Here is a 104,963-nt window from a genome sequence, read left to right as displayed (position 1 = left end):
GATAACGTCTACTGCCTTTCCTTAATCAACTTTCCTGGTAACTTCCTCAAAAGATTCTATAAGTTTGGCTAGACATGACCTACCATGCACAAAGCTATATTGACTACCCCTAATCAGACCCTGTCTACCCAAATACTTATATATCTGATCCCTTAAGATACCGGGTAATAATTTATCTCCTACTGACAGCAGGCTCACTGGCCTGTAATATCATGACTTATTCTTAGAGCCTTTCTTAAACAATAGAACAACATTACATATCCTCCAGTCCTCCTTCATCTCACCCTTTTCTAGAGCCCCTACAATTTCTGTGCTAACCTCCCACAAGGTCCATTGAGACACCTAGTCTGGCCCTGGAGATTTATCCATCCTATTTTGCCTCAGGACAGCAAACTCTTCTTCTTCTGTAACCTGTATACAGTTCAAAATCTCACAGCTGTTTTGCCTCACTTCTATGGAGCCCATGTCCATCTCCTGAGTAAATACAGATACAAAAAAAAATCTATTTGGAATTTCTAACGTACTGCACAGTTCATCTGCATCAGCACCATAATCTCATCAGATTAATTGACACTCTTGTAACCTTGTTACAGTTTAATGCACCTGTCACTTTTCTACGCTTGGCATAATTCAGTGCATCTCCCAATCTCGTACACTTGGCACAGTTGAGTGTTTTTCTCACTATTGTACTTCCTACTATAGTACACTTGGCATAATTCAATGCATTTCCCAGTCTCATTCCCTTGGTACAGTTGAGTGTGCTTCTCACTATTGTACTTCCTACTATGTATACTTGGCATAGCTCAGTGCACGTCTCAATTTCATACCCTTGGCACAGTTCAGTGTGTTTCCCATTATTATAAACATGGCATGGTTCAGTGCACCTCAACTATGCCAAGAGTACAATAGCAAGCAATGTACTGAACCATTCCAAGTGTTCATAGCCACTGTAGTGTACCTGTTATTGGTACATTTCCAGAACTAGCAACACTGCAACGAAAACCAATTTCCCCCGGGATCAATAAAGTATGACTATGACTATGGCTATGACTATGACTAGGGTTGTACAATAGACACAATAGCATTATTGGATATGTGTACTGTCCAATGTATTTGTAACTTATGTACAACTGTACTGCATGGTATGTCAGTTACATTATGTAAAATATTTTGGTGTCTAATTATCTGTCACTATTGGACACTTGCTCTGCTCAGTGTACTGGTTACTGTTCTCTGGAGGTGTAGCTTCTTCTATTCGAAAGCCATTTCCATCATGCTGAATAGTTTGTTTAAAGTTTACAGTACTCTTTTCCCATTGGTTGATTTTTGGATGCAATGGAGCCCAGCTCAGGTTCCAGACACCCTAGGAGTATCAAAGATACTCCATGCAGAGGGTTTGCTCTTTTTCTTTTCTGCCACTTCAGCCTGAATTTGCGACTAGTCTTGAAGGACCACTGAGAGAGAACATTGCAGACACAGACCCCCACCCCCCCACCATGGTTTTTTAATTAAGTATTTATGTGTAGCATGCTTACTTCTTGGTTTTATAGATCAGGGAGATTTAGCAGCGTATCTGTTCATTTAAAGGGCAGCTGAATGTACGGTGTGGTGGTTTTGGATATCTTAGACAAATACTGGCTTAGCTAGATATCTGACTTAGTGTTCCACTGTTTGTGAAATTAACACCCCACACACCTGTTTTTAAATCAGTTTCTCCTGCTGCATTGATTGGATCCTCGAACCTGCTCTCCTACATTACAGTTACCATTGTAAATAGCACAATTTTGTTCGTCCACTGCCACTGTACATTTCTACTATCCAGTGTGTGTGTCAGCAATGTACACTTCTGACAACTTGTTTCCGTACACTCACATCATTTAGTTTGTCTGCCACAATTAAACAGTCTTCAGTGTGCATTGGTGTGATGATATATACCATTTGTCTTCCAGATATAGTCACATTCTGATGGTAATTTTTATTCTTCATATTATTGGTGCACTTTTCAGAGATGGCATGTACACTCTAATTGGGACAACTGCTTGCTGGTTGATATTTTACATACAGCATTAAACTATAACATGGGGAAAAGATTAAGTAGGAAACCAATGATATCGTGTAATTATATGAAAATCTTAAAAAAAAATTAAAGCTCCTTTGTAAACCTAATGTAGATAAGTGGAGCCAACTATTGATGAAAGGTCTAATTTTAAATATGTCACAAAGACTGCGTTTAATTTCTATGCTCAGCTCTGATGTACTGTATATTGGAATTAATGGTGAGGAAGTCAAACTTTGTAATATATTTGCAAAGTGGGGTGTGTAGCCTGCACATATTAAAGTGAAATGCATTTTCAATCTAAGTATGTGTGTGTGGGTAAGTAGACATTTCTTTGATAACATATTTAATCCATTTGATGTATTTTGACACCTTTGTGTAGATGCCATATTTCCCTTTCTGTGCGCATCCTTCTCCCCAGCTCACTATACCAGTCAAAAACCAAGTGTTCTTGTGTTTGGTGACATGGGGTCCACCACTGTCCCCTCGGCAAGAGTCTTTGCTCTCATCACTGTAGCCAGCACAGAACATGTTCTGAGACACAGGGAACCGACTGGATTCAATGCATTTGAGCCGGTCGACGTAAGGCACCCTGAGCAACTGGAGCTTGGCGGATGTCACACCGTGGTCTTGGAGACGGCCCCAGCCACTAACAAATGCATCGGGCTGATTCATCAGAACTTGTTCCGCAAAGTTTTTATGGGGAATGCAAATTGGTACAACATTCTGATTGAATTGTAGAGGGTTCTTCAAAATCAGAATTGCAATGTCATTATCAAATGTGTATTTTTCGAATCGAGGATGGGCAATTACCATCGTAACTTCTTGTCGCTGCTCTGTACCTTCGTCCAAGTTGATATCAAATTCACCTGCATGTAGCAATAGAAATGTCCAAATAAGATCTTTTGAATCTTTAATTAATGGTTAAATTTCTATCAAATTATTTCCAAGTTATGGATTCTACTCTGCAAACCAGAGCAAAAATCTAGTGATTTTACAACTTGCTTCATCCTGCTAGAGCTTTTGATCCAGTTGAGGATTCAAAGGGGCTTCAGAATGATGAGAATTGAGAACAGATGGTAGCAAGCCTTGGGGTAACAATCAAAACCCTGGGTCTGTGAAGGATTTGGAGAGGGTTAGTCCAGTGTAGAGGTTGAGGAAAGGAGCTCCCACATAGTCACCGATGGGGGTGGAGGTGAGGGGAAGGAGGTAATGAATGCACAAGAGACCAGATTTGACGCTGCTGCTTCACAGCCACGACCATGTGAGTTTAATCCTGTTCTCCAAATGCTGTCGACGTGTGTTCTCCTCTTCATGACATGGGTTTTTGGCTACTTGGCTTGAAATTCTGGGGGCTGTTACTTGAAGTGAGAAGCACCAGATTTAAAAGCAAGAGGGCCTGTTGGGACATTCTGCAGAGCTTCAGATATTTTGCATTATTAAGCAATCTGCAAGAACCAATAAAAAGAAGTTTGGTTTAAGCGGAGCAGCCACTGTGTGAGTGAACCAGAGTCAAAGTGGAGAACTGAAGCTTTGTTTCAAGAAGCTTCGACAAGAAGAGGCGCAGGCTTGGTTGAGGTTTTCATCAAGTTTCTGTTTATTTCCTTATTAGTGCTTAGATAGGGCAGCAAGAATGGATCCCAGGGCAGTTCTGTGTTCCTCTTGTACAATGTGGGAGATCTGGGAAATCTGCAGTGTCCATGATTGCTACATCTGCAAGAGAGTGCATCTGGATGCAGTTTCTTACAGACCATGTTAGTGAACTGGAGATAAAGCTAGATAACCTCCGGCTCATTTAGGAGAATGAGGAGGTGATAGGAGCTACAGGGAAGTAGTCACACCGAATTTGCAGAAGGCAGGTAGCTGTGTGTCTGTCAGGAGAGGGAAAGAGAATAGACAGTCAGCGCAGAGTGTTGCTGTAGCTGTATCCCTCAATAACAGTACATAACTTTGGATACTACTGGGGGGGATGACCTACTAGGGAAAAGATGCAGCTACCAGTCTCTGGCACCAAGTCTGGCTCTGTGGCTCAGAGGGAAGGGGGAAGGAGAGGAGAACAATGGTGATAGGGGATTCACTAGTTCGGGGAACAGACAGCAGATTATGTGGACATGAAAGAATTGATCAAAATCCCTGGTTGTAATGCTCACTTACATGAACAAAGGGTAGGGGACTGAATATTTTTACAAAGCTATGTGTTTGGATAGAGAGACTAGAGCAGAGGCCCATGCTGGATCTAGTATGAGGCATTGAACCTGTTCAGGTGACCGATCTCTCAGCGGCTGTGCATTTCAGAGACAGCGACCACAACTCCCTGAGCTTTAGCAGGGCCATAGAATCGGACAGTATGGTGTTTAAATAGAGAGGGGGAAATATGATGCTATTAGGCAGGAACTGAGGAACATAACTTGGGAACAGATATATTTAAGAAAATGCACAACAGGAATGTGGAAGTTGTTCAGGGAGCACTTGCATGTGGTTCTGGATAGGTCTGTCCTGTTGAGGCAGGGAAAGGATAATAGGTGAAGGGATCATGGTTGACAAGAGATGTGGAACATTGAGTCAAGAAGAAGAAAGAGACTTATTTAAGGTTTAGGAAGCAAGGGTCAGACAGCATTGATTAGGCTAATATGGTAGGACATGCTGACGTTAAGAAAGAAGATTACTGATGAGGAAGAGATTTCTGCACCTTTGGCAATGACTTTTGAATTTGTAATGGCCACAGGGGTAGAACCAGATGATTGGAGGGTGGAAAATGTTATTCGTTAGTTCAAGAAAGGTAATAAGGATAATCCTGGGAATTATAGACCATTGAGCCTTACATAAATGGGCAAAGTATTGGACAGGATTCTTAGAGACAGGATCTACAACCATTTGGAGTAACATACTCTGATCAAAGGTAGTCATCATGGCTTTGTGAGGGACAGGTTATGCCTCAGGAGCCTGACTGAATTTTTTGAGGTGAGAACAAAACAATTTGATGAAGGTAGAGCAGTGGATGTGGCGTATATGAATTTTAGTAAGGTAGTTGAAAAGGTTCCCCATGTAGTCTCAGTCAGAAAGTCAGGGGCATGGGATCCAGGGAAACGTGGCTGTATGGATTCAGTATTGAACTGCCCACAGAAGGTAGAATCTGGTAGTAGATGGAACATATTAGCTTGGAGGTCAGTGACCAGAGGTGTTCCACAGGAATCTGTTCTGTGACGCCCTGCTCTTTGTGATTTTTATAAATGATTTAGATGAGGAAGTGGAAGGACAAGTTAGTAAATTTGCAGATGACACAAAGTTTGGTGATGTTGTGGGTAGTATAGAAGGTTGTCGTAAATTACAATGGGATATTGATAGGATGCGGAGCTGAGCTGAGATGGAGTACCATGTGGAAAAGGGTGATGTGATACACTTTGTAATGTTGAACATAAAGGCAGAGTGCAAGGTTGTGGCAGGTTCCCAATGTGGAAGGACACCGGGGTCTTGGCTCCACATTCAGAGATTCCTCAAAAGTGCTGAGAAGGTTGATAGGATGATCAAGAAGGCATGTCGTGCATTTGTCTTCATTAGCTGGGCTTCTCAATTCAAGAGCCATGAGGTAATGTTGCGGCTTTATGAAACTCTGGTTAGACAACTTGGAGTACTGTGTTCGTTTCTGTTTGCCACATCACAGGAAGGATGTGGGTGCAGAGGGGGTTTACCTGGATGCTGCCTGGATTGGAGAACATGTCTTATGAGGAAAGATTGAGCAAGCTGGGTCTTTTCTCTTTGGAGCAAAAAGGGTGACGTAATAGAGGTGAGTAAAATGATAATGCACTAATGCACTTCCAGTGTTGATTGTAGAGGCAGATACTTCAGAGACATTTAAAAGGCTATTTGTGGGAGGAAAGTGTTAGTTTAAGTTTGGAGTAGGTTGAAAGGTAGGCACAACGTTGTGGGCTGAAGGACTTATGTGGTGCTGTCGTTCTATGTTAAAGATAAAAGGGTGACATTGCCTGAAAGAAGAGAACTAGATGTAAAGATGGAATCATGCATCATGGAAATGAGCTCACCAGTGCTCAGACCACCAAACACCCACCTACTCAACTCGCATTTTCATCCTCTCAACTCCCATCTGATTGGCTTGTCACTTACCTACATTCAGTTAACCTACGAGCCTGCATATCCTGACAAGTGCTGTGAAACAGGAGCAACGCTGGAAATCCCACGCGGTCGGTCACAGGGACAATCAGGACAACCAGGCTGTGCACTCGTCAGCTTGTCACAAATTCCAATTGACCAGTTTGTCTGCTTAATTGAAATTCAGGGCTGGAGCCATACAGCCAATGGAAAGTGCCACCTAGAGCTGAAATCTTAAATTTGTAGTAAAATTCTGCAGATTAGCGAAGTTGACAGAATAATCCCTTTGTCTGTAAGTGGGAGGCATGATGGTGTACAGGCAGAACAGTAGCGCAGAGGCTAATATAACACTTTCCAGCAACAGCGATCGGGTTCAAATCCCATCTTTGATTTAAGAAATTTGTACATACTTCCCATGACCGTGCGTGTTTCCTCTGGGTGCTCCAGTAACCCCTCACATTCCAAAGGTGTATGGATTAGTAAAAGTTCGTAAACTATGGACATGCTATGTTGGCAGCCAAAGCATGGCGACACCTGACCTGCCACTGCCCTCACTATGCTAGTCTCTGACCCAAACAGCACGTTTCACTTTAGGATTCAAAGTACACATAACAAAGAATGATAATCTTTAATCTTTAACCTGTAGGAAGAGCAATAATTAAAAATTAGATGTTAGAAAAAAATTGAAGAAACATGGATTTTACAGGAAAAGCATGAAACACAGAATAAATCAGAGAATCTGCTTAACATTTTCCACTGTATTTGAAATGGGAATCACAATTTATCAATAAAGCAATATAGAAAAAGAGTCCTCACCAGCAACAGCAGTGATGGCCTTGGTGTGGTTAAGGCAATGGGCTGCAGTCACTAGTAACCTCTCATTTAGAATCGTGGCTCCACAAAACATTGTGTCAGTTTCATCAACTAATAGGATCTGTAGGTTAATTAATATATTACATTAAGATGATTATTTTAATAGAATTTATAATATTATAATTATAATATTCTAATAGGATCTGTTGGTTAATTAATATGATAATTAATTTGCACTGAGGGCAATGTGAAACTACAGCCAGTAGGTCACAAATGGTTTGAGAGTCATGGTGAGTTGCCAGCCTTAATTAGGGCCTTTCAAATTCATTCACTTCAGGACCTGCACCTGGTTGCTCAGCTGCTGAGATCCATTCACCAGCATCAATGCACAAATACTGAAATTAAAATTACACTACTCATGCTGGCCTTCCTCAAGGACATCATCATGCAATTGCTTATGAATAGTGAACATCCCCTACACTGCTGCTCATGCACAGAAACTGGGTGATAGTTAAGAGAAGATGCCTTGGTGTTCTCATGTGCATGTGAAGAAGAACAATGTTCAAAGGGAAGAGAAGCAGTAAACAAAAAGAAGAGTACTGATTTTCCAGTCTGAGTCAATTACAGTTTCTTCTGGACAAGCAAGGTTATTCAAGGACAATCACTTTGTTTTGGGGAAGATCATAACTAAAGAACAGTTTAAATTTGAAAGGGGAACCAAGGAGGGCTGCTCGGTGCGGTGCATTACTACATACCGGTGTGTGATCTAATAAATGTGGGTTTCAGCAAGGTGTTTGATCAAGGCAGACTTGTCAGGTCGGCAAATGCCCTCGGGATCCAAAAGAAGGTAATATTAGATTCAAATGTGGGTTGTAATGACTGAGAGAGTACAGTGGATTGCCGAGGCCTTAAAACTGGAGTCCTGCTGTTAATTCATGATTTAAATAGCAAGGTCAAGAACCCCGTTAAGAAGACCATAAGAGAGAGGAGCAGAATTAGGCCATTCAGCCCAACAAGTCTGCTCCACTAATCAATCATGCTGATTTATTTCCCCTTTCAACCCCATTCTCCTGCCTTCGCCCTGTAACCTTTGATATCCTTATTAATCAAGAACCTAAAAACCTCTTCTTTAAATATACCGAAGGACTTGGCCTTCACAGCCGTCTGTGGCAAAGAATTCCACAGATTCACCACCATCTGGCTAAAGAAATTCCTCCTCATCTCTGTTTTAAAGGGATGTCCTTCTATTCAAAAATTGTGTTGTCTGGTGCTAGAGTCTTGCCCTAATGGAAACATCCTCTCCACATCAATTCTATCTATTCTCCTCATATAGAAAGATCATTAACATACAACGTGAAAAGTAGCAGACCCAACACTGACCCCTGCTGACAGCCAAGCAGAAAAGGCCAATTTTATCTTACTCTGTGCTTTCTGTCAGTCAAACAATCTTCTGTCTGTCCATGATTATATCTTTCCTGTAAAACTACGGTCTCTTCCTCTTGTTTAGCAGCCTCACATGCAGCACCTTGTCAAGACCTTCTGAAAATCCAAGCAAACAACATTCGCAGACTCTCTTTTGTCTATCTTGCCTGTTGTTTCCTCAAGGAATTCCAGCAGATCTGTCAGGCAAGATTTGTTCTTAAGGAAACCGTGCTGACTTCAGCCTGTTTTATTGTGTGCCTCCAACTACTCTCATCTTGCCAACCAGTGAACTGCTAACTGGGTTATAATTTCCTGCCTTTTGCCTTCCTCCCTTCTTAAAGAGAGTAGTGACATTTACAATTTTTAATTTCTATGGAATCATTCCAGAATCTAGTGATCAATAAAAGATTATTACTAATATCTGCACAATCTCTTTAGCTACCCTCTACAGAACCCAGGGGCGTAGTCCACCTGGTCCAGGTGACCTATCATTCAGCTTCCCAAGCACATGCTCCTTAGTAATAATGACTAGATTCACTTCTGCCCCCTGACGTTCGTGAATTTCTGGCAAGCTGCTGGTGTCCTCCACAGTAAAATCTGACACAAAATACTAATTTAGTCAGTCCACTATTGCCTTGTTACCTATTACTACCTCTCCCACATCGTTTTCCATTGTCTACTCTGGCCTCTCATTTACTCTTCATGCATCTTAAAACATTTTGATATCATCTTTTATATTTTGGCTAGTTTATTTTCATTTTCATTTTTTCTCTCTTTGTTTTTTAGTTGCCTTCTGTTGGTTTTTAAAAACTTTCCAATTCTCTAAATTCCCACTAATTTTTGCTGTATTGTATGCCATCTCTTTTGCTTTTATGCTGTCTTTGACTTCCCTTGTCAGGTATGGTTACGTCATTTTCCTTCTAAAATACTTCTTCTTCTTTGGGATGAACTGATCCTGTATGTTCCAAATTACTCCCAGAAACTTCAGCCATTGCTGTTGTACCGTCATCCCTGCTAGTGCCCCCTTCCAATCAACTTTGGACAGCTCCTCTCTCATACCTGTGTAGTTACCTTTACTCAGCTGTAATATTGATACATCCAATTTTAGTTTCTCCCTCTCAAATTGCAGGTTGAATTCTACCATATTGTGATCAGTGTCTCCTAAGGGTTCCTTTACCTTAAGTTCCCTAATCACTGTTCCCTCTAAACTGTGCGAGTGAGCAGCAACACAATCACTGAAAAGCTCCTGTGCACATAGCCTTTGTTGCTGTGCTGCTGGTAGGGTCTTCATTAGCCCCAGATTGAGGGAAGGAACTGTTACCCAGTCTGACAGTACTAGTGTCAATCCTCCTGTACCTCCTTCCTGACAGCAGTAGGTCAAAGAGATTGTGGGATGGATGGTAGGAATTCTCAACAATACTTCAGGCTCTATTGTATACAACATTCCTGGTAAATGCCACAAATATGGGGGAGGGGGACCTTGGTGATACTCTTGGCAGCTTTTATTATCCTCGTAGGGTCTTGCAGTCCAATGCCTTGTAGCATCTTTATCTCACAATGAAGCATCCAGACAGGACAGTCTCCATAGTTCTCAGAAAGTTGTTAGAATTGGGGGCAGGGAACCTTGCATGTCTCAATCTCCTCAGAAAATGTAGACACTGCTGTGTCTTTTTGACTAGTAAGGAGGTTTTTTGGGCCGGATTAGATCGTCTGTTGTGTGCACACTAAAGAAAAGGAACTTTGTGCTCTTCACTCTCTCCATAGTAGAGCCATTGATGTGGAATGGAGAGTGGTCAGCCTGAACCTTCCTGAAGTCCACAATCATCTCTTTTGCCTTGTGCACATTGAGACTCAGTTTGTTGTTCTCTCACATTTGACAAGCATCTCTCCCTCCTCTCTGAATGCCAACTTATCATTGCTGCTGATCAGGCCAACCACTGCTGCCATGTGCAGGCAGGTTTAGAAATAGTAACATAGCGCAGATCAACACATGGCTGAAGACATGGTGCAGGAGGGAGGGCTTCAGATTTATAGATAATTGAGCAGTTTTCCAGGGAAGGTGGGACCTGTTCCAGTGGGATGGTCTACATCTGAACTGGAGGGGGACAAATATTCATGCAGGTAGGTTTGCTAGAGAGGCTCCGGTGGATTTAAACTAAATATGAGGGGGGAGGGGAACCAAAGTGTAGGAACAGATGTGGGGAAGGGGGCAGAAGGAAGAAAAAGAAAATAGTAAAGTTGTTTGCACCGTTAGTGATAAACAGAGAGGAAGAGGTGGAAAGTTTCTTAGATGCATTTATTTTAATGCTAGGAGCATTATAAGAAAGGTGGATGAGCTTAAACACATCAAAGTTGCTGGTGAATGCAGCAGGATGAAGGGTTTCGGCCTGAAACGTTGACTATACCTCTTCCTAGAGATGCTGCCTGGCCTGCTGCGTTCACCAGCAACTTTGATGTGTGTTGCTTGAATTTCCAGCATCGGCAGAATTCCTGTTGTTTGGATGAGCTTAAAGCATGGATTGATACCTGGAAGTATGATGTAGTAGCTATTAGTGAAACATGGTTACAGGAGGGGTGTGATTGGCAACTAAATATTCCTGGATTTCATTGCTACAGGTGTGATAGAATGGGAGGGACAAGAGGGGGAGGTGTTGCATTGCTTGTCAGAGAAAATATTACATCAGTGCTCCGGCAGGATAGATTAGATGGCTCATCTAGGGAGGCTATTTGGGTGGAATTGAGGAAGGGGAAAGGTGTAGTAACACTTATGGGGGGGGGGTATTATAGACCATCAAACGGGGAGCGAGAATTGGAGGAGAAAATTTGTAAGGAGATAGCAGATATTTGTAGTAAGCACAAGGTAGTGATTATGGGAGATTTTAATTTTCTACAAATAGACTGGGAAGCCCATACTGTAAAGGGGCTGGATGGTTTACAGTTTGTAAAATGTACGCAAGATAGTTTTTTGCAGCAATACATAGAGGTACCAACAGGAGAAGGGGCAGTGTTGGATCTCCTGTTAGGGAATGAGATAGGTCAGGTGACGGAGGTTTGTGTTGGGGAGCACTTCGGGTCCAGTGATCACAATGCTATTAGTTTCAATATAATTATGGAGAAGGATAGGTCTGGACCCAGGGTTGAGATTTTTGATTGGAGAAAGGCTAACTTTGAGGAGATGCGAAAGGATTTAGAAGGAGTGGATTGGGACAATTTGTTTTATGGGAAGAATGTAATAGAGAAATGGAGGTCATTTAGAGATGAAATTTTGAGAGTACAGAATCTTTATGTTCCTGTTAGGTTGAAAGGAAAGGTTAGAAGTTTGAGAGAGCCATGGTTTTCAAGGGATATTGGAAACTTGGTTCCGAAAAAGAGAGATATCTACAATAAATATAGGCAGCATGGAGTAAATGAGTTGCTCGAGGAATATAAAGAATGTAAAAAGAATCTTAAGCAAGAAATTAGAAAAGCTAAAAGAAGATACAAGGTTGCTCTGGCAAGTAAGGTGAAAATAAATTCAAATAGTTTCTACAGTTATATTAATAGCAAAAGGATCATGAGGGATAAAATTGATCCCTTAGAGAATCAGAGTGGACAGCTATGTGTGGAGCCAAAAGAGATGGGGGAGATTCTGAACAATTTCTTTTCTTCGGTATTCACTAAGGAGAAGGATATTGAAGTGTGTAAGATAAGGGAAACAGGTAGGGAAGTTATGGAAACTATGATGATTAAAGAAAAGGAAATACTGGAGCTTTTAAGGAATATAAAAGCAGATAAGTCTTCGGGTCCTGACAGGATATTCCCTAGGACCTTGAGGGAAGTTAGTGTGGAAATAGCAGGGGCTCTGACAGAAGTATTTCAAATGTCATTAGAAACGGGGATGGTGCCAGAGGATTGGCGTATTGCTCATGTGGTTCCATTGTTTAAAAAGGGATCTAAGAGTAAACCTAGCAATTATCGGCCTGTGAGTTTGACGTCAGTGTTGGGTAAATTGTTGGAAAGTATTCTTAGAGATGGTATATATAATTATCTGGATAGACAGGGTTTGATTAGGAACAGTCAACATGGATTTGTGCTTGGAAGGTCATGTTTGACAAATCTTATTGAATTTTTTGAAGAGGTTACTAGGAAAGTTGACGAGGGTAAAGCGGTGGATGTTGCATACATGACTTCAGTAAGGCCGTTGACAAGGTCCCACATGGAAGGTTGGTTAGGAAGGTTCAATCGTTAGGTATTAATATTGAAGTAGTAAAATAGATTCAGCAGTAGCTGGATGGGAGACGCCAGAAAGTGGTGGTGGATAACTGTTTGTCAAATTGGAGGCCGGTGACTAGCGGTGTGCCTCAAGGATCTGTACTGGGTCCAATGTTATTTGTGATATACAATAATGATCTGGATGATGGGGTGGTAAATTAGATTAGTAAGTATGCAGATGATACTAAGATAGGTGGAGTTGTGGATAATGAAGTAGGTTTTCAAAGCTTGCAGAGAGATTTAGGCCAGTTAGAAGAGTGGGCTGAAAGATGGCAGATGGAGTTTAATGCTGATAAATGTGAGGTGCTACATTTTGGTAGGGCCAAACAAAATAGGACATACATGGTAAATGGTAGGGCATTGAAGAATGCTGTAGGACAGAGGGATCTAGGAATAATGGTGCATAGTTCCCTGAAGGTGGAATCTCATATGGATAGGGTGGTGAAGAAAGCTTTTGGTATGCTGGCCTTTGTAAATCAGAGCATTCAGTATAGGAGTTGGGATGTAATGTTGAAATTGTACAAAGCATTGGTGAGGTCAAATTTGGACTATTGTGTACAGCTTTGGTTACCAAATTATAGGAAAGATGTCAACAAAATAGAGAGAATACAGAGAAGATTTACTGGAATGTTACCTGGGTTTCATCACCTAAGTTACAAAGAAATGTTGAACAAGTTGGGTCTTTATTCTTTGGAGCATAGAAGGTTGAGGGGGGATTTGATAGAGGTATTTAGAATTATGAGGGGGATAGATAGAGTTGACATGAATAAGCTTTTTCCATTGAGACTGAGGGAGATTCAAACAAGAGGACATAAGTTGAGAGTTAAAGGGCAAAAGTACAGGGGTAACATGAGGGGGAACTTCGTTACTCAGAGAGTGGAGGCTGTGTGGAACGAGCTTCCAGCAGAAGTGGTTGAGGCAGGATCTATGTTGTCACTTAAAGTTAAACTGGATAGCTATATGGACAGGAAAGGAATGGGTGGTTATGGGCTGAGTGCAGGTCAGTGGGACTAGGTGAGAGTAAGAATTCAACATGGACTAGAAGGGCCGAGATGGCCTGTTTCTGTGCTGTAATTGTTATTTGGTTATATGGTTATATCATCAGCCAAGTTGATGATGTGTTTTGACTGCATCTGGCAGTGCGGTTATTAGTCGGCAGTGTGAACAGCAGTGGGCTGAGCACACAGCCATGGGGGATGCCAGCGCTTAGTGTAATGGAGCTTGAGATGTTGCTGCTAACTTGCACTGAATGGGGTCTTTTTGTCAAGAAGCCTAAGAGCCAGGCACAGAGAAGGGTGTTGAGCCTCTGAGCAACAATTGATTTAAACTCAAGCTGAAGTTGAGGAACAACATTAATTTTGAGTGGTAGCTGAACTGGAAAGGGTCCAATGTAGCTGGAAGATGGGATTTTATATGATCCGTTACCAGCTGCTCAAAGCACTTCATGATTGTTGAGGACAGAGCCTCTGGGTGGTGGTCATTTAGGCCAGTTACTGTACCTCTTTTGGCACTGGAATGATGGTGGCTGCCTTAAAGCCTGTAGGGTCAGTGGATTGTTACAAAGAGATATTAAAGATATCTGTTAGCAGTGGTGCACAATCCCTCAGCATCTCTCCAGCTATGTTTTTTGGCCCTGCAGCTTTGTCTGGGTTTACCCTGGCTAGGATCCTCCCTGCCTCAGCTGCGGCCAGACAAGGTGCCCGTTCCTCAGGGGGAGAGGGGGGTTTCCTCGAGGTCACATCATTTAATGCATTGAATTTGATCCACTGATCATTGTCATTCTCAAAGACCTATTTTCACTAATCTTAGACTAATTACATTCATTTCCTCGTCAGTCATCTCTCTAAATTTCCCATGGGGATCAGTGAACATCGTATGATGATACATTTGGTGCTTGCCAACAACTATATGGCAACCATCTTGAATGCTAATGCACCAACCCTGGGCCCACATGAACATGTAAAAGAAGCCTTCTATGCTATCTAGACATGGCACTGTCGAGCATCCCCGAGGAGGATAAGCTAATTCTCTGAGGGAACTTCAATGCCAGGGTCTGTTGGGTCTTCAACCTTTGGAAGAGTACCATAGGAAAGGAAGGCTTTGGCAAGATCAACTCAAGCAGAGTACTACTTCTCATCATATGTGCTAAGCACAATCTTGTCATCATGAGCACTCGCTTCTGTCAGAAAAACAAATTTAAGGCATCTCGGCATCATCCTTGATCTAAGCAGTGGCATCTCATTGACGATGTTATTGTCCGAGCCAGGGACCACTGTGATGTGAATATCACAGAGGCCATGATTGACACAGATGACTGTTGGTCAGGTCATCTGCTCCCCCATACCCATCACACTCATGAAGAAGAGGAAGATTCACAGAAGCACACCAGGACAATATTAAAACTCAAGGGCCTACTTGACACTGCCACCCAACATCACCTTCAGCCCTCATCTGGGGAAAACCACGAAAAAGAATATTTGGAGGATACGGAAGAACACAGGGGTCTGCTTAAATCCACCATCTTCCATACTTACAAAAACACCTTTGTGCATGAGTCCAGAAAACATCAGGATTGATTTGATGATAACGACTTGGAGATAGAACAACTTATCTCCAAGAAAAAGAAAGCCTTTGTGCTTGAAAGATTTACATCAGCAGCAAGGCCAAAAGAGAAAATTCCAGAGCCAAGGCAAATGTCCAGTCCAGGGTGAAGCACCTAAAGAATTCTTGATGGACTGAGAAAGCCCTGGAAATTCAGAGACTGTCGGACTCTTGTAAAATGAGATGCTTCTTCAGTGCCAACCCAGCAATCTATGGCACCAAGTACTGTGGAATAAACCCCCTATGCTCAAAGGATGGGAAGGACTTGTTAGAGGATCATAAGGATATCAACAGTTGATGGAGAGAGCATATTTAAGAACTTCATGGAGCTTCAGTAATTGGATAACAACACCATTGCAGCACACTCTGTAGAAGACCTCCAATATATCCTGAATACCTTTGCCAAAGCATACAGGGCCCTGTATCTTGGATTGAATATTAAAAGACTTAGGCCCTAAATAAGTCATCATTCAACTGACGCAGACTGGGAGACCGCTTTGCTGAACATCTACGCTCTGTCCGCCAGAGAAAGCAGGATCTCCCAGTGGCCACACATTTTAATTCCATATCCCATTCCCATTCTGACATGTCTATCCACGGCCTCCTCTACTGTAAAGATGAAGCGACACTCAGGTTGGAGGAACAACACCTTATATTCCGTCTGGGTAGCCTCCAACCTGATGGCATGAACATTGACTTCTCTAACTTCCACTAGGCCCCACCTCCCCCTCGTACCCCATCTGTTACTCATTTTTATGCACACATTCTTTCTCTCACTCTCCTTTTTCTCCCTCTGTCCCTCTGAATATACCTCTTGCCCATCCTCTGGGTCACCCCCCCCCGTCTTTCTTCCCGGACCTCCTGTCCCATGATCCTCTCGTATCCCCTTTTGCCTATCACCTGTCCAGCTCTCGGCTCTATCCCTCCCCCTCCTGTCTTCTCCTATCATTTTGCATCTCCCCCTCCCCCTCCAGCTTTCAAATCCCTTACTCACTCTTCCTTCAGTTAGTCCTGACGAAGGGTCTCGGCCTGAAACGTCAACTGCACCTCTTCCTATAGATGCTGCCTGGCCTGCTGCGTTCACCAGCAACTTTGATGTGTGTTGCTTGAATTTCCAGCATCTGCAGAATTCCTGTTGTCATCATTCAACCGTTCATTTATCCAGTTCACCATAAAAATTGATGCTATTGCCCTTGAAAATGTAGACCACTTTCTCCTGCATTGGCAGCATTCTTTCCTCAAAAACAGACATTGACTCGGAGATTCACCACTGCCTGGGTGATGCTGGTGGAGCCTATGCAGGATTAAGGAAATGAGTCTTTGAAGACCGTGACCTACAGGTCCAAACAAAGCTTTTGGTCTATAGAGCAGCCATCCTTCCTACATTATTGTACAGAGCAGAATCATGGACAACCTATAGTTGTCCACTTGAAAGTGCTGGAACAATTCCACAAAAGATTTTGAGGATCAGTTGGCAGGACAGAGATACTAACACCAGCATACTGGAGGAGGCCAACATGAACGGTATCTCCACCATGATAAAGCAACACCAACTCTGATGGATAGGTCATGTCATCCAGATGGCCAACTCATGTCTCCCCAAACAAATCCTTTACTCCCAATTGAAGGGAGATCAGCAAGCCTCTGGTGAGCAAAGGAAATGGTTCAAAGTAACATCACAATTAGCCTGAAGAAATTCGACATTACATCTAAAAACTGGGAAGACACTGCACTCAATAGACAGACCTGGAGGAAATCTGCTCAACAGGGAGCTGCTCCACATGAGAGTGACCTCTGCTGTGCTGCAGAGAACAAGCGGAGTAGCAGCTTTGGGAGGAGAGACTGAACAGGCACTGTGGCACGACATCTACGCTGGACTGGGGGCACCTCCTTTCCATCATTGCTGCTTTCTGGTGATTGCTTGGTGAAAGACAAGGTGGAGTGCGTGCATACTGAGGGCTTATTCTGGCCAACAACCATCAAACTACAGGACATGTCACTCAGGGACTTGGCTATATTATATATTTTTATGTGATTGTATGTTTACTGCTACCTTATATGTGCTATATGTGCCTTGTGTTGTGTATGACTGTTGGTACTGCATTTTTCACCTTGACCCCAGAGCAAAGATTCATTTGGCTGTACTCAGGGTATTCATGTATGGTTGAATGACAACTCATCTAGAGCATCACACTCGGTTTGAGAGATTGCATGAGTATTACTGTGTGCTCAACCCTTTACACCCACCACCTTGTGACTAAACATGGCTTTGATGTTTTATTCAAATCTGTTATTGTAGGTGCAATGGTTGACAAAGGACAATAGTTGAGTGTTGCTGCAATAGTAACGTCACGGTCTGTGTCATCAAAACTGAGGAACTAATCGCTGACTTCAGCAAAGGGAAGTTGGGAGATCACATGACAGCTTTCATTGGTGAGTCTCAGGCAGAGAGAGTTCGAAATGTCAAATTTCTGGCCATCAGTATTTTGGATGGCCTGTCCTAGGTGCAACACATACATGTAGTCACAAAGGAGGTGTTGCAGTATCTCTACTTTCTTAGAAGCTGAAGGAGATTTACATCTTTCTTTTTATATGGAAATGGAGTAGATGAGAGGGTTGAGAGTGTTTGAGAGAAGAGAAGTGAAGAGTTCAGTCTGAATGCAATATATAAAGTATGGAGAGTACAGTGTGTCTGGCTATGGATCAAAGCAAATGGGATTAAAGTAGTTATTAAAGGTATGAGGACAGAACAGGGCCCTGGATGATACTGAGCTGGATAGTAAATATGAGGGAAATGATTTAGTCTGGGTGGGTTGTTAAAGAGCATGGGCGTGAGCAGATATAGTGAGTAAGTATTGGACCATGTGGAGAGAACTGTCGAGTGAAGTTGATCCGGTAAGGAAATTAAAAGGTAAGTATTAAGTGACATTAAACTGGATGCAATATAAGGAAACTAGACTGAATAAAAGTCTTGGACTGAAGTAAGGATTTAATTTGGAAGTAACCCGTGCAGAGTGAAAGGTCTATACTGTGCTGGGAATGGAGTGACTATACAGTTTGAGTTCCGAAAGAATTCAAAGTGAAGTGGAAACTTGTTTATTTCTTTTTTTTTGGCGTGTGCCTGCGTGCGTGCGACCGAGTCTGTGCGTATACGTGTGTGTCTGCGTGTGTGCGCGTCTGTGTGTGATGGATATTTCCTGGCTTTTACAAGGCGCGGAGCAAGAGAGAGACTGTGTGTCGCACCACTCCTCACACAGCCATTTTCGCAGTATTTTCTCTTTATTTTACGAGGTTGAGTTGCGATCTCGACACTCAACCCGGCACGGATGGAAAGCGTACTCGGGAGCGGACCCGACTAGTTTCGAACCCAGGAACCTCCACTCCCAGGTCCGGCGCCGATGTCGTTGCGCCACCAGCTGGCCCGGAAGCTTGTTTATCTCTAATTCATATTCTTTGAATGTATGGTAAATACCTGCCATGGACACTGTCCCAGTGGGCAATCCTGGCCTCCCACGATTCTGACGTTTGGAGTAACACCACTTGCTCCGTTCGGTTCAGCATCAGTGACATTCACCATACTGTTGTTCGTAAGCATAAGATTGGTGAGAAACAGTGCACCAATGGTCCCGCAGGGATTACGTACTGATCAAAGGAATGAAGAAAGTATTTACTCAAGATACAAGCATTCTATGACTGGCTTCAATACAACATCTTTGCCCTTTAGCTGATTACTGAGTTCCTCAGATTGAGAGCTGTAGAGTGGAATTGAGGCTGAGAGTCCGAAGATCATAGAACAAAGCAAGCCACTTAACAATTTTATTCAATAGCTAAATAATCCAACTTCTCCAATCTGACCTTCCCCCAATCCCCCAGATGTTTTCCAAGTTATTTCAAACTAAAATTCTCTGGTATTACGTGTGTATTTAATGGCGTACTCCTTATTATAGAGATTCTGACTAAGATCTGTCTTTATTCTTGCAGCTCCAAATCTTAGCTTGTCAAGTGATGCCATAAAATACTCTACTGATAAATATTGCACAAAATTATGCTGAGCAATGTATTACTCTTTATGCTGTGAAGGAATCCTGAAGTACCCCTATTAACTGTGCTTTTGAAAAGAGCGAGAGAGAGTTATTTAACAGCTTGTTTGGAAAAAACAGAAAGAGACAAAGATTAAGGGTTGGACTTTCACTTTAAGGCACTGGAAATAACTTTGGATTTCTACTGAGTTTGGAGATTGAGACAGCACTGAGCAGCTCAAAAGTTGCTATGGTGACCGAAGGCAGGTTGTTGATATTACTTCAAGGACAGTTTGCCTGCTTGTGCATTTCTTCACAGACAAAGGAAGGAGGGATTATTTGAGTGACAATTGATGCTCAGCACGGGAAGATAAAATGGGAGGTCAGATGATACAGACCTCAGACACATATTTGGACACTGAATGAGCATTATTGTGCCTGCAGAAAAAGTGGGTTTTGGAGGATCGATCAGACAGATCGATCCATCGCTCTTGCAGTGGAAAGAAGGAAAGAAGGGGTTGACTGGTGTGGAGTTGTCCATGTGTCCACCCTCGCCAGGGGGATCGCTCCACCACAGAAAACCGGTCCCCTTTGTTAAAGTCACAGTCAATGACTTTTAAAGGAGTTTGAAAGACAACAAGAAGATCGACGGTGTCAGCTCACTAAAAGACCCAAATCTCTCCCCCTCTCTCTCCCTCCATCACTACTCAACTCAATACCATGAACTGAACTGAACTGAACTTTACTCATCATCGTATGACTGTATCTTTTTACCCCTAGACTTAAAGAAGCTTGGTTTTTCATACATATATTTCCTCACCTACTGATATACTTATATATATAATCATTACTAACCTGTTTGATTTATCTACTTTTATATTACTGTATTGCGTAGTTACTAATAAATATTATTAGTTGTTAGCAATACTGGACTCCAAAGTGTTTTCCATCTCTGCTGGTTCTTAATTCCCGTCATGGGGTACGTGACATAAATTGGGGCCTCGTCCAATATATGAACAAATTGGTCGGGAGGCTGGTTTGAATGGATTGGGGAAAATCCCTTTTGACTTGGCTGTGTGGATAAACAGCAGGAATGGATGTTAGGGACTTTCTGAAATCACCAGACCTGGTGACTTTGAAGTTAACTGAAAAGGATGATGTGCGGGACATTGCTAAAGAATTGAGAATTGAGGTAAAGAAGAGTATGACTAAGGTAGAAATTCAAAGGAAAATAATTGAACATTATATTTCGACAAAGCAGTTTACTGAGGATGTGTTGAAAATGTCTGTGGAAGGTAAACCTATTAAGGATGAGCTTCAGCTTCTGTTGGAAAAATTAAAGATGGAGCAATTGAAACTAATAATGTTCAAGAGAGAGGCTAGAGAGGCAGCAAGACAGATAGAAAAGGCAGCAAGACAGAGACAGCTTGAAAGGGAGAAATGGCAACGTGAAGATCAGTGGCAGAAAGGCAGAGACAGTTTAAAGGGGAGAGGTTGCAGCAAAGAGGTTTAGTGTCAGACCCTGATGATTTTTACAGCTTGGAAGGGCTTGTTTTGTGTGATGAATTTAAAAGTTGTGTTCCTGATGATGTAAGGGCATGCCCAGATTCAGAGGATGCCGCTACCCTGCAGGGGTCTGCTAAGGAAGCAGACGAGGAAGTTTTAACCCACGAGGTTGAGTTTACTCCAGAAAAGAGGTTGCCAGAGAATAGCTGGGAGGTTCGGGATGACCTTGAATTTGAAACTGGGACAAGTGATGACAGCCCAGCAGAGGCAGCTATCCCGATGGAATATGTTCAGGTGGTTGAAGTACCTGTGAGTTCACAGGATTCTGAACCTTGTGTTGAGATTCAGTTGAAGTCTGAAGTGCCTGGCTTGGTTGGGAAGGATTGCAGTTTTTGTGTGTCAGATAATCTCGGTTCAGTGAATAAGGGGTTAACTTTGGTACCAGTGGAATGTGAGGATTCTCAATCATTTGTAGTAGACCATGTTTTAAAAGCTGGTGAGGTCAGTGTTGCTGAAAATAATGGGAAAAGTGCTGTTCCTGGACTTTCGAATAAAGTGCTGGGAAAGGCTGGATTGGTTGCATGCCCTTTGACCCTGCTTGCAGGACAAAGGCCTGCTGAAAGAGGATGTGCTAGTTTGTTGAATTTTGTTTGGACATTTAAGCACCTGCAAGGTCATGCTGTTATTCAGTGTAATGTGATGGAAGCAAGGTGTAGTGAAGGTCGGAGAAAGCTGATAAAGAGATTGTTTGGTCTCTTTCATAATGTTTACATAATTCTCACCAGCATGATGTTGGTACTGAGTTTAATAAACAATGGAGGCATGTTGACACCTCTCCAAGATAAGAGTGTTTCAGCAATTCAGCTGATGAGCGTGGGTAAGCAGCCTGTTGAGGCCTATGATAGAAAAACCAGAGGTTTAAATTATAATGATGTGTCAGAGACTTTTCTACCTTCCAGATTTCAGCAGGACTTAGAGTAAGGTGTATGAGAAAGGTTTGTCTTTATTGAGGAAGGATTTTATAGAGGAACTGAAGGGAGATTCTGGAATGGTGGCTTTAAGGGTGATAGCTCTCACAGGAGAGGAGGTTCAGAGAGAGTCAGTGGGGTATTCCCTTAAAGATGGGGTGTTGATGAGGAGGTGGAGACCAGTCACAGTGCTTGCAAGTCATGTGGTGGTTCTGAAAGTTTACAGGGCTGAAATTTTAAACATGGCTTACAGTATGCCTTTAGATGGACATCATGGAGTGAGAGAGACAGTGAATAGGATTGTGAAGGAATTTTACTGGCCTAGGTTAAGGAAAGACGTAGTGGATTGTGTAGGCCCATTACTAAAGACTGCAGCTGGTTATCAGTATGTGTTAACAATTATGTGTGCTGTGTCTAGGTTACCTGAAGGAGAGTCTTTTGAGAACACCGAGGCCAAGACTGTGGTAACAGCGTACGGTAAGTGTTTCACACTGGTAGGTCTGCCCATAGAAATTCAATTTGACCAGGGCAGTAACTTTACTTCAGGAGCATTCCAGGGGATAGTTAGAGAAGTGGAAACTAAACACATGGTGTCATCTACATATCACACAGAGTCCAAGGAAGGCTCGGAACGGTTCAACTCAACTCTTAAGACCATGATTAAAACACATTGTGTGAGGAATGGGAAAAATTGGGATGAGGGGGTTCCCCTCCTCTTATTTATTGTTGGAGATTCGATTCAGAAGGCAGGAAAGGGTAGTTTGTTGGAACCTGTATTCAGTTACAGGCCAAAGGGACCTTTGACCCTACTTAGAGAACTATGGTCTGATTTAGAAATATGTGTCAGTGTGTTTAATTATGTTTTAAAATTCTGGAAGGGATTTAGTAAGCTTTGTGACTTTGCCAAGGAAAGTTTACAAAATGGTCGAGTCAAAATAAGACACTTGTTTGCTAGAATTGCAGCTGGGAGAATTGTTATGGAACAAAATGGAGTTGTGGAATCTGATAATGGAGTGGAAAAGCACGTTTACCCACTGAATCTAAACTCACCGAAATGTCAGAATTCCATTGTTTTGGAAAATATTCCTGATAAGGTCCATCAGTTGGACCCAAAACTACAAAAACAAGTAAAAGGACTAATTGGCCTTTTGAAATGGTGCGCAGGTGCAGTGCATCATGTCATTATGAATGTAGCCCAGCCTATGAAAGGGCATCTTCACAGGTTGAACTTTGAGAAAAATAAAATGGTCAAAGAAGGAATTAGAAACAAGAAAGAACAAAGAAAGAGAATGGATGACTGTATTGATAGAGTGGGGAAGGCTAAATACCTTATTAAGATTGACTTGTTAAAAGGATACTGGGGTGTTCCTTTAACAGAGAGGGTTAGAGAGATATCAGCATTTGTGACACTGTCTAGACTGGGAATAGGTAGATATTATCATAAGTTATGTAAGAAGTTTGCTGACATCGCTCTCCCCCTAACAAAACTCCTAGGGAAGAGTGAAAGATTTGTATGGAATGACCTTTGCCAGGAGGCATTTGAACGTCTGGAAACCATCCTGTATTATCATCCTGTGCTCAAAGCACCTGATTTTTCAAAACCATTCTCGATAGCAACAGGCGTTAGTGACGAAGCTGCTGGGGCCGTACTGTTACAGGATGAAGTGAATGACATTGAGCATCCAGTAGCTTATTTCTCAAAGAACTTTAATGTGCAAAAGGAAAAATTATTCAACTGTTGAAAGGGAATTATTAGCACTTATTTTGGCTTTATAAAATTTTGAGGCCTATGTTAAAAAAAAAGACACCTCAAAATCTTTCTGTTGCCCAGATCCGTTGATATTTCTAATTAAGATGAAAGATAAGAACAGAAGATTGTTAAATTGGAGTCTGATACCGCAGGAATGTGACTTAAAAATCAACCACGTGAAAGGTACTGACAATGTTATAGCTGATTAGTTATCCAGATATTAAGTTGGAAACTGTACACATTTTTGCTCTGTCATCTGATAATTTTTACCTGTATTGTTTCAAACTCTGTAATTTACATGTAGGCAAAAAAAATCATCTTTGTCAATTTTATTTCTCTCTGAGGAAGGGGAGTGTGAAGGGATCCTGAAGTACCCCTTTTAACTGTGCTTTTGAAAAGAGAGAGAGAGAAAGTTATTTAACAGCTTGTTTGGAAGAGAGAGAGAGACGAAGATTAAGGGTTGGACTTTAAGGCAGTGGAAGTAACTTTGGATTTTTACTGAGTTTGGAGTTGGAGACAGCACTGAGCAGCTCAGAAGTTGCTATGGTGACCGAAGGCAGGTTGTTGATATTACTTCAAGGACAATTCATCTGCTTGTGCATTTCTTCACAGACAAAGGAAGGAGGGATTATTTGAGTGACAATTGATGCACAGCACGGGATGATAAAATAGGAGAACAGATGATACAGACCTCAGACACATGTTTAGACACTGAATGAGCATTGTTGTGCCCGCAGAAAAAGTGGGTTTTGGAGGATCGATCAGGCGGATCAATCCATTGCTCTTGAAGTGGAAGGAAGGGGTTGACCGGTGGGGAGTTGTCCATGTGTCTACCCTCGCCTGGGGGATAGCTCCACCACAGAAAACTGGTCCCCTTTGTCAAAGTCACAGTTGTGACTTCTTTTAAAGGAGTTTGAAGGACAACAAGAAGATCGACTGTGTCAGCTCACCTGAAGACCCAAATCTCTCCCCCCCCTCTCTCTCCATCACTACTCAACTCAATACCACGAACTGAACTTTACCCATCATCATAAGATTGTATCTTTTTACCCCTAGACTTAAAGAAGCTTGGTTTTTCATACATATATTTCCACACTTACTGATATACTTACTTATATATATAATCATTGCTAACCTGTTTGATTTATTTACATTCATATTACTGTATTGTGTAGTTACTAATAAATATTATTAGTTTATAGCAATACTGGACTCCAAAGTGTTTTCCATCTCTGCTGGTTCTTAATTCCCGTCACGGGGTACGCGGCAATTCTTACTATATACACATACTTGCTCTCTCTTTATCATGATAAATTGGTATTATTTATTGGATGATCTACTGATATATCTTGCTGAAAAGCATTTCTATTCCATATGTTATTTATGCATTAGTAATATAGTTCCCTCCCTCTACCTCATTAACTGCCTATCTCCATTTCAGTAACCTTGAGATATTGGATTTATTGATGAATTTTGCTTGTTTCTGTGTTTTCATGGTTGAATCATATGTATACATTATGTGCCCTATCCACCTGTCAGCTGAGGATTCGGCATGGCTGTTGTAATAATTGACTTTCTTTTATTTGTACTTCAGTCTGTCTTTGTCTTATTATTGGCTTTTGGAAGAATGTATTTTAGTTTATCAAGTTGTCCTCTTTCTGCTACTCAATAGATCAGCTAGCAACTTCACCTGTCTTCTGAGGTGCAGCTCAGATTTATGTTTCTTTGTCTCTTTGTCTAAAATGAACTTCATTGCTTGGATCTGAGTAGGATGAGGGCAGCTGAGGTAAATGCGGGGACTAGAATGAGGCCGATGAATTAATAACAGCAAATAAAATAATGACAGGTTTGAAAAAGGACCTGGTGCAGATTTGTCAAATAATCCTTTTGCATTGGTGTTCGCTGGGAAAGGCATGGCTAATTTCAAACGATGTAGGATTCTAATTACAAACTATGTTGAAACTCACCAGGAGCTGCTGGATGAACACTAAGGTTTTAAAGGAAGTGTCTGCAGAGATGGAACACCCATTAATTGAATATTTTCCACAACTCACTAAACTCTGGGAAGGTACCAGATGATTGGAAAACGGCTGCCTTGTTCAAAAAAGGAGAAATACAGAAAGCAGGGGACTCTCAAAGAAAACAGTTGGGAAAATGGGGGGCTCCTCTTCAGACCAGGAGATAACTGGTTAAGTACTGTAGTGATCAGTTCTTAGCCCACATTTGGTAAGAGAAATCGAAAGGCAGGTTATTATCTAAATTGTGAAGACTGCAAATGAAAGAAGTTCAGAGGGATCCAGATGTCTTGCTCATGAGTCACTAAAACATAGGATTGGAGGGTACAGAATCTTTATGGGTTGAGCTAAGAAATCGCAGGGATAAAAGGACCCTGATGGCAGTTATTTATAGGCCTCCAAACAGCTGCAGGGATGTGGACTACAAATTACAACAGAAAATAGAAAAGGCTTGTCAGAAGGGCAGTGTTATGATAATTGTGGGGGATTTTAACATGCGAGTAGATTGGAAAAATCAGGTTGGCACTGGATCTCAAGAGAGAGAATTTGTAGAATGTCTGCGAGATGGCTTTTTAGAACAGCTTGTTGTTGAGCCCACTAGGGGATCAGCTGTACTGGATTGCATATTGTGTAATGAACCGGAGGCGATTAGAGAGATTGAGGTGAAGGAACCCTTAGGAGGTAGTGATCATAACATGATTGAGTTCACTGTGAAACTTGAAAAAGAGAAGCCGAAATCTGATGTGATGGTATTTCAGTGGAGTAAAGGGAATTATAGTGGCATGAGAGAGGAACTGGCCAAAGTTGACTGGAAAGGGACATTGGCAGGAAGGACGGCAGAGCAGCAGTGGCTGGAGTTTATGCGAGAAGTGAGGAAGGTGCAAGACAGGTATATTCCAAAAAAGAAGAAATTTTCAAATGGAAAAAGGATGCAACCATGGCTGACAAGAGAAGTCAAAGCCAAAGTTAAAGCAAAGGAGAGGGCATACAAGGAGGCAAAAATTAGTGGGAAGACAGAGGATTGGGAAGTTTTTAAAAGCTTACAAAAGGAAACTAAGAAGGTCATTAAGAGGGAAAAGAGGAACTATGAAAGGAAGCTAGCAAATAATATCAAAGAGGATACTAAAAGCTTTTTCAAGTATATAAAGAGTAAAAGACAGGTGAGAGTAGATATAGGACCGATAGAAAATGATGCTGGAGAAATTGTAATGGGAGATAAGGAGATGGCGGAGGAACTGAATGAGTATTTAAGTTCCTCGGGGTCAATATCACAAATAACCTGACTTGGTCCAGCCAAGCAGAGTCCACTGCCAAGAAGGCCCACCAGTGCCTTTACTTCCTGAGAAAACTAAAGAAATTTGGCCTGTTCCCTAAAACCCTCACTAATTTTTATAGATGCACCGTAGAAAGCATTCTTCTAGGGTGCATCACAACCTAGTATGGAAGTTGTCCTGTCCAAGACCAGAAAAAGCTGCAGAAGATCGTGAACGCGGCGAAGCACATCACACAAACCAATCTTCCGTCCTTGGACTCACTTTACACCGCACGCTGTCGGAGCAGTGCAGCCAGGATAATCAAGGACACGACCCATCCAACCAACACACTTTTTGTCCCTCTTCCCTCTGGGAGAAGGCTCAGGAGTTGAAGACTCGTACGGCCAGATTTGGGAACAGCTTCTTTCCAACTGTGATAAGGCTGCTGAACGGATCCTGACCCGGATCTGGGCCGTACCCTCCAAATATCCGGACCTGCATCTCGATTTTTTTGCACTACCTTACTTTCCATTTTTCTATTTTTATTTATGATTTATAATTTAAATTTTTAATATTTGCTATCGATTTGTAATCCAGGGAGTGGGAAGCGCAGAATCAAATATCGCTATGATGATTGTATGTTCTAGTATCAATTGTTTGGCGACAATAAAGTATAAAGTATAAAGTATTTTGCATCAGTCTTCACTGAGGAAGACATCAGCAGTATACCGGACACTCAAGGGTGGCAGGGAAGAGAAGTGTGCGCAGTCACAATTACGACAGAGAAAGTACTCAGGAAGCTGAATAGTCTAAAGGTAGATAAATCTCCCGGACCAGATGGAATGCACCCTCGTGTTCTGAAGGAAGTAGCTGTGGAGATTGCGGAGGCATTAGCGATGATCTTTCAAAAGTCAATAGATTCTGGCATGGTTCCGGAGGGCTGGAAGATTGCAAATGTCACTCCGCTATTTAAGAAGGGGGCAAGGAAGCAAAAAGGAAATTATAGACCTGTTAGCTTGACATCAGTGGTTGGGAAGTTGTTGGAGTCGATTGTCAAGGATGAGGTTACAGAGTACCTGGAGGCATATGACAAGATAGGTAGAACTCAGCATGGTTTCCTTAAAGGAGAATCCTGCCTGACAAACTTATTACAATTCTTTGAGGAAATTACAAGTAGGCTAGACAAGGGAGATGCAGTGGATGTTGTATATTTGGATTTTCAGAAGGCCTTTGACAAGGTACCACACATGAGGCTGCTTAACAAGATAAGAGCCCATGGAATTACGGGAAAGTTACATACGTGGATAGGGCATTGGCTGATTGGCAGGAAATAGAGAGTGGGAATAAAGGGATCTTATTCGGTTGGCTTCCGGTTACCTGTGGTGTTCCACAGGGGTCCGTGTTGGGGCTGCTTTTTTTTTACGTTGTACATAATAATTTGGATTATGGAATAGATGGCTTTGTGGCTAAGGTTGCTGATGATACGAAGACAGGTGCAGGGGCTGGTAGTGCTGAGGAAACAGAGAGTCTGCAGAGAGACTCGGATAGATTGGAAGAGTGAGCAAAGAAGTGGCAAATGAAATACAATGTTGGAAAGTGTATGGTTATGCACTTTGGCAGAAGAAATAAATGGGCAGACTATTATTTAAATTGGGAGAGAATTCAAAGTTCTGAGATGCAATGGGACTTGGGAGTCCTTGTGCAGGATACCCTTAAGGTTAACCTCCAGGTTGAGTCGATGATGAAGAAGGCGAATGCAATGTTGGCATTCATTTCTAGAGGAATAGAGTCTAGGAGCAGGGGTGTGATGTTGAGGCTCTATAAGGCGCTGGTAAGACCTCACTTGGAGTACTGTGGGCAGTTTTGGTCTCCTTATTTAAGAAAGGATGTGCTGACGTTGGAGAGGGTACAGAGAAGATTCACTAGAATGATTCCGAGAATGAGAGGGTTAACATATGAGGAATGTTTGTCCATTCTTGGACTGTATTCCTTGGAGTTTAGAAGAATGAGCAGGGACCTCATAGAAATATTTCGAATGTTGAAAGGCATGGACAGAGTGGATGTGGCAAAGTTGTTTCCCATGATGGGGGAGTCTAGTATGAGAGGGCATGACTTAAGGATTGAAGGGCGCCCATTCAGAACAGAAATGCGAGGAAATTTTTTTAGCCAGAGGGTGGTGAATCTGTGGAATTTGTTGTCATGGGCGGCAGTGGAGGCCAGGTCATTGGGTGTATTTAAGGCAGAGATTGATAGGTATCTGAGTAGCCAGGGCATCAAAGGTTATGGTGAGAAGGTGAGGGAGTGGGACTAAATGGAAGAATGGATCAGCTCATGACAAAATGGCGGAGCAGACGCGATGGGCCAAATGGCTGACTTCTGCTCCTTTGTCTTATGGCCTAAAAGCTAGCAGGCAGGTCCAACTAGTCGTTAAGAAGACAAATAGCATTATGGCTTTATTGCAAGGAGGTTGGAGTTTTAAAACAATTATACAGGGATCTAGTGAAACTTCACCTGGAATACTGTGTACAATTTTGGTCCCCTTGCCTAAAAACTTATATAGTAACATTGGAGAAATGCAGAGGGACTCCAAGCTAAATCCTGAGTTCAGAGGATTGTCCCACAAATAAATATTTTACAACTGTATTTCATCACGATTAGAAGAATGACCTTCTTCAAACACATAAAATCTTTAAAGGTCTTGACAGGATAGATGCTGGGATGTTTTCACTGGTGGGGAAATTCTGAAGAAGGGGATGTAAATACATAGTAAGGGACCAGTCATTTAAAACAGAGCAACAAAGAAATTTCCTCTTGCAGAGTATGGTGAACCTCTGGAATCCTCTGCCTCAGCAGAGGTTGGAAAGTAAATCACTAGAAGTATTTGAAGTGGAGGTGGTAAAAATTTGATAGAGGATGGGAAATGTTGCAGAGGAAGAGTTGAGGCCAGCACAGATCAGTCATGATTATATTAAACAGTAGGGCAGGCTTGAAGGGTCTGATGACCTTCTCCTGCTTGTATTTTCACGTTCTTTATTGTTCATCACTATTTCCTCAGAAGCAGCTAAGCGCATCAACCGTGTTGTTGAGTCTGGAAACATGTAGTCCAAGACCAGGTTAAGAGCTGCCCTCGTGATCATCAATGAATGTGAATACACATTCTAGGGGTTTCATAGTTACTCTTACTGATTTTTAAATTCCAGATTGACTTAATCCAGTAACCTGACTGAGATTCAAATGTGTCTTTGGATTCAGGATTTTGAATTCAATTAAAACTTTCTTCTCCCGTTGGTCCCGAGTCTCTTCTCCTCTGCAGCTACTTAAACCTATCTCTGTGACCTAACATTTCCTTCCTTGCCCCATCTTTATTTCACAACAGTCTTTATTGGGCTGAATTCTTGAGAAGGTGATTATGAAAATTCGAGGAGAGCCCTGGTCTGGCCATTTTGGGAGAGACGGAATCAGCAACAAAGAAAGTGAGTCAAAGAGATGATATGGTGACTTGGGTCCTTGTATGCTAAGAAAAGATTATAGCTGGGAGATTAATATCCAAGGATACACATTGTTTCAAAAGGACAGACAGGAAGGCAGAAAGGTTGGCATTGCTCTGCTGGGAAAATATGAAATCAAATCATTAGGAAGAGGTGACATAGGAGTTGGATCATTGTGATAGAACTAAGAAATTTCAAGGGTAAAATGACCCTGATAGGAGTTGTATACAGACCCCCAAACACTAGTAAGGATTGTGGTCGACAAAATCTGAAAGGAGGTAGAAAAATCACGCCCAAAGGGAAATGTTACAATAGTCATGGGGGATTTCAATCTGCAAGTAGATTGGGAAAATTGGGTTGTTGCTGGAATCCGGGGGTGGGGGTGGAGTTTATAGAATGCCTACAAGATAGCTTTTCAGAGCAGCTCATGATTGAGCCCACTAGGGGATCAAATATTCTGGACTGAGCATTGTGCAATAAACCGGAATTGATCAGGGAGCTTAAGGTCAAAGAACCCTTAGTGCAAAGTGATCATAATATGGTCAAATTTACCCTGAAATTTGAGAAAGAGAAACATAGAAAACCTACAGCAAAATACAGGCCCTTCGGCCCACAATGCTGTGCCAAACATGTATTTACTTTAGAAATTAAATAGGGTTACCCATAGCCCTCTATTTTTCTAAGCACCATGTACCAAGCTAAAGTCAAATGTATCAATATTACAGTGGAGTAAAGGAAGTTACAGAGGCTAGAGAGAAGAATTGGCCAGAATTGATTGGAAAAGAATACTGGCAGGGATGACAGCAGAGCAGCAATGACTGGAATTTCTGGAAACAATTTGGAAGGCACAGGATATATACATCCCTAAGAGAAAGAAGTATTCTAAAGGCATGATGACACAACTGTGGCTAACATGACATGTCAAAGCCAACATAAGAGCCAAAAGAAGGGCATATAATAGAGCAAAAATTAATGGGAAGTTAGAGGATTGGGAAGCTTTTAAAAACCAACAGGAAGCAATTAAGAAAATCATTAAGAAGGTAAAGATGGAATACAAAAGTAAGCTAGCCAATACTATTAAAGAGGATGCCAAAATATTCTTATGATACATAAAGGACTAGATTTCGAGTTACATGGAGGAACATGACAAAATAGGCCATAGTCAGCATGGTTTCCTCAAGAGGACACAGTTTCAGCTTTGAGGGGCATCTGTTTTAGAACAGACAATAGACAATAGACAATAGGTGCAGGAGTAGGCCATTCGGCCCTTCGAACCAGCACCGCCATTCACTGTGATCATGGCTGATCATCCACTATCAGTATCCAGTTCCTGCCTTATCCCCATAACCTTTGATTCCGCTATCTTTAAGAGCTCTATCCATCTGTTTCTTGAAAGCATCCAGAGACTTGGCCTCCACAGCCTTCTGGGGCAGAGTATTCCATATATCCACCACTCTCCGGGTGAAAAAGCTTTTCCTCAACTCCGTTCTGAATGGCCTACCCCTTATTCTTAAACTGTGGCCTCTGATTCTGGATTCACCAATCAGTGGGAACATGCTTCCTGCCTCCAGCATGTCCAATCCCTTAATAATCTTATATGTTTCAATAAGATCCTGTCTCAGCCTTCTAAATTCCAGAGTATACAGGCCCAGTCGCTCCAATCTTTCAACTTATGACAGTCCTGCCATCCCAGGAATTAACCTTGTGAACCTACGCTGCACTCCCTCAATAGCAAGAATGTCCTTCCTCAAATTTGGAGACCAAAACTGCACACAACACTCCAGGTTTGGGCTTACCAGGGCCCTGTACAACTGCAGAAGGACCTCTTTGCTCTTATACTCAATTCCCCTTGTTGTGAAGGCCAGCATGCCATTAGCTTTCTTCACTGCCTGCTATACTTGCATGCTTGCTTTCAGTGACTGATGTACAAGAACACCTAGATCTCGTTATACTTCCTCTTTTCCTAACTTGACTCCATTTAGATAATAATCTGCCTTCCTGTTCTTACCACCAAAGTGGATAACTTTACATTTACCCACATTAAACTGTATCTGCTATGCATCTGCCCACTTACCCAGCCTGTCCAAGTCACCCTGCATTCTCATAACATCCTCCTCACGTTTCACACTGCCACCCAGCTTTGTGTCATCGGCAAATTTGCTAATGTTACTTTTAATTCCCTCATCTAAATCATTAATATATATTGTAAACAGCTGCGGTCTCAGCACTGGTCACCGTCTGCCATTCCGAAAGGGAGCCGTTAATCACTACTCTTTGTTTTCTGTCAGCCAGCCAATTTTCAATCCATGTCAGTACTCTGCCCCCAATACCCTGTGCCCTAATTTTGCCCACTAATCTCCAATGTGGGACTTTATCAAAGGCTTTCTGAAAATCCAGGTACACTACATCCACTGGCTCTCCCTTGTCCTTTTTCGTAGTTACATCCTCAAAAAATTCCAGAAGATTAGTCAAGCACGATTTCCCCTTCGTAAATCTACGCTGACTCGGACCGATCCTGTTACTGCTATCCAGGTGTGTTGTAATTTCATCTTTTATAATTGACTCCAGCATCTTTCCCACCACTGACGTCAGGCTAACGGGTCTATAGTTCCCTGTTTTCTCTCTTCCTCCCTTCTTGAAGAGAGGGACAACATTAGCCACCCTCCAATCCACAGGAACTGATCCTGAACAAAGATGAGGAGGAATTTTTTTAGCAAAAAAGAGGTGAACCTGTGGAATTCGTTGCCACAGGCAGCTGTGGAAACCAAGTCTTTATGTATATTTAAGGCAGAGGTTGATAGATTCTTGATTTGTTAGGCCATGAAGTGATACGGGGGCAGGGTGTGGAAGACAGGAGATTGGGGCTGAAAGGAAAAAATAGGTCAGCCATGATGAAATGGCAGCGCAGACTCGGTGGCCTAATTCTCCTCCTATATTGTATGTTACAGAAGGGTAGAGAGGCAGACAGTTGGCAGTGAGGGGACATGTGTAACTTAGTTATCTATCTCCTACTGTTACCAATAACATCCTTTCAGGCTTTTTGTGGAAGCACACCTCAAATAAAGAGAAATAGAAAGCTGAAAGTCTTACCTCAGAAAGATGTGAAGCTGGTATTCAACCGCACATTTAAAGATGCAAAGCAAGCTTGTTAAAAGTGAGGAGCATGCCGGACTTGAGGGCCTGTATGTTCAATTCACTTTTGGTGCACAGATGCCAGTGGAGGGTTAGGAAGGAGAGGAAATATGAAAGGGTGAGTTTGATCATTTATGAATTTTTGGAAGAGTAGGTGGGTTGGTGAAGTTTAGCGAGGAAGGGAATGATGAGGCCTTGAACAGACTTTGAATGATTGTGTAGGGACTGTGTGTATCTGAGCAGAGGCCACTCTCCACCACCACCATCTCGAATACTTATGCTTATTGTTTATGGGTAGGGGCTTTACAAAATTGCATCAAGATTGTTTATATCCTTGATGGGTGATAGTTATCAGTCTCTATTCTAGTTTGTGCTTTTAGCAAATTACAATGAATTTTCTCAGAGAAAGCAACATAAGACTTAAGTAGACCAACTTATATTTTATTAGTGATATCAGTGATATCATGTCTCTGAGGACAGTGAACTCTGCATCTGCAATCAGATTCTGCCACTTTATCCACTCCATGTGAAAATTAGATAAAGCTAGAGTGAAGAGAACAAATGAAGGGATTGGCTTGTGTTTGACTTTAAGTGAACTGAAGAATGAAATAGGTAATGAAGAACATAGACTTAGCTTTCTCCACTTTGCTCAGTTGTCGATGGTGCTGGCAAAAATTCCAAGATGCAGAAAATTGCAAATGCATACCATGTGCTTACCTGCAGGAATGCAGGATTTTTCATCTTCAGCAAGTACGAAGTCAGGATCACAGGAACACCTAGCCTGGTCTCGCAGGGGTCGGCAGTAGTGGTAGCAGCCTCCATTGTCCAGATAGCAGGGCTTCAGAATTTCTGAAAGATATAAACATCATCTGGAGCTGGGACCTAATTTTCACTGTGCATGGGCTGGTGTGTTCTGGTGAAACGGCCCAGAGCACAGGCTTCCAGCCTCATTCTCTCTCCCAGTGGGATGTGTTGGAAGATCACATAGGGAGGTAACCAGAGGCAGTAGGATCCAGGAGTAGTTTCAGTTAGTGACAGGAAGACTCCAATCTGTTTTGGGGGAGCCTGCGCCTGGGGTGCAGACAGCTGACTTTTGGTAAAGAAGACCCTGTTCCCTATTCAGTTTTGGAGCAGTGAAGGTTTCTAGAAGGTAGCAAAACTGGATTATTTAATAAGCCACTACCTAGTTTTGCCAGTTGAGTAAATTTCAAAGCACGCTCAAATCTGATTGAACTTCTTATCCACTGATGGAAATTCAATCACAAACTGCCACCAACCTCATAGTTCCCACACCCCGCAGCTCCTGTTTCTACATCCTACCCAAGATCCACAAACCTGCTTGTCCAGGTAGACTCATTGTTTCAGCTTGTTCCAGCCCCATATCTGCATACCTTAACACTGTTTTATCCCTGCTAGTTCAATCCCTTCCCACCTACATCCATGACTCTTCAAGCACTCTAGATCTTTTCAAGGATTTCAGTTTCCCTAGCCCTCAGCATCTTATTTTTACTACGGATGTCCAGTCCCTCCACACCTCCTTCCCCCACCAGGAAGGCCTCAAAGCACTCCGTTTTTTTTCTTTCTGGACACCAGACCCAACCAGTTCCCCTCCACCACCACTCTTCTCTACCTAGCAGAACTTGTCCTCACTCTCAATAATTTCTCCTTTGGCTTCTCCCACTTCCTTCAAACAACAGGTGCAGCCATGGAATGTCGCATGGGTCCCAGCTATGTCTGCTTGTCTGTGGGCTACGTAGAATAGTTTATGTTCCAAGCCTACACTGGTGATCGTCCTGCACTTTTCCTAAGCTACATCGATGACTGCATTGGTGCTGCTTCCTGCACCCATGCTGAACTCGTTGATTTCATCCACTCTGTCTCCAGCTTGCACCCGGCCCTTAAATTTACCTGGTCCATTTGCGACACCTCCCTCCCCTTTCTCAATCTCTCTGTCTCCATCTCTGGAGATAGCTTATTTGCTGAACTCTATTATAAACCAATGGATTCTCACATCTAGGTGGACTATACCTTGTCCCACCCTGTTACTTGTAAAAACGACACCCCCTTCTCTCAATTCCTCCGTCTCCATCGTATCTGTTCTCAGGATGAGGCTTTTCATTCTAGAACGAAGGAAATGTCCTCCATTTTCAAAAAAAGGGGTTTCCCTTCCTCCACCATCAACACTGTCTTCAACCGCATCACTTCCATTTCATGCACATTTGCTCTCACTCCATTCTCTGCCAGGTCCTCACTTACCACCCCACCAGCCTTTGCGTCCAGCACATAATTCTCCGAAACTTCCACCATCTCCAATGGGATCCCACCACCAAGCACATCTTTCCCTCTCCCTCCACTTTCTGCTTTCCGCAGGGATCACTCTCTATGCGACTTCCTTGTCCATTTGTCCCTCCCCACTGATCTCTCTCCTGGCACTTATCCTTGCAAACAGAACAAGTGCTACACCTGCCCCTACAGCTCCTTCCTCATTACCATTCAGAGCCCCAAACAATCCTTCCAGGTGAGGTGACACCTCAAGTGTGAGTCTGTTAGGGTCATGTACTATGTTCAGTGCTCCCGGTGTGGCCTCCTGTGTATCGGTTAGACCCAATGTAAATTGGGAGACCATTTCACCACCAGAAAAGGTGGGATCTCCCAGTGGCCACCCATTTCAAATCCACTTCCCATTCTCATTCCAATATGTCTATCTGTGGCTTCCTCCACTGTCATGATGAGGCCACACGCAGGAACAACACCTTGTATTCCATCTGGGTAGCCTCCAACCTGAAGGCCTGAACTTCCTGTAATGCCCTCCCCATCCTTTCCCCTCTTTCCTTGTATCCTTGCCAGCTCATCGCCTCCCTCTGGTGCTCCTTTCCCCCTTTTCTTTCTTCCACAGCCTTCGGTCCTCTCCGATTAGACCCCCCCCCCCACCCTTCTCCAGCCCTGTATCTCTTTCAATCAATCAACTTCCCAGCTCTTTACTTCACACCCCTCCCCCTCCTGGTTTCACCAATCACCTCGTGTTTCTCCCTCCCCCCCACCCTTTTAAATCTACTCCTCAGCTTTTTACTCCAGTCCTGTTGAAGGGTCTGGGCTCAAAACGTTGACTATACTACTCTTTTCCATAGATGCTGCCTGGCCTGCTGAGTTCCTTCAGCATTTTGTGTGTGTTGCTTCGGGAAGTTGCTGGGAATGTGGGAAAGTACAGCATTAGCGTAAGTGAGGGCTAGATGGTTAGTCTGAGCTTGTGAGGCTGAAGGTGTGGTATGACTCTATGACTTGGATAATATTGAAAATTCTTGCACTTTACCGATTTCACAGTTGACGCCTTTAAAACCTTCTACGCAGATGCACTGATACTGGTTGATGCCATCACGGCAGCTGCCTTGGTTAATGCAGGGGTCGGATTCGCACTGGTTCCCATCTGCAGGAACAACAAGGGACATGAATATGAAATATACTTATGGAATTCCTGTCTCTACCCAGTAGAGCAATTCATGCAATGAATGATTCCTAATTATCGATCTCTGTAGAACAAAAGAAAACTAATTTAAAGCAATTGTAAATATGGGAGGAAAATATCATTTATAAAAGCAGTGAACTATCATGGTTTATTGCTACCCAAACTTCCATGTAACATCTTTTTGAGTGCTGGTTACAGTCTTGTCTCTTTGGTGGGTGGTTCCAAGTTCCTGGGATTTTAGCGGAAAACTCTTGGTTGGCTCTCCATTGTAGTTCTGGATAACTCATTTGTCAGACATTAATTCCAGGCCTGCCTCACATGGATGCTTTAAGGTAAGGGGTGGGAAGTTCAAGGGGGATATTAAAGGAAGGTTTTTTACTCAGAGAGTGATTGGTGCATGGAATACACTGCCTGAGTCAGTGGTGGAGGCAGATTCTCTAGTGAAGTTTAAGAGACTACTAGACAGGTACATGGAGGAATTTAAGGTGGGGGGTTATATGGGAGGCAGGGTTTGAAGGTCGGCACAACATTGTGGGCCGAAGGGCCTGTACTGTGCTCTATTCCATGTTCTATGTTAACAATCCTGTGGGAGCATTTTGGAAAAGCTGAGGGGGTCATTGTTGAGAGGAATTGAAATAAAGACCCTTGACATTTGGTGAATGGTAGTGTGAGACTGGAACTCATTGCCTGAAAGGTGGGGAGACAGAAATGTGCCATTTTTGGATGATCACCCGAAGATCCATAAATTACAGCTCTACTGAACAAGAACTGTATGAATCTGAAGTACATTTTTAGTTGTTGTGTATATATGAACCAGATGTGCTATCAATCTCAAAGAATTAGCAAATAATTTTTGCTCATTCAACATTTCTAACAACTGATTTTCTTGCATTTTATCATACTACTGCTCATGACAATTGTCGACTCACACTTAAAAGTGGTGGAGGCAGATATCCTAGTGAAATTTAAGAGACTACTAGACAGGTATATGGAGGAATTTAAGGTGGGGGCTTATATGGGAGGCAGGGTTTGAAGGTCGGCACAACATTGTGGGCCGAAGGGCCTGTACTGTGCTCTATTCCATGTTCTATGTTAACAATCCTGTGGGAGCATTTTGGAAAAGCTGGAAATTCACATCCCATTTTGGATGTCCTAAACTGTGCTGCAGCTATTGAAGTACTTTTGCAGTCTGAGCCTGTGCCCTCTGGTCCTAAACTCGCACCAAAGGAAGCACCCTTTCCATGCCTGCTCTATCTAGGCTTTTCAATATTCGGTCGGTTTCAATGAGTTCACCACTCATTCTTCTAAACTCCAGTGAGTACAGGCCCAGAGCCATCAAACGCTCTTCATACATTAAATCTTTCATTCCCAGGGTCATTCTCATAAACCTCTTCTGGTCCCCTTCCAACATCAGCACACCTTTTCTTGGATGAGGAGTCCAGAACTGCTCGCCTCACAATACATTGAGTGCAGTTTGATAAAGTCTCACCATTACACCCTTGATTTTGTATTCTAGCCCTCATGAAATGAACACCATCATTGCATTTTCCATCCTTACGACTAACTGGAGGAGAACCAATATCCTGGCTGGGAGGCTTGCTGATGCTGCTTGGGAGGGTTTGAACTAGTTTTGTAGGGGACTGTGAACAAGAGCACCAGGGTCAGTAAGTGAAGGATCGGACCAGAAGATTGATTTCAGGGACAGTATTGAAAAGCAAATTTGAAGTAACAAAAACAACAGGAATTCTGCGTTGAAGTAACAAGTAAGATTGGTCAGATAGTTTGAAGAATGTGTATTTTAACGGGTGACAGTCATGAACTTAGAGCATTGATCGGTGCATGAAACTACGATGTTGTGGCCATTACTGAAACTAGGTTTAGAGAGGGGCAGCAATGGATGTTAATGTACCAGGTTTTTGAAGTTTTAGAAAAGATAAATAAGGAGGTAAAAAAGGTGGGAGAGTTGGGGAGTTCCACTATTAATGAGGGACAATATCACAGCTGCACTTAGCGGAGATGAAATAGAGGGTTCATACACTGAGTCCATTTGGGTGGAACTCAGGAATAGGAAGGGTGCAATCACACTAAAGGGATTACAGACACCACCCCCCCCGCCCCAGTAGCCACTGGGACATGGGGAAACAAATATGTGAACAGATTAAGGAAATGTGTAAGAATAAAAGGGTTGTTGTCATGAGGGATTTCAATGTCCCTAATATAAACAGGGACCTTCTTAGTGCAGGGGTTTACATGAGGCAGAATTTGTTAAGTCTTTTTTGGATGTCTCAGGCGCAAGTTTCGGCGTCAGAATTCTGCCGAAGTCAGGAGAGAGGGTATAAAAAGGCATAGATTTGATATGTCAACAAATACACTCAAAAACTTCTATAGTTGTACTGTGGTGAGCATTGACAGGCTGTATCACTGTCTGGTATGGAGGGGCTACTGCACAGGACCGAAAGAAGCTGCAGAACGTTGTAAATCTAGTCAGCTCCATCTTGGACACTAGCCTACAAAGTACCCAGGATATCTTTACGGAGCGGTGTCTCAGAAAGGCAGCGTCCATTATTAAGCACCTGCAGCACCCAGGGCATGCCCTTTTCTCACTGTTACCATCAGGTAGGAGGTACAGAAGTCTGAAGGCACACACTCAGCGATTCAGGAACAGCTTCTTCCCCTCTGCCATCCGATTCCTAAATGGGCATTGAACCCCTGAACACTACCTCACTCTTTTAATATATATTATTTGTTTCTTGCACGATTTTTAATCTATTCAATATACGTATACTGTAACTTATTTATTTATTTATTTATGTTTCTTCTATATTATGTATTACATTGAACTGCTGCTACTAAGTTAACAAATTTCACGACATGTGCCAATGATAATAAACTTGATTTTGATTCTGATTCGGGCAAGGCTGGTCTTCTTGGGCTGCGCAGGCCTGGTAAGTGTTGGAGTCAGATTCTAGAGAAGTTTGGGTTGAGAATATAAAAAGAGCAGACTCAGGACAAATCCAGTCTTTTTCGGTGGCTCAGGTGCAGAGATTGGGAGTGTTGGTGTCAGGGCCCTGTGAAAGTCAGGAGGGAGAGGATAAAAGGAACAGATTTGGGCAAGGCCGATCTTTATCAGCTGTGCAGGTGAGATAAGTTTCAACATCAGAGGCCCAACCTCAGCTGCAAATAAAAGAAGGGTATGCTCAGGTGGAGCGGTCATTGTCAGAGTGTGCCAGTGATAGAGTGTGAAGGCTTTGGCTTAACAGGCTTCAGCGTGAACAGGCAGAGGCACAATTAAGAAGAGGTAAGCTTTTTTTTTCAGTATAGAGTAGTCAGGATGGAATGCTCCTCCTGTCAGAAATGGGAATTTGGGATACCCAGCAGTTTTCCTGATGACTACATCTGTGGGATGTGAACCCAACTACAGCTTCTGACTGACCAGGTCAAGGAGTTGGATGTACTCAGGATCATTCGGGAGGCTGAGATATTATAGATGAGACTGTTGAAGAGGTGGTCACACCCAGAGTACAGACTTTGGACAGAAGATTAGTGACCACCAGGAGAAGTAAGGGGATTAAGAAGTCAGTGCGGGTTTCCCCTGTGACCATTCCCCTCAGCAACAATTATACCCCTTTGGATACTGCTGGGGATAATGACCTATCAGTTCACAGCAGCAGCTACCAGGCTAGTGGCAATGTGGCCAGCTCTGAGCCTCAGCAGGGAAGGGTAAGTTCAGGCAGTGCAGTTGTTATAGGGGAGTGTCCGGGAGCAGGAGTGAGTGCCATTGTTATTATAAAGGAAAAAGTGCTAGCCAGACTGAAAGGTTTTAAGGTGGATAAGTCGCCTGAACCAGATGGACTACATCCCAGAGTCCTGAGAGAGGTTGCTGAAGAGATAACGGATGCATTGGTCATGATCTTTCAAGAATCACTTGATTCTGACATGGTCACGGAGGACTGGAAAATGGCAAATGTCACTCCACTCTTTGAAAAGGGAGGAAGACAAAATAAAGGAAATTGTAGGCCAGTTAGCCTAACCTCAGTAGTTGGGAAAGTGTTGGAGTCCATTATTAAGGAGGAGGTTTCAGAGTACTTGGAGGCTAATGATAAATGAAGTCTAAGTCTGTATGGTTTCTGTAAAGTGAAATATTGCCTGACAAATATGTTGGACTTCTTCAAGGAAGTATCGAGCAGGGTTAACAAAGGAGAAGGAGTGGATGTCATGTACTTGGATTTTCAGAAGACATTTGATAAGGTGCCACACATGAGGCTGCATAATGAGATAAAGTCCCATGGCATTACAGGAAAGATACAGACAATGAATAAAGAAATGACTGACAGGCAGGAGGCAGTGAGTAGGAATTAAAGGGGCCTTTTCTGTTTGGCTGCCAGAGACTAGTGGTGTTCCTCAGGGATTAGTATTGGGACTGTTACCTTTCACATTGTTTGTCAATGATTTGGATAATGGAATTGATGGCTTTATGGCAAACTTTGTGGATGATACGAAGATAGTTGGAGGGGTAGGTAGTGCTGAGGAAACAATGTGACTGCAGCAGGACTTAGACAAATTGGAAGAATGGACAAAAAAGTGGCAGATGGAATACAGTGTTGGGAAATGTATGATAATGCAATTGGTAAAAGGAACAATAGTGAGGACTATTATCTAAATAGGGAGAAGGTTCAAACATCAGAGGTGCAGAAAGATTTAGGAGTTCTTGTACAAGACTCCCAGAAGGTTAATTTACAGGTTGAGTCTGTGGTAAAGAAGGTAAATGCAATGTCTCAGAAAGGATGTGTTGTCATTGGACAGAGTCTGGAGGAGGTTCACAGGAATGATTCTGGGAATGAAGGGGTTAACATATGAGTAGTGTTTGGCAGCTTAGGGCCTGTACTCACTGGAATTTAGAAGAATATGTGGGGATCTCATTGAAATCTATGGAACGTTGAAAGGACCAGATAAGATGGATGTGGAGAGGTTGTGGTGGGGGTATCCAGAACTGGACAGCACAGCCTCAAAATTGAGGGGCAACCTTTTAGAGCAGAGGTAAGGAGGAATTTTTTAGCCAGAGGGTGGTGAATTTGAGGAATGCTGTGCCACAGACTGCGGTGGAGGCCAAATCCCTGAGTATATTTAAAGTGGAAATTGATAGATTCTTGATTGGTCAGGGCATCAAAGGATATGGCAAGAAGGCGGGTGTATGGGGTCAAGTGGGATCGAGATCAGCGATGATGGAATAGTAGAGCAGACTCGATAGGCTGAACAGCCTAATTCTGCTCGTATGTCTTATCATCTTAAGTTCATATGAGACGCGATAGTTTGGAGGACAGAAAGAGATTCTGTGGCTGCAAAAGAAACACCAGGATGGTGTGTTACTTCACTGGTTCTAGGGTCCATTATGTCTCAGAGTGGCTGCAGGATATTCTCAAAGGGGAAGGGGAATAGCCAGAGGTCGTGGTGCATATTGGCAGAAAAGAGGAAGAAGTCCAAGGTTGTAATCTCCAGATTACTCCCTGTGACATGGTTAGTGCAGGTAGGAATGGGCTGAAAGCATGGATGAATGAGTGGCTGCGGAGATGGTGCAGGGGACAGGGCTTCAAGTTCTTGGATTATTGGAACCTTTTCTGGGGAAGATATGACCTGTACAAGAGGGATGGGTTGTGCCTGTACTGGAGGGGAACCAATATCATGGCCAGGAGGTTTGCCTGTGCTACACCGGACAGTTTAAACTAGTTTTGTAGGGGGCTGGGTACAGGAGCCACAGGTCAGTAAGGGTAGAATCGGACCAGTAAGCTCTTCGACCACATGCTTACCCTTTGTCAGTCCTACTGAAGGGTTTCAGCCCAAAATGTCGACTGCACTCATTTCCTAGATGCTGCCTGGCCTGCTGAGTTCCTCCAGCATTTTGTGTGTGTTACCAGTAGGCAGATGTGAGGCAAAGTATTGAAAGGCAAAATCAAAATAACAGGTATGATGGGTTGGATACTTTGAAGTGTGTATACTTTAATGCTATTATGGGTAAGGGTGATGAACTTAGAGCATGGATCAGTACAGGGAACTACGATGTTGTAGCATTACTGAAACTTGGTTGAGAGAGGGGCAGGAATGGGTGATTAAGGTACCATGTTTTGAAATTTTAGAAAAGATAGATGAGGAGGTAAAAGAGAGATGGGAGGAGTTACACTACTAATGAGGGACAATATCACAGATGCACTCAAGGAAGACATAATAGAGGGTTGAGACACTATGTCCATTTTGGTACAATTCAGGAATAGGAAGGGTGCAATCACACTGATGGGATTGTACTGCAGACCCTGTGATAGCCACTAGGACATTGAGGAATGGATATGTAATCAGATTAAGGAAATGTAAAAATAGTAGGGTTGTTATCATAGGAGATTTCAACTTCTTGAATATAAACTGGGACCTTCTTTGGGCAAAGGGTTTTGATTGGGCAGAAGTTGTTAAGTGTTTCCAGGAAGGTTTCTTAAATTAGTTTGTGAAAGATCCAATGAGAGGAGGTGCCGTACTGGACATGGTTTTGGGTAATGAGCCAAAATGTAAATGGGTAGGTCAGTAAGTTTGCAGATAATATCAGGATTGGTGGAGTTGTGGATAGAGTAGAAGACTGGTAAAGAATACAGCATAATATAGACCAGTTGCAGGTATGAGCTGAGAAATGGCAGATAGAGTTTAACCCAGATAAATGTGAGGTATTGCACCTTGGTAGGGCAAATACAAGGAGACAGTACACTGTTAAGGGAAGATCCTTAACAGTGTTGCTGAGCAGAGAGATCTTGGGATCCAAGTCCATCGCTCCTTGAAAGTGACTACACAGGTCGATAAGATGGTTAAGAATGCTGATGGAATGTTTGTTTTTATTAGTCGAGGCATTGAGTTCAAAATCAAGAGGTTATGTTGCAACTTTATAAACTCTGGTTGGGCCACACCTGGAGTATTGCATACTGTTCTGGTCACCTCATTGATAGGAAGAATGTTGAGGCTTTGCAGAGGGTGCAGAAAAGGTTCACTGGGATGCTGTCTCGTCTAGAGAGCATGTGCTATCACGGGAGGCAGGATAAACCTGAGTTGTTCTCTCTGGAGTGTTGCAGGCTGAGGGGACATCTGGTCGAGGTTTAGAGGCATACATAGAGTAGACAGACACTATCTGTTCCCCAGGATTGAAATGTCTAATACCAGAGGGCATGCACTGAAGATGAGAGAGGAGGGCAATGTGAGGGGTAAGTTTTTTTACTCAGAGAGTGGTGGATGCTTGGAATGTGCTGCTGGCATGGTGGTAGAGACAAATACATTAGAAGCTTTTAAGAGACGTTTGAATAGGTACATGGATGTAAGGAAGATGGAGGGATATTGCCCTGGTGTAGGTAGGAAGGATCAGAATCTGGGTGTTTTTTATTTGTTTTTTAGCTGGTTTGACATAATATTGTGGGATAAATGACCTGTTCCTGAGCTGTATTCTTGTATGTTCTATGCTCTATGTATCCAGGACAGTTTCTTAAATCAATTTGAGGATGGTCCAACAAGTGGAGGGACTGTACTGGACCTGGTGTTGGGTAATGAGCCTCATTGGGTGAGAAATTAGGGGACAGTGATCAAAACTCCTTAATTTTCAGGATAGCTATAGATAAGGAATAGGTATGGTCTTTGTGGGCAAGTTTTAAATTGGAGTAGGGCAAATTATGATAGCATTAGGTAGGAACTAAGAAGCATTAATTAGAAACGCCTTTTTTTTCTGGTAAGGTCACATCAGACATGTGGAGGGCTTTTAAAGATTGATTGCACAGAGTACAGGAAAGTTCCTGACAGAAGTAAGAACAATGATGTAAAGATACGAGAACCTTGGAAGTCCAGAGAGGTGATGGATTCAGTCAAGAAGAAAAAGGAAAAGAATGTAAAGCTTCAGAAGTTAGGATCAAACGAAGCACGTGAGAAGTATAAAGCATCCAGAAAAGAACTAAAGTTGGGAATTAGGAAAACCAGGAGGGGCCAGGAAAAGTCCTTGGCAAGTAGTCCAAGGCATTCTATACATGCATCAAGAGGAAGAGGATAATTAGGGAGAGGGTAGGACCACTCAAGGATAGGGGTGGGGGCAGGGGGGGGGGCATTTGTTTGGATGCAGAGAAAGTGAATGATGTATGTAATGAGTGCTTTGCTTGGAAAAGGGTATGGAGGACCAGGAGATCAGCGCTGAGCGTATAAATGCGTTAGGGTGCTTAGAGGTCAAGGACATTGGGCCTCCTAATAAGTATTAAAGTGGATAGATCTGCAGGGCCTAATGTGACTTATCCCAGGTTGTTGAAGGAGGCAAGAGACGAGATTGCTAGGGCCATGACCAGCAACTTTGTCTCTCCTCTAAGCACAGGCAAGGTCCCAGAGGACTGGTGAGTGGCGAATGTTATTCCTCTATTTAAGAAGGGAACAAGAGAAAATCCTGGGAACAATAGACCAGCGAGTCTCATGTCAGTTGTAGGGAAATTGCTGGAGAATTCTTAGGGGTAGGATTTATGAGAATTTGGAACCCATGGCCTAATTAGGGAGAGCCAGCATGGCTTTGTGCAGGCAGGCCATATCTTGTCAACTGACTGAGTTTTTTGACAAGGTGATGGGAGAGATTGATAAGGGTAGGGCAGTGGATGTTGTCTACATGGATTTTGGTATGGTGTTTGGCAAAGTCCTTCATGAGAGGCTAATCTGGAAGATTAAGATAGAACATAAGACCATAAGACAAAGGAGCAGAATGCGGCCATTCGGCCCATCGAGCCTGCTCTACCATTTTATCATGAGCTGATCCATTCTCCCATATAGACCCACTCCCCTGCCTTCTCACCATAACCTTTGATGCCCTGGCTACTCAGATACCTATCAATCTCTGCCTTAAATACACCCAATGACTTGGCCTCTACTGCCGCCCGTAGCAACAAATTCCATAGATTCACCACCCTCTGACTAAAAAAATTCCTTCGCATTTCTGCTCTGAATGGGCACCCTTCAATCCTTAAGTCATGCCCTCTCGTACTAGACTCCCCCATCATGGGAAACAACTTTGCCACATCCACTCTGTCCATGCCCTTCAACATTCAAAATGTTTCTATGAGGTCTCCACTCATTCTTCTAAACTCCAAGGAATACAGTCCAAGAGCGGACAAACGTTCCTCATATGTTAACCCTCTCATTCCCGGAATCATTCTAGTGAATCTTCTCTGTACCCTCTCCAACGTCAGCACATCCTTTCTTAAATAAGGAGACCAAAACTGCCCACAGTACTCCAAGTGAGGTCTCACCAGCGCCTTATAGAGCCTGAACATTACATCCTGGTTCCTATACTCTATTTCTCTAGAAATGAATGCCAACATTGCATTTGCCTTCCTCACTACCGACTCAACCTGGAGGTTAACCTTAAAGGTATCCTGTACGAGGACTCCCAAGTCCCATTGCATCTCAGAACTTTGAAATATTTCCCTGTTTAAATAATAGTCTGCCCATTTATTTCTTCTGCCAAAGTGCATAACCATACACTTTCCAACATTATATTTAATTTGCCACTTCTTTGCCCATTCTTCCAATCTATCCGAGTTTCTCTGCAGACTCTCCATTTCCTCAGCACTACCGGCCCCTCCACCTATCTTCGTATCGTCAGCAAACTTAGCCACAAAGCCATCTATTCCATAATCCAAATCGTTGATGTACAATGTAAAAAGAAGCGGCCCCAACACGGACCACTGTGGAACACTACTGGTAACCAGCAGCCAACCAGAATAGGATCCCTTTATTCCCACTCTCTGCTTCCTGCCAATCAGCCAACGCTCTATCCACATATGTAACTTTCCCGTAATTCCATGGGCTCTTATCTTGTTAAGTAGCCTCACGTGTGGCATCTTGTCAAAGGCCTTCTGAAAATCCAAATATACATCATCCACTGCATCTCCCTTATCTAGCCTAGTAATTTCCTCAAAAAATTGTAATAGGTTTGTCAGGCAGGATTTTCCTTTAAGGAAACCATGCTGAGTTCTGCCTATCTTGTCATATGCCTCCAGGTACTCTGTAACCTCATCCTTGACAATCGACTCCGACAACTTCCCAACCACCGATGTCAAGCTAACAGGTCTATAATTTCCTTTTTGCTTCCTTGCCCCCTTCTTAAATAGCGGAGTGACAGTTGCAATCTTCCAGTCCTCCGGAACCATGCCAGAATCTATCGACTTTTGAAAGATCATCGCTAATGCCTCCGCAATCTCCACAGCTACTTCCTTCAGAACAAGAGGGTGCATTCCATCTAGTCTGGGAGATTTATCTTCCTTTAGACTATTCAGCTTCCTGAGTACTTTCTCTGTCGTAATTGTGACTGCACACACTTCTCTTCCCTGCCACCCTTGAGTGTCCAGTATACTGCTGATGTCTTCCTTAGTGAAGACTGATGCAAAATACTCGTTCAGTTCCTCTGCCATCTCCTTATCTCCCATTACAATTTCTCCAGCATCATTTTCTATCAGTCCTAGATCTACTCTCACCTGTCTGTTACCCTTTATATACTTGAAAAAGCTTTTTGTATCCACTTTGATATTATTTGCTAGCTTCCTTTCATAGTTAATCTTTTCCCTCTTAATTACCTTCTTAGTTTCCCTTTGTAAGGTTTTAAAAACTTCCCAATCCTCTATCTTCCCACTAATTTTTGCTTCCTTGTATGCCCTCTCCTTTGCTTTAACTTTGGCTTTGACTCCTCTTGTCAACCACAGTTGCATCCTTTTTCCACTCGAAAATTTCTTCTTTTTTGGAATATACTTGTCTTGCACCTTCCTCACTTCTCACATAAACTCCAGCCACTGCTGCTCTGCCGTCTTTCCCGCCAGTGTCCCTTTCCAGTCAACTTTGGCCAGTTCCTCTCTCATGCCACTGCAATTTCCTTTACTCCACTGAAATAGCGACACGTCGGATTTCGGCTTCTCTTTTTCAAATTTCACAGTGAACTCAGTCATGTTGTGATCACTGCCTCCTAAGGGTTCCTTCACCTCAATCTCTCTAATCACCTCCGGTTCATTACACAACACCCAATCCAGTATACCCAAGATGCATGTGGTGAACTGGCTGTTTGGATACAGAACTGGCGTGTGCTTAGAAGACAGAGGATAGTGGTTGAAGGAACTTATTCAAGCTGGAGGTCTGTAATTAGTGGTGTTCTGCAGGGATCTCTGCTGGGCCCTTTGCTGTTTGTGATGACCTAGCTGAAAATGTAGATGGGAGAGTGGGGTTAGTAAGTTTGCAGATGATACCATGATTAGCGTAGCTGTGGATAATGTAGAAGGCTGGCAAAGAACGCAGGACAATATAGGTCAGTTGCAGATGTGGGCTGAGAAACGGCAGATGGAGATTAGCCCAGATAAATGTGAGGTGTTGCACCTTGGTAGGGCAAATGCAAGGAGACAGTAGAAGAAGAAGTAGAAGAAGAAGAAGAAGAAGAAGAAGAAGAAGAAGAAGAAGAAAGCCCTTAACCCCTTAACTCCAAGTGCAGCCATCGGGATGCCATCGTTTTTTTAGCAGACTTTCTTATTTTTACAAGGCCGAGTTGCTAGCTCGATGCTCAACCCAGCACGGCTGGAAAGCATGCGAGGGAGCCGGCTGGATTCGAACTCAGGAGCCTTTGCTCAGAAGTCCGGCGCTGATGCCACTATGTCACCAGCCGGCTATGCTTATGGAATGCTTCCTTTTATTAGTCGAGGCACTGAGTTCAAAAGTCAACAGTCTGATTTAGAGGACAAATGCTATTATGAAAGGCTGAATAAACAGGTTGTTTTCTCTGGAGCAGTGGAGGCCGAGGGAAGATCTGATAGAGATTTTTTAAGATTATGAGTGGCACGGATAGCGTAGGCAGGGAGTGCTCATTTCCCAGGATTGAAATGTCTAATACCAGAGGGCATGCATTGAAGGTGAGACAGCGTAGGTTCAAGGGGGATGTGAGGAGTAAGTTTTTTACTCAGAGAATGGTGGTAAAGGCAAATGCATTTGAGGCTTTAAGAGACTTTTAGATAGGCACATGAATGTGAGGTGGATGGAAGGATGTGGATGTTGAGTAGGTAGGAGGGATTAGTGTTTGGGTGTTTTTGATTTGCTTTTTAGCTGGTTCAGCACGACATTGTAACTGAAAGTTCTGTTGCTATGCTGTATTATTCTATGTTCTATGTTACCTCAGCCTGTAAATTAACCTTCAGGGAATCCTGCAGAAGGACTCTCAAGCCCCTTTGCACTGCTGATTTGTGTATTTGCTCCCAGTTTAGAAAATAGTCTACACCTTTATTGCTTCTGCCAAAGTGCGGGACAATAACTTCCCTACACTGTATTCCATCCACATTTCTTTTCTCATTCTTTGTCTCCTGCCACTCTGCCAATCTTCTGTCCATGCATGTATCTTTCCTGTAATACCATGGGCTCTTATCTTGTCTAGCACGTACCTTGTGTGGCACCTCAGCCGATTCTGCTTTGTCTATCCTGATTGTTATTTACTCAAAGAATTCCAATAGATTTCTGAGGCAAAATTTCGTTAAGGAAATTACCCTGACTTTGGCCTATTTTATCATGTGCCTCCAAGTACCGTAAAACAATCCTTAATAATGGACTTCAACATTTTACCAACCACTGAAGTCAGGCTAACTGACGTATACTTTCCTGTCTTTTGCCTCCCTCCCTTCTTAAAGATTGAAATGGCATTTACAACTTTCAGTCCTCTGGATCTATTCAGAATCTAGTGATTCTTGAAAGATCACTGTTAATGCCTCCATAATCTCTTCAGCTACCTCTTACAGAACCTTGGGGTGTAATCCATGTGACTTCAGAAGGCACATGATATATACATCCCCTAGGGAAAGAAGTATTCCAAAGGAAAGATAACACAACCAAGCTAACAAGAGAAGTCAAAGCCAACATAAAAGCCAAATAGAGGGCATATAATAGAGTAAATGGTAAATAATGAAGGGTCTCGGCCAGAAACATCGACTATACTCTTTTCCATAGATGTTGCCTGGCCTGCTGAGTTCCTCCAGCATTTTGTGTGTGTTTTGCTTGGATTCCAGCAGCTGCAGATTTTCTTTTGTTTGTGATTGGACAACAGAATTTCCTGATGGTTCTGCAGAAACCCGATCCGAGTGCCCTGTAGACTCACTGGAGAAGATCGGAGGATCCCTATTTATCATCCCCACTGTGATAAGATCTCAAACTGAGCAGTCTTAACTAAAGGGAATTAAATAAAGTGCTCTGGTTACTCACCTACATACTTACTCCAGAATTCATCCTGAAATGGAAAGGCAACACTGAATCAGACAGTTAATAAGGTGAGATGCCCAGAGTCGCATCATCTGAAAACTCACCAGTGTCACACTCTATATCGTGCAACTTTTACAAAGCAGGCAGATGGAGAACTTCCTGTGGTCCAGCAAACTGAGGGAAGACTTTTGCATAGCTGGCATTTCCCCGAACATCTTCTGTCTTCACTATCTAATCATGCTGACATTATTTACATAATCACCCCAAACCTGACTCCAGTAAAATTAACCTCTTGATAATCCACAGGGTGCCACGTCTGTGGGAAGGGCCGGCAGACAAAGGACAGGTGAGAGGTGGCAATGCAAGAACTGTGGAAGGAACAGGAGGGAGATGGAACAGATGTGGGTTTCTGCAGCAGACTAGCTGCGATAGGCGGTGAGATACATGAAAAGTCGATAAAAGGATTGGCTGTATTTGGGAGTGAAATTTAATTGAAAGCCAGGATTGATGTGATAGGGGGCATGGAAAAGTGATGAGTGAGGCAGTGAAAGTGGTTTAGTGTGATTCAAAGGCTGAGGTTGGTTGCGTCAGGACCAGGAAATTGAAAGGAGGTGGGCTGAGAGACAAAAGAGCATTGGGGAGAAAATTGTGGAAGAGGGGAGTGAAATGGACAAAGAATTGGAATTTTAATGGAAGCTGAAAGTATGGGATTTGGGAAAGAGGCGGTAAATGTCTAAGAAAAAAATAGCTGGAGGTCAGGCAAAGAAATATGGTCATGGATACATTTTAATTGCCTTGGTAGGGCAAGAACAATCTATCTTATTCTATTCCATCAACCTGCTGCAATTTGCAGCTAATTTTCCTTTTTTTCCCAGGGTATCACTTCGGGTGGAGATCAGTAGGGTAGAAAGGCACAGTAAGAAAGGAAAATGCTTGATGAGAGTGAGAGATGGGAGTGACAATGGGTGGGGCTGAGAGTAAAATGGGTGGGAACTGGGAATGTGAGTGGACAGAGGTGAGAGTGAGATTGATAGGATGTGGAAGGTCATGGATTTGGGGCAATATGCTGGTAAGTTAGGAGAATGGCTGACTAACAGAAAACAGAGAGTCAGCATAAAGTAGAACAGGAAATGTTGGAAACACTCAGCAGGTTAGGTCACGTCTATGGGAAGAGAAACAGAGGCAATGTTTCAAGTGAAAGGTCTTGCATTAGAACTGGGAAGGAGTGCAAAGACACCCATTTAGCTGCAGGGAATGTGGGGGAGGGAAAATGGTCAACAGCACACAGAGCTACAAAATGCCGGTCGGGGTGGGCATGTTCTTCACTCCCAGAAAGAAACAAAAACTCATGGCTTAATTCATATCACAGATGAGTGGCTTTAGTGAAACTAAGTTATCTGAAATTATAGAATTCAGAAGGCTGCAATGTTCCCACATGAAAGATGTTACTCAAGCTTATATGAACTGCTTTTCAGTCAGGATTTTTTCCAAATTATTTATTGTTTTTCCTTCTTTGTATTTGCTCAGTTAGGACAGCAGGGATGCCAGGCAGGATAGTGGAATGCTCCACTTGTGGGATGGGGGAAGGCAGGGAGACCTCCAGTGTCCCTGATAACCTCAACAGTGAGAAGTGCATCCAGCTGCAGCTTCTAACAATCAGCTTTAAGGAGTTGGAGCTGGAAGTGGATGAACTCTGGATCATTCGGAAGGCTAAGGGTTGATGGATAGTACGTATAGGGAGGTGGTTACACACAAATTGCAGGACACGGGAGACTTGGTGATAGCCAGGACGGGTAAAAGGATTAAACAGCCACTGCAGAATACTCCTGCAGCCATCCGCTTCAAACCCAGGTATATCACTTTGGATACTGTCGGTCGGGGGGTCAATCAGAGGAAAGTCACAGCAGTCAGCTCCCTGGCACTGAGACTGGCTCTGTGGTTCAGAAGGGAAGGGGAGAGAACGAGGCAAGCTATGGTGATGGGGATTTGTTAGTTATGAGAACAGAAAGGAGACTCTGTGGATGAGAAAGAAATGTCTGGGTGCCAGGGTTGGGGACGTTTTGAATCAAATCCCTAACTATATCATTGTTACTTACCTACATGGAACATGACCTCTGGCTGCTCACCCTCCCACTTAATACTGAGAACTCAGTCCGAAATTTCCCAGACCCTGGCATCCAGGAGGAAAATGAGGTGGCCTGACAAGGTGCCCCCTCGAACCTATGGGAGACAGGTACAGAAATTACAGGGGCCCTAGCAGAGGTACTTAATGGCAGGCAAAGTACCAGTGAATTTGCCTCAGGACAGCAAGCACCTCTTCCTTTAGAAAAGCAAATTTGTAGAGTGATTACAGACTGTTGTAAGAAACATAAAATTGTAATAGTAGGTGATTTTAACTTTCCACATATTTGACTGGGACTTCCATGCTACAAAAGTACTAAATGGGATAGAATTTGTCAAATGTATTCAGGAAAATTTCCTTAATTGGTATAAAGCAATCCCAACAAGAGAGTGTGGAATACTTGATCTCCTATTTGGGAATGAGACAGGGCAGGTGACAGAAGTTTGTGTAGGGGAGTATTTTGCATCTAGTGATCATAATACCATTACTTTCAAGGTAATTATAGAAAAAGATAGGTCTGGTCCTTGGGTTGAGATTCTAAATTAGAGAAAGGACAATTTCCATGTTATTGGAAAGGATCTGGTAAGTGTGGATTGGGTCAGGCTGTATTCTGGCAAAGGAGTACTTGGTAAGTAGGAGGTCTTCAAAGTGAAACTTTAAGAGTACAAAGATTATATATGCATGTCAGAATAAAAGGTAAAGATAATAGTTTTAGGGATCCTTGATTTTCAAGAGATGAGACCCTGGTTAAGAAAACAAAGGAGGTGCATAGCAGGTATAGGAGGATAAAAAAGAATTAGGTACTTGAAGGATATGAGGTAAGTATGAGAACACTTGAGAAAAAAATCAGGAGAGCTAAAAGAAGGCATGAGGTTGCCCTACCAAATAAGGTGAAGAGTATCCTAAGGGATTATAAAAATATGTTAAGAGAAAAAGGATTGCATGGGACAAAATTGGTCCTCTGGAAGATCAGAATGGAGCCAAATGAGATGGGGGAGATCTTACCAGTATTTTTTGCATCTGTATTTACTCAGGAGATGGACACAGATTCTATAGAACTGAGGCAAAACAGCAGTGAAGTCATGGACCTTATACAGATTGCAGAGGAGGAAGTGTTTGCTACCCTGAGGCAAAATAGGGTGGATAAATCTCCAAGGCCTGAAAAAAGTGTTCCCTTGGACCCTGTGGGAGGAAAGCGCTGAAATCACAGAGGCCCTACCAGAGATATTTAAATCATCCTCAGTGACAGATGATGTACCAGAGGGTTGAAGAATAGCTAATGTTGTTTCACTGTTTTAGAGAGGCTCTAAAAATTTATGGGTCAGTGAGCCTGACATCAGTGGTAGAAAAATTATTGGAAGGTATTCTAAGAAACTGGATATAGGCTGGATAAACAAAGACTGATTAGGGATAGTCAGCATGGCTTTGTACGTGGTTGACCATGTCTAACCAATCTTATAGTCATTTGAAGAAAGTTACCAGGAAAGTGGATGAACGCAAGGCAGTGGATGTTGTCTACATGGACTTTAGCAAGGTATTTGACAAGGTCCCATTTGGGAGGTTCCAAGAAGGTTCAGTAGCTTGGCATTCAAGATGAGGTATTAAATTGGATTAGACATTGGCTTTGTGGGAGAAGACAGAGCGTGGTAGTAGATGTTTACCTCACTGACTGGAGGGCTGTGACTAGTGGTGTGCCACAGGGATCAGTGCTGGGCCCTTTGTTGTTTGTCATCTATATCAATGATCTGGATAATAACATGGTTATCTGGATCAGCAATTTTGTAGATGACACCAAGGTTGGGGGTCAGCGAGGAAGACTATTAAAGCTTGCAGTGGGATCATGACCAGCTGGAAAAATGGAAAAATGTACTAATAGATGGCAGATAGATAAGCGTGAGGTGTTACACTTTGGGAGGACCAACCAGGGTAGGTTTTACACAGTGAGTGGGGGGGGGGGGACACTGAAGAGTGTGGTAGACAAATAGATCTGGAAATACAGGTCCATAACCATTAAACATAGCATCACCGATGGATCGGGTCATAAAGAAATCTTTATGCACATTAGCTTTCATATTACAAAGTACTGAGTACATGAGTTGGGATGTTATGATGAAGTTGTGTAAGACCTAATTTGGAGTTTTATGTGTAGTTTTGGTCACCTATCTACAGGAAAGATGTAAGTAAGTTTGAAAGAGTATAGAGTAAATTTACAAGGATGTTGCCGGGTCTGGAGGATCTGAGTTATTTAAAGATTGGATAAATTAAGACTGTATTCCTTAGGACATAGAAGATTGAGAGGAAAAATGATAGAGGTGCACAAAATTATGAGGGGTATAGATAGGATAAATGCAAACAGGCTTTCTCGACTGAGGTTGGTTGAGACTACAACTAGAGGTCATGAGTTAAGGGTGAAAGGTGCAAATTGAAGGGGAACATGAAGAGAAACTTCTTCACTCAGATTGTCATGAGAGTGTGGACTGAGTTACCAGCACAAGTGGTACATGCGAGCTCGATTTCAACATTTAAGAGAAGTTTGGGAAGGTACATGGATGGTAGGGATATGGAGAGCTGTGGTCCCAGTGCATGTCAATGAGAATAGGCTGTTTAAATGGTTTCAGCATGGACTAGATGGGCTGAATGGCCTGTTTCTGTGCTGTAGTTTTTTATGGCTCTATGAATAGATCATTTTCAGATTGTCAGAATTAACTGGTAAGGTGCCACGAGGATAAGAGATAGGGCCTTAATTACTCAAAATCTGTATTAATGACTTGGATGGAGCAGCTAAGAGTACTGTAGCCAAACTTGCTGATAAAAAGGACAGTGGATCAATAGTTGTGAGGAGCCTACAAATAAGTTTAGTGAGTAGCCAAAATGGCAGATGGAAAAATGTGAGGTTACCTGTTTCGGAAGGAAGAATAGAAAAAAGCAAATTATTACTTAAAAGGAGGGAGTTCACAAAATGTTGGGTGTAAAGAGGCTTGGTTCTCCAGGTATCCAAAAACACAAACAATTAGCAAGTAATTAGGAAGCTAATGGGATGCTGGTGATTTTTTTAGGGAGAATATTTAACCCTGTTTTCTGTGATTATCCTCTATGCCTTCAGTTTCCTCTTTGATTTCATCTCTCTCCTCTTCTGGAATCTCTCTTAGATATATTACTTTCTGTTCATCCCTGAACTTCATTACTCCACTATCAGTGGATACACTCATGATCAGGATAGCTAAAGTCAGCAGTTTGAATACACAACCAACTTGTACACTCACAGTTCGCTGGTCATCTTCAAAATATTCTCTTGCTTCTTCTTGTGAGCACCTCTCTTCGATGCACTCTCTCTCCAAGTTACCTTCTTTCAGTTCTTCAAAGAAGCTGTTCTCACGCCTTTGGCGTGTTAAGAAGTTGCTGGCCTTTTTGTCGGATACAAATACTTGAACAGAAGCAGACCATGTTAGTGATTATCCTGGCTCAATGATAGTGACTCAATGTCAGCTAAGCCTCCAGTCAGTAATAGTATAAGACTGGGACCTGGTCAGATAGAAAGACAGAATCAACCTTGTGGAATTGTGTGCTTATCCCAACCTGCAAAATCTCAGACCTACCCTTACCTATACAGCCATTGGCCTATCAACAGATAATAGGTCTGATCAATAGAGAAGGGAGTACTAGAAACTGATTATAGGCCTAAGTCTGATCAATACGTTTTTGCTTTACCTTGACCATTTGAGTTGTAGGACCTATATCAGCTCTAGAATCAAAGCTATATTCCTGAACTATACAATCTTCATCCATTCCAATCTCTATCTTCTTTGATCTATCTTGTGCATATAGAATTATCATCTATTCTAGATGTACAGACACTGGGGCTATTTCTGGGTTACAGAATCCGTATCTAGTTTTGGACATACAGCATCATGGCTCATCTCAAATATCAGTCAATTCACCAACATCGCAGTCCTGTGAAATCATGGCCCATCCTAAACTGCTGGATTATGGACATATGTCAGGATTGTGAAATGATGTACCTTCAGTAGTCCCAAGAATTATGGCTTTGTCCTGACTTGTTAGATTACAGACTACCACTGACATAGGAATAAGGAAAATGGAATAAAAGGACATTTTTCTACTCAATTTAAAAAGATTTTGTTGATTCATTTACACACCTCTGTTAAGAAATTATGTTAATCTCAGATTTAAGATTAATAATTAGTTGAGCACCAGTTATCCTTTTTTAAAGAGAATTCTAAATTTCCACCACCTTATTGGTGAAAATCTGGTTCTAGCACTTCTGTCTTAAATCCTTTGAGTATGGAATAAATCCTTCCCCTTTCACCATCTCTTTCCATTAAAATCTGAAAATCTCAAGTTAATTCTAGGGAACATGTTCTAGTTATGGTGATTTACCTGTGGAGCACAAATGTTATTCTCACTTATTATCAGTACTCTCTTGTCTACAGCCTTCCTGTCCTCCTTCCATGTTCCAGCCAGGGTTGTGTATGGTGGGCCCTTTGTTCTTCTTTCCCCTAGATACACAGGCCAGAATTCTACCATCTTTCTGATTATTGTCCATACCTGTCCAAGACATTTTCATTGATGGACTTCTTCGGACCACACTGGTCCTACTGATCTTTCTATGACCAAAGTGATTGACTTCTTTACATTTTAATGCTGCCACATAAATTGTTTGCAGGCTATCTTTATGGCAACTGTAAGTCCCAATATGTGATTTTCTCTTCCATAATTTAAATCAACTATAAATATGTTGCTGTGCCATCAGAAGTCTTAATGGAACACCACTCATTACATCCAGACAACTTAGTAGCTGCCTCCTATCCCTACTTGAAGTTTCCCGCTGTTTTCCAATCATCAGGAAGATCATATAAGTTACAAATGTAGATTTACAGGCTAACTCTATAACTATTCACTGAATATCTATGTAGTCTTTCTGTGATTAGCTTAAAATGTTCAAGGTAATTAGAAATTGGTTTGTAATGTCTCACGTACTGAAGAGATGACCCTAAACTATTGGACTGCTGCTCCCTGGTTTCCTGCTGAAGGACAAAATCTCTGAAAGATCAGTAAAGAGAATTTAAGCCTCAAAAGGAGCCACAGAGCATTAATACAGAAAAAATAATGCCTTAGGTCAACAGTAAAGATAAGCATATTTCAACCAGTTCAAGAAAGTGCTGAAGCAACTGAAAGCAAGCAAATCGTTTCTAGGCACAGTGTAGGGGTTGCCTGATTCTACAACAATACTGATGCCAGAAATGCAAAGGAAGAAATTTGAGCAAAAAACAAGTATTATTTTCAGAAATGTAAGGAGAGTCTAGGAGGTAAATTTGTTGGGATTTGCATGTCATGCTTCAAATTGTGGATTGTGAGCGACAATAAAAATATCACTCACATCATACAAACTTCGAAAGGAAAAATAATGTTAAAATAGAGAAGGTATTTAAATTTAGGTAAAACATTCATTTTAATAGAATTAATTCAGCCAATCAATGATAACGAAAGGGGCGACCAATTTGATAATATTCTTTTTATATAATTTAATAAAGTAAGAAATGTTCTTTAAATAGGTGTTTATAATTCTTAGTAATTGTTACACTTAAATAAGTGAATTGGTTTCTTACAATTTTAAAAGGATGGTTAACATCAATTAATGGCAAATTATTCAGAGGAAACTAAATATAGTTGACCAAAAACCCATTTTTTTCAGTACTTACAAATTAGAGATTTTCTGCAATCTCAATTATATGCATTTCCTAATAGACCTGATAAGAACATATTAGATGAAATTCTTAATATGAAACCATTTTATAATAGTTCAGTATCCAATATTTATGATATGTTGTTGGGAATGCGAAATTATTCTTTAGACAAGATTAAAAATCTTTGGGAACAAAATTTACAGACCTCAATTTCAGAAGGAACTTGGAATGAGATTTTTAAATTGTTTAATAATTCATTGCTATGTGCTCGTCATTCCCTCCTACAATTTAAAGTGGTTCATAGGACTTATATGACCAAGGATAAATTATCTTGTTTTTATAAAGATGTATTTCCCTATTGTGATAGGTGTAACAATGGAGAAGCTTCATTTATTCATATGTTTTGGACTTGCCCAAGTCTTGGAAAATATTAAACACAAAATACTCTGCAGATGCTGGGGTCAAAGCAACACTCACAACATGCTGGAGGAACTCAGCAGGTCGGGCAGCATCCGTGGAAATGACCAGTCAATGTTTCAGGCCGGACCCCTTCATCAAAACTGAAGGGGCAATGGGCAGAGGCCCTATAAAGAAGGTGGGGGGAGGGTAGGAAGGAGAAAGCTGGTAGGTACCAGGTGAAAAACCAGTAAGGGGTAAGATAAAGGGGTGGGGGAGGGGAAGCAGGGAGGTGATAGGCAGGAAAGGTGAAGAAGGAATAGAGGAAAGCACAATGGGTAGTAGAAGGAGGTGGAACCAAGAGGGAGGTGATAGGCAGCTGGGGGAGGGGGCAGAGTGAAATAGGGACAGGGGAAGGGAGAGGGAGGGAATTACCGGAAGTTGGAGAATTCTATGTTCATACCAAGGGGCTGGAGATTACCTAGACGGTATATAAGGTGTTGCTCCTCCAACCTGAGTTTAGCTTCATCATGGCAGTAGAGGAGGCCATGTATGGACATACCTGAATGGGAATGGGAAGCAGAGTTGAAGTGGGTGGCTACCGAGAGATCCTGTCTGTTGTGGCGGACGGAGCGGAGGTGCTTGATGAAGTGGTCCCCTAATCTGCGTCAGATTTCACCGATGTAGAGGAGGCCGCACCAGGAGTACTGGATACAATAGATGACCCCAACAGACTCACAACTGAAGTGTTGCCTCACCTGGAAGGACTGTGTTGGGGCCCTGAATAGTGGCAAGAGAGGAGGTGTAGGGACAGGTGTAGCACTTACGCTTACAGGGATAAGTGCCGGGTGGGAGATCCGTGGGGAGGGATGTGTGGACCAGGGAGTCATGGAGGGACCGATCCCTGCGGAAAGCAGAGAGGGGTGGACAGGGAAAGATGTGCTTAGTGGTGGGGTCCTGTTGAAGATGGAAGAAGTTGCAGAGGATAATGTGCTGGATCCGGAGGCTGGTGGGGTGGTAGGTGAGGACAAGGGGAACTCTGTCCCTGTTGTGGTGGCAGGAGGATGGGGTGAGGGCCGAAGTGCGGGAAATGGAGGAGATGCGGGTGAGGGCATCGTTGATGATGGCAGAAGGGAAACCACGATCCTTAAAGAAAGAGGACATTTGTGACGTCCCAGAATGGAAAGCCTCATCCTAGGAGCAGACGCAGCAGAGGCGGAGGAACTGGGAATAGGGAATGGCATTTTTGCATGTGGCGAGGTGGGAAGAAGTATAGTCAAGGTAGTTATGAGAGTCAGTGGGCTTGTAGAAGATGTCAGTGGACAGTCTGTCTCCAGAGATGGAGACTGAGAGATCGAGAAAGGGGAGAGAAGTGTCTGAGATAGATCAAGTGAATTTGAGGGCTGGGTGGAAGTTTGAAGTAAAGTCGATGAAATAGACGAGGTCAGCATGGGTGCAGGAAGCAGCACCAACGTAGTCGTCAATGTAGCGAAGGAAAAGTTGGGGAGCAGTACTAGAATAGGTTTGGAGCACAGACTATTCCACATAACTAACAAAGACAGTTATCACCTCCCTGCTTCCCCTCCCCCACCACCCCTTTATCTTTCCCCTTACTGGTTTTTCACCTGGAACCCACCAGCCTTCTCCTTCCCACCCTCCCCCCACCTTCTTTATAGGGCCTCTGCCTCTTCCCCCTACAGTCCTGACAAAGGGTTCCGGCCCGAAACGTTGACTGGTCGTTTCCACAGATGCTGCCCGACCTGCTGAGTTCCTCCAATGTGTTGTGAGTGTTGCTTGAAAAATATTGGAAGGAAATATTTTGAACTTTTTCTGTACTCTTTAAAGTAAATTTTAACTCTAATCCTTTGACTGCCCTATTTGGTATTGTTGGATGGAAAGATATTATCTTGAAGACATCTGATCTGCACATTCTGGCTTTTATCTCTGTTATGGCTAGGAGGACACTTTTGTTTAAATGGAAGGATGCTGTTCTGCCTAATCATGCTCAGTGGTTACGGGATGATATGGCATGCCTAAATTTAGAAAAGATTTGTTGTTCAATTTCTGAATCTAACCAAGATTTTCAAAATTTGTGGCTGTTTTTAAATTATTTTCACAATCTTTGACTTCTTGTTAAAGTACAGAAGTTGGTTAATAGTATATTTCTTTATCTGATAAGTTTCTTTTTTCTTTTTTTTCCCAAACAGCTTCGGCTTTGGTAGTGGGTGTAGGTCTTTTTTTCCCTTAATAAAATTGCTTATATTCTAATATACGAACTAATCTAATCCATATGAATATAGAGTAAGGAGTTTGTTAATGTGATTCAATATACTGTATCTGGTATTATTATATTTTGTCTTTTGTTTTATAACATGTATTCTCTTGAACTCTGTATTCTTCTATATATAGAAATCAAAATCAATATAAATATTGAAAAAGAAAGAAAAAAGAGAAGGGAGTACTAGAAATGTCTTTGGGGTGAAAAAGTTTAATCTACTTCTCTTAAACCAATCTATCTTGGCCACAGAAAGCAAACCTATATTATCAGCTCCTGCTGCACAGACCAAAATACCAACAAAGGCTGTGTCCAGTGTGCAGTCGTGGGTCATCTCTTATCTCAATATGATTACGCGATCGAACTTAGAACTTCTAAACAGAATATGATTGCAGCTGCATTGTCAAGGTTATCATGTACATTTGTCAGGGGGAGAGAACATGACCTTCATAGTGGAACCAGACAAAGATGGTTTTCGAGTTATAGTAATAATATAATAAAACACAGAAGAAAATCTGCAAAACATGAGTCTACAGAAAAAGAATAGACAGACACTAGTCTAGATGAAGACAATATAAGTTGTTGACAGATCAAGGTCATATGAAATGGGAACACTGACTTATCACACCAAGTGTATTGAGAAGACAAATTTTAGGAGATCCTTGAATGGCATCGTGAATTTAGAGGAGCTATTGGGAGTTTTGATTCTAGGCTTGGATTATTTAAAGATCTAACATTACAAATCCAAAACATCGAACACACCTTCACAGAGATGAAAAAGGTTAACAAGGTGATTATTGGAAAGAGGAGAGTGATATCTTATTTATAGATCTTCTCCAAAGTGGATCAAGGTAAAACATGACCCACTTCAATATACTGCAATCATGAGAAATTAAGATTTTTGGCTCACCAGAAATATTGGATAATAGTTATCAGTTTTGTTCATTTCTATCTGAGAGCATTTTGAAGCAAAATAGAATTAACCTAATGTTTTCTTCACTGTTGTATCCAGCATGATTTAGCATGGCTGAAAGACAAGAAGGAGTATTCAAAGAAGCACTGAAGAAAAAAAAATATACAAGGGGTTTCGTTCCAATTAGGAAATTGTTGTGGTGTGTAATGTGATTTGGTATCTTGTGCAATTTAGAAAATAAAGTCAGACGGATACACACAATTCCTGCAAGGGATGTGCAAGAAAACTTTGAAGAATTGTGTCCTTATCAGTCTTTTCTGGAAGTTAATCCAGTGGTACCTGTGGAAAAATATTTACACCATTCTTCTAAATTACAACAAATTATATACCCTTAGCTAGGATTGAACACCATTTCATGTTCCCTTGTGAAGATCAAAGCTCCACAAAAAAAGCTCTGAGTAGCATAAATCAATACATACCATGAAAATATGAATAAAATGGGAGAGCGGTGTTAATATGTTTATCTATGACAAGTATAATGAATGCACACATACAATGTAATTAGAAAGCTCAATGTATCAGTGCACATGTTCAGGCAGGTCTCTATATCTCTCGATATTTCCCCACATACTATTGCACTGATATTACAGTTATGAATAAAAGAGAAGTGTTGTGTTCAGTTCTGGTTGCCCATTAGAGGAAGGACAAGGAAGCTGTGGAGAAGGTGCGGAAGAGGTTTACCAGGATGCTGCCTGAGAGGAGATCCGACAGAAATTTATAAAATTAGGAGAAGCATAGATAGGCAGTCAGATTTCTTTCTCATGGTAGATATATGAATAGATGGCAGACCTTTAAGATGAGGTGGGGGGAGGGGCAAAATTTAAAGGAGATATGTGGGCCAAGATTTTACCCAGAGAGTGATAGGTGCCTGGAACGGGCTGCCAGGAGTGGTTGTGGAAACAAATACAATAGTAAAGTTACACGGCTTTTAGATAGGCTCATGAATATGCAGGAAATGAAGACACATAAATATGAATGGTCTGCAGGCAAAGGGATTAGTTTAATTTGGTGTCATGTTCAGCACAGACATCTTGGATGTTGTTGTGCTATGTTGTATAAACATGGCAGAAGATCAGGCAGACTCAAGAAATAGCTTAAATAATTAACAAACTTACAATAATTATAACCCAGATTAACTCATTATTATCACCATGTATTTGGCATCAATGGATGCCTTTTAAATGAAAGCCTTACTTCACTAAATTTCTTCCAATTCCTCACACTAAGCAAACTCCAAAAGAACTCCTAAACAAGAGCTGTGAGCAATTGTTTCAAATACTGAAGCATTCAGATTGTAAGCTTTGATAGTAACCTTAAAAAGTCAGTGGCTCTTCCTCCTTAAACTGAGGTTTACAAAGTCGGAAATTTACACTGAGCCCTGTTTTAAAGTGTCTCACTGAAAATTTAGCACAAAAAGTTTACCAAGAGACAATACCTTCAGTTTTAGTTCCTGTGAGACTAATGATGAGAAGGAAAAGATTTATGGCCCAGAAAAGATTCGCCATGGTCCGTTTCTGTTAAAGCTTCTTGTATCTGAATTTCAGTGCTCTGACTAAATAAACAGAAGTTCAAAGTTCGGTGGCCAGATTAGTAAAACTCTTGATTCCTATTGATCCTCAGTTCACATTGCCAGAGTCCTGTCTGATTTCTAGTCATAAGATCTCTTCCTTTTCAATTGGTGAAGTGAAGGCAAGAATTTAAGAACAAAACACCCTTCCTCCAAATTCATTGTATGCCTCCACTGGAGAAAGCTAGGACAGCTCCTTGTTTCAGGGAAAATGTAGTTCTCACCTTCCTACCTAAAAATTAGTCATCCCCACCCCCACCACCAAATTTCCCAACATAATATAAACTCATGTAGTCCAGGAAGTGACCTCAACTTTTAAAATATTTCTTCCATTCATATCTGGGTTGCACTTGTTGCCCTTGACTAATGGCCCCTGAGTAGGTGGTAGGCAGTGACCTTCTTTATCTGTACCAGTGCACGTGTTGTTCATTCAGGAGTTCCAGGATTTGGACCCACTGGCCATAAGAGAGAGGCAATTTATTTTTCCACCTGTAGATGTTGTGGAACTAGGAAGGGAACTTGCAGGTGGTGGCATTCCCAGGAATCTACTGCTCTTGTCCTTCCCGGTGGTAGGTTACACATCTGAAGTGCTGAGTGACTGAAGTCCATTTTGTAGATAGTACAAACTGCAGCCACTATTCACCATTGGTTGAAGGAACAAATGTGCCAATCAAAATGGGCAGCATCGTCCTTGGTTGTGTCGTGTCCTGTGTGCTGTGGAGTTTCACTCATTTTGGCAAATGGAGAGTTTTCATCATACTTCAGGCTTGTACATTGTAGGTGATGGAAGGGTTTTGGAATGTCAGGAAGTGAGTCGGTCTTTGAACTCCATTTTAACCACTTTTTAACCTCTCTTGTGGTGATGCAGCTTTTTGACCCAAAACCTCGACAATTCTTCGCTTCAAAGCTGCTGGTGAACGCAGCGGGCCAGGCAGCATCTCTAGGAAGAGGTACAGTCGATATTTCAGGCCGAGACCCTTCGTCAGGACTAACTGAAGGAAGAGTTAGTAACTCTTACTAACTTACTTACTCACTCTTCCCTCAGTTAGTCCTGACGAAGGGTCTCGGCCTGAAACGTCGACTGTACCTCTTCCTAGAGATGCTGCCTGGCCTGCTGCGTTCACCAGCAACTTTTATGTGTGTTGCTTGAATTTCCAGCATCTGCAGAATTCCTGTTGTTTACAATTCTTCGCTGTTTGTCCAGCCGAGTTCCTGTAGCAGATTGTTACTCTAGATCAGGGGTTACGAAACATTTTAGTGCCATGGACCCCGATCATTAACTGAGGGGTCTGTAGTGCCAAGATTGGGAAATCCTGCTCTAGGTTTAAGCATCTGCAGTCTCTTGTTTCAGGTATTGGTTAGACATGTTCTTGTTGGATTGGACCTTGTATGACATATGTGTTAAATGGACTGAATATTACTTGTTACTTATCAGCTAAATTTTATCTGGGTCTTGTTGCAGGCAGCCATGGACTGCTTCATAAATTGAGCTGTGTAAATGGAGTTGAAAATTGTTCAATAATCAGTGAACATTTCCCTAACCTTATGATGGAAGGAAGGTAATTGATTAAGCAGTTGAAGATGGATGGACCTAGGTCCTGCCCTGATAGCCTAAGCTTGAGGTGATAGACTGCTAGCACAAACAGGCATCTTATTTTGTTTTGTTCTAGATCATTAAGATTTATTTGATAGCTTATGCATTCCAATTATTTCACTGTTTTCCCCACGATGCCCAATTTTTCTAGGGCTCCGAAACACCACACCAAGTCCAGCACTGCCTTAATGATATTCACTGTCATCTCGTTTCTGGATTTCAGCTCTTTGCTTCATGCATGATCAAGGCAATGATGAGATCTCCTGCTGCGTGTGGTTACAAGAAAGATCAAAGCATTTCCACCATCTCCCCACAACCTAGCTCCCTTTATCTTCCCATCCCAGCGTATGGGCACCACTTCACAACGACCCAGCTCACTCCACCTCACTCCAGCCGTAACGTCGTTCCCACCTCATCCAAGATGTGGTGTCTCTCTGCTCCGTGTGCCATGTGTGGTGTCCACTGGCCCAATAGTGGTGTTCCATCCAATCCTTTCCACTCTTCACTTAGCCATTAAACTCTATCCTCTGTTGTACTGCAGGTAGGAGATCTGAAATTATGGAGCTTTAGCAGCAAAAAAAGTTGAGAAGAAATAAAATCCCATTTTAATCCAGTGCAGGCAGCAGGATTACCTGTTCATAGGGCTATTTAACTACTTACTCACGTAGCATCTTTACGGGCACTCTCTGATCAGCTTTGCACCAAGGGGTGTGTTGAAGTTCTTTGGGCTCTGGCTACTCCTCAACTCCTCAACTCTCAGTGTACGGTTCTGTTCCCTGACTCACCAGCAGCTTCAACTCATTTCAGGACACTCCATTTGTCCACTTAAGTGGTAGACGGCAGGGGAACAAATCCTGCAGGATACCAGCTGGACCCACATCAGTTTTATGAATTTAGGATCAACACGAACTGAAAAGTTTCTGAGAAGCAGCCTCAAAGGGCTGTGAGATCTGGCTGCTCCTATCCAGTACACACTGAAAGTACCCTGCTCCAGTATCATCATTCATGTCTTGACCTCCCTAGAATATCTGAGTCATTATTGCTGCTTATCAAAAGGAATCTTGTTTAGCTCCACCATCTGATATGTTCACTCCTACAAACAGCAAAACCAATTTCCTTTCTCTTTTCACTTTTAGAAATTGTTCTTTCTCATCAATCTTGTGTTTGATGCTGATTCAAGATTCAATCTTGAATCTTGATACCATCCATTACAATACTGCAGAGGTGTGGTTACCATGTTGAATGATGTTTGTGTATTTTCTGACTTACAAAACCAATTAACTTCTAGGTGACTGTAAAAATGGAACTTGCTCATCGGCCATGGACTTGGTTTAAGTTTCACTTTGTTCGATGACTTGCATCACTTGTAATTGTCCTTAAATGCTACAGCTGTGTGAGACTGTAAAAGTGCCTGTGTCTTTGAGAGGTTGGATCTACCCTCATTACTGCTCCTGTAAAGGGTCTTCAAACAGATTCAGACTCTGGGCTTTGTCACTGCACTGGCTGAGACCTACTCACCGCTGAGGTGTTGCCATTTGCTGTAGAGTCTGTTGTGTAAAGGGGTAGGTACTTACTGTTATATTGTGGAAAGCGTTTCTTGAGCTAGTGGTAACTTACTTCAAGGGGTTGACACTGATGCATGGTATCTTCCCATGGTGGCTTTTTCAGTCTCGCCCTATGTTCTGACATTTAATGGATTAGACCCGGAAAACAAATTTTTGCACACTTCTATCACAATGATACCTGTGATTTTCTGAAAAGTGAGGGTGGTATTGTGTAGTCAGAGTACCTGGCTTTTATCCCCACCTCTTCTCAGCTTTTCACATCCCACTCCCAGCTAGGACAAGTGCAGCAGGGTGTGGGAAGTGCAGAATTGAGAAGGAGTGGGAGTGAAAGCAAGGGGGGAACTGAATGGCTGAGGTTGGGGTTTAGGGGTGTGGGGCGATAGTTTCAGTGCTGCATTTCTTGCTTTATGAAACGGTTGGGATTGAGAACTAGAACCACAGTTGACCATGACTGTGCTAGGGTCCGAGGAGCCCAGCACTTTGCTAAAACAAATTTCACTTGAAACAGTGACTGATTTATTGCACTTACTGTCCTGTTTTCAGTCATCATGATGTACTTTCTGTTGAACACACAGCAGCAGGCCATCCACCCTAGCTTTATGAAGTGAAGGAAGCACTGCAGGTGGGTCTTCTTTTCAGAAAAATGACTCCATTATCAGGATGAACAGCAGCAGGAAGTATCTGCTCCCGTTTCCTCTGGGCAAGGTTTCAACAGTAAATACGTAGGAATCCGGCAGAGCATGCTGACAATCACACACTGTACCATTATTGCCTGAGTGCCAGTGCAAAGTAGAGCAACATTCTTGGTTGTACAGAATTTGAAGCTATCAGTTCCCACATGACACAACCTCCGCACCATCGTCTCCTCTGCAGTTTGTAGTTTGTGCTGGCTGATCCCATTCCTTCCATGCCAGCCCCGTTCCCTGCCGATCCTGCTCCCAGCTGGCATCACCTCACTCATGTGCCTTTTGTATTTCTCCCTGTAGCATACTGGGCGGGATGATGCTGAACCTGACTAATAGGAAACCCAGAGGAAGACTTACAGTCATTAGAAATCTGAAATGGAAACAAGGTGAGAGAGGGAAAAGGGAATGGGAAGTGGAGAAGGGGGGGGGGGTCGGGGGCATCGCTGGAAGGACGAATGTGCTAATCCCTTCCCTGACCCGACTCAGCTTTGTTCATATCACACTTGCAGGCTGGTCAATTTTCACATGTAGATCTCCCACCTGCAGCTACTTATTATTTTTTTATTTAGCGATACAGTGTGGAGTCGACCCTCTGGTCCTTCAAGCCACTCCACCCCACAAACCCCACAACTCTAATTAACCCTAATCACTGAACAATTTACAATCAACAATGAACCCACCCGGTAGGTTGGTGGGCCGTGGGAGGAAACCGGGGCATTCCACGGGGAGGACATACACACTCCATACAGAACAGTACCAGGACTGAACCCCAGACTCTATTGAACCATCAATGATTTCTTATCATCTTCTTCTGTGAAGTGTGCTGTGGAGCTTGGCATGGATTTTATCCCTGCAAACAAGTGCTGAATATTTTCTATCTTGTCTCTGCCAAGGTGAATGCTTTAGATGCCAGTTCTGTTGGCTTATCTGTCTGCACTTGGGCTACTCCCAGGACCTTAGTAGAAAAATGTACTTATAACCAGGTTCTTCCTGTTGATCTGTGACAGGTAACAAGATTCTGTCACAGATTTGCAGCTATGAGTTTATGCAGAACCTGAATTGCCTACTCTCAGTTCCATACTCCACGCTGCTCTCAATACATTCATGACTATGCACACCTCACGTGCCGCGTATAAATTTGCTGATGACACAACTGCCATTGGCAGAACTCAGATGGTGCTGAGGGGCATACAGGAGTGAAATAGATTGGCCAGCACTCAAGGTAAGACCAGGGAATGAATTGTGAACTTCAGCAATGGTAAGTCAGAGAACACACACCAGTCCTCAATGAGCGGTCAGCAGTGAAAAGGATGAGCAGCTTCAAGTTCCTGAGTGTTAACTTCTCTGAGGATCTACCGTGGGTCCAACACATTGATGCAATTATGAAGAAGGCACTCCATTGGTTATATTTCATTAGGAGTTTGAGGAGATTTGGTATGTCAACAGTGACTGTAGCACATTTCTACAGATATTTCGTGGAGAGCATTCTGACTGGTTGTATCACTGTCTGGTACAGAGGTGCCAATGCACAGGATCAGAAAACGCTGCAGAGATTTGTAAACTCAGCCAGCTCCATCATGGGCAATGACCTCCCATCCATCGAGGACCTCTTCAGCAGACAATACCATCATTAATGACCCTCACCACATGGCCTCTTCTCATTGTTACCATCAGGGAGGAGGTGCAGAGCTTGAAGAAACACACTCAACATTTTCGCACCAGCTTCTTCAACTCTGCCATTAGATTTCTGAATGGACCATGAAAATCATGAATTGGGCCTCAGGTAGCGGTTAGTGCAATGTTTTTACAGCTCTGGGCATTGGACTTCAGGCTTCGACCCCGTCATCCTCTGTAAGAAGTCTCTATACATCTTCCCCATGAAAGGTGTGGGTTTTCTCTGGGTCCTCCACTTTGTTTCCACAGTCCAAAGACCTACTGGATCATTGAAAATTGTCCTATGTTTAGGTTAGTGTTAATTCAGGGTTTTATTTTATTGAGTTTCAGTGCAGAATAGACCTTTCCCAGTAATCCTAGTCTAACCACGGGACAATTTACAATGACTCTACCATCTGGTACGTCTTTGGACTGTGGGAGGAAACGGGAGCACCTGGAGGAAACCCACGTGGTCATGGAGAGAACGTACAGACTCCTGACAGGCAGCAGTGGGAATGGAAGATGGGTCACCTGTACTGTAAAGCGTTGTGCTAACCACTACACTACTGTGACACCCGACGGAGTTTGCTGGGAGGAGAGATGAGAAGGACCTAATCCACATTGCATCTCTAAAAAATAATCAACTACTGTACCTAATTTTTTTGCTCTCTGTTGCACGACTTAATTCTTATTATAAATTATTGTAATGGTTTATGCCTTGCACTGTACTGCTACCACAAAACAGCAAATTTCACGACACATGTCAGTGATAATAAACTTTATTCTGATTCTGAAACCTGCCCTTTACGATTGCTTTGGGTCCAGAATTATTCTTAGCTGTCCATTAGACACTTCTCTGTTCATAATTGTCTTCACTATTGGGTTATTAACTTTGGGTATTACCACTGCTCCATCTCATGGTCCTTTACAGATTTGTTTTCCAGCTCACTTGATGCCTTACACGGAGGGAATATCATTGGTCTCACATGGAGCTTAGTGGGGATACGATGTTCAAAAACTCTAACATTTTATCAAAACATTCTGGGCATAGCTGGGTTGGGTTTGCTTTGGTTTGTACTAAAGGCCCCTTTCAAAAAGGCAAGGATAACAAATTTAGGGAATCTTGGTTTTGAGAGATATTGAGGCCCTGGTTAAGAAAACAAGGTGCATAGCAAGTACAGGCCAGTAGGACAGAATGAGGTACTTGAGGAGTACAAGAAATGAAACTAAACATTTAAGAAATAAATCAAAAGGGCTAAAAGAGTGCATGAGGTTGGTCCAGCAGACAATGTGAAGGAGAATCCTAAGGGCTTCCACAAATATGCTAAGAGCAAAAGGACAAGACTGTTCCTCTGGAAGAGAAGAATGGTAATATTTGCACAGAGCCAAATGAGTTGGGGGAGATCTTAAATGTTTTCTTTCATCTGTATTTGCTCAGGAGATGGTCACAGAGTCTATAGATGTGAGGCACTGCAGCAACAAAGTCATGGACCCTATACAGATTACAGAGGCGGAGGTGTCTTGAGGCAAATTAGGGTGGATAAATCCTGACGGCCTGACAAGGTGTTCCCATGGGCCATGTGGGGGAAGTGTAGAAATTGTCAGGGCTCTAGTAGAGATATTTAAATCATCTTTAGTGACCAGTGAGGTACTGGAGGGTAGCTAATGATGTTCAGCTGTTTAAGAAAGTTTCTATGAATAAACCAGGAAATTTTAAGCTGGGAGCCTGACATCAGTAGTGGGAAGGTTATTGGAAGGTGTTCCAAGGGAACAGATATGTGTGTATTTGGATAGACTGATTAGGGATAGTCAGCATGTTTAACCAATCTTATAGAGTTTTTCACTGAAGTTACCAGGAAAATTGATGAAGTCAAGTCAGTGGAATGTTGTCCACATGGACTTTAGCAAGGCATTTGATGAGGTTGTTTGGGAAGTTTCAGACGTTTGGCATTCAGGATGAGGTAGTAAACTAGATTAGACATTTGCTCTCCGGGAGAAGCCAGAGAGCAGTAGTAGATGGTTGTCTCTCTGACTGGAGGCCTGTGACTAGTGGAGCGTTGCAGAGATCAGTGCTGGGTCTTTTGTGCTTGTCGTCTATATCAACAATCTGGATGATAATATGGTTAACTGAATCAGCAATTTTGCGCTTTCTTCAGTTATTTCCAGGCCTATTCTTTCTTACATGCCTATCAACTCCTCTAATTCTTCTGTCACGCACCCATACCAGGGCTAATATAAAGTGGCCAATTAATCTATTAGCTAGCACATCTCTGGGATCTGGGAGAAAACCACAGCACCCAGGGTATGGGTAGGAGTTTGGTAATAGAATCTCACACATTCAGAGAAGGTAACTGAGGAAGTTCAAAGTCCACACAGACAGTATCTGTGGTTAGCACTGAACCTGAGTCTCTTGACACTATAAGGCTCTATGAACTGCTTCACTCTGCACTTATTCTTTAAACTTTTTTTCTGATTTGGATCTAGTCACTCTATCCAAGTGGATGTTTATTGTGTCTTCAAACTCATCTTCTCTGATGGGAATATTCCAGTTTCAATGCCTGACCCACTCTGTTTTCTTTGTACAACCTTCCCCCTCATTTGCCATTCTCCTCCCAGGTCTGAGCTGTTCACACACAATTTGCAGTTTGATATATATCTGGAATGTACCCTGTAATTTCATGCAGACGTCCACATCTGCCAAGTAATCTTCTAGTGTGGCTCTCAACTTTATTTTGTTTTTGCTCTTGAATTGCAACAATCCTGCTTCTTTCATCCTATCTGATATGGAAGTTAACTGCTTATTTATTCAGTATTTTCTCCTTGTGTTCCAATTCATTCCAGTCTATGCTTTAAGGAGCACCAACTTTCTAATCAAAGATATTTGTAGGTCTGGGTTTGTTGAGTCCCAAATGAGTGGTTCCAGTAACTTTAAGTCCTCAAACCTGCATTTCTAAACTGCACATAGAAGTTGTCCAGAGTCTCATTATTTCTTTGTAATTTGTATCTGTGCCTGTGATGACCCACGGTGTGTACTAAAGTATCCAATGATCACATCAGGAGTTTACCTTCAATTTCACATATTACCACCTGGTAAAAAAGTTATGTTCCTTCTCATTCTATTCACAAAAGGACATAGCTGACCTTTCAGTATTTTCAGAAAACTACTGAATTATATTTTCAGAAGACTTCCAGTTTGGTTGCTGGCCGCTCGACCATGGTTTTCGGTTGGGCGCCGGACGCTCGGAGAGAATTGGTGGGGGGCCGTGGTCGAGTGATCGGCAACTTGGGCCAGCTCCCCACTGGACTTAGTCTGGTGAGGACACCAGACTTAGGCTGGTGAGGAGGGGGTGAGGACACCCAGCAGGACAAAAAAACACAAGACCTGACAAAGGGCGGATGAGCTCCTTGTGAGCCAACGGCCATCTTCCGTGGAAGAGATTAAAGCCTCACCACGTATCTATGAATCGGATGCTATGCACCTAGTTAGAAGAGACATGATGAACTTGGGCGCTGCACCGTGTGCCTGGACCTGCCAAAGGCCTCTGCCTAAGGAAGGGCCGAGCTCGAGGAAGCGGCCGCGGCTGGAGGCCGACACGGCCTCAGGCTCGAGTTCAGCGGGGGCAGCGGCGGGTGGTGCCAAGGCGGCCAGCGAGAACAAACTGGAGGAGAGGCTGTACTTGGTGCTGTCGCAAGATCGAAGAAGATGGAGGTGCATAGCTGCCGACCCCAGATTTGGGACGGCACCCACTGACTGACTGACTGAATCATAACTTGCATTTTTATTTACACTTCCTGATACTTCTGAAAAGTCACTGGAACCTGCACGTCCGAGAAAGGGTGTGTGAAGTGGGATGACATGCTACTCAGAAGATAACCCTAGAGGTTATGAAGTCGACATCTACGAAATCATCAGGCCAGGGCTTAGGAATGAACTCAAACAAAAAGCAACAAGATACCCTTTAGAAATCCTATCACAGTAAAAGGGTGTTAAAGTCATGTTGAGTGACAAAAGTCAGCAACTTTTGTCGAACCCTGTAGTAGCAAAGCCCTTTGCATCAGATAGCCCAGGCAACATACTTGAGCTGCCCTCACTAATCCCTCACAAAAGTCTTTCTGCTCCTGGGTCTGCTGTTGCAGTACAGACACAAGCCAATGAGGTGGGAGAACAGGATAGTGACAATCATGCAGTTGGGGGATTGTGAGCATTGGTAGTGCTGTCATTAGGGATGGAGTAGTGTTGTCATTTATAGTGAGTGGTGGTTCTGCTGATAGGGTTCCTGCAGTAGGATCAAGAAGTGGGAGGTGGGCTGTCAGACACTCAGTTGAGCTATGATCTTGAGAAGAGAGTCTGGGCCCCACTAGCCTCCCCAGAAACAAACCAGGTAAGGCAGCTGGACTTTAACCAATGTGGAAGCAAACTGGAACTCTCCATAAGGACCTACTTTGCTCTGAGTAGCCATTGACATGAAATGGCCTTAAATGAAATAAACAATATTATCCTCGGCAGCTTGTCCTCTGCAGAACTGATCAAATGTTCAGAAGTGTGATACACATGGGAAGGGATCCAGTCGCATTTATTGGAAGGGTTTCAAGATTATGTATTTCTGACAAATAGTCTCAGTGAGAATTAACTCAAAAAGTCAAAGGAAGAAGATAATTCTCTAAAACTTTCATCTGGAGGAAGGTGGGATTTAAGGATAGAATGCTATGTGGCATTGCACTTACAGTACATTAGGGAAGAATCTTGTTGCAACTTATCCCTCTCCCCTGTAAATTACAATATATCATCCATGATTGCTTCAGATAACATTGGATAGCATCTGAAGAGGCCATTGGAGCTGTGCTTCGCCATACAGTCGTGTGTGTATAGAGAGCAGAGTGGAACTAAGCACACAGCCTTGAGGTGTACCTGCATTGATGATCAGGAAGAAGATGTCTTTACTGAGGACTGCCAATGAGGAAGTCAAGTGTCCAGAGGTATAGAGCCCCAGAGTTTTGAAGCTTGATGATGAGCTTGGATAGAATGATTATGTTGAATGTATAGCTCTCGCCAATGAACAACAGCCTTATGTACGAGATCCTGTTATGCAAAGCAAAGTTAAGAGCCAGAGAAGTCCCATTTGCTGTTGTCCTGTTGTGATGGTAGACACACTGGAACAGATCTAAATAATCTCTGAGGGAGGAGTTAATTTGCACCATAGTTCACCCTACGAACATTTGCATAAAAGTATTGAGCTCATTCAGGAGGGATGGGTCGATGCCATTTATACTATCCTATTATGTCTTTTAGGCAGTTACATTGTACAAACCCTGCACAGCTCTCAATTGTCCACCTGTGATTCCAGTCTGAAACTGCCTCTTTGTCCCCGTAATAGCCTTCTGGATGTCATAACTAGATTTTTGATATGACTTTGGGTTTACAGCCTTAAATGTCACATATCTAGGTCTCAGTAGATTACAAATCTCTTGGTTCATCCAGGGCTTGTGGCTGGGCAGGGCTCTGAACGTTTTTGTTTGAACACACTTGTTCATGTCCTTATGAAGTCAGTGATGGCTGTGGCATATTTATTTAGGTCTACTGACGAATCCTTGACATGGTTCAGTCCACCAGCTGGAAGCTACCTCAAAATTGCTCCTTGTTTCTGAAGTCCCCCTCTTTCTACTCTTCTTCACTGCTGCACTCTTCTGTCTCTGCCTGTATACAGGAAGAGGGAGCACAGCCAGATCGGGGCACGACTGTGCATGAGCTTAGAGCGTGGATCAGCACTTGAAGCTATGATGTTGTGGCAATTACAGAGACTTGGATGGCTCAGGGGCAGGAATGGTTACTTCAAGTGCCAGGCTTTAGATGTTTCAGAAAGGACAGGGAGGGAGGCAAAAGTGGCGGGGGTGTGGCACTGTTGATCAGAGATAGTGTCACGGCTGCAGAAAAGGAGGAAGTCATGGAGGGATTGTCTATGGAGTCTCGGTGGGTGGAAGTTAGGAACAGGAAGGGGTCAATAACTCTACTGGGTGTTGTTTATAGACTACCCAATAGTAACAGGGACATCATGGAGCAGATAGGGAGACAGATTCTGCAAAGGTGTAATAATAACAGGGTTGTTGTGGTGGGAGAATTTATTTTCCCAAATATCGATTGGCATGTCCCTCGAGCGAGGGGCTTAGATGTGGTGGAGTTTGTTAGGTGTGTTCAGGAATGTTTCCTGACACAATATGTAGATAAGCCTACAAGAAGAGAGGCTGTACTTGATCTGGTGTTGGGAAATAAACCTGGTCAAGTGTCATGCCTCTCAGTGAGAGAGTATTTTGGAGATTGCGATCACAATTCTATCTCCTTTACCACGGCATTGGAGAGGGATAGAAACAGACAAGGTAGGGGTGACAAGTGAGAAGGGGAGGTCATTTCTTCAGCAGTTTGAACGGGGCATGACTGTGGGGGAGTTTAAAAAGTGAGCAGATTAATGGAGCGGGCAATGGAGTAATGGGAGACAGAGTAGGAAGGTTTTGGCGCAAGAAGCATCAGCAAGGAGAGGCTGAGGACCAGCTTGCTCCCAGTGAGGTAAGGCCAGGTAAGTTCCTTTAATTAATCTAATTAACTTAGAAGTAGGTAATGGAGGCAGCAGTTAGGGCAGTCGGGTGCTCCGTATGCAGTATGTGGGAAGTCAGGGACAGCACAATTGTTCTTGATGACTACACCTGTAAAAGGTGCATCCAGCTGCAGCTCCTAAACCAAGTTAGGGAACTGGAGCTGGAGCTGGATGAACAGATCATTTGTGAGGCAGAGGCAGAAAATAGACAGGAGTTTCAGGGAGACAGTCACCCCTAAAAGTCAGGAGACAGGATGACTGTCAGGAGAGGTAAGGAGAATAGACAGAATGAGCAGAGCACCCCTGTGGCCGTTCCCATCAATAATAAGTATACTGTTTTGGATACTGTTGGTGGGGATGACCTACCAGGGACAAGTTACAGTGGTCGCGTCTCTGGCACCAAGACTGGACCCTCAGCTCAGAAAGGAAGGAGGGAAAAGAGGAGAGCAGTAGTGATAGGGGATTCAATAGTAAGGGAGTCAGATAAGAGGTTCTGTGGGAGAGAACAAGAATCCTGGATGGTCTGTTGCCTCCCTGGTGCCAGGGTCTGCGATATCTTGAATCGACTTCTCAGTATTCTCAGGAGGGAGGGTGAGCAGCCAGATGTTGTGGTCCATGTAGGGACCAATGACGTGGGTAGGAAGGAGGAGGAGGTCCTGCAAAGAGAGTTTAGGGAGTTGGGTGCAAAGTTGAAGGACAGGACCTCCAGGGTTGCAATCTCAGGATTGCTACCCGTGCCACTTGCTAGTGAGGCTAGAAAGAGAAAGATAATGCAGCTAAATACGTGGCTAAGGAGATGGTGCAGGAGGGAGGGCTTCATGTTTCTGGACAATTGGGTCTTGTTCCAGGGAAGGTGGGACCTGTTCTGATGGGATGGGTTGCACCTGAACTGGAGGGGGACTAACATCCTTGCGGGTCAGTTTGCTAGTGCTGCCCGGGGGGCTTAAACTAGATTTGCAGGGGGAGGGGAACCAGAGTGTTAGAGCAGACAGTGAGGTGGAGGAGGATAAAGGTCATGCAAGAACTGCAAGTATAGTGCATGGAGTAAAGCCAGATCTAACATATAAAGAGGCTTTGAGGAAAGAGAAACAGAATAAAGGGTGTAAAGGTAGTAAGGTAGAAGGGCTAAAGTGCGTGTACTTCAATGCAAGAAGCATCAGGAACAAAGGTGATGAACTGAGAGCTTGGATACATACATGGAATTATGATGTAGTGACCATTACAGAGACTTGGCTGGCACCAGGGCAGGAATGGATTCTCAATATTCCTGGATTTCAGTGCTTTAAAAGGGATAGAGAGGTGGGGGGGGGGTGAGGGGAGGAGGGGTGGCATTACTGGTCAGGGATACTATTACAGCTACAGAAAGGGTGGATAATGTAGCAGGATCCTCTTTTGAGTCAGTATGGGTGGAAGTCAGAAACAGGAAGGGAGCAGTTACTCTTTTGGGAGTATTCTATAGGCCCCCTGGTAGCAGCAGACATACCGAGGAGCAGATTGGGAGGCAGATTTTGGAAAGGTGCAAAAATAACAGGGTTGTTGTCATGGGTGACTTAAACTTCCCTAATATTGATTGGCACCTGATTAGTTCCAATGGTTTAGATGGGGCAGAGTTTGTTAAGTGTGTCCAGGACGGATTCCTCTCACAGTATGTTGATAGGCCGACTAGGGGAAATGCCATACTAGATCGAATATTAGATAACGAACCCGGTCAGGTCACAGATCTCTCTGTGGGTGAGCACCTGGGGGACAGTGACCACCACTCCCTGGCCTTTAACATTATCATGGAAAAGGATAGAATCAGAGAGGACAGGAAAAGTTTTAATTGGGGAAGGGCACATTATAAGGCTATAAGGCTAGAACTTGCGGGTGTGAATTGGGATGATGTTTTTGCAGGGAAATGTACTACAGACATGTGGTCGATGTTTATGGATCTCTTGCAGGATGTTAGGGATTTATTTGTCCCGCTGAGGAGGATAAAGAATGGTAGGGTGAAGGAACCATGGGTGACAAGTGAGGTGGAAAATCTAGTCAGGTGGAAGAAGGCAGCATACATGAGGTTTAGGAAGCAAGGATCAGATGGGTCTATTGAGGAATATAGGGAAGCAAGAAAGGAGCTTAAGAAGCGGCTGAGAAGAGCAAGAAGGGGGCATGAGAAGGCCCTGGTGAGTAGGGCAAAGGAAAACCCCAAAGCATTCTTCAATTATGTGAAGAACTAAAGGATGACAGGAGTGAAGGTAGGACCGATTAGAGATAAAGGTGGGAAGATGTGCCTGGAGGCTGTGGAAGTGAGCGAGGTCCTCAATGAATACTTCTCTTCAGTATTCACCAATGAGAGGGAACTTGATGACGGTGAGGACAATATGAGTGAGGTTGATGTTCTGGAGCATGTTGATATTAAGGGAGAGGAGGTGTTGGAGTTGTTAAAATACATTAGAACGGATAAGTCCCCGGGGCCTGACGGAATATTCCCCAGGCTGCTCCATGAGGTGAGAGAAGAGATTGCTGAGCCGCTGGCTGGGATCTTTATGTCCTCGTTATCCACGGGAATGGTACTGGAGTCTTGGAGGGAGGCGAATGTTGTCCCCTTGTTCAAAAAAGGTAGTAGGGATAGTCTGGGTAATTATAGACCAGTGAGCCATACGTCTGTGGTGGGAAAGCTGTTGGAAAAGATTCTTAGAGATAGGGTCTATGGGCATTTAGAGAATCATAGTCTGATCAGGGACAGTCAGCATGGCTTTGTGAAGGGCAGATCGTGTCTAACAAGCCTAATAGAGTTCTTTGAGGAGGTGATCAGGCATATAGATGAGGGTAGTGCAGTGGATGTGATCTATATAGATTTTAGTAAGGCATTTGACAAGGTTCCACACGGTAGGCTTATTCAGAAAGTCAGAAGGCATGGGATCCAGGGAATTTTAGCCAGGTGGATTCAGAATTTTCTTGCTTGCAGAAAGCAGAGGGTCGTGGTGGAGGGAGTATATTTGCATTGGAGGGTTGTGACTAGTGATGTCCCACAAGGATCTGTTCTGGGACCTCTACTTTTCGTGATTTTTATTAATAACCTGGATGTGGGGGTAGGAGGGTGGGTTGGCAAGTTTGCAGACAATACAAAGGTTGGTGGTGTTGTGGATAGCGTAGAGGATTGTTGAAGATTGCAGAGAGACATTGATAGGTTGCAGAAGTGGGCTGAGAAGTGGCAGATGGAGTTGAACCTGGAGAAGTGTGAGGTGGTACACTTTGGAAGAACAAACTTCAAGGCAGAGTACAAAGTAAATGGCAGGGTACTTGGTAGTGTGGAGGAGCAGAGGATCTGAGGGGTACATGTCCACAGATTCCTGAAAGTTGCCTCACAGTAGATAGGGTAGTTAAGATTATGAGATGTTAGCCTTCATAAGTTGAGGGATAGCGTTTAAGAGTCACGAGGTAAAGATGCAGCTCTGTAAAACTCTGGTTAGGCCACACTTGGACTACTGTGTCCAGTTCTGGTTGCCTCACTGTAGGAAGGATGTGGAAGAATTGGAAAGGGTACAGAGGAGATTTACCAGGATGCTGCGTGGTTTAGACAGTATGCATTATGATCAGAGATTAAGGGAGCTAGGGCTTTATTCTTTGGAGAGAAGGAGGATGAGTGGAGACATGACAAGAGTATACAAGATATTAAGAGGAATAGATAGAGTGGACAGCCAGCGCCTCTTCCCCAGGGCATCACTGCTCAGTACAAGAGGACATGGCTTGAAGGTAAGGGGTGGGAAGTTCAAGGAGGATATTAGAGAAAGGTTTTTTACTCAGAGAGTGGTTGGTACGTGGAATGCTCTGCCTGAGTCAGTGGTGGAGGCCGATACACTAGTGAAATTTAAGAGACTACTAGACAGGTATATGGAGGGATTTAAGATGGGGTTGTTATATGGGAAGCAATGTCTAAGGGTCAGCGCAACATTGCGGGCTGAAGGGCCTGTACTGTGCTGTACTATTCTGTGGGGAGGTGCAACGAGACCTGGGTGTCATTATACACCAGTCATTGAAAGTGGGCATGCAGGTACAGCAGGCGGTGAAAAAGGCGAACGGTATGCTGGCATTTATAGCAAGAGGATTCGAGTACAGGAGCAGGGAGGTACTACTGCAGTTGTACAAGGCCTTGGTGAGACCACACCTGGAGTATTGTGTTCAGTTTTGGTCCCCTAATCTGAGGAAAGACATCTTTGCCATAGAGGGAGTACAAAGAAGGTTCACCAGATTGATTCCTGGGATGGCAGGTCTTTCATATGAAGAAAGACTGGATGAACTGGGCTTGTACTCGTTGGAATTTAGAAGATTGAGGGGGGATCTGATTGAAACGTATAAGATCCTAAAGGGATTGGACAGGCTAGATGCAGGAAGATTGTTCCCGATGTTGGGGAGGTCTAGAACGAGGGGTCACAGTTTGAGGATAGAGGGGAAGCCTTTTAGGACCGAGGTTAGGAAAAACTTCTTCACACAGAGAGTGGTGAATCTGTGGAATTCTCTGCCACAGCAAACTGTTGAGGCCAGTTCATTAGCTATGTTTAAAAGGAAGTTAGATATGGCCCTTGTGGCTACAGGGGTCAGGGGGTATGGAGGGAAGGCTGGGTTCTGAGTTGGATGATCAGCCATGATCATAATAAATGGCGGTGCAGGCTCGAAGGGCCGAATGGCCTACTCCTGCACCTATTTTCTATGTTTCTATGTTTCTATGTTCTATTTTCTAGGAAAGCATTTAATTGCAATAAGGGGAAATATGAGGCTATCAGGCAGGATCTTGGAAGCATAAATTGGAAACAGATTTCTCAGGGAAACGTACGGAAGAAATGTGGCAAATGTTCAGGAGATATTTGCGTGGAGTTTTCAATAGGTGCATTCCAATGAGGCAGGGAAAGGATGTTAGGGTACAGGACCCATGGTGTACAAATGCTGTTGTAAATCTAGTCAAGAAGAAAAGAAGAGCTTACGAAAGGTTCAAAAAACTAGGTAATGATATAAGATTATAAGGCTAGCAGGAAGGAGTTTAAGAAAGAAATTAGGAGAGCAAGAAGGGGCCATGAGAAGGCCTTGGTGGACAGAATTAAGGAAAACCCTAAGGCATTCTGCAAGTATGTGAAGAGCAAGAGGATAAGATGTGAGAGAATAGGAGCAATCAAGTGTGACAGTGGAAAACTGTGTATGGAACCGGAGGAAATAGCAGAGGTAATTAATGAATACTTTGCTTTAGTATTCACTACGGAAAAGGATCTTGGTGATTGTAGGGATGACTTACAGCAGACTGAAAAGCTTGAGCATGTAAATATTAAGAAAGAGGATGTGCTGGAGCTTTTGGAAAGCATCAAGTTGGATAAGTCACCGGGACCGGACGAGATGTTCCCCAGGCTACTGTGGGAGACAAGGGAGGAGATTGCTGAGCTTCTGGTGATGATATTTGCTTCATCAATGGTGACGGGAGAGGTTCTGGAGGATTGGAGGGTTGCAGATATCGTTCCATTATTCAAGAAAGGGGGTAGAGATAGCCCAGGAAATTATAGACCAGTTTGTCTTCAGTGGTTGGTAAGTTGATGGAGAAGATCCTGAGAGGCAGGATTTATGAACATTTGGAGAGGCATAATATGATTAGGAATAGTCAGCATGGCTTTGTCAAAGGCAGGTCGTGCCTTACGAGTCTGATTGAATTTTTTGAGGATGTGACTAAACATATCAGTGAAAGTAGAGCAGTAGATGTAGTGTATATGGATTTCAGCAAGGCATTTGATAAGGTACCCCATGCAAGGCTTATTGAGAAAGTAAGGAGGCACGGGATCCAAGGGATGACATTGCTTTGCGGATCCAGAACTGGCTTGCCCACAGAAGGCAAAGAGTAGTTGTGGATGGGTCATATTCTGCATGGAGGTCTGTGACCAGTGGTGTGCCTCAGAGACCTGTTCTGGGACCCCTATTCTTCGTGACTTTTATAAATAACCTGGATGAGGAAGTGGAGGAATGGTTTAGTAAATTTGCTGATGACACAAAGGTTAGGGGTGCTGTGGATAGTGTGGAGGGCTGTCAGATATTACAGCGGGACATTGACAGGATGCAAAACTGGGCTGAGAAGTGGCAGACGGAGTTCAACTCATAAGTGTGAGGTGGTTCATTTTGGTAGGTCAAATATGATGGCAGAATAGAGTATTAATGGTATATTAATATAGTACCTTGGTAGTGTAGAGGTTCAGAGGGATCTTGGGTCTGAATCCATAGGACACTCAAGGCTGCTGTGCAGGTTGACTCTGTGATTAAGAAAGCATACGGTGCATTGGCCTTCATCAATCATGGGATTGAGTTTAAGAGCCGAGAGGTAATGTTGCAGCTATATAAGACCCTGGTCAGACCCCACTTGGAGTACTGTGCTCAGTTCTGGTCACCTCACTACAGGAAGGATGTGGAAACTATAGAAAGGGTGCAGAGGAGATTTACAATGATGTTGCCTGGATTAGGGAGAATGCCTTATGAGAATTGGTTGAGTTAACTTGGCCTTTTCTCCTTGGAGTGACGGAGGATGAGAGGTGACCTGATAGAGGTGTATAAGGTGATGAGAGGCATTGATCATGTGGATAGTCAGAGGCTTTTTCCCAGGGCTGAAATGGCTAGCATGAGAGGGCACAGTTTTAAGGTGCTTTGAAGTAGGTACAGAGGAGATGTCGGGGTAAATTTTTCATGCAGAGAGTGGTGAGTGTGTGGAATGGGCTGCCGGCGATGGTGGTGGAGGTGGATACTATAGGGTCTTTTATGATACTCCTGGATAGGTACATGGAGCTTAGAAATAGAGGGCTACGGGTAGCCAGAGGTAATTTCTAAGGTAAGGACATGTTCGGCGCAGTTTGTGGGCCGAATGGTGTGTATTGTGCTGTAGGATTTCTATGTGTCTATGTTAGATGGCTAGATTTACCCAAGTGACACTGAGGGAAGAAGTAGGAGGTGTTCTTGATGGCTGGCGATGTTGAGTTCCTTAGTTTTGCAGGTGATGTGCTGATCGTAGGTAGACAGAGACTCCTTCCAGATCGCCTGATTAAAGTCTTCCAACATGAAATGACAGGTGTCAGGCTACACCATTTCCTTTTTTGTTGATTACAGCTCGTTTCCTCAAGAGCTAGTTTGATGTCCGCCTGAGGTGAGATGTTGACTGCAGTCAGGAGAATAGCAGAGAACATAGGTGGAAGGTTGAAGCTGGTTGCTAGATGTTGTGTGTAATTTAGGTTTAATTTGATTTTCTTGTAAATGCTTGTACGATGCTCTGTCCCTGTAATTCTGCTGCAAGTAAGTTTTTCATTGCACTTGCGCAAATGATAATTATAACTTTGACTTTGTTGTATTATTGTAGTTATAAATCACTACTGCACAGGCACAGGCTCTTTGGCCCATCTAGTCCATGCTTAATCCTGTCGACTTGCACCTGGACTGTAGCCCTTCATACCCTGCCCATCCGTGTACTTATCCAAGCTTCCCTTAAATGTTGAAATCAACCCCACATCCACCAGTTTCACACTCTCACCATCCTCTGTGTGAAGACATTCCCCCTCATGTTCCCCTTAAAAATGTCACCTTTCACCCTTATCCCATCATCTTTAGTTTTAGTCTCACTACACCTCAATGGAAAGATTCTGCTTGTGTTTACCTTGTCTATGCTCTTCATAATGTTGTGTTACGTGCTCAAGGAGATGTTTTTTTTTGTGAGAATGATGTAATGGTCTTTTGGAGGTCACCTGATGTGATTTTCCCGCCGATGTGAGGTCACGTGATGACGTGCCCCGTGACTATATAAGGGTCGACCCAGGTGACGCAGTTGGTTTTTAAGTTTGTAGATTTCCAGGTAGAACGTGCTGTGCCTCTGTTTCTGTTGTGTTTGTTTTTGTGACGCAGTTTCATTTTTAAAATGGTTGGGCATTCTGTTGAAAGATTCCATATTACTTGGACTGGAAATTTGTGGCTGGATGTGCCAATTTACTCAATTCCAACAGTTGAAGGGAGAGTGAAGAATTTATTGAAGGATCGAGAGAAGTCGGCATCGTTTGGCAGTTTAATAAAGAATCGACCTTATTGAGTCTTCGTTGGAGGAGTACCTGCATCGAGATACCTCTTGCCAGAAAGAGCAAAGTGTTCATGCAAAAAGGTGCTTTCTCTCTCTCTCTAAAGGAATTTAAGGTCAGTCGATTTAAACTGTTTATTTCGGCATCATGAATCCTGTGGACAGAACCAGCAGTAAAGGTGCGTCCATGAAGAAATCTTTCTCCAGAGAAGTCTCTCCCAATTGAATGTGTAAAACTGTTGGACTTTTGAAGTTACCGCTCTAAGAACTATATCTGACTGTATCGCTTTAAGAACTGTTTTAGCATTTAACGCTTTAAAAACCAGAGCCGAGTGGAGTTGGTGAACGGCTGCATAATCTGTTAACTTCTGGTTAAAGTTTTCCTTTGTTCTTTTTTCCCTTATCATTTATACGTGTTTAATAAATGTTTGGTTGTTTTTATATAACCTGTCTCGATTGATATTCATTGTTGCCGTTTACATAACAGTTGTATATCTTTATCTAGTCTCCACTCATTCCCCTACATTCCAGCAAATGAAGCCCTAACCTACTCAACCTATCCCTATAACTCAGGTCCTCAAGACCTGGCAACATCCTTATGAATTTTCTGTTTATTCTTCCAATTTATTGGTATAAAGTATGAAGTATAAGTATAATTCCTGTGGGTAGGTGACCAAAACTACACACAACTCTCCAAAATAGGGCTCACCAATGTTTTATACAACTTCAACATGACATCCCAACTTCTGTACTCCGCATTGTGATTTATGAAGGCCAATGTGCCAAAAGTTCTCTATATGGCCCTGTCTACCTGTGACACCACTTTCAAGGAATTATGGATCAGTATTCCCAGATCCCTCTGTTCTACTGCGCTCCCCAGTGCCCTACCGTTTACTGTAAGTGCTACCCTGACTCGTCCTCTCAAAGTTCAACACTTCAGACTTGACTGCATTAAATTCTATCTGTTATTTTTCAGCACATTTTCACAGGCGGGCCAGATCCCTCTGCAAACTTAGCCAGCCTTCCTCGCTGACCACTACACCCACAGTCTTGGAGTTATCTGCTAATTTGCTGATCCAGTTTACCACATTATCATCCAGATGACAAGCAACCATACAGTGAATCCTGCGGGACAGCACTCCTGTCGGAGAGGAAACCACATACTGCTGCAATCCGGCTTCTGCCGCAAAGACAATGGTGCATCCACTGGATTAGTGGAGTCAATTACTGGATGTCCTGCTGGAATGAATCATTGTATTTGGCATCAGGAAGTGGAAATAGCCAGGGCATGACTGGATAAACCTGGAGATGGTCAAATTACCCGATTCATCCGTCCCTTCCCTCCACGCGAGACCTGAAGAGGCAAAACCCTGCTTCTGGATTGCTACAACACTCTTGGTTGGCTCCAAAAAATAAGTTCACTTTTATTCCATAGCGCTGAGAAAACAAATGACTATGGAATTGAACTTCTGGATATTACCTAAGCTGTGTTGTAATTAAAACCCACAGAAAGCAGTTCAGGACATTTGTACAATTTGTAAAATGGTCATTTAAGAATTTAATAAACTGATTCAGGATTTTACTAGTAACGTGGAAATAACACAATTGAATATTTAACATCAAGATCTTTATTTCTCAGAAACTACATGTCCCTTACTAGTTTAAGAAACTAACATGAGAAGTATTTGCCAATGGTTCTGATGATTCTGTAAGATTCTCAAAACTTGCATTTAGCGTCAGATTTGCAGGATTCAGGAACTGCCTTATCCAGTGGAAGTACTTGTGAATTTTGGTGTAGGTTCCATACTTGCCCTCACGGGCACACCCTTCACCCCAGCTAACTATTCCTGTCAAAAACCAGGTGCCTTTGTACTTTGTGCCGTGTGGTCCCCCACTGTCTCCCTTACAAGTGTCTTTCGATGCCTCATAATATCCAGCACAGAACATGTTGTCAGTAATTTTATACTTGGTGGTTGACTGGCACAGAGATGTCCAGACAACTGGCACCTGGAGGATTTGCAGTATGTTAGCTACCAGCCCACCTTCGAGTACCCTTCCCCATCCAGTCACGGTGGAAAACCGAATTTGTGTTAATTCCCGCACAGCAAAGTCTGGCTCAGGTAAACAGATAGGAACTGCATAGTCATTCAGAGTAATGGGCACATCAAGCTTCAGCATTGCAATATCATTGTCAACAGTCTTAGGGTTGTAGTTCTCATGGTTGATCATTTCCGACACATTCCTTTTCTGCTCCGTCCCTTCTTCTATATTCAGCATATGTTCCCCTTCAGAGAGGAGTAAAGGTGAATTTAATTAGGCTCACTTATCAAGTCAATCCATTTGCCTTGTGCAGGCCAACAGTAAATTAACATTAGTTTCCAGGGTCCACCTGTTCAATGTTATTCCAAAACTCCATCAGATAATCACATTCAATAATGAGCATGCTTGGAATTGGCAAATTCTAATCCCACACATTTTCATCAAACCCGTAAGATTCTACACACCGGGGGCAATTTAGAGTGTCCGAAAAACCAGTCAACCTACATGTCTTTAGGATATGAGAGAAAAGCACAACTCATGCCAGCACAAGGGGAAGATACTTGATCCTCATAGACAGCACCGAAGGTCAAGGTTGATCCCAGGTTAATGGAGCTAAGAGTCAGCAGCTCTATCAGCTGCACTGCTGGCTCACCCCTTTTCTGCAAATGCAGGCCTTCGAGAAGCACATGATGGGGTTTTTAACAATCAATGTGTGACTATGCTGAATCCTTTAAGAACTAAAGAAATGGCTGGCTATGAATTTGGCATTTGCTCAGTTGTTGATGTTATTTGGTGAAAGCTTTAAATTGAACAGTACTTCTGTGTAGACATAAATTAAACTTTTTTAGAACAGTATAAAACTTTTTCTAGCCCCTGATTATTCTTTACTTATGTGTGAAATCCCAAACAAATCACCTGAAAATTCAGTGAGTTATACCCAAATCCATCTAATCCCCACATCAAACCACAGTAATCCCCATTACAGATTCCCAGACCAATCTGGCCTCAGCTGCACACTACCAATCCAAACTTCATGACATTATCTCAAATTGGTAGATTTTCAGTTATCTCATTTCCATGCAAATGAAACCACAATACAGAATTCAAAAACAACCATATTTTGGGCTGCTCATTGGCCAATTTGGGGGCAGCTGCAGGGAATGTTGGAGGATAACACAGGACTTGTGTAAATGGCTGGTTGTTGGTTGGCACAGATTCAATGATTTCAGTGATTCACTGGGCCTGCCTCCATGCCACATCTCTTTATTACTCTACCACCCTCCTTCACAAGGGGATACGACAGGGTCTTTTAAGAGAGTTTTAGATAGGTATATGGAGCTTAGAAAAATAGAGGGCTATGGGTAACCCTAGTAATTTCTAAGGTAGGGACATGTTCGGTACAACGTTGTGGGCCGAAGAGTCTATATTGTGCTGTAGGTTTTCTATGTTTTCATGTTTCTAAGGGCAAACACAAGCCACACGTTCCTAGTGAACTTCCAATCCAGTTCCTTTGACACAATCCCAAACCACTATAGCATCCAGATTTGTGGAAAAGTTTCAGTATCAAGTATCAACAACAATCAAATTGAAACGGGAAAAAGATGGAAGGGGTGAATCGTAATGTGGTTCCACAAAAGAGCTCAGGATTTCAGTGATACCATGGTATCATTCTCAGCCTTGGATCTACTCCATGGCAGAGTTGAGAATAAAGAAACCAAAACCCAAAACTATGCTTCTAGCTGAAGACTGTCTGGGAGAGAAGGCATTAATCACTTTGAACAGTGCTGGTGAAGATAAGTAAATGTGTGCTGGACCAATGAATGTTTTGAAGATCTACTCCCATAAAGTTGGGCAGCACACAATACTGCTCCTGATTTGATGTTCCACAGTGAAAAGCCATTGCTTCACCCTCTGCATGCAAAGGAAATCCAGATTTGTATTTGATGGGGGAAGGGGTTGTTAGTACTGTAAATTTGCACTTGCAATGGAGGAGATGAGGGGAGAGATTGGTTGATGTGGGGGTTGGGGCAGATGAACAGGTGTGAGAGGAGGTGTGAGCTGGAGGAAGTAGCAACCACTCGAATGGGGTTGAAATAATAAATCAGCCATGATCGAAGCAGATCTGATGAGGCTGAATGGCTTAAATCTGCTCCTATGTCTTATGGTCTAAGAAAAACATACCTGCTACAATTTGCAGATCCTCACTCCTCTTGTCATGGGTGCAGTGAGCAGCAGTGAGAACCCACTTGAGGAGCAATTAACACAGCGCCACACAAAAATTCTCCTTTATTAGTTAAAAAAATCTGTTCAAAAATACAGACCAGAATCAGATAAAGCCTTCAGCTAATCCCACTCTAGGGCTCAGATACTGTACAAAGATTTAATAGTATAAATACCCATATAAGTTGAGGGGTATAAATACAAAAAGAATGGGGTACCTACACCTGATCAAGGACTACATCAATTTATCCACACAATGAGTATATGTACAAAGATCTAGAAGTTGGAACCTTCATGTTGTGTTAGATTCTGAAAGGTAGTGATGCTTCCTCCTGTTTCAGTAAATCTGGAGATGTATGTCAGATCAAGAAAAGCAAGAGTGTCCTTTTTCACTGGTTGGAGCCAAAACCTGAGGCTAAATACCACCAGGATGCCAACCTTGTGCAATTGGATCACCAATGTCATCACTTGGAGATGCCAGTCAGTTCAGATTGGCAACAACATCTGCTCCATGATCTCCATCAGCACAGGGGCTCCACACGGCTGTGTGCTTTGCCTCTTGCTCTATACACGTATGACTGTGAGACCAAGCACAGCTCCAATGCCATATTTAAGTTTGCTGATGTCATTGGCGAAATGAATGGTAGTGACAAATCAGCATTTAGGAGAGAGATTGAAAATCTGGCTGAGTGGCCAGACAATGACCTCACACTCAATGTCAGCAAGACCCAGGAGCTGATTATTAACTTCAGGAGGAGGAAAACAGTGATCCATGAGCCAGACCTCATCGGGGAAATCAGAGATGGAGAGGGTCAGCAATTTAAAATTCCTCAGCGTTATCATTGCAGAGGAACCGTCACGCACAGAAGTGTAATATAAAGGAAGCATGGCAGCACCTGACTTCCTCAGGAGTTTGCAAAGTTTGCTAAAACTTTGACTAACATCTATAGGTGTGTGATGGAGACTATATTGACTAGCTGCATCACAGCCTGGAATGGAAGCACCAATGTCCTTGAACAAAGAATCCTACAAAAAGTAGTGGATACAGCCCAGTCCATCACAGGTAAAGTCCTCCCCACCATTGAGCACATCTGCATGGAGTGTTGTCGCAGGAAAGCAGCATCCATCATCAGGGATTCCCACCACCCAGAACATGCTCTCCGCTCACCATCAGGAAGAAAGCACAGGAGCCTCCAGGTTCAGGAACAGTTATTATTCCTCAACTATCAGGCTATTGAACTATTGGGGATAACCTCATTCAAATTCACTCGCCTCATCACTGACCCTATGGACTCACTTTCGAGAACTCTTCATCTCATCTACTTGATATTTATTGCTTGCTTACTTATTTATTTATCTATCTATCTATCTATCTTTTGTATTTGTCTTTTTCACATTGGTTGTCAGTCTGTCCTGTTGGGTGTAGTCTTTCATTGATTTTATTATATTTCTTGGACTTACTGAGTATGCCCGCAAGAAAATGAATCTCAAGGTACATTGATAATAAATTAACTTCGAACTTTGAGGAGGAAGTCATGCGTGTAGCATGTAGATTGAGCTGCTGAAGCTCAGTCAAGAGTAGCTGGGTCGATTGTGCAAGGGAGCAGAGGAGAAGAGATTATTTCTCGATTATTTGATACCTGCAGGCTTTACTAGCCATGCCTAGTGACGCCAGTGAATTGTCATGGGCACTGCCGTTCTGATCAGAATCTAATTATTGGCGTTTACCTGCCACGGGGATTGTCCTTTGACAGCATTTTTCCCATTCACAATTCTGGCCAAGCGGTCTGGTGCTTCAGCCACATGCTCCTTCATCCGGGGCACTTTCCCACATGGGTACGGCACTATTGAGAAAATAAATCATTTCTTTTTTTCCATTAAGTAAATGTTGTGCCAACAGATTTGTTTTGATTTGGACACTACACTTCAGGTTATCTCCAACTAAGACTTTTGATCTATGGCAGTGATAGGGTCAGATAGCAGAAAGCCAATGTGTCCACGTGTCTTGTGGATCAACTGCTCAACCAGGTGTGGCTGAGATCACAGCTCTTACTGACATTATTCTGCTCCACACCCCAATATGGGATGGGAACTAACTCCTCCAGCTCCACCATTCACCCTCATCTGCTGCTTAACCTTCTTTCTGACAAGGGATAATACTGCCCTTTCTTTATATCTTAACCTTTCAGAATCTACCCTCCTCACACAGTCTCCTCTTTTTTAGGGTGAAGAACCTCAGCCCTGCCAATCGTTCTTCATCATTAAAGTCTTCAACTCCAACACCATTCTCCTGACACAATTATGGGGTCCTCAACTATACACAGTTTTCTAACTGACCTAACTAAGAGCCTCTCTGCTCTTGCATTTTTGCTTTGATTGCTAAAGGAATATTTTACTTTATCTTTCCTTATCTGCCTTTCCCTTTGCCATCAGCTCTCCATGGACCTACTGAAGGTTCTGTTTGTGCTCCTGATGTCTCCAAATGCTGCTATCAGCAGGTTCAAAGTTTCACCCTTCAGCACCTGCTCTTTGTCACCCTGTTTGTGCCATTGTTACAAATCACTTGTCAAATAAACATGGTAGAAATGACCTGTTTTTACACACGATACTCCATCTTATGCAAGACTGTAGTCTTCTGTACAGCTACATTCACGAGATGAATGAGGAAAATCGTTGCAGAACTGCTCGCAATTCCCATTTTCAAAGGTGCATTTAATCTTTGTGGTTTTTTTCTACAAGCAAGCAAAGTAGGTTATTTTCAGGCAATGGAGATACAAGTGATTGCAGATGTTGGATCCTGAAGCAAAATGAACGAACAACTGGAGGAACTCAAAGGGTCAGGCAGCATCTATGGAAGGAAATGAAGCGTTGATGATTCAGGTTGAGGTCCTTCACTTGGACTGCTCTTCTCCCTGGCATCCCAATAGTTAATTCCCACTGTTCTCTCCAATTAGGTCCTCACCTAACTTTCAGCCTGATCTGGGACTTACTCTGTCTGTCCAACTCCCAGTGCTGCTCTCTCATGGACAGATCAGCAATAACAAAGCTATTGGGATCAGGCAGGCAAGCAGGGCTAAGGCTCAAATTGTACCAGCTATGTTCTCAGTGAACATGCCCAAATCCTCAACCTGATCCCTCTTGTCCAAAACTAGAGGAATTTACACAGAATCGTTAGTTATTTTCCCTTTAAATATCATCTCCCAAGTGTGGTCCAGAGGCTTTCAAGGTCACCAAAAAGGAGTCCTAATGGACCTTGTTCAGAAAGCTGATCTGAGTTTTATAAGAATTTTATGAGGTTTGAAATTTTACAGAGTGGAACATGACATGATAAGACCTTTAAGAATGACACAAATAGAGATGGGAGATATCTACACATAACTATTTCGACCATAAATGGGAAAATTCTGATGGTTATGAATTTGTGAGGAATTTGAGGGATCCTAAAGTCAGCAGAAACATTGAGACTGCTAATGTGACTAATACATAGTAAATCTCTGATAATTCAAAGATTTGGCATTGCTGGACTGGCAGATTTTCCATGCTACTGAATGCTACTCCATATAAATACTCCAACCATTTTTTGAGACAAGTCACAAAACGTGACAGCACAGAAATAGACATTTTTTCCCATCCTCTGTGCCGAAGTATCAATCTTGCCTCGTCCCATTGATTTGCATCCGGACCACAGCCCTCCAAATCGAACCCACATCCATCAGTTCCACTGGGAGCTCGTTCCACACTCTCACCACCCTCTGAGTGAAGAAGCTCCCCCTCATGGTCCCCTTAAACAATTCACCTTTCACCTTTAACCCATGACCTCCACTTCAAGTCTAATTCAATCTCAGTGGAAAAAGCCTACCCTATCTATACCCCTCATAATTTTGTATATCTCCCCTCATTCTTCTATGCTTTAGGGAATAAAGGCATAACTATTCAATCTTTCCTTATAACTCAGGTCACCCAGTCCCGGAAACATCCCTGTAAATTTTCTCACTATACTCCAAATTAGGCCTCAACCACGTCTTATACAACTTCAACATAACATCCTCTCTCCTGTACTCAGTACTTTGATTTACGAAGGCCGATGTTCCAAAAGCTTTCTCTATGACCCTATCTACCTGTGCCGCCACTTTTAATGAATTATGGATCTGTATTTCCAATTCCTTTTGTTCTACCACTACCGTCAATGCCCTACCATTCATTGTGTATGTCCTACCCTGTTTGGTCCTACTGTAGTGCAACACCTCACACTTGTCTGCCATTTTTCATCCCATTTTCCAGCTGGTCCAGATATTGCTGCAAGCTTTGATAGTCTTCCTTGCTGTCACCAATCTTGGTGTCATTTGCAGATTTGCTGATCCAGTTAACTGCTTTATCATCCAGATGGTTGGTATGGATGAAAAACAACAATGGATACAGCACTGACCTGTGAGGCACACCTCTAGTCACATTCTCCAGTCAGAGAGGCAACCATCTACTACAACTCTCGGGCTTCTCCTGCGAAGCCAATGTCTAATCCAATTTACTATCTCATGGTGAATATTGAGCGACTGATTCTTCTTGACCAACTTTCTTATGTAGAACTTTGCTGAAGGCCTCGCTCAAGTTCATGCAGACAACATCTACTGCCATGCCTTAATCAAATATCCTGGTAACTTCCTTGAAAAACTTTATAAGATTGGTTAAACATGACCTACCATGCACTATACCTACATTGACTATCCAAATCAGTCCCTGTCTACCCAAATACTAATGTACCTGGTCCTTTAGAATATCTTCCAATAACTCACCCACTACTGATGTCAGGCTCACCAGCCTATAATTTTCTGATTTATACTTAGAGCCTTTATTAAACAAGCAAAGAACCTTACCTATCCTCTCCTACGGCACCTCACCCACGGCTAAGGATATTTTAAATATCTCTGCCAGGGCCCCTGCAATTTCTGCGCCAGCCTCCCATACGACCCGAGGGAACACCTTATCAAGACTTGGGGATTTATCCACCCTAAATTTCCTCCAAACAGCAAAATCTCCTCCTCCTCTCTAATCCATATACAGTTCATGACCTTACTGTTGTTTTCCCTCACTTCTTGGTCCATCTCTCAAGTAAATACAGATGCAAAATATCCATTTAAGATCTCCCCCATCTCCTTTGGCTCCACACATTGATGACCAGTCTGATCTTCCAGAGGACCAGCTTTGTCCCTTGCTAACCTTTGGCTCTTCATATATCTGTAGAAGCCCTTGGTATTCTCCTTCACCTTGTCTGCTACAGCAACCTCTTACCTCCTTTTTCCCTCCTGATTTCTTTTTTAAGTGTTCTCATGCATTTCTTATACTTCACAAGTACCGATTTGTTCCCACTTCACAAGTACCCGATTTGTTCCTACCTGCCTACGCCTGATCTATTAATTTTCCCTTTATTTACTTTGAGTAACAGCATGGAATAGGCTTTCTGGCCCTTTGAGCTGCACTGCCCAGCAATGAACAATTAATCTACCTGGTATGTCTTTAGAATGTGGAGGCAACCAGAGCACCGGGGAAAACCCACGCATTTCACAGGGTGACGTACAGACACTCCTTACAGAGGATGCTGGGATTGGACTCTGCACTCCGATGCCCTGAAATGTAATAGCATCACCCGAGTCTCTGCACTACTGTGGCTATGCACCTCCATCTTTTTCTTAACCGGGGCCTCAATATCTCTCGAAAACCAAGGTTCCCTAAAACTTTTATCCTTGCCTTTTATTCTGACAGGAACATACAAACACAATGCTCTCAAAATTGCACTTTTGAAAGTCTCCCGCTTGGTGCGTATATCCTTGCCAGAAAACAACCTGTCCCAAATCATACTTGCCAGCTCCTTTCTGATACCATCAAAACTGACCTTTCTCCAGTTTAGAATCTCAACCCAAGGACCAGAACTATCCTTCTCCATAATTATCTTGAAACTAATGGCATTATGATCACTAAATGCAAAGTGATCCTCTACACAAACTTCTGTTACCTGTCCTTTCTCATTTCCTAATGAGAGATCTAGTATCTTTTTAAACAAAATAAACTTTATTTATAATGAAGAATTATTTCTAATAATAAACTGTTTAATTCCTATTCATTCTTTACATTCATAGTCAATGCTTTCTGAACTGTTCACACCTGCATTCATACAAACCAACAGGATTGCTGGCTGTCACTCATGTGGCACTCTGGGGTGGTATAATGCTACAATAATAATTGGTGGGCTTCCTCCTCAATCCGGCCACTCCCTCTCTGGTTGAGGAAGAACTCTACTCTGTGGTCCTTTCCACCGAGCCCTTATGGTGGCTGCATCAAGTTTCCGTGTGTCCCTCAGCACGAACTCCTGCAGCCTGGGAAGTGCCAGTCAGCAGCATTCCTCCACGGACATCTCGGTGTGTTAGCAGATCAACTAGTTTCAGGCAAACCAAAGAGCTGATGAACTTCCAGCTGCACTTGCTGTTTGACTCCGAGTGTGTCCCTGGGAACAACCCTAGACCTCAAGGTCTTCTATCACGCAACTCCTCGTGAGGAACTGCAGCGCAGGCTAATAGGAGATCTAGTATCGCACTCTCTCTAGTTGGGACTTCTATGTACTGATTAAGGAAACTGTCCTGAACAGATTTGGCAAACTCTATCCCATCCAACCCTTTTCCATTATCCCAGACAATATGTGGAAAGTAAAAATCACCTATTATCACAACCTTATGCCTTTTGCAACAGTCTGCGATCTCTCTACAAAATTTCCTCCTCTAAATCCCACTGACTTTTGGGTGGCTATACTATAATCCCATTAATGTGGCTATCCCTCTCTTATTCCTCAAAGGTCTTTTGAAAGCCGAAGTAATCAACACCCACCTATTCTCCTTTACTTATCCTAGTTGTTATTTCTTCAAAAAAATTCCAGCAGATCTATCAGGCCAGATTTTCCCTTAAGGAAACCATGCTGATTTTGGTCCATTTTATTATGTGCCTTCAAGTACCCCGAAACCTCATCCTTAACAATTAACTCCAATGTCTTCCCAACCAATAAGATCAGACTAACTGGTCTATAATTTCCTTTCTTCTGCCTCCCACCCTTCTTGAAAAATGGAGTGATATTTGCAATTTTCCAGCCCTCTGAAACCATGTCAGAATCTATTGATTCTTGACAGATCATTACTATTGCCTCCAGAATCTCTTCTGCTACCTCGTTAAGTACCCTGGGGAGTAGTTCATCTGGTCCAGCTGACTTATCAACCTTCAGACCTTTCAGCTTCCCAATAGCAACTGCACACACTTCTGCTCCCTGACTCTCTTGAATTTCCAGCTCGTGTCTTCCCCAGTAAGCCTGATGTAAAATATTTAGTTAATTTGTCCGCCATCTCCTTGCTCCTCCATTACTATCTCTCCTACATCATCTTCCGATTCCCTGATATCTACCCTCATCTCTCTTCTACTCTTAATGTACCTGAAAAAACTTTTGGTATCCTCTTTTATATGATTAGCTAGCTTACCTTCATATTTAATCGTTTTGCACCTTATGGTTTTTCTCATTGCTTTCTGTTGGCTTTGACTTCCCTTGTCAGCTGCTATTATGTCATCCTGCATTTAGAATACTTCCTCTTCTTGGGAAGTACCTATCTTGTGCCTTCCAGCTTGCTCCCAGAAACTCCAGACATTGCCGCTCTGCCATCATCCCTGCTAGTGTCCTCTTCCAATCAACCTTGGCAAGCTCCTCTGATACATTTGACTTTAGCTTCTTGCTCTCAAATTGCAGGGTGAATTTGATCATATTATGATCACAGCCTCCTAAGGGCTCCTTTGTATTAAGCTCCCTAATCAAATCTAGATCATTACACAACACCCAATCCAGAATAGCTGATCATATAGTGGGCTCAACCAGCAGCTACTCTGAAAAGCCATCTCATAGGCATTCTACAAACTCTCTCTCTTGTGATCCAAAATCAGCACCAATCCCATTTTCCCAATTTACCTGCATATTGAAATACCCCATGACTACTGTAACATTGCCCCTTTGACATGCATTTTCTGTCCCTCAGCGTTACTTATAGCCCATATCCTGGCTACTGTTCGCAGGCCTGTATGTAACTCCCATCAGGGTCTTTTTACCCTTGCAGTTCTTAACTCTACCCACACGGATTCTACATCTTTTGATCCTATGTCACCTCTTTCTAAGGATTCGATTTCATTTTTTACACACTGAGCCACAGCACCCCTCTATCCACCTGCCTGTCCTTTCGATACAATCTGTATCCTTGAATGTTAATCTCCCAATTATAATCTTTCAGCCATGACTTAGTGATGATCAGAAAGAAAGAAAAATTAAGCAAAAGAAAATCTACCTACAGCCTTCGTCTGTTCTTGAAGAAGCCTCTGTGAGATGCTACATGTAGTACAATAAATTCTTCAGCAAATCACATGGAATTAAGGGGAGTGTGGGGAATTTTTGTCCATTGAGTTTAAAAGGCAATATCATCAGCTGATGTTGAAACTTCAGGATATCCAACCACTCAGAGACTGGAATATTAAGATTTTTGCAATAGAATGGGAATCACTAAGCATTACCAAAAGCCAACAGTGCATGGAGATTAGCACCTGAACTACAATTTAGGTGCCTGCTCTCTGACCCAGTCCAGACTGAAGTAATTTTAGAAAGGTTATGGAGGATCTGAGGAACATCAGCAGTGGGAAAAGAGTAGAGCAACTGTGTTTATTCTCCCTGGAGTGCAAAAGGTTAAAATGAGATTTGAGAGGCAGGCATTCCAGATTATGAAATGTCTTTGCAGAGTAAACAGAGGAGGAACTGTTTCCATTTGCAAATGTCAATGACCAGCAGTGCATGAGCCGTTTTCCAACTGGGAGGTTAGAATGATCCAGGCTATGCTCTCTGAGAAAGCAGATGAAGGTCCCATGTTGTGCTGCAGAAGCTAGCTATTCAGCCTTCCCAAACCATACATCTCTCAAAGCAATTCCAACCACACCCCCTCCAGCTTATAACTTGCCTGTAACATCTATAACCCACTATTCTCGACCACCCACACCAGTCACAGAACAAACCTGCACACCTTTGGGACGTGGGAGAAACCAGCACATCCATGGGAAACACATAATGTCACAGGGACACAGTCAGCTCTAGAGGTCAGGACTGAGTCTGAGTTTCTAGAGCTGTGACCCTATAAACAATAGACAATAGACAATAGGTGCAGGAGTAGGCCAATCGGCCCTTCGAGCCGGCACCGCCATTCACTGTGATCATGGCTGATCATCCACAATCAGTACCCTGTTCCTGCCTTCTCCCCATATCCCTTGACTCTGCTATCATTAAGAGCTCTATCTAACTCTTTCTAGAAAGCATCCAGAGACTTGGCCTCCACTGCCTTCTGGGGCAGAGCATTCCACAGATCCACCACTCTCTGGGTGAAAAAGTTCTTCCTCAACTCCGTTGTAAATGGCCTACCCCTTATTGTTAAACTGTGGCCTCTGGTTCTGGACTCACCCATCAGCGGGAACATGCTTCCTACCTCCAGCGTGTCCAATCCCTTAATACTCTTATATGTTTCAATCAGATCCCCTCTCAGCCTTCTAAATTCCAGTGTATATAAGCCCAGTCGCTCCAATCTTTCAACATATGACGGTCCTGCCATCCCGGGAATTAACCTCGTGAACCTGCGCTGCACTCCCTCAATAGCAAGAATGTCCCTCCTCAAATCTGGAGACCAAAATTGTACACAATATTCCAGGTGTGGTCTCACCAGGGCCCTGTACAACTGCAGAAGGACCTCTTTGCTCCTATACTCAATTCCCCTTGTTACGAAGGCCAACATGCCATTAGCTTTCTTCACTGCCTGCTGTACCTGCGTGCTTACTTTCAGTGACTGATGAATAAGAACACCTAGATCACGTTATACTTCTCCTTCTCCTAACTTGACTCCAGTCAAATAGTAATCTGCCTTCCTGTTCTTGCCACAAAGGTGGATAACCTCACATTTATCCACACTAAACTGCATCTGCTATGCATCCACCCACTCACCCAACCTGTCCAAGTCACCCTGCATTCTCATAACATCCTCCTCACATTTCACACTGCCACCCAGCTTTGTATCATCTGCAAATTTGTTAATGTTACTTTTAATCCCTTCATCTAAATCATTAATGTATATTGTAAACAGTTTCAGTCCCAGCTGAGCCCATCACAGAAACCAGCCCCTAAGAACCCCCACCACCCTCCCCGGACATTCTCTCTTCTGCCCCCACCCCTCCCATCGAGCAGGAGGTACAGAAGCCCAAACGCACGTCCCATGTTGAGCAGTAACTTTCAAAAGAGAACGGGATTAATACCGTTCAGAACAGAAATTACAGTGCACTCGGAAAAGGCTGGAGAGGGTTAGTTAGGGATCAACCATGGGCCAAATGATTGTGCCAAACTGTATAATGCTGAAATTCTGTGAGTATTGGTCTTGTGTTGGCTAATATCCTCCAGAACCCTTACGATCAAGGAGCTGTGAAGCAATGCTGCTGTAATTCACTGGAAGGGTGAAAACTTTGTGAGGAGTGGGGTAATTCAGATCCTGACTGTCATCCCAAGCACATGGCAGGAATTGGGAGAAAGCAGATTGAGGAGAAGTGCCAGAGGTAATGGGAGCTGGTCTAGATCAATACAAGAGTTCAGATGGGAAAAGGGAATCTGTGTCCATGAGATAAGAAAACATGCTATGGACCGAGGAGTAGAGAGTGCAGGACGTACTGCACTTGGTCAGCTCCCACCTCAGAGGTTGTGGAAAATCAGGGGTTATGATGCAGGAGGTAACATTTTAGTGAAATATTTGTCAGTGATGGATGGGAAGTGTGATAATTGCAATGTTGAAGGGAAGGGTGAAGCAACAAAGAAAGAATGGGATGAAGAAAGAGAGAGGTGTTTGTATGAACAAAGAAACTTAAATGGGGTTTGTCAGTCGGATTTAGACAAATAGAAGTAGGTAGGCCCCATTTTCCTGCTTTCTACCCTTTACCCCTGACAACTTTACTAATCAAGAACCTGACAAGCTTCACTTTAAATATATCCAAGAGCTTGTTTGCTTTAACTCTACCCAATGACTTGACCCCCACAGTCATCTGCAGCAATAAATTCCACGGATTCACCACTAAAGAAATTCTTTAACGGCTAAAGAAATTCTTCTTCCTCTCTGTCTCTATTCTGAAGCTGTGCCCTTTGGTTCTAGACTCTCCCAGTATTGGAAAAGCTCTCTCCATGTCCACTCTATCTTGGCCTTTCAATATTCAGTAAGTTTCAATGAAATTCCCTCTTACTCTTCTAAACCCCAGTGAGTACAGGCCCAGGGCCACCAGACACACCTCAAATATTAACCCTATCATCTTTTATCTATTATGACCCTATTATTGTATTTTCTGGCTTCAACATTTTGCTTTTCATTTGGCTAAATCCTGACATGGTGAATTTTGGCAGAAAGATATACACATTTAGCTGAAACTAAGTACAGTGAATTTGAAGTAGGAACAATTTTCAAACGTGAAAGAAAGCCTAGCTTGTTTTTATTTGGCTGCTTCAATACAATATTTTGCTTACCTGTTTCACAATTCCAGCCTTCAAAGTTCTCTGGACACCAACACTGGTAACCTTTCAAATGGTCAGAGCACGTTCCGCCATTTTGGCATGGGGTTGATCCACATTGATTGCCATCTGCAGGTGACAATTGTTAAAACAAGTCTCTGGTTTCAACAAAATAACAAATCAATAGTATAAAACAACACGAAGTACAGTCAAAAGATAAAGAGACATTTAAATCAACTCCCAAAAAGTGGTGTTGGCTCATGGCAGAGGTTTCACTGTAAAAACCTATACTAGTAATCAAGCTTGCCCTAAAGTGGCCGTTTCACAAGAGAGGACTGAGGTGTTGGTTGCTGGTCTACTCAATGTGATGCAATATCATTACAGCTTAAAGATTAAAGTTGTTCTATCTTTGGTCACAGCTGAGGCAAAGCCAGCAACGGGGTCAAGAAACCGAACAGGCAAGTACCTTTACAAGCAACACACATAAAAGTTGCTGGTGAACGCAGCAGGCCAGGCAGCATCTCTAGGATGAAGTACAGTCAACGTTTCGGGCCGAGACCCTTCATCAGGACTAACTGAAAGAATTGAAAGTACCTTTGCAAAACAGCTTGCTGGAGCAAAAACATCCCATAATGTCTGCCAGCAGCAGAATGATGATTCAAGATAAGGTTGCCTCCCATTCCAACATCACCACCTGTCCATCTGTCAAGACTTTACCACCCACTGCATTCAGTTTCCAATGTCACATCAAACTTCGGGCACAATAGGACCCAAGACCATTCAGAATTGGAAGAACATACCATGTTTTTAGAGCCACCCATTTATAAATATTCCTTCCTATCCCTCTGTCTTCATGATTAGTGTCACTGACAATCCCTGCAACCTCATTCTTCTGACTGCAGTCACCCAGCATCTGTCTTCCTTTCCTCCTTCACCTCTGGGTGGCTGTGCAGTAGTTGAAAGCTCTTGGAAGCAGGGGAGACGAGGCATCAGCTATGGAGGGGTCAAGGGGAAACATACAGAAATGGTGACACAGGACGAGGGGAGTGGAACAGAGGCTGGGTTCAAGTACACTGGGTGTTGTTGAGTGAAGGGGTTCAGGTGCACTGGGTGAGGGAGAGTGAAGGGGTTCAGGTACACTGGGTGATGGAGAGTGAAGGGTTCAGATACACTGGGTGTGGGAGTGTGAAGGGGTTCAGGTACACTGGGTGTGGGAGTGTGAATGGGTTCAGGTGCACTGGGTGAGGGAGAGTGAAGGGGTTCAGGTACACTGGGTGATGGAGGGTGAAGGGGTTCAGGTACACTGGGTGAGGGAGAGTGAAGGGGTTCAGGTACACTGGGTGAAGGAGAGTGGAGGGGTTCAGGTACACTGGGTGTGGGAGAGTGAAGGGGTTCAGGTACACTGTGTGAGGGAGGGTGAAGGGGTTCAGATACACTGGGTGAGGGAGAGTGAAGGGGTTCAGGTACACTGGGTGAGGGAGAGTGAAGGGGTTCAGGTACACTGGGTGAAGGAGAGTGGAGGGGTTCAGGTACACTGGGTGTGGGAGAGTGAAGGGGTTCAGGTACACTGTGTGAGGGAGAGTGAAGGGGTTCAGTTACACTGGGTGAAGGAGAGTGAATGGGTTCAGTTACACTGGGCGAGGGAGAGTGAGGGGTTCGGATACACTGGGTGAGGGAGAGTGAAGGGGTTCAGGTACACTGGGTGAGGGAGAGTGAATGGGTTCAGGTACACTGGGTGATGGAGAGTGAAGGGGTTCAGGTACACTGTGTGAGGGAGAGTGAATGGGTTCAGGTACACTGAGTGAGGGAGGGTGAAGGGGTTCAGGTACACTGTGTGAGGGAGGGTGAAGTGGTTCGGGTACACTGGGTGATGGAGAGTGAATGGGTTCAGGTACACTGCGTGTGGGAGAGTGAAGGGGTTCAGGTACACTGTGTGAGGGAGAGTGAATGGGTTCAGGTACACTGGGTCAAAGAGAGTGAAGGGGTTCAGGTACACTGGGTGAAGGAGAGTGAAGGTGTTCAGGTACACTGTGTGAGGGATAGTGAAGGGGTTCAGATACACTGGGTGTGGGAGAGTGAAGGTGTTCAGGTACACTGGGTGAAGGAGAGTGAAGGGGTTCAGGTACACTGGGTGTGGGAGAGTGAAGGGATTCAGGTACACTGGGTGAGGGAGGGTGAAGTGGTTCAGGTACACTGGATGTGGGAGAGTGAAGGGGTTCAGTTACACTGGGAGCCAGAGAGTGAAGGGGTTCAGGTACACTGTGTGAGGGAGAGTGAAGGGGTTCAGGTACACTGGGAGTGGGAGGGTGAAGGGGTTCAGGTACACTGGGAGCCAGAGAGTGAAGGGGTTCAGGTACACTGTGTGAGGGAAGGTGAAGGGGTTCAGGTACACTGGGAGTGGGAGAGTGAAGGGGTTCAGGAGCACTTAGTTTTGAGGTGTTGTAAGGAATTTGGATTGCAGAGCAGTGTAATTTTATGAAGTCGTTTAGATTGGTGAATGATTTATGTGTTAAAAATAACTGAGAGAGTAAGAAAGAGGTCACAGTGAAGGTTAGAGATAGATGGGCATGGGATTCCGACTGGATGGAATTCAGGGTAAAACATCTCTGATTGGGGTAGCTTGACGAGATATGTTTCCTACCTCTCCCTAATTTTCACAAAAAATATGCTCGCTGACAGATAGACGTGCTAGTTTTGCATGCTTTCATCTAACAATTTTATTAATTCATATTCATCCCCTGTGCCCAGTGAGGTTCTTCAAATGGATCTTACCAATCTCGATTCATTTTCAAACACTTCTCTTGCTTCTTCACGTGTGCATTGTTCCTCGAAACACTCTCGCTCAGCCAAACCTGTTTTCAGTTCTTCAAATGGTGTATTAGCTCGCTGTCTTCTGTGCAATAGACTTTTAGCTTCCCCCTCCTGCAGGAAGACTGGCATAACATATTGCAATCAGCATGTCAGCACACTCATCCAACACCGCTCTTCAGATATTCCTGTGTGCACAACACTGAGACCGATTAAACCAACGTGTCCGTACTCCGGTTATGATTTTAACATCATTGCTTCTTTCTTTGGTCAACACTCAGTTTGCTAATTGAATAGTGTGGGTGAGATGAGGATGACACTCCTTCAGTTTGGAGTAAAGTTTGATCCCAAATCAACTTAATATCAATCGATGAAATATCCCATTGTCTTAAAATGGGGGCATTAGTATTTCATGCAGTTAATGAGGCAACAGTGAAACAAACCCCATGCAAAAGCACACTCACACTTTAAAGGTACAAACAACCAGCTGGAGGAACTCAGCAATTCGTTGGAGGAAAGAACTGTCGAAATTTTAGCTCAAAACTCTGCATCAGGACTATTACTCACACCTCACGGATACTGCTCCTCCAGCAAATTGTGTGTTGCTCCAGATTCCAGGTCTGCTGTCTATTGTGCCTACACTTTTGGAAGGTTTGGCATATATCAGAACCAGCAAACCTGTGCTCTGTCAATGTTGGTTCTATGGCCTTCCACCAGTATGGCTGCTTCTCCTTCAGATACCCAAACATTCACTTCTGATCCTCACATAGAATCATGGAGCTGGCAGGGACAGAAACAGATCCCTCAGCCCACCACATCCTCGCTGACCATCAAGATGCTAAACCCATCTATCAGCCTTGTGTTCCACAAGATATTTCTTAAATGCATGAGAGTCTCTGATTTCACCACCCCTTTGGCAGGGTGTGTCATTTCCCAATCACCCTCAAAGTGAAAAAAATCTTTCTGATCCCTGCTAAATCTCCTATTCATACCTTAAAACTATGATCTTGAATTTTAGACACCTCCGCTGGGGGGAGATTTTGTTTCTCTGCCTCTCAAAATTTGGATACCTTAATGCATCGTCCATTCCAAGGCCAGTAAATCAAGCCCATCCAATCTCACCTATTTCTTGTTCTAATTGTAGTTTTTCTTGTAAAAAAAACTGTGTGTAATTAGAGTTAAAATTAAACTGCTTATTTGATGCTATGTGCCTGGGATGCAGCTGCAAGTAAGATTTTCATTGTACCTGGGTATACATGTATTTGTGCATGTGACGATAAACTCAATTAGACTCATAACTGATAAACTCCAGGCAACATCGTGGTGAATCTCCCTGCAGTGTAGTGACATGTACCTTACTGTGTGGTGACCTCAAATGCACACAATACTTCAGCTTTGCTCTAGCCAAACATTAAAAAGTTGTACAATTGTCTTCAGTCTTATATTTTCTATGTCCCAGTTAATGAAGCCAAGGATCCCGAATGCCCTAATCACAGCATTGTCTCTTCCCCAATTCATGCACACATTGATTCCCCAATTCATGCACACAGATTGATTCTCTAATTCATGCAGACACATTGATCCTCCAACTCATGCACAGACATTGATTCCCCAATTCATGCACACACACCGGTTCCCCAATTCATGCACACATACCGATTCCCCAATTCATGCACACACATTGATCCCCCAATTCAGGCACACATTGATTCTCCAATTCATGAACACACATTGATTCCAAAATTCATGCACACATTGATTCCGCAATTCAAGCACACGCATTGATACACCATTTCATGCATTCATTAATTCCCCAATTTATGTGCACAAATTGATTCCCCAATTCATGCACACATTGATTCCTTAATTCATGCACACACACAAATCCCCAATTCATGCATTGATTCCCCAATTCATGCACACACATTGATTCCCCATTTCATGCACGCACACTGATTCCACAATTCATGCACACATTGATTCTCCAATTCGTGCACACACATTGATCACCCAATTCACGCACACACTGAGTCCCCAACTCTTGCACATACAGCAATTCCCCATTTCATGCACATAAATTGATTCCCCAATTCATGCACACATTGATTCCCAATTCATGCACTCACATTGATTACCCAATTCATGCACACGCATTGATTCCCCAATTCATGCACCCACACCGATTCCTGAATTCATGCACACACACCGGTTCCCCAATTCATGCACACACACAGATTCCCCAATTCATGCACACACATTGATCCCCCAATTCATGCACACATGGATTCCAGAATTCATGCACACATTAATGCCCCATTTCATGCACACATTGATTCCCCAAATCATGCACACACATTGATTCCCAATTCATGCATACACATTGATTCCCCAATTCAGGCACACACATTGATTCTCCAATTTATGCACATGCATTGATTCCCCAATTCATGCACCCACACCGATTCCCTAATTCACGCACACACACCGGTTCCCCAATTCATGCACACACACCGAATCCCCAATTCATGCACACACATTGATCCCTAATTAATGCACACATGGATTCCACAATTCATGCACACGTTAATGCCCTATTTCACGCACACATTGTTTCCCTAATTTATGTACACACAGTGATTTCCCAATTCATGCACAAACTGATTCCCCATTCATGAACACATTGATTCCCCAAATGATGCACACATTGATTCCCCAATTTATCCACACATTGATTTCCCAACTCATGCACAAACATTGATTCCCCATTTCATGCACACGCATTGATTCCCCAATTCATGCACACACATTGATTCCCCAATTTAAGCACACATATTGATTCTCCAATTGATGCACATGCACTGATTCCCCAAGATCCCACAACTCATGCACAAACATTTATTCTCCAACTCATGCACACATTGATTCCACAATGCATGCACATACTTTGATCCCCAATTCATGCACACATAATAGTCTCCAATTTATGCATTGATTACCCAATTCATGCACACAATGATTC

The 104,963-nt window shown here is 43.0% G+C and overlaps 1 protein-coding gene and 1 pseudogene across 1 annotated transcript; both read right to left on the bottom strand.

Moving 5' to 3' along the window:
* Window positions 1-1,938: 1,938 nt before the first annotated feature.
* On the bottom strand, window positions 1,939-63,259 carry LOC134348211 (coagulation factor X-like). Its single transcript, XM_063051237.1, has 8 exons — window positions 63,014-63,259; window positions 55,493-55,653; window positions 50,111-50,135; window positions 36,692-36,805; window positions 34,099-34,230; window positions 18,723-18,892; window positions 6,980-7,097; window positions 1,939-2,925 (listed from the first exon to the last, which is right to left on the bottom strand). Exons 1-8 carry the CDS (start codon window positions 63,081-63,083, stop codon window positions 2,357-2,359), a joined length of 1,359 nt encoding a protein of 452 aa, XP_062907307.1. The 5' UTR covers window positions 63,084-63,259; the 3' UTR covers window positions 1,939-2,356.
* Window positions 63,260-84,919: 21,660 nt separating this feature from the next.
* LOC134348210 (coagulation factor VII-like) lies at window positions 84,920-89,760 on the bottom strand (annotated as a pseudogene).
* Window positions 89,761-104,963: the final 15,203 nt, after the last annotated feature.

The sequence above is a fragment of the Mobula hypostoma genome, chromosome 6, assembly GCF_963921235.1.
Source record: "Mobula hypostoma chromosome 6, sMobHyp1.1, whole genome shotgun sequence".
Classification (NCBI taxonomy): domain Eukaryota; kingdom Metazoa; phylum Chordata; class Chondrichthyes; order Myliobatiformes; family Myliobatidae; genus Mobula; species Mobula hypostoma.
This window is presented reverse-complemented; position numbering and strand designations above follow the sequence as displayed.

Bases quoted from the DNA above. Each gene is read 5' to 3' on its own strand.
- LOC134348211 (XM_063051237.1), bottom strand. From the start codon at position 63,083: ATGGCGAATCTTTTCTGGGCCATAAATCTTTTCCTTCTCATCATTAGT. The intron at 55,654-63,013 runs GTATTGTCTCTT...CTTCTGTTCAAG, and splicing joins CACAGGAACTAAAACTGAAG to TATTTGTATCCGACAAAAAG. The intron at 7,098-18,722 runs GTATTTACCATA...ATTAACCTACAG, and splicing joins TGGGACAGTGTCCATGGCAG to ATCCTATTAGTTGATGAAAC.